The following is a 144,179-nucleotide window of genomic DNA, read 5'->3' on the forward strand; positions in this document are numbered from 1 at the left end:
AAGCAGGCGGGTCAGAACGCCAAATTTGCGAATTCGGAGTCACAAAAAAATCATCCAAAATCAGTTCCCACACATCAATCAATGGAGCCACAAAGTCATACTCACACACACCAGTTTTTATTAGGTTATAGGCAGACTTAATGCATGCATTCAATACCAATTCACTTTTTGCACTGTAAAATTGACAAAATGAACTTGAATCATTCTTCCATTCATTGACCAGAGCTTCCATCTCTCCTTTCTCAAATGGAGGATTCCAAGCATACTTAACAGGCAGATCATGGTTTGCAGATATGATTGTGGCAGGCACATGTATAGGGTTAATTAGCAGGTGATTGGCAGATTCCTTATTCTTAAGAATCTCCAATACCTGTAGCAAGTGTTGAACTGTAGTGTATGCAAACTTCCCTTGGTTCACAAATAAGTTGATTTGTTCAATACTCTGTAATATCTCATCATAATCATACTCAGATAATTCTTTTAAACAAAAATCTTTATTTTCCCTAGCCAGGGAGGAAAGTTCATTAGTAGTTTCATAAGTCCATTTAACTCCCCTGAAAGACAATTGCATTTCATTATCTGTTAATGGCAGAATCTCATTATAGGTCTCAGTCGCTAAGGATAACGATTCTGCAGATTGGACACGTTTCTTAGAACGTTTGCGTTTTGCCTTTGACCTTGCGGTTTTTGGTGATTTATTCAAAGCTGCAGGAAAATTATCAGTAACACTTTCTGCTTGCTGCTCATTCTTGCAAGCAATTGAAGGAGCAGCTGATTGGCCTGCTGCCAGGAGTTCATTTAGAGGAAAAGGCAATGGATCTATGCGCAACCAGTTATGGATCACAAACGCTAGAAATTCCAGTGGTCTCTCTTTCAAATCGGAATGATTGAGAACATCAAATGCCCACTGGAATAATTCCCCTTTAAACAAAATATAACTTAGTTGGAGTGCCCAGGTTGAAACAGGAGTCGCTTGGAGATCAGGATTGGTCAGGAACCTGGCACATTCAGAGAAAAACTCATTTTCTGTTTCAGAGCTAAGTTCTTCAAATTTCTTAAAGGAACAGGAACCATAATTAACAGTGTCATACTTTCTGGGAATCCCCCCCACAATGGGGATTGGTAATGGGGTTTTCATAATGTAACGCTTGGTGGTGTATTCTCCACAGTCAGCATGCAACGCATGAGCTGGCGTGGAGGAGGTACACACACTAGCACCAGGAAACAGGCTATCCCTAGTATAGTGGAGGGGAGGACTGACTCCAATAGGAGATTGTGGCGCACAGAGCCGGTGCAGATCTGACAGCCACAAACAATGCTTTCGTTATAACGTCTCAGCGCAAAGTAGCGCTGAGCGCATAAACCAGAACTGAGGAGATCAGGACAGGTAGACAGAATGAACGCTTGCTAGCTAGCGGCTACTTAGCGACAGCAAGCGTCCAAAACCAGACAGACGGGAATGAGGCAGCCAATGCGATGCGGCGATGGCGTGCCTCACAAAGACAGGACAGGATAGTCAGAAAATAGCAGGATTAAGATAGGTGAACGTAACACAGATAAATATACAATAAGTATGTTTTCCTAGCGTATTACAATTACAGCTATCAAAGAAACTATTTGTAACGTCTGACTAACATATGTATATATCGGCAATGAACCGATATATGACATAAGCAGGAACGCTGACTAGGACTGGAGTAATACAGGGAACAGGACTCAGAAGGATTCGCTATCTCTTCGCAGAGATGAACGCAATCCGCAAACTGTAACAGAACAGGATTCAGAAGGATTCGTTATCTCTTCGCAGAGATGAACGCAATCCACAAACAGTAACAGAACAGGATTCAGAAGGATTCGTTATCTCTTCGCAGAGATGAACGCAATCCACAAACGGTAACAGGACAGGATTCAGAAGGATTCGTTATCTCTTCGCAGAGATGAACGCAATCCACAAACAGAACCAGAAGCAGGGTAACTACCTCAGCACGGGTGGTCACGGTACGCGCAACCTACCAAAACGTGCTGGAAAGCTGACTAACTGCACACAGGATATAAACAGTTCGTGTACGTATACATCAGCGACACTGATGTATTAACGTAACACAAATACAAGGAAAATAATAAACGTGCTGGTATGCATATATATTGGCAATGAACCAATATATGATGCAAAGACCAGCAAAGTATCTTTATAACAAGAAACACGATCAGGGGCTAAAGCGACAGCAAGACTGGCTTACACTGAAGCTATGAAAACCCAAGGAAACCCTGCAGGAAGCAGATCTTTATACTGAGGTCATCCAATGGGAGCAGACATGCAGATTCCCACACAGGTGAATGATAATCAGTCACAAGCTGACAGCAGGGAAAGACAGACAAAGCTATGCAACTTGCATGGAAATAGATCAGAACTGCCTGAGCTGCAGCACTAATACTTCCAGTAATAGCTGCTGCAGCAGCGATCATTACAGCTTAGTTACCTTTAAGGTGGCTCTAGTCCTGACCTTGGTCAGAACTGGAATGCAGACAGGGTTCCCTGGCTCATCACATTGCTAGCCACTGCAGCCTGAAGTTAGCTGGCTATAGCACTAGCCTGCCAACATATTGTACGAAAAATATGGGTTACCAGCCGCCTTAATGTGCCAAGTATCAAAATGTATTAATTAGGGAAAGGGAACATAGTGAATCTTCAATAATATACACATATAAAAGGAACACTCATGATTCAACAATTAAAATTGCATATGCAAGAGCTAATATAGCCATCAAAACAGCGATAGATAATACATATTCCAGTTTAGTATAGCATATATATGGAGATGATCTCACACATGCATACTCCAAGCATCCCGCGCTAGCATACTGGTGCCCTGTGAATCGTGGATCTCTTCTGGAATCATATGCAAAGGCGGGCATAATCCCTGATGCCCTATGAATCGTGGATCTCTTCTGGAATCATATGCAAAGGCGGGCGTAATCCTTGATGGGCTGTTGGAACGTATTATCCCGGCCACTAATCTTTTGACTCCCAGATTTCTTGAGAAATGGAAGAAAAGTGCATTAGAGAGAGGTATTGAAATATTAAAAATGATTGCAGAGGAAGAGAGAGAGCAGTTAAAGGAAGTAACAGAAGAAGTGATGCGTAGTGCAGCCGCACTTGAAGGTCTGAGCACACACAGTCAGTTTTCCTCTTTTAATGACAGTTTGAAGAAACAAATTGAAAATATGCAGGCTGTCATTAAGAAACAAAAACAGCAAAAATTTCAAAAAGACCTTGCACGATGGGACTCAGATGAGGCCCTTAATCCTATTAAAAGATTGGATAAGAAAAGAAATAGACAACGAAGAAGGACAGGATCGGAGGGACAGATTAGTACAGAGGCCTCAAGTTTTGACACAGATATATCAGAAGGATCAGGAGTCAGTGGTAAAAAGTCGGTTACTTTTTTAGATCAGGACAGAGTAGGCAGACGGAGGAACAGAGGAAGACGAGGGGGAAGAGGAGGAGGGAGAGGAGAAAGCAGCAGAGAAAGGTACAGGATGAGGAGGGAGCGACAGAGAGAGATGGAGGAAATGGAGCAGGTCCAGATAGAATTAGGAAAAGAAATGGACAAACGCCTGACAAGGAGTGAGACAGCCAAGAAGGGGACAGTTTGAGTTCCTCTGGGAGTCAAAATGTGGTTAATTTATCTACCTTTGTGCTACAAGATAAACATATTTCCCTCCTCAATAAGGGACTGTCCTTTTCACCAGCAACCTCAGGAGACATATTTGAAATTTACAAGGACATTTGTTTGTTCCTGAGAAAAGTGCTCCTTAGAGTAACTTATGGTAATTCTAATTCTCCAGACCATCAGGGATCAGAGAATTATGTAAGTCTCTCAGTGAATGAGAGGGAGACTTTATCTGCGTTAGAGGCCCTATTTGATGAAAATGCACTGGAGGTGCCGGTTGTAGACGAAAGGATGCCCCCTTCAGTATTAAATTTGGATGAACAATGTTTAATGAGACCCCCACCCTCAGGATTACACGTGAAATCTAGTTATATGCCTCCCCTTTCTCAGAACAAGTATATTAAAGTGTTTTTAGACACCATAGAAAAAGAGTTGTGGAAACTACGTTTGCCCCCAATTGCTGAAGATAGGAATTTGAGTAAAGATGAGGTGGAAGCTCTAAAAGAACTAACATCAGCACCGAAGATAGTTATAAAACCGAGCGATAAGGGGGGAAACATTGTGCTACTCAATGAGGATGTATATGTTAATGAAATAGAGAGACAACTAAGCGATAAAAACACATACTTACCTCTACGTGAAAATCCTTTTCCTTACATAAAAAATAGAATTAATGATCTTCTTGATGATGGCCTTTTCCATAATCACATCTCCAAAACGGAATGGGAATATCTAAAGGTTGATACATACAATGTTCCCACCATATATGTTCTGCCCAAGCTGCATAAGTCCCCTTCTAATCCCCCAGGAAGACCTATTGTCCCATCTGTTGGTAGTCCTACCCAAAGAATAGGGCAATTTATAGACAAAAAATTGAGTCCATTGGTGCGATCCCTACCATCATATGTTCAAGACACCCGTGATGTTTTGGGTGTCCTTGCTGGTCTCGAGCTGCCCCCGGGGTCCATCCTTGTGGGAATCGATGTTGAATCGTTGTACACCTCGATTCCGCATGAGGATGGGCTCCGGGCAATGTCCTTCTTCCTCCACGAGAGATATCCTACCGCGGGGGCCCACAATGAGTTTCTCGTCGATTGTATGCAACTGATTCTTACCCAGAATTGTTTTAGCTTTGGCGGTAAATATTTCCGCCAAGTACGTGGAACATCTATGGGGGCGGCGTGCGCTCCAGTATATGCGTGCTTACACCTAGGATTGTGGGAACGGAGAGATGTGTTCCCTAACCCGGATTTTGGGGCGCACGTCGCCCTATGGATTCGATATATAGATGATGTCTTGGTGGCATGGAGTGGCAGTGTAGGCGAATTAGAATTATTTGTCTCTACCCTCAACTCTAATAAACGTAATATTAAACTCACATACTCATATGGTAGTGAGATACCGTTTTTGGATTTGCGCCTTAGAGTTGATGGAAATAAAGTGGTCTCCACATCTTTTCGGAAGCCCACAGCTGGTAACACGCTTCTTCATGCCTCCTGCCATCACCCACCCTCATTAAAAAGAGGTATCCCCTATGGTCAGTTTCTCCGGTTACGGAGAAACTGTTCCAATGAGAATGACTTTCGGCTTGAGTCCAGGGACATGTATGAACGATTTCGCGTACGCGGATATACACATACAGTTTTGCGGAAGGCGTTAAAACGGGCATGGAACCTGGACAGAAAGGATCTCTTGGCCGCTTGCGGTGGGAGGTCCGGTGTGGAGGGAGGGGGACATATGCGGCTTGTGACCAGTTATGGCACCCATTGGGAGGGCCTGCGGGAATTGCTGTCTACTTTCTGGCCAATTCTGATGGCCTCGGATGAGATAGCAAGGGTGGTGGTGGGCCCTCGCCCACTCCTTACCGCAAAAAGAGCACCCAACCTAAAGGACAAACTAGTCTGAAGTGAATTAAGTGTCAATAATGACACATGGCTACAGAGAGGTGTACCCAATGGGTCATATAAGTGTAGCAGGTGTAAACTCTGCCTGTTTATTGAACGAACTAATGTGTTTGAAAATAGCGCGGGTAATGTAGAATATGATATACGATTGTTTATTAATTGTAACACGACATGTGTCGTTTATATGATACAGTGCCCGTGCAAGCTCAAATACATTGGCAAGACAAAAAGGGCCATGAAAGAACGGGTGTTAGAACATTTGGGTAAAATTAAAGGAGGTAAAGCAATAGGAGGTATATATGACCATTATAGAGAATGTCACAGTAATGAACTAACAGGTACTTTAGTTAAGGGTATATATAAACTAAAGGTATCCACTAGGATGGGAGATTTTGATGAACTACTATACTGCAAGGAAGCATCTTGGATCTTTAAATTAAAGACCGTGGCACCACTTGGTCTAAACGCAGAACTGGACCTAACTCCATTTCTGCAGATCCGACGGTATGATTGAGCGGTTGGGATATGTATGAACCCGCAATGAAAGGTAGGTGTCATGTGAAATAGGTGCCCTAAAAAAACAAATAATAAAAAAACAACAAAGAACAGTAGGGGTGTGTTTATCCATCCCTGTACCCTCGCTGTGGATTACCCAGAATATACCCTGCAACAGATGGATTGCAGACTCATGAACTGTGTGGACCTGTTGATAATCGCATCATATTATGGTGTGATGTGGAGCACTATTTGTCCAAGCGCCTGTCGTTTATATGTCGTTTGTATGGCATTTACCTGTCCTTCCCTCCACCGTGGTGCGAACTGGTGATGCTCCTATTGGTTCCTTTAAGACTTGGTATGCCTGCTCTGCGCAAGTGCTGATTTGAGATTGACACATTTATGTATGGCTGCCAGCCCATCTAGCTGCCCGTAGATCATAAGTTATGCTGCGAGTGTGGAGATGGGGCGGGCCTTCAGAATGTTCTTAATCGCATAGCCGTATGTTGAAGCCACACCCTGATGAAGCGTCACACATGACGCAAAATGTCGGTGGGCGGAGCCACGCAGCCTGAGCTTCCAGCCACGCTTCCGCACTGATGAGTGCTTGGCGTCTCGCGTCCGGCCGGTCTTCCCGCTGATAGCCTCTCTGGAAAAAGACAGCTGACTGCACTGCATCCAGGGTGAGGTGATTCAATCATCGTGGGGAGCAGATGAAAAGGACGGCTTCACACTCATTTAAGCCGCTTCATAAGCAGTGAGAGAAACCGTATCTCATGCACCGGAAAAGCTAAAGAAACGCCAGCATCTGTGATTGGTGAGACCCATCCTCTATTTCCCTATATGGATATGTGAACTGTCATTACTCCCGGGATATATGTTATGTCAGCCCCAATTACATGGACACAGAGTGGGGCAATAATCCTATTCCATTAACTGAGGCCATTGCCTGGAGTTTCGCTGGATTGTGGAAATATTAAGGGGGGCCCCCATCAAAAATTATCCACGATTCACAGGGCACCAGTATGCTAGCGCGGGATGCTTGGAGTATGCATGTGTGAGATCATCTCCATATATATGCTATACTAAACTGGAATATGTATTATCTATCGCTGTTTTGATGGCTATATTAGCTCTTGCATATGCAATTTTAATTGTTGAATCATGAGTGTTCCTTTTATATGTGTATATTATTGAAGATTCACTATGTTCCCTTTCCCTAATTAATACATTTTGATACTTGGCACATTAAGGCGGCTGGTAACCCATATTTTTCGTACAATATGTTGGAAGTAATTAGTTTTTGGGTTTGGCCCCGCCCACTATTTTTAGTGTGAGTAAGATGGACAAGTAGTTAGGGACAGCTGGTTTGCCCTTTTTTCTCCATATAGTTGTGTATAGCACTAGCCTGTCTACAGCACCGCCATTGCCTCAAATCTAAAGGCTCCAAGTTGGGAAAGCAGAGTTTGAGCACCAATTCAGCAAACCAATAGTAAAACATCATTTCCAGGCTATGTTTGTTGCTGCCTTTGTAAGGAGGATGACAGGAAGGGCAGTCTCAGCCAATGCACTGGACTGTATGCCGATACAATGGCACAGCTGTGTGAGTCCTGGTACAAGTGTGGACTGCTGTGGCTGGGGGTGAGTGTGGACAGGGCTGGCTGAGCCAATAGAGCAGTCACTGTGCTGCTAATGGGTATTATTACTTCCCTGGTTGTTGAGGAAGTGGCAGCCTTGGGGGGAAAACCTCCCTATTTCTCAAAGCCAGTCCATGCCTGTTGTCAAGGGAGTTGGGTGTTTCCATTAACGATGTTCCCTGCCATTAATGCAAAGACCAGATCATTTATGATGGGGACATGCCCATATTTCCACTTCTTGGAAGTTCAGTGCAGTGGCAAAAAAGATAATATACTTTATTTAGGTTAATTACATCTTTCAATCTATAGCTACATTAGGTAGGTAAAGCTCTTCTGACTACATCTGAACACTAGAGGATACTAATTACTGTTCAGAAAACTTGCTACTCAATAAACCTATTAAAAAAGCCAGTCTCCCCTGAGGGCCCATTCACACTTAAGTGTTTTGCCAGCGATTTCGGCAAAACGCTCAAACGCTAGCACTTTTCAAAGTGCTAGGGTAATAAAAGTCTATGGGCCTGTTCTCATTTGGGCGATTTGTGCTAATCGCCGCAAATTGCCCAAAAAAGCTAATCGCAAATGCGTAGCCTGCACCATTTTCAGGCGATTTCCTGGCGATCGCGTTTTAGTGCCATAGAAGCGCAAAACGCAATCGTTAAAAAATCGCCAGGTGTGAATGGTGATTTTTTTTGGCATTAATCGCCAAAAAACGCCAGAGCAAAACACTAGGAAAATCGCTAGCGTTTTGTGATCAGAAAGTGTGAATGGGCCCTTAAAGTTACGGCATCTTATTTATGTTTGTAGTTGCCCACACAGGAAGTATGTGTCAATTTTATTTTTAGATTTCTTTAAGGTAAACATAATAATAAAATCTCAAAATTATAACTGGCTTAAAAATGCTAAATGTTCTAAATCAGGAGAACAAAACATGTTACCATTGTTGGCATGGACTTTGTGCATTGTGCACATTGTTATCTGCCTTATTAATTAAAGGCTGTGGTATCTTATCCAGCTAAAATTTGTTCTCTATAATTAAGATTTTTCAACAATTGCTATACAGGCAGAAAACCTGTCAAATGTGTAACTCCGCGCAAACTTTTTAACTGTGTTTTTCCGTGGTCTACAGTCCATTACTGAAATTTTCCATAGCAAACATTAGCCCATGAAAGCTCTCTGGCAAAAATTGAAAATAATTTATATAAATAGGTTAACCCTTGTGTACCTTTCTAGTGGCATGCCCAAGGCGGCCTTTTTTTAGTATGCCTCCATTATTTTTAATGAGGCAGTAAGAGCTTTCTTATGTGGAGCAACCATTCAAAAGGTCACAGCGCTGTTGCATGACTATTAGTAATATGTCTTACAAAAAGAGGTGTGCTCATGTGTACATGAAATAGGCTTGTGTTCGCTGACTTTTAATTAAACAATATAATTGTGTGTATGTACTTGTGTTTATGCAGCTCGCCGTACCAAAGGGAGCATCAAATGCTGACTGTAGCCTCAGAAAATGTCTTTCAAATTGTAATCATGTTTTTTAATCTTCTGTCTGCTAGTTTGTATATTTATGGCAAAAAGCAAAAATGTTTGAATGCCGATAATTATCTACCTGACCGTTTTACCATTGACTGTATAAATGTGTTAAGTCATTGCCTTTGGACATATGTTGTTTGCTGTGTTGATTATATATAAGTTTTATTATTATGATGCTTGAAAGTATGATAGTATTAACCCAAAAATACATCATGAAAATTGTTACTGGATGCAAATTGATCTGACAGATTTAGATTATGTTTAGACCTAAAGCGGATCAGAGATAAAAAACTGACTATAACAAGTAACTAGTCTATATATCTTATTTAAAGTTTAGATAGTTTACACAGCAAATGTACCTGCGAACAGCTTCAACAGTTTATGATTGTTTTTTTCTGTGATACAATGAGAGCAGCCATGCTCTGTTTGTCACATTACACACAGGCAAGCTGATAGCATCTCCAGCCCTCAGCCTGTGACAAATTCACTCCCTTTTCCTCCTCCCTCCTCCCCTCAGCCTCTGAAATCTCTGGCTAGTAACCTCCTACTCCTCCTGCCCAAACTGAGATCTCATAGGCCCTTGCTACGGTGCCAAGGCAATCTGGAGAAGCTGTGGGCAAGACTTATTTAGTTTATAGGGAATTAGAGTATTAAAACAAAAAAAGTATTTGGATGGAGGAATGCCCTATAAACAATATGAAAGGAACACAATTATGCAATGAGTAAAAGTTTATCTCGATCCACTTTAAATTCTAACAAAACATGCATTTATTTTAATTATTTATCAGTGACTTTATTTACTATATAATATGTCCAAGCATTTAGCCCGTGTCTGTGTATGTCATGCCACAGGCTACCACTGTAATTATTGTGTATTGAAAGTCAGATTTCTAAAAAACTCAAAAAGGCCCAAGCCTTGTACAACTGTTGCCAAAGTGGGAGGCAGGTCATGGAAAAGGGGGTACTGCTTTTGAAAAAGTGTCGGCCCCTATCTGAATGAACTGCAAAAAATCCCAAAAGGTGCACCTAGAGAATAATAGATTGTTGCGCATCCAGTTTGTTATCAAATGACGTAAATGTGACCTCATTATAATCATAATGAGAATCCATTATTCTAAAAAAAAAAATGTCTTTTTCAAAATTACAAACACGCTTGGGAAAGTTTCAGCAAAACTACAAGAGCTACTAAGAAAGTTTGCATAATTTAACTCTATCAGTTAGCCATTAAAAGGTATTATTTTTTTTCAAAACGTTTTTTTTTCTACCTATAGCAAAACTACACAAATTGGCAGCTGACAAAACATCCACTTTTGAACAAACCTGGTTGTTAGCTTTCCATAATGGTGGCACTTGTGGCCTTTTTTTCTGATGTCCTGGTTCTTCTGAGGCTATGCAGACCAAGAATGGTGCTGCAACAATTGTGCTGTAAAAATGCAAAAAAGTGGCCTGCAGAAAAGCCATAAGTGCACCTTGAGAATAATGGATTTCTGTGCATCAAGTTTATTATCAAATGATGTACAGTATATGTGACCACATTTTAATCATAACGAGTTGTAGAATATATTTTGTTGCATCTTATAGTTTGGACCCCTGTCACATAAGAATTAGGTTGGGACAAACACAATCTATCATGCAAAAAAAAATGTTATTTTCAAAATTGTGTTCAAATTTGGGAAAGTTTCAGCAAAACTATACCATATGGCAGCTTACAAAACATCCATTTGTGAACAGTCCGGGTTGTTAGCTTTCCATAATGGTGACACTCATCCATCATGCAAAAACTAAATGTCAAAATTTTGTTCAAATTTGGGAAAGTTTAACAAAACTACACGAGTAGACAGCTGACAAAAAACATGTTTGAATAGCCCTGGTTGTTAGCTTTCCATAATAGTGACATTTTATGCCTTTCTCTGACAATGCAAACATATAATGGTCTTGCAGACGTCTTCCCAGCACGAGTCCTGGCCTGGCCCGCACGCCGCACCCTCAAGCACGGAGGACGCTAAGGATGTCCTGCACCTCTTTCAGCCAGGTAGAAGAAGATGACTCTGCTGGCTGCCTCGGTTGTTGTAGCACAGCCTGGCTGTAGGTGTGGCTGTGTCTGGGCTAGGGGTAAGGGGTAAGGGACCCAAGATATGGGACTATATATCTAATATATAGTTATATAATAAATATACATGTAGCTATATCTGGGCTGGGGGGCTAAGCTGATAAGCCGAGAGACAGGACTGGAGAGAGGCAGAGTGCTGAAGTTAGTGTGTATATGTGTGTGTACAGTATATATATATATATATATATATATATATATATATATATATATATATATATATATATATATATATACCGTATTTTTCGGACTATAAGACGCACTTTTCCTCCCCCAAAAGTAGGGGGGGAAAGTCAGTGCGTCTTATAGTCCGAAGGTCACATTTGCGTGCCCAATTATTACAGATGGGAGGCGGGACTTCTGCCCTACAGACCCCAGGAACACGCTGCTGATCGGGGATAGAGGGACAGAGAACGACGCGGGCAGCAGTAGCACTTCGCTCCCAGAGTAATGTGCCCAATGCAGATGAGAGGCGGGACTTCTGCTGCACTGACCTGGGAACTGCCGCTGATCGGGTACATCAGAGAAAAGTTCAGCGATGTGGGCAGGAATGAAACCCAGCGAGCATTTTGCTCACGGGACTGTTTGCCCAATTAGTGAAGGTGGGAGGCGGGACTTCCGACGCACGGACCCCAGGAACTCGCGGCTGATCGGGGATAGAGGGACAGTGCAGCGATGCGAGCTGCAATAGCATTTCACTCCTGAAGCTGTGTGCCCAATGCAGATGGGAGGCGGGACTTCTGCTGCACTGACCTGGGAACTGCCGCTGATCGGGCACATCAGAGAAGAGTTCAGCGATGCGGGCAGGAATGAAACCCAGCGAGCATTTTGCTCATGGGACTGTTTGCCCAATTAGTGAAGGTGGGAGGCGGGGCTTCCGCCCCACGGACCCCAGGAACTCGCGGCTGATCAGGGACACCAGAAGAGTGTGCAACGATGCGGGCATGAATGAGCATCAGTGAGCATTGTGCTCACAGGACTAGTTTGCCTAATTAGTGAAGATTGGAGGTGGGACTTCCACGCCACGGAACACGGGAACACGCTGCTGATCGGGGACATCAGAGGAGAGTGCAGCAATGCAAGTAGGAGAGAGAGGCACTAGGGCTATCAGAGAGTGAGAGGCTGCAATTGGGTGAGTCACCAGAAACTGCTAAATACACACTAAATGACATCCAGTGAATGCTGAATAGTTTGCTTTCTAGCCAAATAATATTAATGTTGAGTGGACAGATCTCCTTGCTTAGTTTGCATTGTTACAGTATAGAGGGAAGTGGAGTAAATGTGTAGACACCTATGCCAAAAGGTAAAATGTAAGTATAGGTCAGAGTCAACTTGGTCTGCTTGCCCAGAGGATGTTGATTGTGATTTCTAACAAGAAAATATGCATTTGCTGCTGGAAATTGTATGATTCCATGCAGGAATTTTGTAATGAGGAGGTTAGTGTAGTTAGTGTACCTGGTGGGAGCAGCAGGTGTTAGTGTAGGATAGTTAATGTAACTGATAGGGCACCAGGGGTTACTTTAGCTGGGCAATGTACAGTAGCTTAGATAGAGATAGCTTGGGGGGAGAAGATCCACAAGACACTCCTGAACCATGGACACACCAGGTTTAGTATAATTTTTTTTTTCCCATAGTTTTTGTCCTCTAAACCTGGGTGCGTCTTATAGTCCGGAGCGTCTTATAGTCCGAAAAATACGGTATATATGGGGGGGGGGAGGAGTGAGCACCTGCCCACTTGTTCGCAATATGTTTTTTTTTTTTTTTGGGGGGGGGGGGAAGCTACCTGATTTCTATTTTGGGGGGGTGCCTTCCTGCCTGCTGCCTGATTTCTGTTTTAAGAGGGGCAAGTAATTGCCTGTCCCTGATATGTTTTTTTGGGGGGGCGGGGGGGAGGGATGAGTGGGGTCAGTAGATTACAAAACACCCACTTTTGACTAGTCCTGGATGTTAGCTTTGCATAATGTTGACATTTGTGTCCTTTTCCTGCTGTTCAGACTCTTCTGGGGATGTGCAAACAAAGTATGGTACTAAAATACTTTGTGAAAAAGACTGGCCTGTACAAAGCCACTTGCACACTTTGGATTTATTAGCCTGCTAGACAACTAGCCATCAACTGAGTGGTATGAGGTATTATTTAAACTGTCATAATTTGTAGAATATATTTTATGGTGTTTTAGGGTTGAGGCCTGTACAAACTCCTTTTTTGTGACAAACTGAATCAAAAGCAATGCAACATTTATTTTCATATATTATGTACCAAAATAAAAAGCTTGTAAAAAGAAAACAAGGTGAAAGATTTTAAAGTAAAATACATACATTGTTACCTTAGAGCCTCATCTTTTTAAATATGTATTTAATGAGGGTATATTACTGTTAATTTTGAAAATAAGGGCTTGGGTACAATGACAAAACAGAAATCACAAAACTGAAAAAAATACACCTTTATTTCCAAATAATATATTAAGCCCATACATTTCACTAGGGACATATTTTAAATGCTGGGATAACCAGGATAAATTGGCAAATACAATAAATGGGTTTTATCTATGGTAGCATTATTTACGTAAAAAAAAAATATAGTAGCTGGAAATGGAGTAATACTGGATTTTTTATTCCCCCCCCCCCCCCTTTAAAATGTTTAGAGAATATAATAATTATTACAAAAAAAACCTCCTAAAAGCCTAATCTGTGGTGAAAATAAACAAGCTATAGATAATTTAGGTGTGATATGTAGTGATAAAGTTCTTGGCAAATGAATGAGAGGTGCGCTGAAATGTGAAAATTGCTTTTATCCATAAGGTAAAAACAATCCATGGGCTGTAGTGGTTAAATAAATGGGGTAATGCTCTAGAGAGGTAAGGGTGGGGACCAGGTGTGAGCCTGGGGTGCTGGGCACCTGGGTGCAAGATTTTCTCTGGCCTATGGGAGTGGTTAAATTAACCGCGCCCAACCACAATACCACACCCATGTCCTGCCTAATCACACCCACACCTTCCACCTCTTTACGCATGCATGTGATACCCCATTCCTACCCCTCTTCCATGGGCTTGCTCCTGGCTGGCTTTGGCTGCCTGCTAGTCTGCTAGTCTCTGGAATGACTCAGGTTGAGAGGCTCTGCGAGTGCGACGCAGTCACACACTGCTTATTTATGGCTGCCTGCGGCCACCCTACTCTCGCTCGCTGTCGTGCGCTCCTCCCCCCGCCAAGCCCAAGCGTGAGGTGGGCTGCCTGTATCTTTCCCGTTGCACCGCGCAGCCTGCCAGTGTTGCCAACCTTTCACGTTATTTTTTACTGACAAATACCTAAAATGTTACTGACAAAAGCTTATTTTTACTGACAAAATTTCCCCACTAAATGCACATAAGAGACAGCGTTTCACCAGTAAATGAACGTAATGACAGACAGCCTTTCATCAGTAAATGCACATAATGAGAGACAGCTTTTCCCCTGTAAATGCACATAATAAGAGACAGCTTTTCACCAGTAAATGTACATAATCAGAGACCGCTTTTCACCAGTAAATGCACACAATAAGAGACCGCTTTTAACCAGTAAATGCACATAAGAAACCGCTTTTCACCAGTAAATGCACATAATAAGAAACCGCTTTTCACCAGTATTTGCACATAATAAGAGACAGCTTTTCACCAGTAAATGCACATAGGAGACAGCTTTTCACCAGTAAATGCACATAATGACAAAGCCATGTCCCTAGTATATGTAGCCAGCCTGGACCCCCTTTAGGTAGTGAGTGACAGGGAGCCCTTTAGGCAGTGAGTGACAGGGAGTCCTTTAGGCAGTGAGTTACAGGGAGCCCTTTAGACAGTGAGTGACAGGGAGCCCTTTAGGCAGTGAGTGACAGGGAGCCCCTTTAGGCAGTGAGTGACAGGGAGCCCCTTTAGGCAGTGAGAGACAGGGAGCCCCTTTAGGCAGTGAGAGACAGGGAGACCCTTTAGGCAGTGAGTGACAGGGAGCCCCTTTAGTCAGTGAGTAACAGGGAGCCCTTTAGGTAGTGAGTGAGTGACAGGGAGCCCCTTTAGGTAGTGAGTGAGTGACAGGGAGCCAGCCTGGACCCCCTTTAGGTAGTGAGTGACAGGGAGCCCTTTAGGCAGTGAGTGACAGGGAGCCCTTTAGGCAGTGAGTGACAGGGAACCCTTTAGACAGTGAGTGACAGGGAGCCCTTTAGGCAGTGAGTGACAGGGAGCCCCTTTAGGCAGTGAGTGACAGGGAGCCCCTTTAGGCACTGAGTGACAGGGAGCCCCTTTAGGCAGTGAGAGGTGGGGAGACCCTTTAGGCAGTGAGTGACAGGGAGCCCCTTTAGACAGTGAGTAACAGGGAGCCCTTTAGGCAGTGAGTGAGTGACAGGGAGCCCCTTTAGGTAGTGAGTGAGTGAGTGAGTGAGTGAGTGAGTGACAGGGAGCCCCTTTAGGTAGTGAGTGAGTGACAGGGAGCCCCTTTAGGTAGTGAGTGACAGGGAGCCCCTTTAGGCAGTGAGTGACAGGGACCCCTTTAGGTAGTGAGTGAGTGACAGGGAGCCCCTTTAGGTAGTGAGTGAGTGACAGGGAGCCCCTTTAGGCAGTGAGTGACAGGGAGCCCCTTTAGGTAGTGAGTGAGTGACAGGGAGCCCCTTTAGGTAGTGAGTGAGTGACAGGGAGCCCCTTTAGGTAGTGAGTGAGTGACAGGGAGCCCCTTTAGGTAGTGAGTGAGTGAGTGAGTGACAGGGAGGCCCTTTAGGTAGTGAGTGAGTGAGTTGCAGCCTGAGAGCGCTGTCATTTTTGTTTGTCTGTCTTGAAGAAATGTGTATACCATTGTATGATAAGCCGCACCACGTAAGTTATGCTTTTAATGTTAGGTTAGTGGTTAGGTCTTCCCCGAGGGGGCACGTCACCGCCGTGGGGAAGTCTAGTAGGAATGATTTGTGCACACATTATTGCTGAAGCTAACGCCTTCTGTACCTGTTTGAATGCATGTTGTGTAATATAGTACATTGAAGCTCTGCACTTCTTTGCAGCTAAATCAACTTAGGTGCAGCCTTCTGTATTTGGAAGCGCTGCCTACAATCTCTTCTCTATGTAAAATGTTCTAAGTATACTTGTGGTAGCCTGCATCCAATATGCATTCTAATTTTAGATTAGGGACTGGCACATAAATTTGCACTTAATTTGCATCTGAGTTGCAAGATAGCGCTAACAGATTCGGCATTTTTTCCTAGAAACGGGTAGATTTATAAGTTGAATGGAATAGATCTCATAGTAATAAAACTAGGATGCAAACTTACCCTGAATATCGCATGACTCTGGGTTGAAAGATGGAAATCTCATCGTTTCAATTGTTACCCAACTCAGAGCCTCTAGGAGGCTATGAGGCACTGGCTTAAAGTGGACCTGAACTCTTGCGCAGGACAGAAGGAAAGCATTTAGAAATGCACCCTGTATGTATTTAGAGAGTTCAGCCTACCTGATTCCCTTGGGCATTGTCCCTTGGGGATTGTCTGCGGAAAAAGGTGGAGGAGCTAGGGGGAAAGTTTGTGTTTCATCTTATGGAGGTTAAGGGGATGCAGGAAAAAAGGGTGCCGGTGGCTAGTGGACAAAAAGGGTGCCGCCATAGACTCTAATGCAATTATCATTAATACAGTGAAAAAAGGGTGCCCGATAAATATCGTTATTCGTTAACAACATTAAAACATTAAAGTTTCTGACGTATGTTATTGTTTTAGAAGCTTACAATGTTATAGTTTTTGTCATATTATTTTGTTTGTATGTACAGATTTTACGTTACTTAAAGATATTATCATTTCTATGTGTAAAAAGGGTGTTTCTGCAGGGGGAGTGGTTAGGGTTAGGCACCACCCATGGGGCGGTTAGGGTTAGGCAAAACTAGGGGGTGGTTAGGGTTAGGCATCACCGGGGGGGGGGGGTTAGGGTTAGGCACCACTGGGGGGGTGGTTAGGGTTAGGCCCCAGGGGAGGGTTCTGTGTGGGAGTAGGGTTGGGTTAAGCTGTATTGTTGAAAAAAATTACGATTTTTAACGTTTATATATTCTCATTATCAACTCCAGACTGTTTTAAAACCGTGTTTATCCATAACCAATTTCGTTAACGATGTTTATCATTATAGAGCTTTTGTTATCCACCAGCACCATTTCGTTATCCAGCCGGGCCCTTTTTTCCTGGCGCTCTTTTTTCATGCATGCAGATAAGGGCTCCGGTATTGTGGTGATCCCAGAATCTTTGCAAACATTACAGAATCCCATTAGCAGAGCCTTCACTAGTGGGGTTTCATTATATTTATTATTTAGCAATTTGTTATTAATGTGCATATAACAAGTAAAAAAAAAAAAAGGAAAGAAAAAGTTCTGTCACTCTTTCTTCATGAAAGAGCTATTGTTGTGCCATAGTTGCAATGTACTGACTTGAACAGTGAAATTTAGAGTTGGGCCGAACGGTTCGCCTGCGAACGGTTCCATGCGAACTTCAGTGGTTCGCGTTCGTGTCCCGCAGGCGAACTTTTGTGGAAGTTCGGTTCGCCCCATAATGCACCATGAGGGTCAACTTTGACCCTCTACATCACAGTCAGCAGGCCCAGTGTAGCCAATTAGGCTACACTAGCCCCTGGAGCCCCACCCCCCTTATATAAGGCAGACAGCGGCGACCATTAGGCTCACTCGTGTGCCTGCGTTAGTGAGAGTAGGGCGAGCTGCTGCAGACTGTCTCTCATAGGGAAAGATTAGTTAGGCTTAGCTTGTTTCTGGCTGCATACCTGTTCTGTTGCATACCTGTACTGTGAACCCACCACTGCATACCTGTTCAGTGAACCTGCCACTGCATACCTGTTCAGTGAACCCACCACTGCATACCTGTTCAGTGAACCTGCCACTGTGCATACCTGTTCTGTGAACCCACCACTGCATACCTGTACTGTGAACCCACCACTGCATACCTGTACTGTGAACCCACCACTGCATACCTGTTCAGTGAACCCACCACTGCATACCTGTTCAGTGAACCCACCACTGCATACCTGTTCAGTGAACCCACCACTGCATACCTGTTCTGTGAACCCACCACTGCATACCTGTTCTGTGAACTCACCACTGCATACCTGTTCAGTGAACCCACCACTGCATACCTGTTCAGTGAACCCACCACTGCATACCTGTTCAGTGAACCTGCCACTGCATACCTGTACTGTTCAGTGAACCCGCCACTGCATACCTGTTCTGTTCAGTGAACCCGCCACTGTATTCCTGTTCAGTGAACCCGCCACTGCATACCTGTTCTGTTTAATGAACCCGCCACTGCATACCTGTTCTGTTCAGTGAACCCGCCACTGCATACCTGTTCTGTTCAGTGAACCCGCCACTGCATACCTGTTCTGTTCAGTGAACCCGCCACTGCATACCTGTTCTCGCCATGGTGCGCACCAGTCCAGCACGGCCGTCACTACAGAAACAGCTGTTTGCGGTGCGTTACACGGTGAGTTTGGTGTGTCAGTGTGAAGCAGTACCTTAATTACACTACCTGATTGATGTATACACATGCAATATGTTTTAAAGCACTTTAGGCCTGTCATTTAGCATTCAATGTGATTTCTGCCCTTAAAACGCTGCTTTGCGTCAAATCCAGATTTTTCCCGGGGACTTTTGGCATGTATCCCACTCCTCCACCTGGGGGTCCAGGTGTTAGACCCCTTGAAACATCTTTTCCATCACTTTTGTGGCCAGCATAATTTTTTTTTTTTAAAGTTCGCATCCCCATTGAAGTCTATTGCGGTTTGCAAACTTTTACGCGAACCGAACCTTACGCGGAAGTTCGCGAACCCGGTTCGCGAACCTAAAATCGGAGGTTCGGCCCCACTCTAGTGAAATTGTCAGGTACAGAGGAATATCTACATTGGCGTACATATGGCATACACTCCAGGCACCTCCTATTTTAAAGAACTGGGATTGCTGAACCACAGAATCCCCAGTGATCCCGATATAGTTTTTATTCCTCCCCCAGAGGAAGGAGGCCCTGCAAAAACGTTGGGGGAGCAGAACAGATCTGATCAGAGTTGGCAAACTCAAACCAGGACAGCATAGAGACAGGTAAGCTGAGCTCCACCAAGGCTGCCAGGTTAGCACCCAATGATTACTGTAAAAAGAGGACTGATTGTTACTGCGGCTTCTGTCTGCTACAGAGGTACTGTCTATTATATTAGTACAACCTATAACTGCGGATTCTGTCTGTCATTGGGAGTTCTGTCTGTTACTATGGGTCCTGTCATAAGGGTCCTGTCGCTTCTTTGGCAGTCTGTTACAGGGTCTACGAGGGAGTCGCTGTCGTTTGCTGATCTTTGACACTATGACACTGGGTGGCAGTGTGTTGCTGTAGGTCTGATTTCAGGGGCAGTCTTTTATTGGAGGTTTGTGTCTTAGTAGCTGCCTGTTACTTGGGATCTACCATGAGTGGCTATTACTAAAGGTGGGAAGGGTGGAACCATCTATTAACAGCATCTGTCAAGGGGTCTGGTCTTTTACTAGTGACATACATGCTGCCTCGGTATGCTATTTGGGTGCAAGTGCTGTCTAAGCCATAATTCATTTCAACTTCAAGACATGCAATTCAAATATGAACTAAATATTAAAATGTTTGGATGCATGCGGCACAGCGCCGCCATCTTCCAACACCTCCTTCCACCTGGGGCACAGTTTTAATGTTTAACAGGCTTTCACTATAAATGGTCATGTAACTGAAAAACACTACCTGACCTGAATGCACCCTCTATAGCAGGGGTCTCAAACTCAATTTACCTGGGGGGCCGCAGGAGGCAAAGTCTGGATGAGGCTGTGCCGCACAAGGAATTTCACAATCGCGGCGCATCGTCGCCTCTGCCCACCCCTCTCACTCTTCCTTTACAGAGAGGGGTGGGGAGAGGCGGCGATCTGTGCGGTGATTGACGTCAGGAGGGGCAGAGCTGAAGCTGAAAGCTCTGCCCCTTCCAGGAAATGCAGGCGGATTGCCCCCCGGGCGATTTGGGGGCTCTGCAGCCCTCGTTTAGCGGCGGGGATGCGGCGGATTACTTGGGAGCACTGAAGCGAACTATAAGGAAGCTTTTGCTGGCGAGGGCCACAAAATATTGTATCGAGGGCCGCGAGTTTGAGACCCCTGCTCTATAGTATAGATTTTTTTTAATTCCTTGAGGCCTCGTTCACATCTAAAATCGTAATCCCAAATGCAAGCGTTTTGCGTTGTGTTTTTTTCCCCCTCCCGGCGCTTCACTGCGCACTACGTTTTTTGGTAAAAGCGCTTTCCTGGTTTTTAAATTCACTCCCTGACGCAAGTCAGGAAGTGAACTCTTTGAGCCGGAAAATAATAAATACAATGTATTTATTCTTAAAAACGTAATCGATGCACAAAGCGATTTTGTGAGCATTTGCGTTTTTTCTATACCTTCCATTGAGGAAAAATCTCATCAAAAATGGTACAGGCAGTGCTTTGCTGAGCAGATTGGAAACAAACCACTCAGATGTGAACTCTCTCATAGGGAATTATTGCACAAGCGTTTTTAGGGCGATTTTGAAAATCGTCTGCACTTGAAAAAAGGGCAAAAACGCCCTTAGTGTGAACGAGCCCTCATAGTGGTTTATTATAATCCGGTCTCCTAGTAGATTCAGCAGTGTTGCCAATCTTAAATTTTGCTGCTTGCTCTGGAAATGCAACTTTAGCTCAGCTTAATAATGTGAACTATACAACATTTGAGGTTCAGAAGTAGCATGACAATATCACTCACGCTTCTTATTATAATATAGATGATGCACTCTTTTTCATCAGCCCTCACTCTTCTTTACCTATCTTAATGATTAGAGTCTCAGAGCCCGATACCATTTCATGATTACATGTCAGTGGTTCCAAACTGGAAGCTCCTAATATAGAGCTTTCCGTAGAAACAGCGGATGCTTTGAAGTCAACATTTGATTTTCAGTGTGTCATATTAAAATAAAATACTCTGGAATCTACTCTCAGGAGCTCACAGGAATCCTCTTCTGACACATTATCCATCATTATTTAGTTATATTTTTGGGCCTCCTGGAAACATGGGACCATTAGCATAAATATCCCAGTTGGATCATATAGCTGAAGGCAGAATTACTCTATTGTCAAAGCTATTATATTGCTTCCTGTAATAATAACAAAAGCACAGGTGAGCTGGGATCCTCTTTAAGGGAGACACACACACCTGACACACACGCACACACACACACCTGACACACACACGCACACACACGTACACACACACCTGACACGCACACACACACACACACACACACACACACACATACACACACACCTAACACACACACACACACGCACACACCTGACACGCACACACCTGACACACACACACCTAACACACACACACCTGACACACACACACACCTGACACACACACACACACATACACACACCTGATACACACACACACCTGATGCACACACCTGACACACACACACACACACACACACACACACACACACCACACACACACACACACACACACACACACACACACACACACACACACACACACACACACACACACACCGTAAAGTTAAAATTGCAGATTTAAATTGACATATTTTTAAAACTTTGCTTTAGTTCAGCTATAGACTCTGTAAGAATAATTGGATGCCTGTAAGGGGTCCCTGTACGGTAAGTGACAAACAGCAGGAATCTGAGCCTCAAAGACCTAAATGACCAGCTGATTGAAATGTAGCAGAATGATGGGTTTTCAAATACAAAACTAGTGCACATGAAAATTAGGGATGTTCATTCGGATTCCGTGGAATTGAATTTCTGCATTTCCGATTAGAAATCTGTATTTTCGATCGGAATTCAGAAAACAGAAATCAGAATTCCACGTAAATCCACTTTACCGCAACTCGGTAATTTTAGCTCAATCACAGCATTCAGAAGCATTGGACCAATCACAGAATGCAAAATATTTACACAAAAAAATGTAATTAGCGGTAATTATAGACCAATACATAATATTCAGTTTTTCCAATTTTAATATCTTCTGATATCTGATTTTTTTTTTGTCATTTTTTGCAGTCTCTGATGCAAAAATTGACAAAATTTATACTCCTTGTAAACTGAAAAATAAAAAATGTGCTAAATAAAATCAGAAGTTGGAAAAATGGAAATCTGAAAGTGGAAAATCAGGTATTATAAAAACGGAAAATCAGAAAACAGAAATTGGAAAGTGGCATTGGCTGAAATAAGAATTTCTGCGGAATAGGATATGGGCATTTCCGACCATTCCTAATGAAAACTCATTTACATAAATATAAACTGCTGCCATCTAAGGCTTGGTTCAGGGTGTATCTGATTTAGTATGACATGCTGTACAACTTTAAGCGTCTGTTGCACGCACTACAGTATGGGTGCAAGCAACTCTATCAAATAAATGGCAATTCATCCATTGTCTGCCAAAACTGTGCAGGTCAGGTGTGTCCATTCTCTCCATTTCCAACAAACAAACCTGGACAAAGTAAAAATAGATTGTGTAAATGAACCCTAAGGACACGAGTTATATTTACTTAATGTCATTAAAATTGCCATGCGCAGGGAATGCACAACAATTTTTCCAATACTCTTGATAGTCAGATAGTACATGGTACCCTAGCAACATGCATATTACCTAGGTAAGTTTAGTCACTCTAATACAACAGCGTGAGCTACCTGTGGGGAGTACAGTATAGGAAAAATTGTAGTACCCCTTTGCATAGCAGTTTTAACTACATTTAGTGAATACACCCCCATGGGTCTGAGCTGCATGTTCATTTGTCTGCTGCCATCTACTCAAGGTAGCAATACACTAATGACCTCCTGTTAAACCTTATCTCCCTAAAATACAGAAAGAAAAGATACAAAACTAGCACTTTACATTTGCCTGAAATGCTGTATTTATCCATACAAAGGCACCCAGCTACAAACATTTAATTATCTTGAGATGAGCTTAAATGTTCACCTTAAAGAGAAACTCCGACCAAGAATTGAACTTTATCCCAATCAGTAGCTGATACCCCCTTTTACATGAGAAATCTATTTCTTTTCACAAACAGACCATCAGGGGGCGCTGTATGGCTGATATTGTGGTGAAACCCCTCCCACAAAGAAATTCTGAGTACGCACTCTTGGCAGTTTCCTGTCTGTGAACCTTGCTGCATTGTGGGAAATAGCTGTTTACAGCTGTTCCTAACTGCCAAAAACCATATAGCAGCTACATCACCTGCCAACAGTAAAAATGTCACCCTGTAATAAATGTCAGAATGTAAATCAGGGATTTAAAAGATTTTACAATGGGCAAACACTGACTAAATCATTTATACATAATTTTTGTAACAATGAAGCACTTTTTTATTACATTATTTTCACTGGAGTTTCTCTAAGATATTTTCCCATTCAAATTTGTATTTTTTCACGAGAAACACATTTTCAAAAAGGTTTGAACTTTCTAGGAAATGTAATGGATAAGTGGATGATTCTCACCTGAGGAAGGCGTGGTATACGCTGAAACTGGTAGTGACGTAGTGGCTATTACATAGTGCGGTCATGCCCTTTCTTCTCCTCCGCTATCCGCAGGAACATCGCGGAGAAAGGACAGGGCGGCCCCAGCTGCTGGCCAGACCGCGGCTTAGAGGAAAGATTGTGGGCAGGCCCCATACATGCTTGATCTAAAGAAAACTAAATGTAAGTGCAATACTTTATTGCGTTTGTATTACAAAGGAGTTAATGCACTATGGGAGCACTTCTTTTTTTCTTTTTCAAGATGACTCGCAGTACCTTCTTAAAAACGCAACATTATTCCTTTAGCTGGGTACAAAGTGTCATGCAGTGAGGGCAATCAAAGCAGCTTCACAGGGATGTGTATTGGGACCATTAGACCACCAGGGTAACATATGGGGTGGCCATTAGACCACCAGGGAAACATATAGGGGACCACTAAACTACTGGGGAGATCTGTATAGAGGAGGGGGAACAAGCCAAATAGGGAAATGTAATAGGGAAACTATAGCGATGGAGATGCCGTGAACACCATTACAATGAATTAAACTGTGTTAGACGACACCCACTTTTAAGACAACATCCTCTACATAATAAAACTTATAAAATTAGCCTTCACTATTAACCCTTTCTTCCTAATTTTTACCATTAAAATACTTTTATTATTTTTTTAGTTCAGGCTGAAAAGTACACATTGTAGCAAAAATCCAGCTTTATTTCAATTTCACCACCATAAAGTATAACAGGAACATAACTTTAGTTTTGTGTTAAACAGGCGAAATGGCCTAATAAAATGTGTGTTTTTTATAATTTTTTAAAATATAATGGGTAAACACTGAGAAATTTGTTTTCTTCTTTTTTTCTTTAAAGTGTTCCTGAGAGCAGGAATAAGAAAGATTGTATACTTACCCGGGCTTCCTCCAGCCCCATGAGCACTGCTGTGTCCCTCGCTGTCCTCCTGGGTACCTCCATTCGGCTGCAATCAGCCCCGGTAACTGGCTCAGTTGCGTCAGTCAAGCTCTTCTGCACAAGCGCGGATGGCTGCGCATGCACAGGAGAGCCTATCTGATGCGACCAAGCCAGTTTAACAGGGCTGATTGCGGCCGAACGAAGCCACTTGTGAGGATGGCGATGGTTGCAGCGGAGCACATGGGGCTGGAGGAAGCCCGGGTAAGTATAAAATCTTTCTTATTTCTGCTCTCAGGTTTCCTTTAAGAAGCATAAAAAAATAAAATTGGTCTTGAAAGAAAATACCTCCCAAATACAGACTAATTTGTCCCTGTCCCTCAAAGAAGCCCACAATCTTATCCCTACCGTAGTCATATGTCTATGTATGTATCATGTAGTGTATGTATCGTAGGCTAGGGACAATTTGGGGGAAGGCAATTACCTTATCTGCATGTTTTTGGGATGTGAGAGGAAACCTACGCAGACACGGGGAGTACATACAAACGCCTTGCAGATGTTGTCCTTTTCTGGGAATATATACAGTGGTGTGAAAAACTATTTGCCCCCTTCCTGATTTCTTTTTCTTTTGCATGTTTGTCACACTTAAATGTTTCTGCTCATGAAAAATCGTTAACTATTAGTCAAAGATAACATAATTGAACACAAAATGCAGTTTTAAATGACGGTTTTTATTATTTAGTGAGTAAAAAAAATCCAAATCTACATGGCCCTGTGTAAAAAAGTGATTGCCCCCCTTGTTAAAAAATATCTTAACTGTGGTTTATCACACCTGAGTTCAATTTCTGTAGTCACCCCCCAGCCACACCTGTTTCAATCAAGAAATCCCTTAAATAGGAGCTATCTGACACAGAGAAGTAGACCAAAAGCACCTCAAAAGCTAGACATCATGCCAAGATCCAAAGAAATTCAGGAACAAATGAGAACAAAAGTACTGTAATTGAGATCTATTAGTCTGGTAAAGGTTATAAAGCCATTTCTAAAGCTTTGGGACTCCAGCGAACCACAGCGAGAGCCATTATCCACAAATGACAAAAACATGGAACAGTGATGAACCTTCCCAGGAGTGGCTGGCCAACCAAAATTACCCCAAGAGCGCAGAGAAAACTCATCCGAGAGGCCACAAAAGACCCCAGGACAACATCTAAAGAACTGCAGGCCTCACTTGCCTCAATTAAGGTCAGTGTTTACGACTCCACCATAAGAAAGAGACTGGGCAAAAACGGCCTGCATGGCAGATATCCAAGGCGCAAACCACTTTTAAGCAAAAAGAACATTAAGGCTCGTCTCAATTTTGCTAAAAAAAATCTCAATGATTGCCAAGACTTTTGGGAAACTACCTTGTGGACCGACGAGACAAAAGTTGAATTTTTTGGAAGGTGCGTGTCCCGTTACATCTGGCGTAGATGTAACACAGCATTTGAGCAAAAGAACATCATACCAACAGTAAAATATGGTGGTGGTAGTGTGATGGTCTGGGGTTGTTTTGCTGCTTCAGGACCTGGAAGACTTGCTGTGATAGATGGAACCATGAATTCTACTGTCTACCAAAAAATCCTGAAGGAGAATGTCCGGCCATCTGTTCGTCAACTCAAGCTGAAGCGATCTTGGGTGCTGCAGCAGGACAATGACCCAAAACACACCAGCAAATCCACCTCTGAATGGCTGAAGAAAAACAAAATGAAGACTTTGGAGTCGCCTAGTCAAAGTCCTGACCTGAATCCTATTGAGATGTTGTGGCATGACCTTAAAAAGGCGGTTCATGAAAGAAAACCCTCAAATAAAGCTGAATTACAACAATTCTGCAAAGATGAGTGGGCCAAAATTCCTCCAGAGTGCTGTAAAAGACTCGTTGCAAGTTATCGCAAACGCTTGATTACAGTTATTGCTGCTAAGGGTGGCCCAACCAGTTATTAGGTTCAGGGGGCAATTACTTTTTCACACAGGGCCATGTAGGTTTTGAGTTTTTTTTTCTCACTAAATAATAAAAACCATCATTTAAAACTGCATTTTGTGTTCAATTATGTTATCCTTGACTAATAGTTAACGGTTTTTGATGAGCAGAAACATTTAAGTGTGACAAACATGCAAAAGAATAAGAAATCAGGAAGGGGGCAAATAGTTTTTCACACCACTGTATATATATATATATATATATATATATATATATATATATATATATATATATATATATATATATCCTAGTAGTCTGAAAAAAGAAGTGAGAAGTTTTGCTGATTGAATAAGGACATATTGTAGCTGATCCATCATAACTGCTCTTGTCCTTAAGAGAGTTCTGTAAATTGGTACTAAAAGGGTTCACATGTATTGCTGTATGATCCCCTCATTTCGAATAGATCACAACAAATGTATCACATAATACACTTTTCATTGAAGAAGTGTGGTTTAATTGGGCGTCACTGGTACAGTCCTCATGCACCTCCGTATACTATATTTGTTATTTTAATATAAACCAATCTGGTAATATCTTATTAAATGACATATTTTTATACACACTTGTACTGATTTGTCAGCAGCTTGCAAATCAACACAAAAGTCTAATTTCAGCCTTCCAATAATGATGCGTATCGTCAGGTGTATCAGAATGTTTTCTTCACCTACACAAACAAGCCAAAATAACATGGATCTGTCTCGAACCTAGACAAAACTTCTTCATCCAATTCATTCTGTTGTACTAATGATAAATATGTGCACACTAAAAAGAATCTGAAGTGAAAATAAACGTATAATATAATCATTTGTATGTGTAGTACAACTAAGAAATAGAACATAAGTGGCACAGATATGAGTCTCATATTGTTTCCAGTACATGAAGAGTTAAGAAACTTCAGTAGTTATCTATGCAAAAGAGCTTCTGTGAGCTCTCCGACCCAACTTGGGTCAGCTACAGTGCTGTTTTATGAAGCACTTATCTCAACCTGTCTCTCCCTGTTTCTTGTTTGTTTAAGGATTTACCGGCAGGAAGTTCAAATGGTCATTAGCTCTGCTCTGTTTCATCATTTAAAATACAGGGGCCCATATGCAATTCACTTTTTCTCCTAGGAGATACATTTAAATTGTCTCTTTAAAATACATTGTCAGAACCTTGAAATTGAAAAAGTATCAAAAAGTAAGTGAGAAAGTACTAACAAAATTATTTTTAGTATTTTCTGGCGTGTAGGTGGTTTAACCACTTAGCAACTTTTGCGACACTTTTCTACATCCTTGTTTACAAACACCTATAAACACATGTAAATATTTGGTTCTGTTTTCTATATTTAGAAAACTGAGTATGTATAGCATCATCTTGTGGCCAAAAAGTAAAACTACTTCCAAATACACCATTATTCACTTACCATAGAAAAATTAAATACATTTTCATTCTTTTTGAAACTCCTTCACCCCTAACCCAAAATAAAATATTATCGCCATACTTTGTACTAGGGACACAATTTAAACATTGTAATAACTGGGACAAATGGGCAAATAAAATGTGTCTGTATTATCTACAATAGCACATTTTATTTTTAAACTACAATGGCTGAAAGCTGAGAAATTGTGATTCTTTTCATTTTTTTCTTCTTCTTCCCTGTCAAATACATATAAAATAATATAATTCTTAGCATAAAGTACTGCCCAAAGAAAGCCTACTTTTTCCCACCAAAAAATAATGTATAGATCATTTCAGTGTGAAAATTAGTGATAAAGTTATTACCGAATGAATGGGAAGAGCTTTTGAAGGGGAAAAAAACCTGTGGTAGAGAAATGGTTAAAAGGCCTTATATTGACAACTTTGAAAACATCACCTAGGAGGAAACTCAGGAGAAATGAGAATTGAAAATATTAGAGAATGATGCAATGTTATAAAAAAAAAAAAAAAAAAAAGCTTTATAACTCAAAATTAAAAATTGAGACTTTTATTTGCTACTAATGTTCTATTCATTATCTGTACTACACATACAATTCATTATATCGTACTTTTTTTGTTGCTTCAGTGTCACTTTAAGTCAGCAATCAATCAGATTCAACTACTAAAGGGTGGTCTGTAATGGATTAAATTGTATGGAATTATCTGGCTTCTTTCCATGTAATATATTAGCAGCGTTGCTTTCATTGTGACCACTGAACAGATTGTTTTCCCATTTTGGCTACATTATCAGACACCTGCATGAAAGAAAGGCATATGTTCATATTATGTCGTCCCTTTCCATGTCTGGTTGTCAAGGGAAACAGGTCACCTTTCCATGTGAATCAGAAGCACAGAAAGCCTCACAGAGGATGAACACCTCGTGCCTAATCAGTAATTGCACGTTGCATATACTTTTTCCTGTGTTCAGATGGAAATCTCTGCACTATAAAACCATTGTTGGGCCAATAAAAACTCAGCAACCTATTCTCCTTCTCTAAGTAATTTAACTTGATCCATGCAGAATTACAGGTTATTCAAGAAGTGCCAACAAACCTGCCATTAGCAGGAGAATTAGGATTATAGCACAAGTAGAGTTCTTAAAAAGCTTTATCGTATTCAGGTAAAGATTGTTTTCTTTACATTTAATGATTTCTATTTTATACGAGTGTCAAAATCTGTTCTATCTGTAGTTAGAAATGGCAAAATAGTAAAAAAGTATGTACAGTACAGGAGAGAAATAACCGGACGGAAAAATATGGGACACAGACATGAGCAGGTGTCTGATGTGATAGAGGTAATATGATGTTCAGTTAAATATTAACACAGGTAGCCTGCCATTAAACTAAACCTTTGTTAATTACGTGAGCCCAGGGAAGACTCTGGATAGTGTTGAACTTTCCTGTTCCTCCGCCCAACACAGTCCACTGGTAAAGCTCTTTGACCTGCTTGGGACGCAAGTATTTCCAAGGATGAGTGCTTCATTACTGCACATGCTTGGATCCTGACTCATTCATGCACAGTAGCAATGCACCTGTCCTCAGAACTACTCGGTGACACAAGAAGTTCAAAAGAGCTATTAGACTGAACAGCTTTACTGGCTGACATTACTGGAACAACGGGCCCGACAGAGGAACAGGAAGGTTCTATACTATCCAGAGTCATCCTTCTACTCAGGTAAGTATCACACCTGAGGTAACTTTTCTCACTTTAGGTTTGTTTTAAAGAGACACTGAAGTCTCTTTTTTTTACCGTATTTTGTTATAAAGTCCTCTTCAGCATAAAAATTCTAAGTGGAATCGCTGCATCCCCGCAGCAGATGAGTGATTTATTACCGAGAAATAGACCTACAAAGTTCCACGACTTTGCAGGTTGCAGATTATGCTGCCCTGGGGAGGTAGAGCTTTGTGCAGTAGCTCTGCCTTCTTCACAACAAATCTCTGCATATATCTGCCTCCCCCCTGCCCCTCTCAGTGAAAGAACACTAAGAGGGGCGGGCAGAGACGGAGATAGGTTGTGGAGGATCGGTGGAGATTGACTGTAGAGGAGGCAGAGGTACAGTGCAAAGCTCTGCCTCTTCTAGGAAGAAAAGCCCTGGAACTTTGCAGGGTTATTTCTCTGTAATAAATAACTAGTTCTGCCACGTGGATGCCGCGATTCCACTTGGAAGTTAATGCTGAAAATGACTTTATAATAAAATTAGGTAAAAAAGGAGACTTCAGGGTCTCTTTAAAGACCACCATATACTAATCAATATTTTTTAGGGCCTGGGGGACTAACGCAGTTGTACACAGTTGTGTCCGCTTCTGTCCACTTTTCAGCATCTGTAATTGATGTGTTGCTGAAAAGCGGACACAACTGTGCACAACTGCATTAGTGGGCTCGGGCCCTTAATAGATTAGATGTTAGATTCAACACTAAACAAACCAAACATTCCACAATTGTACTATTGACTGTAGATCATGAAAAGCAAGAAGGTACCCAGGTAAACAATCAACTTCAGTTAGATATCGATAGATATTGATCATTTACCTAAACTTAAAGAGGAACTGAAGTAAAAGGTATACAGAGGCTGCCATATTGATTTCCTTTTAATCAATACCAGTTGCCTGGCAGCCTTGCTGGTCTATTTCTCTGCAGTAGTATCTGAATAACACCAGAAACAAGCATGCAGCCAGTCTTGTCAGATCTGACTTTAAAGTCTGAAACACCTGATCTGCTGCATGCTTGTTCAGGGGCTATGGCTAATAGTATTAGAGGCAGAGGATCATCAGGGCTGCCAGGCAACTAGTATTGATCAAAAGGAAATAAATATGGCAGCCTCCGTATACCACTTACTTCAGTTCCCCTTTAAGCCAATCTGATATTGTGTGGTTGGCTTTAGGTGGGCACCATACTGATAGATTTCAGATAACTGTCAGATTGTCAGCAGGAAGCAATGCTGGTTAAATATCATGTCACCTCTCCCCTGTTCCAGTGCCAACCCTGGCTCTCCCATGTCCTATACTGCAGCCAGCCCCCTACAGCTAAGTGTAACCAGGGCCAGTTCTACATCAACAACAACAACAAATAACATTTGTAAAGCGCTTTTCTCCCGTAGGACTCAAAGCGCATAGTTCTAGACTTTTTGCTGCCTGTGGCAAACTTGTGAGGATGCAACCCCCCATCTCCTGATTTGAAATGATCGCACAGCAATTTGTACAGCACGTTATATAGTGTAAATATTTCTGCTTCATTGAATGTTCTCAGTCAGCAAGGGAGCATTTGCAACAACTTGAGACATGACATTCTGCAGCTCAGCACAATAACACGATGGGTGGCTGCGAGTCTGTGGCAAACAAACGGCTTGCCGTCAGCCAGTTGTCTGACCTCCATTCCTCCTCAGTCAGAACAGCAGTGTCAACTCCTCCCTTCTGCTGTGCAAGTCAAATGAAACACTGCTGCTCTCTTGCCTCCCCCCTCCTCATGTATTCTTAGACTTCTCACACAGCCCAACAAGCTGCTTTTCCCCAATGATGACCTCTTCACCTCGCTCTCCTCTCACTTCTCCTCCTACTCTGACTGCATTCTGTAAGCGTGAACACACAGTGCTGCTCCTGTAATCTCTGGCTTGATGCAAATGTTTCACCATGCTACATGAGAGAACCGGCCTTGAGTGTAACCCTAGACAACCAGGAATATCTATAAGATGGAATAGGACACTAAAAAGTAGCAGGTGATGGGGACATAATAGCACAATTAACACTATAATAGAGAATTGAAGAGATAAAAATAGGGACACCGAGATCCCAATAGGGTGTAGTATGTACTGGTGATGAGGGAATGATAAAGTAGAGTAATACTTACAAACCAGGGTTACCTCCTAGGCAACCACTGTAAAGGCAGGTGGGGAGAACAAACCAGTCCCCACTCAGGATTAAGAAATCGCTCTCTGTAGATAGGAAGAAATGATGAGAATTTCCGCCCTTCCACCCAGGGTGGACTGGTATAGTACATAGCAAGGAAATGAACAGCGCTACTTAAAAACAGGCAAGTGCCTACCTGCAAAAGAGTGCAAGCCCCACTTGTGGGATATAATACACACCGAGCATACATATGACCTGTCTACCACTGGAGGAGGATGTTAGTTTCCCGTAACAGCTTGCATGCAACCTATTAAGTACTCGTCCCTCCCACTGCGAAGAAGTCGATCCTGGACTGGTATAGTGGCAAAAGAGAACAGAGGCGCCAAAAGGATAAAAGGATGTCATCTCTTTATCCTTTTGGTGCCTCTGTTGTCTTTTGCTACTATACTATGCACTGATGAGGATCAAACAATCCGAAACAGTCTGTATGCATGTTGGATTATTATGGCTCTGTACAAATTAACAAGCTGACACATCATTGCATTCCAGCGGTTCTGGAGGTGTGTTTAGCTTCTAAGGGTACAATGGTTAATTTGCATATATTCAGCAGTGGTGCCTGGGAGACATCTCGAGCTCACTCCAACCTGAATTATCGCAAATTCTTTCTGTTTTAAGAAAGCAAACTTTTGTGCTACTATACTATAATAGAGAAAATTCAATGGGGTGTATGCACTAAACTTTGTAAAGAAGAATAACACATGTAAAGTCTTACTGCACGATGAGTGGAACGTAATACATTGCATGTAATCTATTGCATTCTGCTCTACTTATCGTGTGGTAAGACTTTACACACATTTTTCTGCTTAAAGTGGACCTGAACTCAGAACTTCCTGTCAGCTCTAAAAGATAAGCAACAACATTTCTTTGTTACAGCTGATACAAATCCTGCAATAAATCTGCAGTGTATCTACTTCCTGCTTTCATAGCAGCAGACATATTGTTATGTGTACAAATGAGCTCTCTGCCATGACAGTCAGGTGACAAAGCTAAGGGATCAAATTATAACTTGTTTAGCTTATTCATAGATGGTAGGAATTAGACAGGCTATACACTCTAAATACATACAGGGTGCATTTCTATATGTTTTCCTTCTGTCCAGTGCAAGAGTTCAGGTCCACGTTAATGCAGTTTAGCGTATACACACTTATGTGAGCAAAACATGGGACTATTACAATTAAAATGCTATTTAGCCACCTTCTATAACAATGTCCAATTTGAAGACAAAAACATACGTAAATGAAACCAGAGATGTAGACTCTAGACTCTGCTACGCAGACGCAGTACTATTCTCCGACAGTGGGACATGGAGGGAACGCACTGCGCTTGCTCAGACTGGCCGCAACTGTCCGAAACCTACGGGACCCGGTACAGAAGACAGAGAAGACTGAAGACGGCAGCGTGGGAGCGATCCGTGCAGATGGGGCTGGAGGAAGCCTCAGGTATGTATAAAACTTTGAAGAGTCTTTGTCTCTGGTACACTTCAATGCTAAAATTGCCACCATACATTATACCAGCAGAATAATAAGTTTTATGACAAAAGGGGATGACTGCTAGCTAAACTTAGTTTGTGGTTTGTGGTAAACCTAAATGTATATCACTTAAATGTCATAAGTAATGATCACATTATTGCTGTTTAAATAGGGACACTAAAAAAGAAGCTCACTATCTATTCCCCACCATAGTTATAGTCTAATGTCCTACCAGACATCAGGCCCAATTCAATTCCATTTGTCTCCTACGTTTTCTTCTAGGTGATATTTTTATCTTATCAATGTGTTGATAAGATATATGTTGGCGCTTGATAAATCAATAATAATAATATACCTTTTAAGCCACCAGCAGGTGAGAAAATACTCAAAATAATTTTAGTAGCACTTTTTCACCAGCTTTTTGGAACTTTTTCAATTGTAGAGGGCTCAAAAGTTATTTTAAACAGAAGATGAAAAATGATCTCCTAGGAGAAAACTAGGAGTCGGAGAAACATTGATTTGGCCCGTAATGTCATACTAGAATAAAAATGAGTGATGTCATTCAGAATGTTTTGAGCCAGAAATACTCTTTCAATAGGCTCCTTAGAATTCTATAGGTTCACTTTCAGTGCAGTCACCACACTTTCAAACACCTCCTTTAATCTAACTACTTTCTTGTTCCATTACTTTTTCAACTCAAAGCAATGGTAAATTGATGCAGAAGGAGTCCACTATTGTTTAAAATTGAATGGATTGGAACTAGGGGATTAAACCCTTACTGTTTACCTTTTCACTCAGTACAAGACAACATAGAGGGTGAGAGAAGCTGTATTAAATATATCAGTTACCTGCCCACCTTCCCATACAGAAGATAGAGCAGCAGTGCTGCCAGCTATTACACAATATGGAGGGCTAGGAGGGCTGTTACAGGAATAAACTTAAAGAGCAAATTTAATAATGTCATAAGTACCTGTCAGGCCTTTTTGCTTTCAAATCCCTTCTTGAGCCCCGTGTCAACTGGATTCTGGCACATGGCCCCAGCCCCTTGCGAAAAAAGGCCTCAGCACTTTCTCTATCTGCAAGCGGGTGGGGCTATGCCTATGTATGGAGATGACAACTTATGCAGAGCTTTGTATGATAGGGTAAGAAGTTTGAACTGGATCCTTTGGGTAATTGGCAGCTGATAGAGAGATTGAATGGTAGGGGCATCATCAGAGGAGTCGGAGGAGAGGTGGGTGAAATGAGCGACAGAGTGAACTGCTGGTAAGGACTGGCGAGATGCCAATCTACTTTTTGGTAGACCGCAGAGTAGAGTCTGACAGTTGTCAAGATAAGATGGGATTAGAGCATGTACAATAATTTTAGTAGACTTTAGTGAAAGGGAGAGACAAATTCTGGGGATGCTTTTGAGATGGAAGTAACAGGAGGTTGTTAACCACTTTGTCCTCCTTGACGTATAAAAACGTCAAGGAGGACAGGCGCGCTCCCGCGGCCGATCGCGCGCGTGCACGCGCACTCCCGGCTGCGGAGTCGGTAGCCACGGAATCAATGTATCGGGCTGGGGAGCCCGATCATTGATTCCTCTCCCCCGCTGAAAAAGCGACAGCTTGTCTCGGAAGCTTCGCTCTTTCTGAAGCTGTGTCCCTCTAAGCGTACATTGTACGCTTAGAGTGACGTCATGTAAAAAAAATCGAGATTGCCATCTTGTGGCCAAAATGTAAAACTACATGTAAATGCCCAAAAACATTACAATACACCAATATTTCCCCAAATAAAACACTTTTAAAACCCACCCTCCCCAAAATGCCCACATAAAATGTTTAATAAAAAAAAACAAAAAAAACATTACTATAAAAAAAACAAAAACACATAAATATTTACCTAAGGGTCTAAACTTTTTAAATATCTATGTAAAGATGAAATATTTCTCTCTATTTTTTTTTTATAAGCTTGTAAATAGTGATGTATGCAAAACGGAAAAAATGCTCTTTTATTTCCAAATAAAATATTGTCGCGATACATTGTGATAGGGACATAATTTAAATGGTGAAATAACCGTGACAAATGGTGAGCCCGCAGCCTTAATAACTTTATGCACCGGGGTTGAGGTGTATATGCCATATATCACACGGGTGATCATTTGCATGGGTGAAGGTGTGTTGTACCCGCTTTTGAAACAGTATTATGCTATGTACTGCTGTTTTCTATTCTGAGGAACATACAAGGAGAAGGCTAAAGGAAAGTGAGATGTCATCTATCATATGCTATCTATGCTGATCGTAACTAGTCAGCCATCAAATCTGGTGAGCGTGATATCTATTATCTGTATTGGAGACCTGAGATTGCAGACTTCAGAGTGGACTCTGGACTCTTGTTCATGTAATTTATGCCAAGGAAGTGTGTTGTGGGAATTTGAGACTTACCAAGGCTGGTGTTGAGCGCTGTACTTTAACAGCTACATACTTTGCAGGGTGTCAATACGCACCCAATTGTATAGCGATCCACCTAAACGTATTGTACTGTGAACTTTTGATCCACTTAGTTGTATTTCATTGTGAAGCTTTATTAATTGTGTTGAGGAGCGCACATACCACCTGATCTCCAACCGTGACAAATGGGCAATAACAATACGTGGGTTTTAATTATGGAGGCATGTATTATTTTAAAACTATAATGGCCGAAAACTGACAAATAATGATTTTTTTCATTTTTTTTTCTTATTCTTCCTGTTAAAATGCATTTACAGTAAAGTGGCTCTTAGCAAAATGTACCCCCCAAAGAAAGCCTAATTGGTGGCGGAAAAAACAAGATATAGATCAGTTCATTGTGATAAGTAGTGATAAAGTTATAGGCTAATGAATGGGAGGTGAACACTGCTCGGATGCATACGCTGAAAACGACTGAGATGTTAAGTGGTTAATGTGTTAATTAATATGTGGTTTAATGAGAGCACAGAGTCCATAATTACCCAGTGAGCTTTCGGAGTTGATGTTCTTTTACATTGACGGTAACTATAAATGGGAGCGAAAAGATGGAAATATCACAATCGTCATTTTGTTCATGTTAATCTTGAGGAAACAGGATGACATAAATGTAGAGACTGCAGATAGACAGTCAGTGTACAGAGGTCAGGGGACAAGAAATGGATTTAGATGCCATCGGCATAGAGATAATATTGAAAACCAAAAGAGCTTATTAATTGTTCCAGGCCATGGGTCTAAATGGAGAGAGAAGAGGTCCAAAGATGGAGCCTTGTGATACACCAACAGACAGCAGGTGTAGAGAGGAGTTTGTATTCAAGTAGGAGACAGTGAAAGAATGCCCATAAATTTAAGAGGGGATCCAGGCATGCGCTAGGCCCTTGATTCCCAGTGATGAGAGGGTATGGAGAAGCAGAAAATCATCAACTGTGTCAAAGGCAAAGAAAAGGTTTAGACGTATTAATATAGAAAATTGGACTTTGGATTTTTCAACCAGGAGGTCATTTGCGATTTTTGTAAGGACTGTTTCTGGGAATTAAGCATGAGACCATACAATAAAATGATCCCATTTTACGGCAATTCGATAAAAATGATCGAATCGCCTGAAAAAATCTAAAGCTTTTTTTTTCATTCGACTGAAAAATCCAATCGGATTTCCCGTTTTTTCAATTTTTATCGATCCAGAATGCCAGATATTTTTCAACAATCTTTCTAAAGAATTTATGGTGTGTGTTAGATTGTCTATTTTTTACTATACACACCCTAGCAATTTTCTCAGAGTTTCTAATCATTTTTATCACAATTGGGGAAAATTTAACACAGGTGTGTGGTACATTGATCATATTTTTTAAATGTTACAATTAATTGTAAGGTGTGTGGCCACCTTAACAGTTGTGCACTAGGTTAATGTCCCACGTCAAGCAGGATGGGTTAAGGTTAGGCACAAGGCGAGGAACAGATTTAGGTTGGACTCTAGGAAGGGCTTCTGGAACTTTCTCAAAACATTTCAGTAAGAAAATGTCAGAGGCAGAAATACTAAACAAAATGCTAGAATTATTTACCCACAACGCTATCTATTCTGCAAGCCGACAACTCACGGCACGGCAGCTATCAATAACAGCCTTTGAGTAATTCCACAACAGGAACACAATTACTGTATCCCTACAAGACTATAAGCAAAGATAATTTATTCGTTTCACTTATTTACCATCAATATCTTATATATCAGTAATAGTTTGAAAGAAGCATTATATTACAGTATATACTGCCGCCACCGCGTACAATTTCTAAAGTTGTTCTTTCAGTGCATTAGAGCCTTTACAATAAAGTTTGTTAAACCTTTTGCAAAACAACAAACAGCAACAAGCAAATATGAGACTAAGACATCAAAGCTCTATGCCAGAGCTGCTATACAGCGCACATAATTTATTCATCCATAATTGCAAACACCTTAATTAAATCACCAAGTAGAAAATAACCTGGGGCTTGTAGTACAACTGTAAAGTGGCACAGACACAATCTGATACTATTTAAAAAAAAAATCACAAGCAAACTAGGTTTAATCTAAGGGATACCTTAATTTTAGTCAATATGTTGCTATTGGGGGGGGGGGGGGGGGGTGATGAAACTGCTAGCAATTCCATGTTCAAGCAGTAGCTAGTGGGCTTCTCAACTTCAATTCATTAGTAAATACTGTTGATTAATAGTACATACAGTATTTCTCTACTCACCCCACCCCTTCTTTGATTAATGGAGAATTAGATTAACAAGTAGAGAGTGACTACAGACCAAGGTGAAGGTGAAAGCCTGCTGCATTGCCGCTCGCCGCCCTCCATTGCTAGCTTCACTGGCTCTTAGCGCCAGGCTTGTCCTTCCAACCGGCGCCTGCTGCTCCCGGATGCTCCATCTCCACGCTGTGGGGCACAGCCACAGGCGACCTGGGACTCTGGCCTCTCCACGTGGGCTGCAGCCACCCTAACCACACTAGCTGCAACTTTCTCACTGCCTAGGCCGCCAATGCACCTCGCTGGACTGGGCTGCAAGCCAGGAGCTGGATCACTGAGAGCAGCCACAGGTACTCCACCGCTGCAGTGCCACAGCACCTCAGACCTGTGTCCCACCATCATGCCAGGTCCCCTGTGCCCACAGCCTGTTGTCGCACTCTAGGCCTCCAGCCTAAGGCCATGGACTAGGCCGCAGCCACCGCATGCCAGAAGCCATAAGCTCCACCATCAAGCTGGGTGCCCGCAGCCCCTCTTGGACTTTATACCTTCAGACTGATCCAGGGCAAATGCCCTGCCACTGGGACATGTAACCAGGCCATCAGGCAAACCCCAGGGTCTCTCTCTCTCTCTCTACTATCCCTCTACACTATTCTGATTCTCTCTCTCTTTTTCCTTACACTCTTTTCTTTTACAAACTGCGGGGCATCTGGTACTGCTGCAGAGCGAGCGTCGCCGGTAGATGTGGCTGCTCCTCACATGGCACTCCAGTCCGCCCCACTCGTCCTCCACTAGTCATGTGCTGTATTGTATATGTATATGCTTACTTATGTACCATACTGTACCTGTGTGTGTTGAAGGATCGCATGTATGTGTTTGTACCATCACCGACCCTGTATGGGCCAAAAATAATTCCGGGTACAACCCCCGTTGTACTTGGCGAAATAAATGATTCTGATTCTGATTCTATAAGATGAAGTGGAGAGAGAGGCTAGGTTCACAGTGGTCAGGAACCATGTCGTTAGGGCAAGAGAGTTGGGACATTTCGCACAGCAACATAACACACACTTTAGTATATGCTGCAGACTGTGTTGATAGAGAAATTAAAGGCAACCTGCCTCCAAATAATGTCATCTTTTGCACACATACAGCTGAATGGAAGTATGTCATCTGAAAAGCTGCAACTGTGCATGTGCGCTGCACCAAAAACACACCAAAAATTCAAAATGTTCACATTACCATTGACTTTCATCGATTCCAGTGCCGTGCTCGGTGTGGTGTAACATGCTTCTGCGTCAGCTGAAGAAATTCCATCGCATAGCAGTGCACAAAGTGTGTCAGGCTCCATTGACTTTAATGGCCATTGCGATTAAGTGCATTAAGTCGAAATGAAGCAACACGACACACAACGTAATAAGTGTAAAAAGGGGCCTGAAACATGCATGTGGCTAATGCAATCAGTCTTCAGTGAGAAACATGTGATCTGCATGCCTGTACAGAGTCTATGGCTAATAGTATTAGGGTAAGAGGCTCAGCTGGACAGCTATTCAATCTGGGTTGTTTACAAGGACATAAATAGAGAAGCCACCACATCACTTTCAGTTCAGGTGTGCTTTAAATATCTAGTGTTCCTGCCTCGTCAAAAACAGCCTTAAACACACATTCCCTAAGGGCCTGTTTCCACTACACGCGATTTTTCTGATGCAGATTTTCCCATAGGTATTCATTAGAGTCTATAAGGGCCTGTTTCCACTAGACGCAGATTTTTAATGCAGATTGGATGCAGAATGGATGCAGAAAAACTGACTCCAATGATTGCCTATGGGAAAATCTGCATCAGAATAATCGCGTTTAGTGGAAACAGGCCCATAGGCTTTCATTGGAGTGAGTTTTTCTGCATCCATTCTGCATCCAATCTGCATCCAATCTGCATCAAATCTGTGTGTAGTGGAAACAGGCCCTAAATCTAACTACTAGTCTCTGACATTAACTAAAAGATTTTTTCCCCCCATTCTTCCATGCAAAATTATTTCAGCTGCATGTTGTATGAGTGCTTTCTTGCATGCACAGCATTGGAGGCATTTTGTATCCAGGTTTTAATTTGAGCATTCCAAAACCATCCCTTTCTATTTATCAGATATTTCTTGATGGTTTTTGTGTAATGTTTAGGTTACAGTCATGCTGCAAGGTCTACTGTCGGTTGAGTATCTTCTGACAGATAGCCATCAAGCATCCTCTAGTACAGTGACTACTGTTAATTCATAGTGGTATTTTTAATCAGAATTAACTTTATTTGCCAAGTATGACCGAAGTTGCCTCTGGAATTGTTTGTGATACACACGGCACAGGTAATAGAGCAGTTACAGATGTTAAGAACATACATTAAGAAAACATTTGATTTATACATATACATTTATATATATCATAAAATACCGGGAGGATCCAGACACGGCAGGAATGACAATGCAGAGACATCTGGGGGAAGGAATGGGAGCTAAGGGATATTGCAGGACCTAGAGTTCAGGAGAAAGACAGCCTAGGGGAAAAAGGATTTCTTGTGCCTGGTGGTTTTGGTAGGGATGGATCTGAAGTGGTGTCCTGAGGGGAGGCGGTTGAAGTAGTGCCTGCTTGGGTGGGAGGGGTCCTTCAAGACCTTGATTGCCCTTGACTTCAGTCTGGAGGGAAGCAGGGCTGCACCTATGATCCTGCAGTGGCATCCACATAAACTGGTCTTTTTAAAATGGTTACAAAACTGTAAATTGTGCATGATATTTGTTACATTAGCTTTACTTATATTTACCTAATATATCTGTATGTTGAAATATATATTTAAAGAAATCATCTTGGAAAAAATAAAAAATCAGCGTTACTCACCTGAGGCCTTCTCCAGCCCCTTGCAGCCGACTGTCCCACACTGACCGCTCTGCTCTCTGCTGCCGTCCCGGGCTCCCCACACAGTGCAGAGGACGACCTCGAGGTCCTTACTGCGCCTGCATGATGCGCCGTTGTCAATCATGGGCACGCTGTCTGCGGCGCACTGCGCAAGCACAGTAGTTCTGTGCATGCTCAGTGGGCCGTGGACAACATGGCCATGATTGACAATTGTGCTTCACGCAGGCACAGTAAGGACGACCTCGAGGTCGGCCTCTGCACCTGCGGGGAGCCCGGGATGGCATCGGAGAGCGGAGCGGTCAGCATGGGACAGTTGGCTACAAGGGGCTGGAGAAAGCCCCAGGTGAGTAACGCTGATTTTTTTATTTTTTCCCTGATGATTCCTTTAAGAGATGGGGTGTATTTAAGTTTTCACATTATTATAGAACTTTAATCAGGGTCTTGTCCTGTTGCATGAGAGCAATATTAAAAGCTTTTTTTCACTTGAATATTTTATTACTTTTACCAAAACAAATATTCGTCTACGCCATGGCTTCAATTAAAATGTTAATCGTTTGTTAAGCTTCTGCATTGGTCAAAATATAGTATGAAAGCCACATTATTATTACTATTAGAACCCCACTTACCTGACTCTACACTCCAATTTCCCAGAATATCTAACTGCAGTCAGCTCAATCCTTGTTGTATTCTCCACAACGTTCATTCTTCATATCCCCACTGCCATAGTTGCAAGATTTCCTTAAGTCATTGTCTGATACTTTACCTTTTCCCTGCAGGAACAGATGGTACACTGCACTGCTATACATTGCTACTCAGTTATTATGTTAAAGAAATCTCTCAACTTAGCATAAAACCATTCACTCTATGCAAATGAAACACTAAACCACTTTCAATTGCAAAATAAACAATGTTAGTTCTTAGGAATAACACCTAAAAGGAGGAAAACAGGCATGTTGGGACTTTTGGTTGAACTGTATGGAAAGAAAAGGGTTTTAATAACATCAAACCATCTTTAAAGGGGCACTACAGCGAAAAACTGTAACATTTAGAATATGTGCAAACATATACAAATAAGAAGTATATTTTTTCCAGCGTAAAATGAGCCATAAATTACTTTTCTCCTATGTTACTGTCACTTACAGTAGGTAGTAGAAATCTGACAGAAGTGACAGGTTTTGGACTAGTCCATCTCTTTAAAGGGGATTCTCAGGGATATATTTATTTTCAAAAGCACTTAGTGAATGGCAGTTGCTCTGTCCAACTGCCAAAAAACTGTGTAGGGAGCAGGGAAGCTGGTCAGCATCATTGTTTGAAACCTTTTTAGGGAATATCTTTATAAGGAATAAAAGCCTTGCTGAGAATCCCCTATGAAGAGATTGACTAGTCCAAAACCTGTCACTTCTGTCAGATTTCTACTGCCTACTATAAGTGACAGCATTATAGGAGAAAAGTAATGTATGGCTCATTCTAGCCTGGAAAAAATGTACTTATTTATATATGTTTGCACATATTTTAAATGTTATAGTTTTTCGATGTAGTGCCCCTTTAAGCAAGTTTTATCCATTGTTGCAGATCATTAAATTGAACAAACGTTGTAGAGTGGTTACCTTGTTTTCCTCAAATTTAATCTGTAAATCTGTTGACAACTGAAGATCGGTTCTCAGCAAATTAATAACTAGTTTTCACACTTTTTTCAAACCAATGATTGATTGCCGCTGCCCCAAATCATAAACTTTTTAAAGTTGTGTATGATATCATGATGGCATATTGGATAGCACCCTGATCTTGCAGCGCCAACTCTCCTGCTCGGGCTGAGGGCACAACCAGCACTTAGTTTGTATGTTCTCCCCGTGTTTGCATGGGGTCCTTCAGGCACTCCGGTGGAGCGCTGTAAAAACGGCACTGGAGATTTGGGTGCAGCTGGCACCACCATAGGCCGTAATAGGAATTATGGCTATAGCAGTGCTCAGTGAGTAATTTGGGCTGCGTCAAAAGACGGAGCACAAATTTCTAAATAAACACTGTAATTCCGCTTGCCAGCAATAGCTGGCAGCCGAATTACATCTTTCCCCCACTATCCACGACGGCCTGGAGGGGGAAAAGTAATTACGGCTCTTGTGCAGGAGCAGGGTAAGCCATTTATCGGTTTTACGTTGACCGCGAATCTCCCGGTGGCTGAATAATAGGTTCGCACTCCGGTTTCCTCCCTCTGATTGGCTCCAGGATGTCAGCTCCTTAGTTACAGTATTTCGGATCCGGATATCCGCAATATCCGCGGATATCTGGGTTATGCGGCCAAATATCCGCAGATAGCTAGTCGGATTTCTGGAGAAATCTGCAATCCGATCTGGATAGCATAAAAAAGTTCGGATATCCGGGTTACCCGGATATTGGGAATCCTGATGAGCAGCACTGGTGACATGACTATATATTGTGTAAAAGTGCTGAGAAAGATATCATAGCTTTATAAATAATACTTGCAGTAGAGTATTGCACCGTGTTAGCCATCAGTAAAAGCTAAAAGCTTTGAATCAGGATGATACCATTTATTGGCTAACTTAAAAAAATATAAGAGTGAGCTTTGAGCTATTGTGCCCTCATCAGACTTGAGTCCTGTATCAAGGAAGTTTGCCAATACATAGTATCCTGATTAAAAATTTCTTACATATAAATAATAATAATAATAATAGTGACTTCCACTCTTCAGCTTAACAAAACAGGAAGCGTATTTTGCAAATTAAATGAACAGAGGGGGCAAATCCAGAATTAACTCCTTCATGGATTTTATTTTCCAGCACATTCATTGTTTCCGCTCCAATGTCAAGATTGATAAAATATTCCTAAAATTATTTATTTGGTTCTATTTTTCAAAATGATACATTTAAAGGGATACTTAAGCCAATGGTGAAAAATCAGTTTTACTCACCTAGGGCTTTTAACAGCCCGCTGCAGCCGTCCCGTGCCCTCGCAGACGGTCACAGATCCTTTTGTCCACCACTAATAGCTAGTTTCATTTTTTACGCAGGCCTGGCCACGAGTCTTTTTCGTCACGTTTCCTGTCCACAATATTGTCCTGCACAGGCGCAGGATGCAATTGCAGACGGGAACGTGAAAAAGGCTATGCGTGGCCAGGCCTGTTGGCGAAGCGAAACTAGCTGGCGGCGGGGGACAGGAAGATCCATGAGTGACTGCGAGGGCACGGGACGGCTGCAGGGGGCTGGTAGAAGCCCCAGGTGAGTAAAACTGATTTTTTTTACCATTGACTTAAGTATCCCTTAAATAAATAATTTTGATCCCTACAGTTCTTTCGTACTTAAAACATAGTTTTTCATTTATTTATTTTTTTGATATTTTAGTCTTCTTCCCTAATCTGGTAATAGCCTTACCAGTAATCAATTAACAACCATTACAGGACAATCTGTGCTTAGTTTCTAAAGCCTCATACACACGGGGTACGGCCGTCGCCGCAACCACGTGGCACGCGCGTGTTGTGGCGACGGTTCGCCCGTGTGTATGACGCGCGCGCCCCGAACCGTCGCCCGTCGGAGCTGTCACCAGGCGATTGACATGTTCAATCGCCGGCTACAGCCGTCGCCGCAACCTCGCCGGAACTGTCGCTAGCCCCGCATGTGTATGCGGGCTAGCGACAGCTACCCACACACATTACAGGGAGCATCCGGCGGGGGGGAGGAACCTCAGCGACAGCTTCCGCCGCATCGCTAATCCCTCTGCTGCCGTGTGTATGCAGAGGGACTTGGCGATGAGCTGTCGCCGAACTGTCTCCGAACTGTCGCGCACACGCTCCCGTGTGCAGCGACAGCTACAATTGTCCCCCCGTGAGTACTTAGCTTTACTGGGGTTTTTTGCTTTTAAAAGCTTTTGTATAAAACCATGTCAGTGAATGTTTTAGTCTTCCCACCTTATTATAATGACACATCACAGGATGGAAACGCATTGCATTAATTATGAATTTTAGCATGAGTGACATGGTAGGCTGTCATATGAATTTCTGCCCCTTCACTGTTTAAGAGCCTTTAAAAACAAAAAACTGAACCCAGAGATCAGAGGGCTTCTGAGCAACTGACAATACTGAACACTAAACTAGTAAGGAGCTTGAAGAGCTTCTTACCACTTCACAACTGTTAAGCAAAGCGTATAGTATGGTACATCGCTAGTAATGAGCAAAATTAATGTTCACATATAGCTATATTACTGTAAACTAAAAAAAAAAAAACTAAAACAATGACATTATATATACTCTATATTGTCTTGACATAATAAAGTTTGGATGCTTAGATATAGCAAGGGCCTGGCAAGATAAACTCTGAAAATCTACATGCTATCACAAAATTAGCTTAAAAAGAAAAATGTCTTCTTTATTTAAAATAGCTGCACTTCACTTGTCAGAAATGCCATTCATTGGATTCCTATAGAGACAAGCTGGCAATCAGAAACAAACTGAAAAAAACGTTATAAGCTTTATAACTATATTCAGCTGAACAAATACTTTTCTCTGCCTTGTCTGATGTGGTCTCATAAAGTGAGGTAGTTTATTGCATTTATTCAGTTAGCCATAGCTATAAACAGCTCAATCTGTGTTCAGTACATCACTAAATTAAGCAACAACCAAATACTTTGAATGTAGTCATATGCAAAGTGGAACTGTGCTAAAAAAAAAAAATCTAATTTCAAAAATATTGAATGGATTTTGAACTTTATGGCCCTTATTCATTTTATTTTTTCTCCTACATTTTCTTCTAGGAGATGATTTTTCATCTTCTGTTTAAAATAACTTTTCAGTACTCTGAAATTGAAAAAATAGGTTAAAGGATACATTAAGTTTCCCAAAAAGACCCCAAATCCACATACCAGGGGCTTCCTTCAGCCCCTGGCAACCGTCCTGTGCCCTGGCCACAGCTCTGGTGGCTCCCTGTCTTCTCCGCTGCAGAAGCCGACCTCGCCAGGGTGGGTTGCGGGACTGCTTCCTCTGTGTTCCAAGGCGCGGGTCCCGTGGTCTTGCCAATTTTATCAGGATTGTACTGCGCAGGCGCAGAACTGCTACGCCTGTACAGTACACTCCTGATGACGTCGGCCGGACCACGTGACCCGCGTGGTGGATCGCAGAGGAAGCCGACCCGGGAACCCGACCTGGCGAGGTTGGCTTCTGCAGCGGAGAAGACCGTGAGCCACGAGAGCTGCGGCAAGGGCACAGGACGGCTGCCAGGGGCTGGAGGAAGCCCCAGGTAAGTGGATTTTTTTGGAGGGGGGGGGGGGGGGGCCTGGACCTTCCCTTTAAAAAAGTACTAACAAAATTATTCTGAGTATTTTCTTGATTACTGTTGGTTTAGAAGATATTTCAGAAAATATAACCTAAGAGAAAACTTAGAAGGAAAAATTAATTGAATAAGGGCTTATATGTGGAGGATGATAGATTGATAGATAGATAGATAGATAGATAGATAGATAGAAGATAGATAGATAGATAGATAGATAGATAGATAGATAGATAGATAGATAGATAGATAGATAGATCATGCTTCAGTTGACACAGGTTTGTTTTCAAAGACAATTAGTCTAGTTTAATAAAGTTCTCCAGGCAGAAGATTACTGGAGAACATTTTGTGATCTTCTCATCTACAGCCCATTGTCTTATGAAAATATATAATTTGTTTATTGCAATATAAACTTTTTTCCTTCTTTTTTTTTCCCCCCGAAAACAACCCAATTAATCATTCTTTACTTGGAGATCACACAACAAGAATGCTTCCGATTTTTATACTGACACTACAGAATTGGCAAAACATTTTCCACTGAAAGGGGAAAAAATGCAAGCTAGTCCCTGAGTGTATCTGGTATCATTTTATGCAATACGCATCACTTTGCTTGAATATCTTAATCAGTGTTTGAAAAGCATACCGTTATCTGTAACTTATTCATGAAAGATTGCTTGTCTTAGCCTTAAAATATTTGGCAGCGGACCAAGCAGACAAAAAGAGAATTAAAATGGTAAAAGACTGAAAGAAAAGCTGTGTGTTCGCAGCCCATTCATTTGTAGAAAGTTGCTCTCAGCTCGTTTTTTTCCCCCATTCAAAGGTCTGATAAACAAACCAGTAGGATGTCAGATTTTTGTATGACTTATCGTGTGCTATATATCTATTTTGGGGTTTTCTGCTTTATGAAGATTTTGTCTCATGCAGAGTTTAATGCTTTTCTGTTTTGACAATTTAAACACTGTCTCAACAATGTTTAGCAGAATCAAGAGAGGTCCTCGGCAATTAATTTCAGCAGTCAATGGTATTCTCAAACTGGGCGACTCCCCTTGGAACTGGGAGCCACAACAGAAAAAAAAAGAAGAAAAAGTGCCGGTGAAAGAGTGAGACAATTCATTAGACGACTCCGCTGCAGCAAAAGTGGCGGGGGATGTCAGCTCTTGCTCCTGCGTTTCAATACTAATGAGAGTCATTGCATATTCATAACCCCAAATGCAGTCAGCTTCTTGTATGGAGAAAGGAAAAAAAAACTTTTGTCACAGAGACTTCATGGCAAGAGCAAAGGATCGCACTCTCGTCTTGTCGTGGCACTTCCGCCAAGTTAGTGCGAGAACATGATTGATTGTTTTGCAACGCAGCTTGACAGGGAGCTGAGAGATGCTGCCCCAAGGGCCCTGAAACTAAGCTTAGTTTGATTACAAGGCCTGAAGTAATCAAAGAAACAAAAGAGAAGGGAGAGAAAGAGGAAAAAAAACTTTCTTATTCGGAAAGATAAAGGAATACTCCAAAGATGTAGTCTTTCCTCAGAGAGTCTTCTGGGTAATTATATGGAAGTCATTTGAAAGAGTTCATATCAATTTTTCCTATGGAGGGAGACGAATCGCATGCCCTGGTGAACTTGTTCTCAGGTTGTAGAAACACCATGGAATCTCTTAATAGATGTAAGAAAAGCGCTGTATGAAGTTTCATATCAGTATCAATGGTATATCTTGCTGAACTCAACCTGTCACTTATTAAAATTAGCCTTGTCAAGTGGGGAGTTACCCACAATGCCTTCTGCCTTTATTTCTTTCTTTTTTTTTTTTTAATATAATTTTTTCCCCCGTCTTATTTATTTTAAGAAGCTACCCGATGGACTTTCTGAGAAGTCCTCAGGGCGTACTGCCTATCTACCAATTGACCCGACAATAGCCTTCAATGCAAGCTCCTATTAGCAACCCCTGGAGTCAAAAAGGAAAATGTCTTGTTTCAGCACCCACTTTGAAAAAGCCTTGAGCGTTTTTTCATAATGATGTCTTCAGCCGAGATGCCAACAGATTTCCACATCTCCTTGACAGGCAAGCAGGCTATAAAATATACATAAAATTAAATAAAACACAACATTAAAACAAAGGTTTAAAATGGCATAGCATATGGTTTTTAACTATCACCAAATGCACACAAATATAAAATATGCCCGAACGCATGAAACATCAGGATTTTTTTTTCTTTAAACAAAACTATTAAACGTTTTATGCTAATCTACATGGGTGGTAAGTGAGATGAAAAAAAACCCTCTATGGTTATGATTGATTGAGGTAATTTTGATTATCCACAGATATTTTATGTGTTAAGGCATTAAATTGTCAAGCATATCAGTTTGATTGTAGTAAAACATGAAAACATTGACTTTTGTCTAGTTAGAGAAATTTATTTTTCCCTGAATGACAATCTTTTAAGTCTAAACTAGGCAGCTTGCCAAGTCTGCATGTCATATATTGCAGCTTGCAAATGCATTCTATATTTTTCAAATGCTTCTTTTAAGGTTCAGTGAAGGGAGCAGTGCCTACTGAAATACACTTGTAATAAACAGGTTTGGTAAATTGATGCTGACGTTTTCCCAGCATGTAAAAAATACTGTGCTAATGATTTCAGCAAACCAGGCAGGGTTAGATTGGCAAGGTAACTAGCCTTCAGGAAAATCAAATCAGCATTGCCCATTTCTGCGTACCCAATTTTTTATAGCATTATCACAAGCCTGGACATACAGAATGCAATAACTAATGTATTTAATAATATTAGGAGCAACTTTTTTACCCTAAACTGGCCTTACACCTGCAGTTTTCTGCTGAACCAACCAGCAGTTGTAAGAGTAGTATAAAAAAGCAATACAGAGGCAACAGGAGCTCGATCTGGTGTAGTATATTAGTACTGAGTGTGCAGATAGCTAAGTAGATGAAAATATACTTACAAATCTGGGTGCATATGGGGAAGTACCATTCCCACTTAGCCTTGGTTTAGGTGTTGGTCACTACTCCAAAGAAGAATCTTATGAACACACATAAAATTCAACCCCCCAACAGGGGGGACAACAATGAGGATAAACAACTCCTGGAGGTGCCCCATGAGTACTAATACAATGAAAAAAAAATCTTGTATACAAAATTTCTCACATGCTTCACACCTTTTCTGAAATCCCCTTCTACACCTCCGTCAGACCGTCACTCCCTAAAAACTCACTTTTTCCAACAAGCATAAGCTCTAACTTAGGCCATTCCCCCTTTGACCACTGGCCAAGTTTTACTCCTTATTAGATAACGTAAAAACACACTGCCTCTAAGTATGAATAATTTATATTACCCCACCTCTTGCCCCACCCCCATTCCCTTAGATTGTAAGCTCTCAAGGGCAGGCCTCTCTCACGTTTTTGTGTCTTGAAATTTGTTATTCTTTTGTGTCTTGCAATTTTTTTTTACATTTTATTCATCATGCTACATTTGTCACTGTAATACTATTTCTATTTTGTACCAGTGTCTATATTTGGTGTATACCATTGTCTTTATTATTATGTAGCCCATGTTTGTTTCTTACTGTTTTTCATTGTTTAGTACTCATCGGGCACCTCCAGAAGTGTTTATCCCCAATCAAGAGGTGTAACTGCAGGGGGGGGGGCTGTAAGATGGCCCCAACTACTATTTCACTCCCTCCGATAAAGGGGTCCATCCATCAAATCACGTGTTTTTGTGGCTACACCTTTGATGGGTGTGAAGATTATGATGTCCACACTTGCTTTATGACCCTTGCAAGATGAGCCTCCTAGCTGTGATGGTCATCATCAAGGGAAGCAAGAAAAAGCATGTGACTGTGAACATGTATGGCCCCATCAAATTTTTGCTGGGTGACCTCATGATTTGTAGTTACACCCCTGTCCCAGCTAAGAGTTCATACTTGGAATGCAGGGATTTCACATACAAAGTCACCAAAGTGTTCTTCCCAAACAAAAGTGGAAACATCTAACGAGGCCTATTTGGTTTCTTTAATATAACTTGCAACTGCAAGTCAACCCCTTTGCTGTGTCCCCAGGGATTAAATTCCCTCCACAATGGGCAGCAGCATATTTGGTAACTCAGTGGGCATCATGGACACATGTTACATCATAGACACAATTTATCACTGGTGGTGACATGTTTAGTTCTGCCAGGTGATCTGTACGCATTGTTCGTTTCTAAGAATTCTATGCACAGAGGGTGATTCTGCTCGCTTGACAGTTGAAAAAGGCCATGATTTCCCACAGTGCAACAAGGTTCACAGACAAACTATCACAACCTTGGTCATGACATTAGACTATGGGAGGGGTTTCATCAATAACAGCCATACAGACTTCCCTTCCCCCCCCCCCCCCCCTGATCTATTCGAGAAAAGGTAAACATTTTTAATGGGAAAGGGGGGTATCAGCTACTGATTGGGATGAAGTTCAATCCTTGATTAAACTTCCTCTTTAAATGTGATAAAAGTAGTGGAATGGGGAATAACCCACCTCCTCTGTAAAATTACAAATATATGAGTATTTATGGCAACAAATCTTCTCCATTCCTCAACCTCAATCACTTCTAATTTTTTTTTTATTCTTTTCAAGCACCTCTTGATGTACTATCTGTTCAGCATGGGGACATCTCATAATAACAAAGGTAGAATGTCACTTTAAATAAACACCAATTGCGTAAGAAAAAGTAAAATAAATATCGAAGTCTCTGAGCGGGGTTAACTGTATTTTACAATGAGAAATACATGTTGGCCAAAACTGTCAATGTTGACAGCTTTCAAATTGGCTCCTTTGTTCCCAGACAGAGCGATTGATGTGATCTCTGTAAAAATACAAAGCTAAACTTGAGAGAAGTATAAGTATACAACAGGGTCATTACCATGTCTTACAGAGCCTCACAGCAAAATCATCTCAGAACGCACTGACTGTCTAACCACCATTTCAAAGGCAATCACTACAACTTGCCCTACAACATTGTACTGTAGCGAAAGCACTACAGTACACCATGAAAGGATATGTTTATCCAAGCTTGTATCACTTACTATTTTGCTTGCATCACCTGCTGTGTCACAGATTCTTAACCAGTTCTACATGTAGCCTAAGGAATACTTATGACAAGTCTACGAGCTATATTTATTTACAACACCATACATTTTAGGGAAAATAAAATCTATTTTTTTTTTTACAAAAAGAAACCTAAGTACTTTTTAACACTAGGGATTATATAGAATATACTGTATGTATACAAAATTCAAAAGAACTAGTAACACATTTACACATATAACCCTCACTAGGTAGACAAGACACAGAACAATTATATTGCGCTTTTCTACTGGCGGACTCAAAGCACTCAGGGGCGTAGCAAAAGCCATAGCAACCACAGTAGCTGCTATAGGGCCCTGGAGCATAGGGGGCCCAGTGGATAATTCATGTATTTACCATTAACTTTCTTGTGTTTCTCTACCCTCTGACTTTGTCTCAGTGCCCATGAACTATATGCAGTGTTGATTGTATGATAACGTAAATTGCCCAGTTAAATCATATCCATAGGGAAGGGGCAGGTGGCATTGCTTAAGAGTGCCTCCACCTGAAGGCCCCATGAAAATGTTGCTATGGGGCCACATAATCTCTAGTTGCGCCACTGAAAGCACTTCAGACCTGCTGCCGCTTAGTGTACAGCTCCATAGGCAACCAGGATCATTAGGGAGTGTTGCCCAAAGACTCTTTACTGTTTTACATACTGGCTTGAGCTGAGATTCGAACATTGGTCGAGGGCTCCAGTTTAAAGGATAATGCTGGGTAAGTACTGCATTATGTATTGAGACAAGGCTGGGCCGCACGTTAGGCGCATGGTCTGCAAGGGGAGTGGTTAAGGTGGGCATACACGATGCAACCAATTCATGCAATTTTCTGGATGCCTGGTAAAATCTAGTGTGAAGATCTCAAACAATAGATGTGCATGGCCACAGCCAGGGTGGTTGCTAGCCCCAAAGATCTGTGGCACATGCCCCTTATCTATTCTGGGGTGCCTCGGATGTCCCAAAGGATGAGTAGAGGCACCAGAGCACCCAGCATGGCACCACAGAGTACCCAGCATGCCCCACAGAGGCACCACAGCACCCAGCATGGCACTACACAGCACCCAGCATGCCCCATAGAGGAACCATAGCAGCCAACATGAGACCATAGCACCCAGCATGGCTCCACAGCACACAGCAATGGGGGGGGTATGCTCAGTGCTGTGGTGCCTCTATGTGAGCATATTGGGTGCTGTGATGCCATGCTAGGTGCTGTGATGCCTTTATAGGGGCATGCAGAGAGCTGTGGCTGTTCTATGAGGGCATGCTGGGAGTTATGGTGCCTCAATGGGAGGTCCATGGGAACATGGGAGGGGGTCCACTAGAAGGTCAGGGAATGCTATGGGGGAACTGCCAGATAACCTGGCAGCAGGCCAGCCCACCCAGCAGCAAGCCGTGTAACTCTGCCTTTAAACAGTATGTTTAAAGGGATACTTAAGCCAGAAAAAAAAATGAGTTTTACTCACCTGGGGCTTCTACCAGCCCCCTGCAGCAGTCCTGTGCCCTCGCAGCCACTCACTAATCCTCTGGTCCCCCGCTGCCAGCTAGTTTCGTTTTTTCCGACAGGCCCGACAGGACTGGCCACGCGTAGCTTTCTCCGCATTCCCGACTGTAATTAGCGTTATTGCGGGCCGCAACACGTACAAAGATACGCGTTGGCGCATTACCTACGCATAGATATGAGGCAACGTGTATTTTTGTACGCGTTGCGGCCCGCAATAGCGCTGTCATCCTCTCCCCCCATCCTCCTGCATGATTTACGGCTATGCCTCTGGTATAGTGAATAGTTTCGGCTCACCCTGTGTAGTGTGTTTTGCTTTGGTGAAGTGGGGCTTCCGATTATATCAGTTTTGTTCATGCAAAGTACTTTCAAGTTGAGTAAGTCATGTTACCTCTTCCATATTTAAACCTTTCTAAATAACCCATTAGCATCAGCACATTTTCTTGAAACACATAGCTGACCTAAATCTAAACTATAAATTAATATCTTACACAAATCAGAATATATTAACAACATGGTAATCATCCATAGGAATTTTCCCTATGAAGAAAATATTACGGAAATGTATTCATGTAGCGAGCGCTTTATGGAGATTTCCTTTATTTGCCACTGGGACCTTAACCACGATGTGTGATTTCTTTTATGAGTTCATCCATGGCTTGTTTCTCATTTGAAATTCTGCATTTCATCACTTCATGTACAAATAGTAGCTCCCTCTAGTTTCCTTGTAATTATTTGGTGTGAATTAAAAAGAGAATAAAATCTATGAGTTCCATTAAAATCATTTCCTATTATTTGTGAGCTGAATTGCTAACACAACAACTTCTCGCATTATCATAAATGTCTTTATTAATAGGTGCATGTGTGTTAGTCTTCTGCATTGTGGATGGAAGCACGCAAGTAGTGCCCTATTTTCTGCTGTTTTGTATCTCAGCCACACTAAAGCACACAGTATAATAGGAGTCTTCTATGGTCAGTGGCTGAAAGTGCAAATTCTTGTGAATGCTTGTGAGTTGTAAACAGGCCCGGATTTACCTCACAGGAGCCTAAAGGCACAGATGTCGTGGCACCCTAGACTACGCACTCCATGAACCTACAAACACCCACCAAACCACACCGCAAGTGTGCTGGCTGGACCAGCCATCACTTCTCCGTTATATCCCTTGCCCATCATAGGTAGCTACAAGTTTCCCTTAGCATTAGGTAGCCAGAGGTACCCTCAGTATTAAAGAGGAACTCCAGTGAAAATAATGTAATAAAAAAAAATGCTTCATTTTTTACAAAGTAAGTGAAGTGAGAAGCACCTTAGCATGTAGAGGTGTGCCACAATCCCGTCCCAGTGTCTCTTGGGACCACTGTAATCAAAAAGGTAAATGGATCGGCACCACCAAGATGTAATCAAAGCTCTTTTATTGAGCCTAATTTTTTACAATAATTATATATAAATGATTTAGTCAGTGTTTGCCCATTTTAAAAGCTTTTAAATCCCTGATTTACATTCTGACATTTATCACATGGTGACATTTTCACTGCTGGCATGTAATGTAGCTGCTGCTTGCTTTTTTGGCAGTTGGAATCAGCTATAAACAGCTATTTCCCACAATGCAACAAGGTTCACAGACAGGAGTACCATGGTCCTCAGAGTTTCTTGTGGGAGGAGTTTCACCACTATATCAGCCATACAGAGCCCCCTGATGATCAGTTTGTGAAAAGGAATAGATTTCTTATGTAAAAGGGGGTATCAGCTACTGATTGGGATGAAGTTCAATTCTTGGTCACGTTTTCTCTTTAAGTAACTAGTTGTGCCTCTCATTTATGAACTGCTCTGATATGGCTCTGCATACATAAGGAGGGAGGAAAGCACTAAGGGAGGGGAGTGAACCGCCTTTCCATCATTAGGCGCGTGTAGGCTCATGCCTACAGTGCCTTTTAGTAAATCCATCCCTGGCTCTAAAGCAATCCCGAAGCGAAAAAAACTTACGCTATTAGGAATTGTGTGCAAAGTAAGGATAAGGAATAGGACATTGGCATCAAAGAAAAGTCTCATATTTTTTATTTTTAGTTTTATAGCTTTTTAAAATAACATCTCATCATTCCTTCACAGTTGCAGTTTTAAAAGCACACTATGGGCTAGATTCACAAAGCCGTGATAAATTACGGCCGTGATGTGCTTAACTGCGGGTTAACGCGCATACAGGTTTGCGCATAATAGTAAAGGTTTGCGCGCATTAACTTCCCCGTTCACGTGCTAAAATATGGGTGAGCATGTGAACGTGGAAAATTAATGCGCGCAAACCTTTACTTTCATGCACGCAAACCTGTACGCACGCTGACCCGTGTGCTAAGCACATCACGGCTATGATATCATTTATCACGGCTTTGTGAATCAAGCCCTATGTTTTTTGAACTGTCCTGCAGTAAAAATGTATCTCAGACTGTCTCTCATGGGGTTTAATTCACAAAACAGTGCCTTTAGCACGACTGTTAGCAAATACGGTTATCGCATGCAAAAATTCGCGTTCGGCGGTAACACAAATTTTTTGTGCATTAACGTTTGTGCTAACAGTTACCACCGTTTTGTGAATCTAGCCCATTGTTTCTTGGCTGTTTAAGTGCTTGGAAAACAGGACTGTGTTCAACCCAAGTTCGATCAAAGAGCTCAGAGAAGCTCTTTTGCATAGATAACTAATGAAGTTTGTTGAAACAATATGAAACTCTTTTCTTTGCTACTAATGTTCTACTAATGTTCTATAATTCATTATATCCTAAGTTTATTTTCGCTTCAGCTTTACTTTAAAATAAACCCTTTATTACAGAAATATGATCCCAAGCATTCATTGTATTTGCTAGGTATCTGGTTGTTATGTTTATCCTGATAAATTCACTGCTTACTGTTTTGCCATAAGTACTGTAGGTAGTTAGTACAGTTTGGCTTTCCAACCTGCAACCCTGTTCTGGATTGCTGGTTCCCTAATAGGATTAGACAAAGAACTACCACCTTTCTATGAAAGAGTTTATGATCACCACACTTTTAGTTCTACCCCATTCTGGTCAATACATAAAAATTGTAAGAATACTTTTTTAATTTGTGTATGCAAAGTCATTCTGTTTATAAAAGATAATGCAAGTTGAATGTACAGGAAGAAGAATAAATTAATTTCATTAAAATTAGGGGTGGGACGACGAATCCGGCGGATCCACGAATCCCTCGAATATTGGGAAATATTCGAGATTCGTGGATTCGAATCCCGACGCCATTTTTCCCCACACGAATCCGCCGAATCCCGACGCTGCCTCGCCGCTCCCCGCCCCGCTCGCACTCGTCCTCCCCCGACCTCCTCCGACCCCCCCCGCGCCTCCTCCGTTCGCCAGCATCAACTCACCTGAGCGGAGCACAGAGCGGCAGACCTCTCGCCGACTTCCTGGTTCCCCCTAGTGACCGGCTCTTACAATGATGTCATCAGTAAGAGCCGGTCCGGCCACTAGAGGGAACAGGGAAGTATCGAAGAGGTCTGCCGCTCTGCGCTCCACGGAAAGGTGAGTAGATACTCATGCAGGAGTGAGCGGAGGAGGCACGGGGGACGGAGGGGGCCGGGGAGGGGGGTTGGCGGTGAGCGGAGGAGGCACGGGGGGGAACGGAGGAGGCCGGGGAGGGGGGTTGGCGGTGAGCGGAGGAGGCATGGGGAAGGCCCCTATACCTACCTACAGGCCCCTATACCTACCTACCTAAAGGCCCCTATACCTACCTACCCATCTACCTACCTACAGGCCCCTATACCTACCTACCCACCTACAGGCCCCTATACCTACCTACCTACCTACCCACCTACAGGCCCCTATACCTACCTACCTACCTACCTAAAGGCCCCTATACCTACCTACCTAAAGGCCCCTATACCTACCTACCTACAGGCCCCTACACCTACCTACCCACCTACCTAAAGGCCCCTATACCTACCTACCTACATACCTACCTAAAGGCCCCTATACCTACCCACCCATCTACCTACCTAAAGGCCCCTATACCTACCTACCTAAAGGCCCCTATACCTACCTACCTACAGGCCCCTACACCTACCTACCCACCTACCTAAAGGCCCCTATACCTACATACCTACCTAAAGGCCCCTATACCTACCTACCTACATACCTACCTAAAGGCCCCTATACCTACCCACCCATCTACCTACCTACAGGCCTCCCTACCTACCTACCTACCTAAAGGCCCCTACACCCACCTACCTAAAGGCCCCTACACCTACCTACCTAAAGGCCCCTATACCTACCTACCTAAAGGCCCCTATACCTACCTACATACCTACCTATACTTAAGGCCCTATACCCTGCTACCTATACTGAAGGTCCCTTTACCTACCTACCTAAAGGCCCCTATACCTACCTACATACCTACCTATACTTAAGGCCCTATACCCTGCTACCTATACTGAAGGTCCCTCTACCTACCTATACTGAAGGCCCCTATACCTAGTTAACTACCAATACTGAAGGCCCATATACCCTGCTACCTTTACTGAAGGCCCATATACCCTGCTACCTATACTTAGGGCCCATATACCCTGCTACCTATACTTAGGGCCCCTATACCTTGCTACCTATACTGAAGGCCCCTATACCTTGCTACCTATACTGAAGGCCCCTATACCTTGCTACCTGTACTGAAAGCTACCCATATTGAAGGCACCCATACCTAGCTAGCTATACTGAAGGCACCTTTACCTCGCTACCTATGCCTGGGTACCTATACTGCGGGCAACTATACCATGGATCGCACACAGGGCAGTTTCTAGGCTAAATTTCACCCAGTTCGAGAGTCAAAAAATTAATAATAACCACACCCATGTCCTGCCTAATCACACCCACACCTTCCACCTCTTTACGCATGCATGTGGTACCCCATTCCTACCCCTCTTCCATGGGCTTGCTCCTGGCTGGCTTTGACTGCCTGGCAGTCTGCTAGTCTCTGGACTGACTCAGGTTGAGAGGCTCTGCGAGTGCGACGCAGTCACACACTGCGTATTTATGGCTGCCTGCGGCCACCGTACTCTCGCTCGCTGTCGTCGGCTCCTCCCCCCGCCAAGCCCAAGCGTGAGGTGGGCTGCCTGTATCTTTCCCGTTGCGCCGCGCAGCCTGCCAGTGTTGCCAACCTTTCACGTTATTTTTTACTGACAAATACCTAAAAATTTACTGACAAAAGATTATTTTTACTGACAAAATTTCCCCACTAAATGCACATAAGAGACAGCGTTTCACCAGTAAATGCACATAATAAGAGACCGCTTTTCACCAGTAAATGCACATAAGAGACCGCTTTTCACCAGTAAATGCACATAAGAGACCGCTTTTCACCAGTAAATGCACATAAGAGACAGCTTTTCACCAGTAAATGCACATAATAAGAGACTGCTTTTTACCAGTAAATGCACATAATAAGAGACTGCTTTTCACCAGTAAATGCACATAATAAGAGACAGCTTTTCACCAGTAAATGCACATAATGACAAACAGCCAGTTTCCCCAGTACATGTAGCCAGCCTGGACCCCCATTAGGCAGTGAGTGACAGGGAGCCCCTTTAGGCAGTGAGTGACAGGGAGCCCCTTTAGGCAGTGAGTGGCAGGGAGCCCCTTTAGGCAGTGAGTGACAGGGAGCCCCTTTAGGCAGTGAGTGACAGGGAGCCCCTTTAGGCAGTGAGTGACAGGGAGCCCCTTTAGGCAGTGAGTGACAGGGAGCCCCTTTAGGCAGTGAGTGACAGGGAGCCCCTTTGAGCAGTGAGTGACAGGGAGCCCCTTTAGGCAGTGAGTGACAGGGAGCCCCTTTAGGAAGTGAGTGACAGGGAGCCCCTTTAGGAAGTGAGTGACAGGGAGCCCCTTTAGGAAGTGAGTGACAGGGAGCCCCTTTAGGAAGTGAGTGAGTGACAGGGAGCCCCTTTAGGAAGTGAGTGAGTGACTGGGAGCCCCTTTAGGAAGTGAGTGAGTGACAGGGAGCCCCTTTAGGAAGTGAGTGAGTGACAGGGAGCCCCTTTAGGAAGTGAGTGAGTGACAGGGAGCCCCTTTAGGAAGTGAGTGAGTGACAGGGAGCCCCTTTAGGAAGTGAGTGAGTGACAGGGAGCCCCTTTAGGAAGTGAGTGAGTGACAGGGAGCCCCTTTAGGAAGTGAGTGAGTGACAGGGAGCCCCTTTAGGAAGTGAGTGACAGGGAGCCCCTTTAGGAAGTGAGTGACAGGGAGTACCTTTAGGAAGTGAGTGACAGGGAGCCCCTTTAGGAAGTGAGTGACAGGGAGCCCCTTTAGGAAGTGAGTGACAGGGAGTACCTTTAGGAAGTGAGTGACAGGGAGCCCCTTTAGGAAGTGAGTGACAGGGAGTACCTTTAGGAAGTGAGTGACAGGGAGCCCCTTTAGGAAGTGAGTGACAGGGAGCCCCTTTAGGAAGTGAGTGACAGGGAGTACCTTTAGGAAGTGAGTGACAGGGAGCCCCTTTAGGAAGTGAGTGACAGGGAGTACCTTTAGGAAGTGAGTGACAGGGAGCCCCTTTAGGAAGTGAGTGACAGGGAGCCCCTTTAGGAAGTGAGTGACAGGGAGCTCCTTTAGGAAGTGAGTGACAGGGAGTACCTTTAGGAAGTGAGTGACAGGGAGCCCCTTTAGGAAGTGAGTGACAGGGAGTACCTTTAGGAAGTGAGTGACAGGGAGCCCGTTTGAGCAGTAAGTGACAGGGAGCCCCCAGCCGCCGCTCCCGCTCCCCCCTTACCTTGCAGACCTCAGGATCAGCGGCGACCCGACCAGTACCGGCGGGCGCCGGACGCAACCGCTCTATATGCGGAAGTGATGTCACTTCCGCATAGTGCGGGCGCTGGGTCCTAGCGCCCGCACGATTGGTCGCCGCCTGATCGAGGTCTGAGTGAGGCGCCAGGAGGGAGGGAGGGGGAGCAGTGGCGGCGGCCACAGGGACGGCCTGGCGCCCCCCAATCTGTCACTCATCGGCGCCCCGTTCAGCAGAACCGGCTGAACGGGGCAAGAAACGGCCCTGATCGCACAATTCTTATGTGCAGGATTTGTTAGATTCGGGATTCGAAAGGTTCGAGATATTCGAGAACCGTTTTTAGATTCGGAGCCGGATTCGGATTCGAAGAAATTGTGGATTCGTCCCATCCCTAATTAAAATGCATTCTCTAGAGCAGAGACTGGACACTCCTTGAGATGGGCAGAGCTAGCTGTTGTCCTAACCTCATGTAGGAAACCCTTCCCTACAACAGTAAGCATAAGGAGTGCTCCTACTGATTCCTATCAGTGTCCCAACACATCCCCCATCCTCCCTGGTTCCTTAAAGTTCTAGCTGTTCTGGCGCAGTCTATGCTGAACTACCGGACCTGTCCAACCTAGCACTGGGGTGGATGCAAGAAGAGGATTGTGTGACTGTACAGTAGAACATAAAAACTATACAGGTATTTCCCTATACCTGTATAGGTTAGACAGGTCAGGTAGTTCAGCATAGACTGTGCCAGAACAGCTAGAACTTTAAGGAACCAGGGAGGATGGGGGATATGTTGGGACACTGATAGGAATCAGTAGAAACACTTGGGGTTTTAACAATAGAATGTTGGGACACCGGGGGATATAATGGCATTGGCGCCACCAGGATGCATGTCCAGACACTGGAGGACATATAAGGATATGGGGGACATATAAGCAGCAATAGGGAACTTGTTGCAGGTGATATGGCCACATTCAAAGATATTGCTGGGACAGTGAGAAAGGAATATATCAGAACACTGCAAAGATATAATGGCCACACTACTGTCACTGTATGAAAATGTTATTGGCACATATTTTTCTTATTGGATACACCCACTTCAACTTGAGTATGCCCTAACATTTTTGCTATAGGTTGGCCTTCCACACCCACTTTAAATAATGGGAAAACACAAGTTCTATTAGAACTTTCAGACTTAAATATGAGTCACAAAGGATAAGCTAAAGGGGTTTAACAATAACTAAACTTAATTCCCTTAGCACCCGAGGATGTGTGCCATCCGAGCCTGGTGCTTTAGCAGTTTTGATTATATTTAGTCTTTACTTCTTCCTGTGTTAAAGTATTTCATTTTTTAATTGGAGGAATGGGACCCTTCCATATCTATAATATGCAACTCAGATGCTTCCTACAAATTTGGCAAACATTATGGGATCAGTGCAAAGCTATGGACACACTATTGTTGGGGAACCTAGAAAGTTGAGAGACATCATGGGTTTAGCATAAAGATAGGGACAAACTACACCACACTTGTTAGACTATAATCCTGGTGGGAATCCTAGCACAAGACATAGTGCATTTATATAGAAACAATTTTACCAATATCAGTAACGCAGCGCTGAGAAAGACTCTCAGTATTATCATCATTTGTTCTAATTTTGCAATGATAATTAATGTAAAAATTGAGAAGACAGAAAAATGTACATTATTTTGACTAGGATGCTATTGTTTCGTTAATCAGGCTCATGATATGATAAGCAGAGCTTGATGAGCATACACAGAATAAAATATTTTATCAAATAATCCTCTTTACAATCCTCTTTGGAAGCAAGAGGTCAGTTATTAAGTATCCATGTTGCTAATCTCTGTAATCCTTTATCTGATGTAGGTCAACTTGACACTCTTTCAGTCGTAGGAAATAGCTACTATCTGTTTTTGAATATCAGCTTATGTAATATATGTGGTGAAGGACAGAGAGTTGCCCAAGATCTTGTGCTTATAGTGGACCTCGAGGTAAAGAACAAAGTCTTTAAAGTCATGTCAGAATGCAGCCATATTGTGTCATGTCAGAATGCAGCCATATAAGTTCAATTATTTAAAAGGGGATCTAAGGGGAAAATTATACTGTTGTAGAGCCCCTGTTATTAGTTATATATGTTACGGCCAGAACCCGAAGTGTGGCCACTTCGCGTTCTGGCCAGCCACTTCGGGTTCTGGCCGGCCAATGTGCGAAGTGGCCGCAGCGCAGCGGCCAATGTTAGAAATGGCATGATGACACATAAGTTACAATGTATTTTATGGCCGTCTCGCTGCGGCCAAATGTATTAGAAGTCTCCTCCTCCCCCCCGCCTCTCGAAGTGGCCGGCCAGAACTAGAAGTGGCCACAACATATACATTTACATAATTGGAAATACTATTTTACATTATCTCACTACTCATTTACTGTCAGTAAAAAAGATAGGTAATCACATCCTCATTTAGTCTAATATAAAACTTCATACAGACCTGCAAGTTTTGTTGTTCAGCAGAGATCGGGGCTCTATCCCTTGGGTGATAATTTGTTCCTGCGCATCGTACAAACTTGTTGCATTTGTTGCTATGGGAGAGGGCTGAGGCAAAAGGAGTGGGGCACAACGGAACGGTTTCCTGCTGGGGGAATGGAAAGAACAAGCAGCAGCTTGGGCGTTAGGGGGCCGCTAAGGATCCAGCATGCCTTAAGTGACATCAGCAGTCATACACAAACCAAATGTGAGCATAATTCTCACCCAAGTTCGTCTTTATCGGCCACCTGAAATTAATGTAGTGTGTGTATGTAGCTTTACTGTCATATCTCTCTTTCTCTCTCTCTCTCTCCCCCCTCTGTCCACAAAGGTTATTCCCAGCATCCAGCCATTAAAACTTCTGTTTACACTTACACTACAGTTTTCATAGTAAAGCTGCAGGAAGGAATTTTCATGTAGACTGTTTTTTCTCCTTTCCCTCTATTTCTGTTTCTTTTTCTGTTCCATATTTCAGTATATTTTGTTTCAAATGCCCCATCATTAGGTTTCATTAGGTTTTTGTAAGGATTCCTCCTGTGGTGTGTTCTGTCTGTTGCGGTGGAGCCGCAAACGGACAGTTCTGGCTTGTCTGCCTGCATTCGGTTGTGCATTCGCAATGAGTCACATTGTCATTTGCAATTGCTCTGCAGTTCTGGGCAGCTCAGGATGCTGTCATCATTCCACCAATGGCTTACTACAGCTGAGCTGCGGCCAGATAGCCCTGGATTTCCTGCAGGCATGTTGTTACATAATACTGCATGTATTTCCTATGGGAGTCCTTTGCATTCACAACCAGCTAGCAAATGGTAATCAAGCCAGCTCAGGATTGAATGATTACCATTCAGCTGTGTGGAGATTTTTTTTTTAATTTATTCAAGTATTTATTTGCATGCTTGCATCCATTGGTCGATGCCGGCATAAAAGTCTGTCTCCCCTTTTAGACCTCGCCCGTCATAGCGATCACTATGCTGATCTGCTGGGCACTGTGCTACTCTGTATATTTCTGTTATTGTAGTTCAATGTGATCTTATTACTTGTGCTTTAGCTAGTTTTCGATAAATATATACTGTATATTCCTGCGTATAAGACTACTTTTTAACCCTTGAAAATCTTCTGAAAAGTTGGGGGTCGTCTTATACGCCTGGTGTCATTGATGCCAGGTGATACGCCCTATCCTGTTACCGCCTCTCAGATCTCCCTGCTGAGGGAGTGCAATCTATTCTTCCATACCGCTCTGATAAACAGGTAGACAAGGAGAGCTGACCAATCTGCTTAAGGAGAGTTGACTAGGGCTGAGCTCTCGGATTCCGAATTTCGAGTTTGCCATCGGAATTTGGCAGTTCCGAGTAAGCTCTCGAAACCCGAAAATTCGGCAATTCCGAGTACCGAATTCGCGTTTACATTGAAGTCAATAGTGCTAAATTCCATGGTTAATTGTAAAGCCCCCTTACATGCTATTATCACCAAATGTGGCATGTATGTTAAGCAGATGAGTAGGAACATGGTAAAAAAAATTGTGAAAAGACCTTATAGTTTTTGAAATTTTAAATTTTCATAGGAAAAATGTTTTTTAAACTGTGTAAAATGACACTGCTGCAGAACAGGTTACTGCATTCCGAGTTCTGTATACATATTGTATACATTTCATGAAAACAGACAGCGTGGGGTCCCCCCTCCCAAGCCTCCTTAACCCCTTGTCCCCCATGCAGGCTGGGATAGCCAGAATGCGGAGTCCCGGCCACGTGGGGCTTTACACCCTGAGCTATACCAGCCCGCATGGTCCATGGTATGGGGGGGCTCTGGAGGAGAGAGGCGGCCAACCTCCCCCTCTCCCCCAGAGCCCTTGTCCAATCCACGGACAAGGGGCTCTTCCCCACCTCCGGTGCCCCAGGAGGAGGTGGGGGCCGCCGACATCCTGGGGGGGTTCATGGTGCCATCCGGGGTTCCCCTTTAACAAGCAGACCCCGGAAGCCGCCCCCTCCCCAAGAGAAATGAGTATAGGGGTACACGGTACCCCTTACCCATTTCAGCAGAGTTAAAAAAAGAAATAAAAACACGACAACGAAAAAAGTCCTTTATTGTTCTAAATTAACCAGGGATACTTACCTTGGGATAATCTCACGCCAGTAACCTCAGGAGTGGTCCCACGCCAGTATCCTCTTAGGACATCTCACCACCCTCCCACACTGACGAACTCCCACCACTGAATGGTCACAGTCAGCCTCTGCATCTGTATAGCAGAGGCTGAGAACACGAAAATGTTGCCTTTAAAACAAGAAATTTCGGCAAACAGTGATGCAATCAAAATGGCCACTGGGAAATCCCCGATCCCTGAAGGCCACACTAGAGTGGCGAAACCAGTGATTTTTCACATAGATGGTGGGTCCAGGTGACCAGAGCAGGAGGTGCCCTAATCCCCTGGACCCACCCATTCATGAGAAATAACGCGTATTCTGAAACTCTGAGGTGGCCTCCGGGGAACGGGGATTCCCCAGCAGCCATTTTGTTTATGACACTGTTTGCCGAAAATTCTTGTTTTAGCAAACAATTTTCATGTTTCTAGCTTATGCAATACAGATTGCAGAGGCTGTCTACAGCCATTCATCCCTAGGAGTTCTGCAGGATCGGCAGGTGCGCGGGATCTCCTAAGAGGATAGAGGGGAGCACAGTGATGGAAGGTGGGAAAGTGGGCACAGAGTGGCGGGGAGGGAGGGAAGCCTCCCCTCCCTCACCTAGGGCCCCCCCTTGCGCACTCCCTCCCACCTCCAGAATTCCAGCCAGCCAGCGGAACGGCTTACCGAGAGCGATAGCTCTGTGTGCCGCTGGTCTGGTATTCTGCACTGACACTGTCCAATCACGCTCTCGCAGTACTTCCTGTGAGAGCGTAATTGGACAATGCAATGCAGGAGACCAGACCAGCAGCGGCACACAGAGCTCTTCTCTCGGTAAGTGATTCCCGCTCGCTGCCAAGTTTCCAAGTTTAGGTAGGCAGGTATATAGGTGTCCCCAGTATAGATATACCCAGGTCTATAAGTGTCCCCAGTTTAGGTAGGCAGGTCACCAGTTAGTGGGGGCCCCCATACTAGAAGGGGGGGCAGTGGGCACAGAGTGGCGGGGAGGAGTGGAAGCCTTCCCCCCTCCCTCACCTAGGGTCCCCCTTCCGTGCTCCCCCTCCAAAATTGCAGCCAGCAGCGGCAGCGAGCAGGAATCACTTACCGAGAGAAGAGCTCTGTGTGCCGCTGCTGGTCTGGTCTCCTGCATTGCATTGTCCAATTACGCTCTCACAGGAAGTACTGCGAGAGCATGATTGGACAGTGTCAGTGCAGAATACCAGACCAGCGGCACACAGAGCTATCGCTCTCGGTAAGCCGTTCCGCTGGCTGGCTGGAATTATGGAGGTGGGGGGGAGTGCGCAAGGGGGGGGGCCCTAGGTGAGGGAGGGGAGGCTTCCCTCCCTCCCCGACGCTCTGTGCCCACTTTCCCACTTTCCTGCGCTGTGCCCCCCTCTATCCTCTTAGGAGGTCCCGCGCACCTGCCAATCCTGCAGAACTCCTGGGGATGAATGGCTGTAGACAGCCTCTGCAATCTGTATTGCATAAGCTAGAAACACGAAAATTGTTTGCTAAAACAAGAATTTTCGGCAATTGTGTCATAAACAAAATGGCTGCTGGGGAATCCCCGTTCCCCGGAGGCCACCTCAGAGTGTCAGAATACGCATTATTTCACATGAATGGGTGGGTCCAGGGGATTAGGGCACCTCCTGCTCTGGTCACCTGGACCCACCATCTATGTGAAAAATCACTGGTTTCGCCACTCTAGTGTGGCCTCCAGCGATCAGGGATTTCCCAGTGGCCATTTTGATTGCATCACTGTTTGCCGAAATTTCTTGTTTTAAAGGCAAAATTTTTGTGCTCTCAGCCTCTGCTATACAGATGCAGAGGCTGACTGTGACCATTCAGTGGTGGGAGTTCGTCAGTGTGGGAAGGTGGTGAGATGTCCTAAGAGGATACTGGCGTGGGACCACTCCTGAGGTTACTGGTGTGAGATTATCCCAAGGTAAGTATCCCTGGTTAATTTAGAACAATAAAGGACTTTTTTCGTTGTCGTGTTTTTATTTCTTTTTTTAACTCTGCTGAAATGGGTAAGGGGTACCGTGTACCCCTATACTCATTTCTCCTGGGGAGGGGGCGGCTTCCGGGGTCCGCTTGTTAAAGGGGAACCCCGGATGGCACCATGAACCCCCCCAGGACGTCGGCGGCCCCCACCTCCTCCTGGGGCACCGGAGGTGGGGAAGAGCCCCTTGTCCATGGATTGGACAAGGGCTCTGGGGGAGAGGGGGAGGTTGGCTGCCCCTCTCCTCCAGAGCCCCCCCCCATACCATGGACCATGCGGGCTGGTATAGCTCAGGGTGCGAAGCCCCACGTGGCCGGGACTCCGCATTCTGGCTATCCCAGCCTGCATGGGGGACAAGGGGTTAAGGAGGCTTGGGAGGGGGGACCCCACGCTGTCTGTTTTCATGAAATGTATTCAATATGTATACAGAACTCGGAATGCAGTAACCTGTTCTGCAGCAGTGTCATTTTACACAGTTTAAAAAACATTTTTCTTATGAAACTTTGAAATCGATTTGCTCAAAAACTATAAGCTCTTTTCACAAATTTTTTTTTACCATGTTTCTACTCATCTGCTTAATAAACATGGCAAATTTGGTAATGATAGCATGTACGGGGGCTTTACAATTAACCGCAGAAGTTAACACTATTTAATTCAATAGAAATGCACTCGGAACATGAAAATTCGGAACACGAAACTCGGTTTTCGCATGCGGTACACGAAATTTCGACGAAATCGGAATTCAGCTGTTCCGATCAGCCCTAGAGTTGACCAATGCGACAGGTCAATTTACTATACAGTATACTGTCATATATTGGGTAACACATACAGTACAGCACCAGTATCTGTTCATACACAGCAGCAGTATATGATTTTTTGCACCAGTATATGATTTTTTTTTATTTGGTGTGCGTTGGAAGAGGGGTAGTCTTATACAGCGAGTATATCCCAAATTCTATATTTTAACTGGAAAAGTTGGGGGTTCATCTTATACGCCCAGTCGTCCTATACCTCGGAATATACGGTATGCAGACTTTCTAATATATATTTATCCATTAGTTGAGTCATTTGTTATTTTCTTATTCGAGCTACGGAGATTTTTCAGTTACTGTGTTAGCTAGTCAGTTTAGCATGTTTCGGTAGGTTGCGCTTATCGTGATCACCCGTGCTTAGCTAGCATAGTTGTGTTGCTATTAGTTAAGTTCTTTCCTGTAGTCTTGCCTGTGTGGGTGCTTGCTGTTGACTTTTGTTAGCCTGCTTGCTCTGCTTCTGATGCTTCCTGATTACATTTCCAAGCTGCCTCTTCCATTATTCAGCTACCAGCCTTGTTGCTCTGGGTGGTCAAAGTATAACCCCCAAGCATTACACTTGTGATTTGTAAACAGACAGTATTGCTTATGCACACAAGCATTACAGTTTTCATACTAATATTCCCATATCTCTCCTGTCTTCTGTTTCTTTTACCCCAGATAATGTCTAAGATTTTATTATTAAAAATGATATGTAGAGAACATACATTTTACAAGCAGAAGAAGCTTATTTTCTCTATTACACTGATTTTATACAACCATTATGGGCCTCACTTAGGAAAGCTATAGACAAGACATTTTTAAAAAACCTCACTGTAACGATACAGATATTTCAGTGCACCTTCTCCCCAGCATCTACCCAAATATTTAAACCACAGGAATATTGAGGCTGCCATATTTATTTTCTTTGAAACAATGCACATCGCCTGTCTGACTTCTGCCTCTAATACATGTAGCCATAGACCCTGAACAAGTATGTAGATCAGGTACTGAAACCTGACTATATTAGCCACATGTGTGATTCAAACACTACTGCAAAAAGAGATCATCAGGATGCCAGGAAAACAGTATTGTTTAAAAGGAAAAAAAAATATGTTTAAAAGGAAAAAAATATGGCAGCCACCATAAACTTTTCATATACTTCTCACTTCTGATGCAATTTAAATTGCACTTAATTGTCCTGCAAAGCCAGTGAGTAGTGATGTCCCGAACGGTTTGCCGGCGAACAGTTCCAGGCGAACTTCGATTGGTTCGCATTCGACTGCGAAGGCGAACTTTCCCGGAAGTTCGATTCGCCCCATAATGCTCTATTGAGCAGAACTTTGAACCTCTAAATCACAGTCAGCAGGCACATTGTTGCCAATCAGACTGCACTCACTCCTAGAGCCCCACCCTCCTTATAAAAAGCAAGGTCCTTGTCCCGTTTTACTCACTAGTCTGCCTACACTAATTAGTTAACCACTTGGGGACCGCCCCCAGCCAATGGGCGGCGGCAAGGGCTGGGCCCAAACTACCGCAATACGCCCATCGGCGGTAACGGCGGCGGGCATGGTTATGCCACACATGTGGTATCGCCATACTCAGGAGAAGTAGTATAATGTGTTTTGGGGTGTATTTTTACACATACCCATGCTGGGTGGGAGAAATCTCTCTTTAAATGGACAATTGTGTGTAAAAAAAATCAAAAATTAGTCATTTACAGAGATATTTCTCCCACCCAGCATGGGTATATGTAAAAATACACCACAAAACACATTATACTACTTCTTCTGAGCACGGCAGTACCACATGTGTGGCACTTTTTTGCAGCCTAACTGCGCTGAGGGGCCCAAAGTCCAATGAGTACCTTTAGGATTTCACAGGTCATTTTGAGACATTTGGTTTCAAGACTACTACTCACGGTTTAGGGCCCCTAAAATGCCAGGGCAGTATAGGAACCCCACAAGTGACCCCATTTTAGAAAGAAGACACCCCAAGGTATTCTGTTAGGTGTATGATGAGTTCATAGAAGATTTTATTTTTTGTCACAAGTTAGCGGAAATTGATTTGTATTGGGTTTTTTTCACAAAGTGTCAATTTCCGCTAACTTGTGACAAAAAAAAATCTTCTATGAACTCACCATACTCCTAACAGAATACCTTGAGGTGTCTTTTTTCTAAAATGGGGTCACTTGTGGGGTTCCTATACTGCCCTGGCATTTTAGGGGCCCTAAACCGTGAGGAGTAGTCTAGAATCCAAATGCCTCAAAATGACCTGTGAATAGGACGTTAGGCCCTTTAGCGCACCTAGGTTGCAAAAAAGTGTCACACATGTGGTATCGCCGTACTCAGAAGAAGTAGTATAATGTGTTTTGGGGTGTATTTTTACACATACCCATGCTGGGTGGGAGAAATCTCTCTGTAAATGGACAATTGTGTGTAAAAAAAATAAAAAAATTATAATTTACAGAGATATTTCTCCCACCCAGCATGGGTATGTGTAAAAATACACCACAAAACACATTGTACTACTTCTCCTGAGTACGGCGGTACCACGTGTGGCACTTTTTTGCACCCTAACTGCGCTAAGGGGCCCAAAGTCCAATGAGTACCTTTAGGATTTCACAGGTCATTTTGCGACATTTGGTTTCAAGACTACTGCTCACGGTTTAGGGCCCCTAAAATGCCAGGGCAGTATAGGAACCCCACAAATGACCCCATTTTAGAAAGAAGATACCCAAAGGTATTCCGTTAGGGGTATGGTGAGTTCATAGAAGATTTTATTTTTTGTCACAAGTTAGCGGAAAATGACACTTTGTGAAAAAAAACAATTAAAAGCAATTTCCGCTAACTTGTGACAAAAAATAAAATCTTCTATGAACTCACCATACTCCTAACGGAATACCTTGGGGTGTCTTCTTTCTAAAATGGGGTCACTTGTGGGGTTCCTATACTGCCCTTGCATTTTAAGGACCCTAAACCGTGAGGAGTAGTCTTGAAAACAAATGCCTTAAAATGACCTGTGAATAGGACGTTGGGCCCCTAGCGCATCTAGGCTGCAAAAAAGTGCCACACATGTGGTATCGCCGTACTCAGGAGGAGTAGTATAATGTGTTTTGGGGTGTATTTTTACACATACCCAGGCTGGGTGGGAGAAATCTCTCTGTAAATGGACAATTATGTGTAAAAAAATCAAAAATTAGTCATAGAAGATTTTATTTTTTGTCACAAGTTAGCGGAAATTGACACTTTGTGAAAAAAGACAATTAAAATCAATTTCCGCTAACTTGTGACAAAAAATAAAATCTTCTATGAACTCACCATACTCCTAACGGAATACCTTGGGGTGTCTTCTTTCTAAAATGGGGTCATTAGTGGGGTTCCTATACTGCCCTGACATTTTAGGGGCCCTAAACCGTGAGGAGTAGTCTTGAAACCAAATGTCACAAAATGACCTGTGAAATCCTAAAGGTACTTATTGGACTTTGGGCCCCTTAGCGCAGTTAGGGTGAAAAAAAGTGCCACACATGGGGTATCGCCGTACTCAGGAGAAGTAGTATAATGTGTTTTGGGGTGTATTTTTACACATACCCATGCTGAGTGGGAGAAATATCTCTGTAAATGGACAATTGTGTGTAAAAAAAATCAAAAAATTGTCATTTACAGAGATATTTCTCCCACCCAGCATGGGTATGTGTAAAAATACACCCCAAAACACATTATACCACTTCTCCTGAGTACGGCAATACCACATGTGTGGCACTTTTTTGCAGCCTAACTGCGCTAAGGGGCTCAAAGTCCAATGAGCACCTTTACAGGGGTGCTTACAATTAGGCTCCCCCCAAAATGCCAGGACAGTAAACACACCCCACAAAAGACCCCATTTTGGAAAGTAGATACTTCAAGGTATTCAGAGAGGAGCATAGTGAGTCCGTGGCAAATTTAATTTTTTTTTTTTGTCGCAAGTTAGAAGAAATGGAAACTTTTTTTTGTCACAAAGTGTTATTTTCCGCTAACTTGTGACAAAAAATAAAATCTTCTATGAACTCACCATGCCTCTCAGTGAATACTTTGGGATGTCTTCTTTCCAAAATGGGGTCATTTGGGGGGTATTTATACTATCCTGGAATTTTAGCACCTCATGAAACATGACAGGTGGTCAGAAAAGTCAGAGATACTTTAAAATGGGAAAATTCACTTTTGGCACCATAGTTTGTAAACGCTATAACTTTTACCCAAACCAATAAATATACACTGAATGGATTTTTTTTTATCAAAGACATGTAGCAGAATAAATTCGGACAAAAATGTATACAGAAATTTTACTTTATTTGAAAAATGTCAGCACAGAAAGTAAAAAAAAATCCTTTTTTTACAAAATTCATGTCTTTTTTGATGAATATAATAAAAACTAAAAATTGCAACAGCAATCAAATAGCACCAAAAGAAAGCTGTATTAGTGACAAGAAAAGGAGGTAAAATTAATTTAGGTGGTAGGTTAACCGTGAAAGCAGCAGTGGTCTGAATGGAGAAAAGGGCTCTGGTCCTTAAGGGGCGAAAAGACTGTGGTCCTCAAGTGGATAAGGGACAGCTGCTGACAGACTCTGCTAGGGAGACTTTAGTTAGCCTCTTCTAGGCTTGTTCCTAGCTAATTGTTGTTCCTTATATTACCCCCCCCCCCTCACTCCCTCCTCTCTCACTCCTCCCTCCCGGAGGGAGGTGGGTCTCATCTTCCAGGGAATTGTAGAATTTCAAAAGCCAGCTTATAAACCTTGGCCGGGAATTGAACCCAGGTCTGAGTGCTTGGTAGATAGCTCTCTTAACCGCTATACCACCACCAACACTACATGCTGAAGGCAGCCTAGCATGTACCATTATGATATATCCTAGAGAGAAATGAGCTAGCTTAAAGATTTGTAGAATTTCAAAAGCCAGCTTACATACCTTGGCCGGGAATTGAACCTAGGTCTGAGTGCATGGTAGATAGCTCTCTTAACCGCTATACCACCACCAACACTACGTTCTGAAACCAGCCTAGCATGTACCATTATGATATATCCAAGAGAAAAAATAGCTTGCTTAAAGCTTACATACCTTGGCCGGGAATTGAACCCAGGTCTGAGTGCGTGGTAGATAGCTCTCTTAACCGCTATACCACCACCAACACTACATTCTGAAACCAGCCTAGCATGTACCATTATGATATATCCTAGAGAAAAATGAGCTTGCTTAAAGATTTGTAGGCTTTCAAAAGCCTCCCCATTGAAGTCTATTGCGGTTCGCGAAAGTTCGCGCGAACCGAACCTTCCGCGAAAGTATCGGAGGTTCGCGACATCTCTACCAGTGAGGACTTAGTAAACACTGGAGATTGGGGACAAAGAATTTTGTTGTTGGTTTATCATTCCTCATCACATGACTAATTATGTTATCCAATGTACCTACCTACTCTCCCATTGCCTATCCATTACATTGTGAGGATATTGTAAAAAAAAAAATCAGCCACTTTGGACCTTAGGTATATCTCAGCAGCTTCTTTTTTCGATATGTTGTACCCTGTTAATGTTTTGTCCCATATTTGCACCACAGCTCTATCTCATTCCTCCAATATGTAAGTAAATATTGTGTATGACCATTTAATAAAGGATCCTTTACTTGGCATAATGCTCACATCCAGCAAAATTTTCCCTCAGTAACTGCCTAGTTTGCCAATGCCTATGAATGGCTTGTTTGTTTGTTTTTTTTCATTTTCAAAAAATTTAATGGAAAAAAAAACAGGCCTGAGGCCTGTTTGAAAGTAGGGGTGCAGTGAAGAGTGTTGAGAGGAAGCACACAACCTTAAAGATGCGTACACACGCACTATTGTAACAAAGGACGGGTCCGTCAGACCCTCCCGCTGGGCAGACTTTCTGCCGACAGTAGGACGTGTGTACAGTCTGTCGGCAGACTGATAAGACTGTTTTTGACAGATGCACTCAGCGGATCTGTCAAAAACAGTCTAATCAGTCTGCCGACAGACTGTACACACGTCCTACTGTCGGCAGAAAGTCTGCCCAGCGGGAGGGTCTGACGGACCTGTCCTTTGTTACAATAGTGCGTGTGTACGCACCTTAAAGAGAACCCGAGGTGGCCTTGTATTACGTTAGTGGGGCACAGAGGCTGGTTGGGCACACTAACACCAGCCTCTGTTGCCCCATCGTGTGTCTCAAAGACCCCCCTGCTCGCCGCTATACTCCCCGCAGTGCTGGCGACACGCAGCGCGTCGCCAGCACAATGTTTACTCTAGCGCTGTCTGTCAGTGCCGCTCCCACGCCTCCTCCACATCGCCGCTACCCGCCCTCGTCCCTTCCCTCCAATCAGCGGGAGGGAAGGGACGAGGGCGGGTAGCGGCGATGCGGAGGAGGCGGCGGAGCGGCGCTGACAGACAGCGCTAAAGTAAACATTGTGCTGGCGACACGCTGCGTGTCGCCAGCACTGCGGGGGTATAGCGGCGAGCAGGGGGGTCTTTGAGACACACGATGGGGCAACAGAGGCTGGTGTTAGTGTGACCAACCAGCCTCTGTGCCCCACTTACGTAATACAATGCCACCTCGGGTTCTCTTTAACACCATATGAAAAAAACAGCGCACCAGTAATCAGGCATGATGCTTTCAAAGGGTCAAACAGGGCAGCTGCCTGGGCCCCAAAGATCCTCAGGGGCTCCCAAGGTCATAACTAGTGATGATCGTAATCTGCTAATTATGATTACGCAAAATTTTGCAAACATTTTTGCAATTACGCCCATACTTAATTACGATTTAGACATTCTACTGATTTTTTGTAATCCATTCGTAATTTTATGTAATTTTTGTACACTTTCATTCCGACTTTAAAGGTTAATAGCAAAGCCCCCATACATGTTATCGTTACCAAAATTGCCACACATTAAGGAGAAAGGTGGGGAGCAAGGCAAAAAGACCTTGTAGTTTTTGAGGAAATTGTTTTAACCACTTCACCTTAAAGCGGTTTTTACCCTAACAGACAAGAGCGATTTTCCCCTTTCAGTGCTCATTCCTTTCATTTGCTAATAGCTTAATCACTACTAATCACAATGAAATGATCTATATCTTGTTTTTTTCACCACTAATTGGGCTTTTTGGGGTTGATATTTGTTTTCAGTAATTACTTTATTTTCTATGCATTTTAAAGGGAAAAACAAAAAAAAAATGAAATAATACACTATTTCTCCAATTTCATCCCCTATAGTTTTAATATAAACACTGCTACTGTACATAAAACCCACACATTTTATCTGCCTATTTGTCCTGGTTATCACAAGATTTTAATTATGTCCCTAGTACAGTATGGTGACAATATATTATTTGGAAATAAAGGTGTATTTTTTCTATGTTTTTTTTTTTTCTCACTAATGTCACGTGCACGTGCACACGCACGGGAACGCACGCGCACCGCGGCAGCAGCACTGTTTGACTTATAAAAATGTCTTGGAGCCGTTAAAAGTGTCTAGCAGGACGTTTCTATAAGTCTGGTTGTCATTAAGTGGTTAAAAATGCAAAGGAAAATGGTTTTTAAACTCAAAAAACATTTTAAAAAACATTTTTCGTTTGCATTTTTAAAATCAATTTTCTCAAAAACTACAAGGTCTTTTTTAAAAAAAAGTTTTCCGTGTTTCCTCTATTCCCCTTAATATGTATATCAATTTTGGTAACAGCAACATGTATGGGGGCTTTTCTATTAACTGCTAAAGTCGGCACAAAATTACTCGAAAATTATGTGAAATTGTGAAATGATGGTTCCTGATTACATTTCCAAGCTAAATTAATTACGATTTTACCTGAATTTCACATTTTACCTGAAATTTCACATTACGATTTTGCATCACAATTACGAATTGCGATGCGAAATAGCGAATATGCGAAATTTGTGCTCATTACTAGTCATAACTTTACTGTTAGTTACTACAATATTACAATTGAAGGGGCCATTTTTATCTAATACTATCCTAACCAGCTTTGCAAGGTAAAAAATACTTCCTCTTCTACCATTCACATACAGCCATAGCTTAGCACTGAAAAGCATCTAGTGCTATCAATGATGCAATATTCCAATATTTCAATATTTTTTATGTTGATAGAACTGATTCTTGGATTTCTTTTAATAATCCAAACTACATGTGACATTTCTAATGCGTCGGTAAAAAATGACATAGGCAGTTAGAGGTGACAGACACAATGAAAATATCTCAGAAGCGTTCATACGCTTAGCCTACGCATCAACTCATGTCAGGTTTATTAAGATGCATGAATATATACCTATCAAACTCGGCAGTACAGTGAAATCTGCTGTGAGTACTTGCTATAGAGATGATATTACAACAGAGCCCACAGCTACTTTCCCCAGGATGGGGAGATAGGAGCTCATGGCCCTAACACAATCACAAACAAGATATAAAAGTACACTGGAATTACATACAAAGTAGGTTCTGCTTCCTATTTCATTTGAAACATTCCTAAAAAAAATACCTGTGTATAATGAAAAAGTAGTATACACTGTAGAACTGCTGAAAGGTTATACATAAATGAAGCAATTATTCATCCAATAGTCAGATCATCGGATAATTTATACATCTTTTTGTCATCTTGACAATGGGATCTCTTGCCTGTTCAGGATGATCTGCTGTCCCTGTAATAATGAGCGTTACTTACTAGGACTATTGGCATAGGCTGATAATATTATAGTTTATTTGAGGGAATTATTTAGTGCAGATGGTTTGGGAAAGTGGAATCAGGAAATTTGGGCGCCTGGGGCTAATGGACTATTTGGGCGCCCCATAGACGCTAATGCCAAATATCGGCTATTGGGCGCCCAAGAAGAAATTTGGGCACCTGATAAATAGCGGCTGCTGGGCCTGTTCAATCTTTGCTTTTGAGACTTAGGGCCATATCCTATTCAAGGTGATAAGTAGCTTGCAGATGCGAGCTACTTATCACCTTGCCATCGCGCGAGGATTACCGGCAAATCCTATTGCCCATATCCTTCGCGCGATGGCCGATCGTTAGGGAGCATTACCCAGGCGAAAGCCTGAGCGATGCTCCCTGTTACCGAGCGATGGGGAGTGAGGTTTACGCTGTGGTGCTGTCCATCAGCACCACAGCCTCACTCCCCACACATGCGCACTCGTCTGCCGAACATCGCCGACATCTTCCGCCGCAGCATCTGGGGGTCTCCTTTAATAAGGAGACCCCCAGAGCTCCCCGTCGGGTCGCCGCACAGTTTAGAAGCCAGCGCGCAGCTCTGCCCGGCTCCTCTGTCATACGTACCGCCGCCGATCACCCGCCGCCTCTCGCCGCAAAATCCGTCACGTAATTACAGTGTATCTAACACTGTAATTACTGTGCGCATAGAAGGAGCCCGGGCAAAGCATCTTTGAATCTGCAGCCGGGCTCCCCATTGGTCTGCTGTCTGAACCAATAAAATGGCTCACACAGCAGACCAATGGGGAGCCCGGCTGCAGATTCAAAGATGCTTTGCCCGGGCTCCTTCTATGCGCACAGTAATTACAGTGTTAGATACACTGTAATTACGTGACGGATTTTGCAGCGAGAGGCGGCGGGTGATCGGCGGCGGTACGTATGACAGAGGAGCCGGGCAGAGCTGCGCGCTGGCTTCTAAACTGTGCGGCGACCCGACGGGGAGCTCTGGGGGTCTCCTTATTAAAGGAGACCCCCAGATGCTGCGGCGACGACGTGCGTTAGCTAGTTTAGACCTGCTTTTTGCAGGTCTAAGCTAACGCTCATGTCTGCCGGGAAGCATCGCTTCCCGGAGACATGATAAGGGTAATTGGATTCCGTGTTAAGAACTCGCTGGGCGATTATATCGCCCAAGCGAGTTCTTTTCCGCCTGGGGGGGTCTAAAGTTTAATTAGATTAGGCGATGCCCCCATCGCCTAAGTTAAGAACTCGCCAGTGCTTAGCGCTGGCGAGTTCAGCAATAGAATATGGCCCTTAGTGTTTTAAAAAATGTCATTTTGAAATTCGTTTTGACAATTATGATTTTGTCAATTAACATTTTTACTTTTTTTTTAAACATTTTGAAATGTGTTTTGAGAATTATAATTACATAAGCTATCATTTTGAAATGTATTATCTTAGAAATGTATCGCTTTTTGTGTGAACATTATTTGCAGCAGAGAGAGGGGGTTTTAGGGTTAGGTGTGAAGAATGGTGGTTTTAGGATTAGGCACCACCAGGCGGGCCTTAGGGTTAGGCACCTCCAGGGGGGTCTTCAGGTCTTATCAGTAAATCAGAGCTCAATTATTCTGTCACCACGACAATATGACTAGAAAGGGTAGTAATTGGTGAATGTGAGTAGCTTAGTAAGGCAGTAAGGTAGGAAGGGTGGACAGAGTTTTACTCAATAAGCACTCGTCATAAAACACTTTTGATCTAATATTCCTATAAAATGCTTGTAGCAATCAGTGATAAAAGATTCACAATTTTTATCAGACACAGGCAGCAGATGCAGACGCGGAGGATGGTCAATAGTCGTTTCGCCCAGCGGGCTTTCACAAGATGAACACGGTTTCTTCATGTTATATGATATCAAGTCTGCTTTCTTGTCTGGAAGTTGCACCTTCCTATGTTCATACCAACTTAGGATATAGCAAGCAATCATATGTGTGCATCAAGCTTTTGTCTTCCTTTGATACCGATATTTACTCAATAAGCCATTGTACGCCATAAACAGTCAACTGCAGGTTCAAGTTAAGGTTTTGTTTTTAGCATATGTTCCCCCGCCTCCACCCACTCCTCCATTGTGACCATGCTAGAGCCTAATAATCCTGATCATCGGGCCTGACAAACACAACCATGAAGAGGTAGAACATGAAAATTGTGAAAGTGAGAACATTTAAATAAGTAAATGTCACAACCTGTAACTTGTAGTTTTGTTTGTGTTATGTTATGATATATAGAGTAGTGCAAATTAAAATTTCACTGAGCACTCATCTCAAGCCTCAGCATTACTCTACCTTCAGGCCCTGAGTAAGATTAACTTAACCTAATATTAAGAAGAGCTAAATAGTGTACTGGTTAAGGGCACCGCCTTTGACATGGGTGACCAGGGTTTGAATCCTGGCTACGGTCAGGAGGAGTTCAAGACAAGACGTCCTAACACTGCAGGGTGGCCTTTTGAGCATGTCTCAGTAACTACAGCTCTTGAGCACTTTGAGTACAACAGGAGATAAGAGCTATACAAATGTTCGGATTATTAAATTTCATTCCATTGGGTTAACCATTAAATATGAGTGATGTAATTAAACATTTTGTTGTCCTTCAAAACATATCTGCTGAAAAGGTTTAAACACTCTTTCTGACCAGCCTGCTGACTCATGATTCTGAATGACTCTCTAGATAACAAATTAGGCAGATTCTTTACATCTTTAAAAACCAAAGGGTTATTTACATGGGCGTAACAATCACTCCTGTGACTCCTGCCATAGCAGGGGGGGTTCAGATGCTTTGGGGGGCCCTCCCCCTCCCTCTCCCCAACCCCAACTGCTGCCAATTAGCAAAAAAAAACCCTCCTCGTTTGCTTACAAAAACCATGTGCAGGCGTGTGTGTAATTTTTTCCTGCTTCCAGACGCTGCTTCACAGCAGAACACTCTCTACTGCTATTTGCCAGGTCCCAATCACGTGACCCGCATGGGGTTTAGGGACCAAGGAAATTCAATGTCATCATTTTTGCAGGAGGGCCCTATTAAGTCTAGTTATACCCCTGGTTATTTGTTGTTGTTTTTTTCAAACAAAAAAGCTGCATGAAAGCAGCAGCTCATTACTTACAACACATCAGAAGGTTTGCAAAAGTTAATTTATCTTACATTGATCTAGTATTATATAGCACCCTTTCGTATAACAATCACAAACATGACACATTTCTGCATTATTTCATAACTTATTAATAATAAATAGAGGGGGGGGAATCAAAGATTAATGACAATAACTGATGTACCTGTGTAGGAAATTGTATTTAACACATCCTGTAGTTCCCCTTTAACTTTCACACTAAATTTCCTAAGCACTTGGGAAGATGCTATCAACTTCTAAAACTAACCATGGAACCATATTAGCTGCTAATAATGAACAGCGTTCAAATTATTATGGTAAAAAACAACAGCCTCCAACATTTTTTTCTTTTTTCCAACATGAAATACTAACTGGCAAGTACATTACAATGTGCTCAACAGATCAAATGTAAGGGTAAAACTCCTTTAATAATAATCATATAATCTCCAGATTGTAAGAATGGCTCGACATTAGTCATATACCTTCCTTTATGTATGCTGAAAAACATGAAACTAATGTCATCCTCTTAATGATATCCATATGGACACCTAATATTAGGTGACATTGGTTGGTATATCTTGCAGTTACTTGAAGTTCTCAGAAAGACGTTCCTTTTCGATTGGCCTCCACAATAAAAGAAAAGCAGACCCTAATTAAAAGAATTCTGTTCTGAATTAACGACTTTGACAAGTGCTAATTGACAGTTCCTGTGAAATGACTCTAATTAAAGTCAATATGTCTTTTTCAATTAATAGGAAATTAAGGATCTTGTATTATATATTATAGTGTTGTAATCTGTGTCCTGTATCGTGCACACACCGCATGTACTTTTTCATTCTTGCACTACTGAGGAACCATCTGACATCCATCTTCAGCAGTTTAGATACAGGTAGCTCATTATTCTAGGAAGAACGAGCGCAGGACACAGCAGTATATACATGTTCAGCAAGGAGATAGAGGCATCTTCTGTCATTCTTTTCACTCTCAATATACATTAAGTGAACTGGTTTTTCACTTTAAAGAAGAAAAATGTTTCTTAAATACAGATATCATTGCTAATTGCTGACAAGAACAAGTGTTCTCGATTAGTGAGCTATGGCTTCATTATAGCGGCTTAGGAGAGAATTGTACACAACTGCAGAGCAAATTATTTGCAGTGTTTTCATCTCTGGCCTTTGCCAAGGAAAGCCATCTAGGATTGCCAGGTAAAAAATGTGTTTCATTTAGCTTTGAGATGAGGCCAGAAAAAAACAGATTCTTGCAAAAATGCAGCTATTAAATGTCCAACACTAGAAAATAACAGATGTATTGGGGGGAAAAGTCTATTCCCAGTGACACCATGGGCTCGATTCACAAAGGCGTGCTAATCTAGTTAGCACGCCTAACAGCTTTGGACGTGCAAACTAGGGTGTTTAGTAGTCTGCACGTCTGTTACAGATCGCACACAAAGTTTAGCGCTGCGCGGTGCACGCAAAAATCACACCGTTCGCGTGCTAATTACGCTTAGCACGCGAACGGTGCGACATTTTGTGTGCACCGGTGCACCGTTTCATGCCCACCATGCAGCGCTAAAGTTTTTCCGCGTATTAGCGCGTGAAGCGGACGTTTTCGTGTCCAAATTGCCTTTTCACTGGCGTGCTAACACTTAGCACCCTTTAGTGAATCAAGGCCCATGTTCTAGTGGCCTGCAAGGCAATGTTACTGACACTGGCTCATATTCACAGTAAAGTTGGTTAGTGCGGGGCGCACATGAGAATTTTACCATTATGTACAGTGACAAGGTAGCACATGTTGCACAGTTGGAGTGGCCCACATTACTCAGGGTATAATCCATGTGAAATCAAAAATGTGATGTTTTGACACTGTTGATATGTTTTGAGAAAGGGGTTTTCCTGATAGCCCGGAAACAATTGTCGGATTGTCTGTGGTGATGGCAATACATTTTGCTTGAGAAACAGCTTGGTGTGCTAACCAATCTTTTGGATTATAATTGTATTTGTGACAGTGGCTAAGTGTCTTTGGATGCAGCACCCACAGAGTATGAAGAGGAGCGTCTACACAAACCCTGATAACCTCCACGTTACTTAAAGAGGTACTCTTGCTATTTAAAAAAACAAAAGCTGCCACTTACCTGGGGCTTCTATCGGCCCCCTACAGCTAGAATGAAGAAAACTTTGCACTGCGCTTGCGCAGTAAGTTCCCGATGAGGCACCCGGGAGTGAGCACGCGTGCAGCTGCAGTTCTATTCGTCTAGTTAGACGAATAATTAGCCCCGGTGCCATCAGCGGGGAACGGAGCATCGGAGGAGGACAGCGCGAGACATTCCAGCTACAGGGGGCGATAGAAATCCCAGGTAAGTGGCAGTTTTAGTTTTTTTTTAAATAGCCCATAGAACCCCTTTAAAGAGGAACTTTAACCAAGGATGAAACTTCATTCCTGTCTGTAGCAGATACCCCCTTTCCCACGAGAATTCTTTACCATGTTTCCCCTAAAGTAAGACATCCCCAGAGAATAAGACCTAGCAGGAATTCCTAGTATGCTTGAAATATAAAACATCCCCAAATTTAAGCCCTAGGAGCAGCCCGCATGACCCCAGCAAGTCACGCTCAATACAAAGCCTGGATACAGGACAGCAGCAGTATAATGTGAGTTCTACAGTCCTGTATATGTGTCAGGCAATTTGTATTTTTGTTGGAGCCAGCCCTCCTGATCTGTCGTGATATGCATCAGCAGCACTTTACCTCTTCCCACAGCTTATCCTATCATAGCTCTGGGGAGCCTAACTGAGAGTTCTTTGTCTGCAAGAAATAGACTCTTACCCACATGATCAGCAGAATCAATTTCTTGTAAGTGAAAGCCAATATCTGCAAACCACAAGCTCTGTGCATGCTGCTTGTATTTCGCCATGGCATGCAGTATATTCATTTTGCATAGGAAAACTACCAGTGCTTCCCCTAAACATAAGACATCCTCTGAAAATAAGCCCTAGTACATCTTTTGGAGCAAAAATTAATATAAGATGTGTCTTATTTTTGGGGAAACATGGTACCTTTTCTCAAATAGATCATCAGTGAAGTCTGTTTGGCTGATATTGTGGTGAAACGCCTCCCATAGTGTGATGTCATGACCAAGGTCCTGAAGGTTTGTTGTCTGTGAACCTCATTGCACTGTGGGAAATAACTGATTTTTCCAACTGCCAAGCAAGCTGTGCATAGAGCTCTCAGAAATGAACATTCCATACAGATCACCAGGCAGAACTAGAGATGTCACCACCAGTGATAAATTTCAGAATGTAAATCAGGAAGAGGAAAGATTTTACATTGGGCAAACACTGACTAAGTAATCTATAAATGACTTTTGTAATCAATAAGCAATTTTATTCATAATGTTATTTTCACTACACTACCTATTTAAGTAACGCAAGCATTGCTAGGATAACAGGTGCTATGCCACTTGCGTAGCATGTATTATCCTTGCAATGCTCATGTTACCTATGTAATGTGGGCTGCGCTAATTGTGTAACACATGCTACCTGGCCACTGTAAGTAACAGCGCTTCCTGCTCACAGCAACTTTACCGTACTTTTGTGAACATGAGCCATTGTTTTTAAGAAGTGTGGTCACAAAAATAATAATATAATAAACAAAAAATGATTATGGAAAATGGAATGGAGAAAAGACATTTTTTAAGAATTAACCACTTGAGGATCAGAGGCTTACACCCCCCAGGGCCAGGCTATTGTTTTTACAATTCAACGCTCTGCAACTTTAACAGTTTGCTGCATGGCCATACAACTTATCATACCAATGAATCTGCCCTCCTTTTCTTGCCACCAGCAGAGCTTTCAGTTGGGGGCATCTGATTGCTGCTGCGATGTAATTTTTTTTATTTAAAAATAATTATTTTTTTTAATAAATGTTATTTTTTTATTTTCTCTCCTTCCCCTCTCCCTCCCTTCCCCCGAGATCCAATAGTGTGATCACCTCTCATAGGCATCAGCTTATGAGAGGGATCCGCTTGAGGATCAGAGGCTTACACCCCCCAGTGGCCAGGCTATTTTTTTCACAATTCAGCGCTCTGCAACTTTAACAGTTTGCTGCATGGCCATACAACTTAGCATACCAATGAATCTGCCCTCCTTTTCTTGCCACCAGCAGAGCTTTCAGTTGGGGGCATCTGATTGCTGCTGCGATGTAATTTTTTTTATTTAAAAATAATTAATTTTTTTAATAAATGTTATTTTTTTATTTTCTCTCCTTCCCCTTTCCCTCCCTTCCCCCGAGATCCAATAGTGCGATCACCTCTCATAGGCATCAGCCTATGAGAGGGATCCGCTTGTCAGCCACTCCAGGGGACAGCCAAGTGACAAGGCTGTCCCCAGTACAGGGCTGCGCTAGATCGGCCAGCGGCCGTTTACTTTCAATTAAACAGCCTGCGGCTGGCAGGCTGTTTAAGGACCGGAGCTCCGTCACTCAAGCGGGGCTGCGCCTTGCATTACCGCTAATATCCAGCTTCTGTAAGCAAGCTGGCCCAGGTATTATAACAGAGCAGGAGGCTATTTTCCAGTTCCTCGCATTAATTTAACATATACACTACCTACCTGTGTAGGAATAACCTAAAAAATGGTCCTTTCCTTCTCATCCATCACTGCCAGATGTCACTGGTCACCATGTATGAAAGCATGACATATCTGGATGTTTTCTAACAAATTTTGAATTATCTTAGCATATGCAAATGTGAAGAGCATTCAATTAATAGAATTGTGTCTGCTGTCCTGCTAGCAAGAAATGGTGCCCTTTTCTTTCTCGTGGCAAGCTCATCATTCAAGAAACAATAGGAGTGCCATGGGAGTATTGAATCAAGCTAGATTAGTTCATTTCAGGACAGGAGACCAGGTTATTGGTACATATTAGATTACACGATTGGTACATAGTAGATTACACGATTGGTAAAAATCAAGATGCTGCTGGAATAGTATTTTGGATCATCTACAGGGAACCTAAACTGAAAGGTTTATGAAGGCTGCCATCTTGAATTCCTTTAGAAATGGCAGCTCTCTGGCCAAGTAGAGCACACAGCAGTCAGACAAGCAGCATTTTCCAAAGTGAGCCAGCAATTGTTACCATGCCCGTTTCTAGGGCCGTGCGGGGCGTGCCGCCGCTCGGGGCGCTGTTGGGAGGGGGGCGCTGATGGAGGGGGGAGCCGGAGCCGCGGGGAGGGCAGCCCGACCTCTCCCTCCCTCTCCTGGGCCGCCCTCCGTGCTCCCCACTCAGACGCATACTCAGGCAGGAAGCGCCGCTGTTTACAACCCACCTCATTGGCTCCAAGCGCTGCTCTCTCGCCACAGGTCTCCTCTCTGTTTACACGTTGATACACATGCTGCCGGAAGCAGCGTGTGTATCAGCGTGTAGGCAGAGAGGAGAAGACCGGCGGCGAGAGAGCAGCGCTTGGAGCCAATGAGGTGAGTTGTAAACAGCGGCGCTTCCTGCCTGAGTATGCGTCTGAGGGGTGAGCACGGAGGGCGGCCCAGGAGAGGGAGGGAGAGGTCGGGCTGCCCTCCCCGCGGCTCCGGCTCCCCCCTCCATTAGGGGGGACAGCTATCTATCTAACCTATGCTGGGGGGCACCTACCTAATCTAACCTACGCTGGGGGGCAGCTACCTAATCTAACCTATACTGGGGGGCAGCTACCTAATCTAACCTATACTGGGGGGCACCTACCTAATCTAACCTACACTGGGGGGCAGCTACCTATCTAACCTACACTGGGGGGCACCTACCTAATTAACCTACACTGGGGGGGCAGCTACCTATCTTACCTACACTGGGGAGCAGCTACCTATCTAACCTACACTGGGGGGCAGCTACCTATCTAACCTATACTGGGGGGCACCTACCTTATCTAACCTATACTGGGGGGCACCTACCTAATCTAACCTACACTGTGGGGCAGCTACCTATCTAACCTACACTGGGGGGCAGCTACCTATCTAACCTACACTGGGGGGCAGCTACCTAATCTAACCTACGCTGGGGGGCAGCTACCTATCTAACCTATACTGGGGGGCACCTACCTAATCTAACCTACACTGGGGGGCAGCTACCTATCTGACCTATACAGGGGGGCAGCTACCTATCTAACCTATACTGGGGGCACTTATCTAACCTGTATTGGGGCACCTACCTACCTAGCTAGCCTATACAGGTGGCAACTATACTGGCTACCTATATTGGAGACACCTAACTAAATAACCTATACTGGGGGCACCTACCTATCTAACCTATGCTGGAGGCAACTATTCTGGCTACCTATATTAGAGGCACCCACTTAGCTAACCTGTACTGGGGCACCTACCTATCTAACTTATACCGGGGGCGCCTGCCTATCTAACCTATACTGGGGGCAACTATACTGGCTCACCTATGCCTGGCTACCTATACTGGAGGGACCTATAGCTGGCTACCTATACTGGGGCACCTATTCTTGGCTACCTATACTGGGGGGACCTATACTAAGTGCAACTAGACCTGGCAAACCTATACTTCGGGCACCCATACCTTGCTCCGGGGGGGGGGGCGCAATTTTTACACCCTCGCCCTGGGTGCATTTTAGCCTAGAAACTGCACTGATTGTTACTTCCAATTCCTCTCAGTTCAGACTTCCTTCAAAGGATAATTTCACCTTTACATTAAAGTACACCATGTAGCCTGTTGCTAGAATTACAGCAAATCTGCCCAGCATGTAATAAAAGCTACACACTCCCATTGCCTTTTTACTGTTTGTCTGGGTGATGATTAAAGAGGAACTCCAGTGAAAATAATGTGATAAAAAAAAGTGTCTCATTTTTACAATAATTATGTATAAATGATTTAGTCAGTGTTTGCTCATTGTAAAATATTTCCTCTCCCTGATTTACATTCTGATATTGATCATATGGTGACATTTTTACTGCTGGCAGGTGATGTCACTGGAAGGAGATGCTGCTTGCATTTTTGGCAGTTGAAAACAGCTGTTATTTCCCACAATGCAACAAGGCTCCCACAGTGTGATGTCAGGACCTCAGTGCTGTGAGGCGCTGACATCACACTGTGGGAGGGGTTTCACCACAAAATCAGCCATACAGAGCCCCCTGATGATCTGTTTGAGAAAAGGAATAGATTTCTCATGGGAAAGGGGTTATCAGCGACTGATTGGGATGAAGTTCAATACTTGGTTACGGTTTCCCTTTAAACCTCTGCCAATATTTTGTTTCTGTTTTAGGCTCCTTAAGCTAAATACTCACCTGCTGATGGATCGGGGAACCTCCCAGCAACACCTCCCAATAAACGAGGTACCCTGATCTATCTTCTTACAGTAACACACCACAAGAGGTCAAACGATTGCAGTACTTTGTGCGTGAGTCATCTCGGGGTCTTAAAGTTTAGATCCATTGTGTCATCGTTATCGTCGCACATCACAAAAGGTTGTTTGTGTAATCACCCATATGTACCAACATCGCAACATGGCGGAAACAGTTGCTCAGAAAATTGCTGGTTGTTGGAAAAATCTCTGTAAAAATTGTGTCGTAGGGATGGACTTTAGTAGGCACAGAGGTGATGACCTCTCCAGCAGACAGAAGCATCTATCTATTCAGCAGTAATATCATTATCAGGCTACTTCCATTCCATTGACTGACTGCATAGATTTCCATCAAGTTACAGTGAATATCAAGTTGTCCAATGCATAAGCTGGGATTTCTGCATTTCCGGCACCTACAAATTTGTACAGCCACTTCTGTTTTTTATAAATCAGAATTGCTCAGTTCCAGTATCATAGCTGAGGTGAGCTCTGACATAGGAACTAGTTTCGAGTCACTTCTAGTGTTGGTGTTCAAATTTGGTATAACGGATTTGGAACACACGAATAATACCAAACACCACACTAAAGCAATATTTCAGTACCAAATAAGTGGATAGGGTCAGGGGGAGTTTACTACTTCCGCCTCACGACATGTTTCGCGTGACTCTTATGCTTCCCCCTTCCAGAGAAAGATGAATCCTCCTGCATGACTTAATGCTTTGCTGATGTCACAGCTTTCTCAGGCACTCCCCTTTGCTAACTAGTAGTAACTACAAATCATGGGGTCCCCCAGCAAAGCATTGATAGGACCGCCCCAATGTTCACACCCTTTCCCTTGATTGCCCCTTGGTGACGCTCACAGCCTGGGGGGGCCCATCTTGCAATGGTCATAAAAGTGTGGCCATTGTAATCTTCACACCAATAACAAATGTAGCCACAAAAACACCTGATCTAAAGGATGGACTCCTTTATCGGAGAGAGTGAAGTAGTAGATGGGCCCCCTCCCTCCTCTGGGCCTCTCTGTGGTAACGCCCCTGACCTCCAGTATATTGACTGAAGAGGCTCTTTACATTCAGCATTGGTCTGGAATTTTTATCTAAATTGTCTTTTTCAGCTGTAACAACATCAGTAATAAATATATACGGGTATAGTGCTCGATTCATATATACAGTAAACAACGTTATGAACATACTCTTATCCATTAAATCAGAATCAAAGTAAAATTTAAAAAAGCAGTTTAGCATAGAGAACTACTGAATTGATTTGTAACAGACTCCACCTTTTAAAATGGCATCAATTTAACTATATGTCCATAGAAATAATGTTCATTTTCAGCTCACTCATTCTCCTGTAGCACAGTAGAGGGACCCTGTGTAAATGCAATTATACTTGGAGATGACAGCTGTTAACTGACTAACCAAAAACAACAAAGCCTAGAACTTCAAATAGGGGCCATGCATCAATGACTGATTATAGTGAAAGCAAAGTTTTCAGACTCTTCTCACTGTTGGGTTGCTGTGCTAAGGTCCTCCTGATCTATATAACTGTGTACAAGTGAACATAAAAATGAAACCAGCTACACTTGGATAGAGATGTCGTGAACCCGCGGATTTTAGTTCATAAACCGCGAATGCGAACTTGCGAAAAAGTTTGCGAACCGGCGAACATCGAGAACCGCTATAGACTTTAATGGGCAGGCGAACGTTCAAAATGTCAAACACTAATTCTGGCCACAAAAGTGATGGAAAAGATGTTTCAGGGGGACTAACACCTGGAGGGGGGCATGGCGGAGTGGGATACATGCCAAAAGTCCCGGGGAAAATTACGGATTTGACGCACAGCAGGGTTATAATCCCTAAAGGGCAGAAATCACATTGGATTCCTAAATTGGAGGCCTAAAGTGCTTGAAAACATCTGGGGCTTGATTTACAAAACAGTGCTAACTTTAGCACTGGCCCTTAGCACGTCTAAACTCAGTTGAAATGTGAGAAGTAGTGATCGTGCGCAAAGTACCGCGCGCAAAGTTTTGCTCTGCAGGGCGCTCCGCGCGAAGTGCCCACTAAAGTCTATGGGACTTAGCGCGCGCATAGGACTTTGCGCGGTACTTAGCGCACGATCTGATTGAGAAAACTGGTGCTAACCTACTTAGCACCCTGGTTAGCGTGCCTTAAGACTTTAAGGCACTAAGTAGGTTAGCACCTCTTAGTAAATCAAGCCCCTTGTGTGTGTATACATGGATCAGGTAGTGTAATTAGTGTACTGCTTCATACTGACAGACCAAACTCACTGTGTAACACACCACAAACAGCTGTTTGTGTAGTGATGGCCGTGCTGGACTGGTGCGCACCATGGCGAGAGTGCAGGTGATGGCGGTTTTCAAACCCATATGGTCGGGCTGAGGTAGCTCAATGACAGAACAACAGTGACTGAGTGTCCAGCAGATCGAATTTGATCTGTCCACAATGAAGCAACGACCTTACTATATTCTTGGATCAGGTGTGCCCCCCAATACACTCATATAGCTGGTCATTGCTTCATTATGATACGCAAGCCCCTTCTGTGCGGCAAGGTAACAATCACGAAGGGAAATTGACACATGTACATGCCTTTTGTTTTGTTGTTGCAGTCGCAGTGCAGCCAGCAAAAATAGGCAGGCATGTACACGCAGCAGAAAAATTATTATAGTGGCCGCTGCTAGCAGTGGCCTTAAAAATTCAGGAATCCATCTGGAGTCCTGGACCCTGTTGGTGGTGGTGGAGAAGGCAGTCAAGCGGCCTGCAGGCAGAGATGCTGTGTGGGGACCAACTTAGTCTTGAGGCAGGCAGTCACACGGCGTGCAGACAGAGATGTTGTGTGTGGGGACTGACTTTGTCTTTGGGCAGGCCTGACTGTGCTTTGCAGACCTGGCATCCGTGGTCAGATGGACCCTTGACCCATTGCCAGAGATGACACCATTTGCCTTTCAACATCACGGTACAGTTTGGGTATCGCCTTTTTTGAGGAATAATTGCAGCCTGGTATCTTCCACTGCGGTGTGTGCTGCTTTTCCTCAGGTGGTCATCACATTGCAGTTTGTGCTTTTTCATCATGTGCCTTTGTAAGGTAGTTGTCCCTATGCAGGTCTGGGTCTTTCCACGGCTCAATTTTCGGTGGCAGAGAGTACAGATGGCATTGCTCTCATCTGAGGCAGACACACAAAAAAATTTGAGCCCTGGATTTATGGCACTTTGGTGATGGCTGCCGGCGGAATGTTAAGTGGGGTGTCAGAATCAGAGCAGGAGGAGGAAGATATGTCAAGCTTCCCTGTGGAAGCTGAGGAAGATGAGGTGTTCTGTGTTAAATAGTCAACTACGCCCTGACAATATTGGGGGTTGATGGCATGTGCCTTCTTCTGAACACTGTACTTTGTTCGAGGACCGCACAAAATCATGACAGCAAAACCTCGAACAGACCTGCCAGGTGGCCTGCCTCTGGCTCTGCCTCTGCCTGTTGTTTTGTCCATATTGGGGGGATGGAGTGAAAGGAATGCACTGACTTGACCAATACAATGTGCAGTCACACAGGTGCAGTGAAAGGTATGCAGTGACTGCTGGTATAACAATGTGCAGTCACACAGGTGCAGTGAAAGGTATGCAGTGACTGCTGGTATAACAATGTGCAGTCACACAGGTGCAGTGAAAATGGATGCACTGACCGCTGGTATATAAAACAGCGTGCAGTCACACAGATGTGGTGAAAGGTATGCAATGACTACTATATAAAACAGTGTGCGGTCACACAGATGCAATGAAAGGTATGCAGTGACTGGTATATAAAACAACGTGCAGTCACAAAGGTGCAGTGAAATATATGCAGTGACTGGTATTATAATACAATGTGCAGCAGTCACACTAGGCACTGAATGTGCTGGGCCTGGCACAGTATAGCAATTAGCAAGAACCATTTGCGACAGACGGGGCTGTATATGCAGTGTCAGTGGGCCACACAAAAAAAAACACATCACAAGAACATTAGCTGTTTTGGTGGTGCTTTTTAGCAACAAATATCAGCAAGGAGCAAGCTAAAAAGAGCCTAACTAAGCTTTCCCTATCTCGGCAGCAGGCCCGCCATCAGGGGGGACATCCGTGACTCCCGTCACGGGCCCGGGGCCTGCAGGGGGGCCCCATCCCCGCCGCGGCCCTGGCGGGTGCTGCAGGTGCCGCCCGGCCGCCGCTCAACCCCTCTGGCCGCTGCTCCCTCCCTCCATCCCTCTAGCCGCCGCCGCCGCCTCCGCCGCGTCAGACCTCGATCAAGCGACGACAATAGTGCGGGCGCTAGGACCCAGCGCCCGCACTGATATGCGGAAGTGACATCACTTCCGCATATAGAGCGGGTGCGTCCGGCGCCCGCTCTTACTGGTCGGGTCGCCGCTGATCTTGAGGTCTGACGCTGGGCTGCTGGCAAGGTAGGGGAAGCAGCGGCGGCGGCTGGGGGGGCCTCCCTGTCACTCACTCACTAGCTAAAGGGCCTCCCTGTCACTCACTCACTAGCTAAAGGGCCTCCCTGTCACTCACTCACTAGCTAAAGGGGCTCCCTGTCACTCACTCACTCCCTAAAGGGGCTCCCTGGCACTCACTTACTGCCTAAAGGGGCTCCCTGTCACTCACTCACTAGCTAAAGGGGCTCCCTGTCACTCACTCACTACCTAAAGGGGCTCCCTGTCACTCACTCACTACCTAAAGGGGCTCCCTGTCACTCACTCACTACCTAAAGGGGCTCCCCGTCACTCACTCACTACCTAAAGGGGCTCCCTGGCACTCACTCACTGCCTAAAGGGGCTCCCTGTCACTCACTCACTAGCTAAAGGGGCTCCCTGTCACTCACTCACTACCTAAAGGGGCTCCCTGTCACTCACTCACTACCTAAAGGGGCTCCCTGTCACTCACTCACTACCTAAAGGGGTTCCCTGGCACTCACTCACTACCTAAAGGGACTCCCTGTCACTCACTCACTACCTAAAGGGCCTCCCTGTCACTCACTCACTAGCTAAAGGGGCTCCCTGTCACTCACTCACTACCTAAAGGGGCTCCCTGGCACTCACTTACTGCCTAAAGGGGCTCCCTGTCACTCACTCACTAGCTAAAGGGGCTCCCTGTCACTCACTCACTACCTAAAGGGGCTCCCTGTCACTCACTCACTACCTAAAGGGGCTCCCTGTCACTCACTCACTACCTAAAGGGGCTCCCTGGCACTCACTCACTACCTAAAGGGGCTCCCTGGCACTCACTCACTACCTAAAGGGCCTCCCTGTCACTCACTCACTAGCTAAAGGGGCTCCCTGGCACTCACTCACTACCTAAAGGGGCTCCCTGTCACTCACTCACTCCCTAAAGGGGCTCCCTGGCACTCACTTACTGCCTAAAGGGGCTCCCTGTCACTCACTCACTAGCTAAAGGGGCTCCCTGTCACTCACTCACTACCTAAAGGGGCTCCCTGGCACTCACTCACTACCTAAAGGGGCTCCCTGGCACTCACTCACTACCTAAAGGGCCTCCCTGTCACTCACTCACTAGCTAAAGGGGCTCCCTGTCACTCACTCACTACCTAAAGGGGCTCCCTGTCACTCACTCACTACCTAAAGGGGCTCCCTGGCACTCACTCACTGCCTAAAGGGGCTCCCTGTCACTCACTCACTAGCTAAAGGGGCTCCCTGTCACTCACTCACTACCTAAAGGGGCTCCCTGTCACTCACCCACTACCTAAAGGGGCCCCCTGTCACTCACTCACTACCTAAAGGGGTTCCCTGGCACTCACTCACTACCTAAAGGAACTCCCTGTCACTCACTCACTACCTAAAGGGCCTCCCTGTCACTCACTCACTAGCTAAAGGGGCTCCCTGTCACTCACTCACTACCTAAAGGGGCTCCCTGGCACTCACTTACTGCCTAAAGGGGCTCCCTGTCACTCACTCACTAGCTAAAGGGGCTCCCTGTCACTCACTCACTAGCTAAAGGGCCTCCCTGTCACTCACTCACTAGCTAAAGGGGCTCCCTGTCACTCACTCACTCCCTAAAGGGGCTCCCTGGCACTCACTTACTGCCTAAAGGGGCTCCCTGTCACTCACTCACTAGCTAAAGGGGCTCCCTGTCACTCACTCACTACCTAAAGGGGCTCCCTGTCACTCACTCACTACCTAAAGGGGCTCCCTGTCACTCACTCACTACCTAAAGGGGCTCCCTGTCACTCACTCACTACCTAAAGGGGCTCCCTGGCACTCACTCACTGCCTAAAGGGGCTCCCTGTCACTCACTCACTAGCTAAAGGGGCTCCCTGTCACTCACTCACTACCTAAAGGGGCTCCCTGTCACTCACTCACTACCTAAAGGGGCTCCCTGTCACTCACTCACTACCTAAAGGGGTTCCCTGGCACTCACTCACTACCTAAAGGGACTCCCTGTCACTCACTCACTACCTAAAGGGCCTCCCTGTCACTCACTCACTAGCTAAAGGGGCTCCCTGTCACTCACTCACTACCTAAAGGGGCTCCCTGGCACTCACTTACTGCCTAAAGGGGCTCCCTGTCACTCACTCACTAGCTAAAGGGGCTCCCTGTCACTCACTCACTACCTAAAGGGGCTCCCTGTCACTCACTCACTACCTAAAGGGGCTCCCTGTCACTCACTCACTACCTAAAGGGGCTCCCTGGCACTCACTCACTACCTAAAGGGGCTCCCTGGCACTCACTCACTACCTAAAGGGCCTCCCTGTCACTCACTCACTAGCTAAAGGGGCTCCCTGGCACTCACTCACTACCTAAAGGGGCTCCCTGTCACTCACTCACTCCCTAAAGGGGCTCCCTGGCACTCACTTACTGCCTAAAGGGGCTCCCTGTCACTCACTCACTAGCTAAAGGGGCTCCCTGTCACTCACTCACTACCTAAAGGGGCTCCCTGGCACTCACTCACTACCTAAAGGGGCTCCCTGGCACTCACTCACTACCTAAAGGGCCTCCCTGTCACTCACTCACTAGCTAAAGGGGCTCCCTGTCACTCACTCACTACCTAAAGGGGCTCCCTGTCACTCACTCACTACCTAAAGGGGCTCCCTGGCACTCACTCACTGCCTAAAGGGGCTCCCTGTCACTCACTCACTAGCTAAAGGGGCTCCCTGTCACTCACTCACTACCTAAAGGGGCTCCCTGTCACTCACTCACTACCTAAAGGGGCCCCCTGTCACTCACTCACTACCTAAAGGGGTTCCCTGGCACTCACTCACTACCTAAAGGAACTCCCTGTCACTCACTCACTACCTAAAGGGCCTCCCTGTCACTCACTCACTAGCTAAAGGGGCTCCCTGTCACTCACTCACTACCTAAAGGGGCTCCCTGGCACTCACTTACTGCCTAAAGGGGCTCCCTGTCACTCACTCACTAGCTAAAGGGGCTCCCTGTCACTCACTCACTACCTAAAGGGGCTCCCTGTCACTCACTCACTACCTAAAGGGGCTCCCTGTCACTCACTCACTACCTAAAGGGGCTCCCTGGCACTCACTCACTACCTAAAGGGGCTCCCTGGCACTCACTCACTACCTAAAGGGCCTCCCTGTCACTCACTCACTAGCTAAAGGGGCTCCCTGGCACTCACTCACTACCTAAAGGGGCTCCCTGTCACTCACTCACTACCTAAAGGGGCTCCCTGTCACTCACTCACTACCTAAAGGGGCTCCCTGTCACTCACTCACTACCTAAAGGGGCTCCCTGGCACTCACTCACTACCTAAAGGGGCTCCCTGGCACTCACTCACTACCTAAAGGGGCTCCCTTGCACTCATTTACTACCTAAAGGGGCTCTCTGGCACTCACTCACTACCTAAAGGGGCTCCCTGTCACTCACTCACTACCTAAAGGGGCTCCCTGGCACTCACTACCTAAAGGGGCTCCCTGGCACTCACTACCTAAAGGGGCTCCCTGGCACTCACTACCTTAAGGGGCTCCCTGTCACTCACTCACTACCTAAAGGGGCTCCCTGTCACTCACTCACTACCTAAAGGGGTTCCCTGTCACTCACTCACTACCTAAAAGGGCTCCCTGTCACTCACTGCCTAAAGGGCTCCATGTCACTCACTACCTAACCTGGGGGTCCCTGTCAGAATCCAGGTGAGAGGTATCTACCATAATAAGGGGGCATTCTGCCTATTTATGTGAAATGCTGTCTATATATGTGCCTCATGACTGCTGAATTTGTCTTGTTGGGGGCCTAATGATTGAATTTTTACTTGTTGGGGGCCTCATGATTTGTTGGGAGCCTCAAGATTGCTGAATTTGTATTGTTTCGGGCCTCATGATTCGTTGGGGGCCTCATGATTGCTGAATTTGTCTTGTTGGGGGTCTCACGATTGCTGAATTTGTCTTGTTGGGGGCCTCATGATTGTTGAATTATCACTGCAAGCTAGGTGTATTATGTGTGCACTTCTCATTGGCTTATAAGCAGCCTGCAGGCTTTATAAAGCAGCAGAGAACTGTTTGGGAGTGAGGTTCTCCAATTGTGTGTTTGGTAAGTGTTAGAGCAGTAGGAGACAGGCCTTGGAGGTGGCAGCTCCAAGGTTTTGGCTGCGCTCACATATGGTGTTAGATGCTGGTTCTGGGGCCCCGGGCAGTGAGAGTTCCCGGGGCCCTAGGCTGGCTCATGCACCATTGTTTTTAATTATTGTAGTATCCCATGCAGTTTAGTTAGGAGGGGGGCAGATGAGAGGGAATATCCTGCACGCTGGTGCCCCCTGCTGGTCATATAGCCATTGTCTATATGCAACTGAAGCCCTCTCCTACTAATTGGCTGACTTGCTCAGCTTTTGCTTGATTATCACTGCAAGCTAGGTGTATTATGTGTGCACTTCTCATTGGCTTATAAGCAGCCTGCAGGCTTTATAAAGCAGCAGAGAACTGTTTGGGAGTGAGGTTCTCCAATTGTGTGTTTGGTAAATGATTGTTGAATTTGTCTTGTTGGGGGCCTCATGATTGCTGAATTTGTCTTGTTGGGGGCCTCATGGTTTGTTGGGGGCCTCATGATTGCTGAATTTGTCTTGTTGGGGGTCACATGATTGCTAACTGTGAGACTATGGGAAAAGCTGAATCATTACCATATGAGACAATAGCATTAAACCTACTTTTTTAGCTTTTTTAAACAGAAAATAAAACTGGGAGGTTCTAAAAAAATGATGGAGCACTTCCTCCTTCCGGCTTGAAGGAGGAAGTGCTCGATATCGAGGCTTGCTTCGCGTCTATTCGGACACTTGTACCTCGTTGAAACGCTGGGCGGAGAGCGGCGTTCTGGGTGATTAACCCCGCCGCATCTAGCCGCTCAGCTGTGGCAATTAGAGCTCACTTGAATCACGAGTATCCACCGTGGTTATTCGTGATTAATTTGTGGACAGCAAGCCTCCAACTAGCTCTGCCAACATGTAATGGCTACGCACATTTCTCAGTTTGTGGGGGGGGGGGCCCAGACTGATGATTTGTGAGGGGCCCCAAAATTTCTGATGGCGGCCCTGCTCGGCAGCAACCTCTCTCCATCTCTCACAAGCAGTCATCAAAAATCTGGATATTCTGCAAGCTGACAATGCCCTTGCGTCTTCAGTTAAGAGCAAACCTTTATTTGCATACAGATCGAGCCCAAGTTTGAGGAACTCCCTTGTACAAGCTGACCCTGTTAGCAAATACAGCAAGGACTTTATTTTTTCCAACAAGAAAGGGTGTTATAGGTGTGCAAATTGCAATGTTTGCAACTCCATAACAACAGGATCCACATTTCATCACCCCAGAAGTGGCAAGAAATACCAAATAAAGGAATATTACAACTGCAACACAGATTTCTGTGTGTACATGTTAAAGTGTCCATGTGGACTGGCCTATGTGGGCAAAACCACCTCTCCCTTCAAGGTGAGGTTCCAAAAACATCGAAGTGACATTAATGTTACATGGAGAGCATATGAGAAAAAAGAGAATCTTGATTACACTAAACCAGTGGCGGTCCATTTTATTGAAAATAAGCATGGAGCATGTCAACTTAGGGGACAGGTCATTGAACAGGTAAAGGCGCCCTTAAGGGGAGGTGACAGGGACATTAGATTACTCCAGAGAGAAGCCTTTTGGATCTATGAACTAGGTACAGTGCAGCCTGGAGGCTTAAACAAGAATAATCCACTGACTTGTTTCATTAAGGAACGATAGTAAGAAAGTAATGATGATTATTAACCTGTCATATCCTTAGAGGTCCATTGCCTTAGTGGTTGTTTCTTCCTTTTTTCACAGGATTTTATTTATCACATGAACACTCTGACTCTGATGTCTTGCCGTATATGTTTAATAACAATATGCTATGAGATGTTTGCATAATCATGTATAGTAACATATGCTTTTCTCTTTTTGTTGTTCTTTGAGCCTATGGGGATAATTCCATTGTCCATCATTTCCATGATTACGCCCTGATGGGTAAGTGTGCTGCAGCGTTTGCATGACAGCTACCTGGTAAGCACTATATTCTTTTATTGGGCAGGAACGTGGGCACGTGCCCATGTCTGCATCACGTGGTGTTGCTGTTTCCATTTGACATATGCGAATGCACGCACGCATAGAGAGGTTTAGTTTAACCTCCGTTGCGGCATACCATTTGCACTTCACAGGCCAATCACGAAACGCCCCGTGGGAAGATACACCCACCGGGGGCGTTACTGATGGCCATATATATCGTTGACATGGCAATGATTGTCTGCCATCCTGCGCACCTCAAGACACAATGGGCCAATAATGAGACGTTCCGTGGGATCACACACCCACTAGGGGCGTCTCTGACGGCCATGTGCATGAGTTGCATAGCAACGGAGGGATGCCATCAGGATGCGCTTGGTTGGCTGTCTAGCGCATGCCCCATGGGAGGATATACCCATTGGAGGCGGGACGAATGGCCGCGCACGATGGTGGCATGACGATGGCTGCACGTCAATAGGACGCGACTGGCCTCGTCATGTACTAATGACGCACACGCCCACTATCGGCGGAGCATGTAGTTCCGTCACGGTTGGGCGGAAGCAGATTGAAGGAACAAGCGGCGCACATCATTTGCCACGGACCCCTCCACCTATTGAAGGCGAGGGGCGGAGCCACCGGCAGTAGCGCGCGAGCACTACCAGCCTATCGGTCTGGTCAGTAACGGCTTGCATGGGCTGATGCTTTCAAATGCTGCAGCAATTATCCACTATTAGACAACGGGGCGTGACTGGAGGGATCCCCAGGGGGCATGAATAACAAGGTATAGTAATGTAGTGCATACTGACATACATTTTTTCTAAATGAAGTGTTTTGATTGCAGGTTATAATGGATTATGTATCAAGAACATATTGTAAACAATGGAGATGACATCACTGTTTAGCATCATTATGGGTGGGGTGCTGGGGGATTATGTCAGTATTTATGGTGGTTTGTATATGCATGTTGTTGTGACTACGCCTTGAAGAAGGGGGACCCTGTGAGGCCCCCGAAACAATTGTCGGTTTTTTGCACTGTATGCAACGTATGGCTCATTAAAAAGAGCTTGATTTAAAAAGAAAAGCGGTGTGCTGACACATTCTTCTACAGTTTCACTTGTGACATTTGCCTATGTCATTGTGTCAAGCACCCGACCACAGCATTGATGGTGTGCCCTTCAGAATTCTTTCTTTACAAGATTATAGGCAACTTTGAAGGAGCACCCTCATCTCAATCCGACAGCACCCGATGAATACGGTGAACTAGATTTCACCCAGCGGACTGCGACTGAGTCTGCTATTCTGGCGGAGTGTTTTCATCATTCAGTTGCTTCACCAAGTGAGGTCGAGCAAGAGGATTCTTGTGAATAAGGTGACAGCTACTCGACAATGGAATCGGAGGAGTTACCGTGTAATTACACGACAGATGACATCCAGGACATCTTGTTTCCGAGTCAACCTGGAGGCGGCTTTGGCAACGAAAACAACAAGGATTTGACCAAGGAACTCAAGAGACTCCGTAAAAGGAAAGTTGATCTAGAGTTGCATGGAGAAACTCTGTCCGAGTACTATCGAGAGAAGAAGATACCTAAGGGATTCCGTATACCAATTCAGCCTACTATCAGTAGAAACAAGACGGAATTTTGTGAAAGATGGTGTGCACTATCCACCCAACATTCCCTCAATTATATGATAATGATCATTCAAGAAATTCGAGTACTCCTCGTTGATGTTGAAAAGGAGTTGTCCACTATACAAACCAAGGTTACAATCATTTCGGAAATCGATGAAGGATTTAATAAGGAACTGTCAAAATTGGACAAGGAAGTCTGTGACTACAGATCCTTCATTCAACAAAGAAAGAGGGATAAGTATAAACAAGTGTGTCTTGATTACAAGGAGAGGAGGGTGTATCCGTGGGTACATGGCGCACCACAACAAGGGGGCTATAATTATCCAAGACCACAAAGACCGAAACAACCGAGACCCAGAGGTCCCAGGGGTCCCAGGCCAAGACCTAAACACACACCGAGAAATCCCGATAGTGAGGTACTTACAGAAAATCCTAGTACCGACAGTGACTCAGGAGCAGGGTCATCCCGCCCTTTTCACGAGGTAGAAGGAAGCGACGACCCAGGAGGAGCCAGCGGAAAAGACAACAAGAAACACCCAATGGAAACGAGACATCGTGCCCGATAATTAATCTATCGCAAAGAATATTACAACCAAATGAAACAAGCCTACTATCCAAAGGACTCTCCTTCTGTCCCACAGCAAAATTTAATGACTTCCAATTAGAGGTTGATACCTTCATGTACGAGAGATCATTGAAGATCAAGCAATTCTTTGACAAACAACCAATCAAAACTGCCCCATCTCCATCAGCCAGTAGTCCTTTTAGACTTAAAAGCAAATTTGTGCCCCCGGGCGAGTATAACAGTATAGAAAGCTTTACCAAGATGGTGAAACACGACAGCCAGAAAATGGCAATCAAGCAGAAGAACTCTATAAACTTGACTAAGGCCGAAAGAGAGGCAATAACCACCTTAAAGGATGATGACACCATTATAATCAAGCCCGCTGACAAGGGGGGTGCAATCGTGGTCATGGACTACCCCAAATACCGAGAAGGGATGCTTATGATGCTTGAAGATGAGGCCACATACAAAAAGATCTCATATGACCCTACGATCAGAATAAAAAATCAGCTGAGTGTCTTGTTAAAGATCGCATTTGACAATGAATGGATCAGCGAGAACGAGTACGATTTTATGGATATACAACACCCAAGAAGACCCGTGATATATGGACTCCCGAAAATACATAAGGGCACTTCTCCATTAAAGTTTAGACCTATAGTCTCTGGAACTGAATCAGTGACCCAACCGTTGGCACAGTATATTGACTGCTTGTTACAGCCCTTGGTACAACAATTACCAGCTTACCTAAAGGATACCACTGATTTTTTGAAAAAATTACAGGTGGTAAATCCGGTAAAGGAAAGTACAATATTATGTACAATGGATGTCAGTGCCCTTTACACGTCAATACCCAATGAGGCAGGCCTTAACGCCGTTAGATTTTTTATCGAAAGATCGGAGACTGGCAAGGTACCGTCAGAGTTTGTATTGAATGGTCTAGAGCTCATTCTCACATCAAATTTTTTCAAGTTTGAAAAACAATGGTACCAACAGCATAAAGGTACCGCCATGGGAAGCTCGGCTGCACCATCTCTAGCCAATCTCTTCATGGGACTAATAGAAGAAAGATACGTGTATACTTCTGAGTTGTATAAAAAGCACGCCATCTGGTGGTCAAGATTTATTGATGACATCTTCCTGCTGTGGCAGGGCTCCTCAGACGAGCTCATGGAGTTTATCACATATCTTAATGGCATTTATCCGGGAATTGTTTTCAATCCAGAGATATCCTCCACACATATATCCTTTCTTGATGTTATGGTTATGTCAACCAAGGGGAGACTTGAAACCTCATTATACAGAAAACCCACGGACAGGAACACTGTATTGCATTTCAGCAGTTCGCATCCGTGTCATCTTAAAGAAGGATTGCCTGTATCACAGTTTCTAAGGGCACTCAGAATATGCAGTAATAGCTCTATTGGAGAAGTCCACCTAGAAGAAATGGAGAGAAGGTTTCTAGAGAGGGGTTACCCCAAGCATGTTTTGACAAAAGCTAAGAAAAGAGCACTAGATCTCCATAGTGGAGCAATCACCAGGAGATCGGAAACAGGCATCCCTTTTGTCCACACTCATAATGTGGCCTCGGGGTGCATCAAACAAGCAGTCATCAAAAATCTGGATATTCTGCAAGCTGACAATGCCCTTGCGTCTTCAGTTAAGAGCAAACCTTTATTTGCATACAGATCGAGCCCAAGTTTGAGGAACTCCCTTGTACAAGCTGACCCTGTTAGCAAATACAGCAAGGACTTTATTTTTTCCAACAAGAAAGGGTGTTATAGGTGTGCAAATTGCAATGTTTGCAACTCCATAACAACAGGATCCACATTTCATCACCCCAGAAGTGGCAAGAAATACCAAATAAAGGAATATTACAACTGCAACACAGATTTCTGTGTGTACATGTTAAAGTGTCCATGTGGACTGGCCTATGTGGGCAAAACCACCTCTCCCTTCAAGGTGAGGTTCCAAAAACATCGAAGTGACATTAATGTTACATGGAGAGCATATGAGAAAAAAGAGAATCTTGATTACACTAAACCAGTGGCGGTCCATTTTATTGAAAATAAGCATGGAGCATGTCAACTTAGGGGACAGGTCATTGAACAGGTAAAGGCGCCCTTAAGGGGAGGTGACAGGGACATTAGATTACTCCAGAGAGAAGCCTTTTGGATCTATGAACTAGGTACAGTGCAGCCTGGAGGCTTAAACAAGAATAATCCACTGACTTGTTTCATTAAGGAACGATAGTAAGAAAGTAATGATGATTATTAACCTGTCATATCCTTAGAGGTCCATTGCCTTAGTGGTTGTTTCTTCCTTTTTTCACAGGATTTTATTTATCACATGAACACTCTGACTCTGATGTCTTGCCGTATATGTTTAATAACAATATGCTATGAGATGTTTGCATAATCATGTATAGTAACATATGCTTTTCTCTTTTTGTTGTTCTTTGAGCCTATGGGGATAATTCCATTGTCCATCATTTCCATGATTACGCCCTGATGGGTAAGTGTGCTGCAGCGTTTGCATGACAGCTACCTGGTAAGCACTATATTCTTTTATTGGGCAGGAACGTGGGCACGTGCCCATGTCTGCATCACGTGGTGTTGCTGTTTCCATTTGACATATGCGAATGCACGCACGCATAGAGAGGTTTAGTTTAACCTCCGTTGCGGCATACCATTTGCACTTCACAGGCCAATCACGAAACGCCCCGTGGGAAGATACACCCACCGGGGGCGTTACTGATGGCCATATATATCGTTGACATGGCAATGATTGTCTGCCATCCTGCGCACCTCAAGACACAATGGGCCAATAATGAGACGTTCCGTGGGATCACACACCCACTAGGGGCGTCTCTGACGGCCATGTGCATGAGTTGCATAGCAACGGAGGGATGCCATCAGGATGCGCTTGGTTGGCTGTCTAGCGCATGCCCCATGGGAGGATATACCCATTGGAGGCGGGACGAATGGCCGCGCACGATGTTGGCATGACGATGGCTGCACGTCAATAGGACGCGACTGGCCTCGTCATGTACTAATGACGCACACGCCCACTATCGGCGGAGCATGTAGTTCCGTCACGGTTGGGCGGAAGCAGATTGAAGGAACAAGCGGCGCACATCATTTGCCACGGACCCCTCCACCTATTGAAGGCGAGGGGCGGAGCCACCGGCAGTAGCGCGCGAGCACTACCAGCCTATCGGTCTGGTCAGTAACGGCTTGCATGGGCTGATGCTTTCAAATGCTGCAGCAATTATCCACTATTAGACAACGGGGCGTGACTGGAGGGATCCCCAGGGGGCATGAATAACAAGGTATAGTAATGTAGTGCATACTGACATACATTTTTTCTAAATGAAGTGTTTTGATTGCAGGTTATAATGGATTATGTATCAAGAACATATTGTAAACAATGGAGATGACATCACTGTTTAGCATCATTATGGGTGGGGTGCTGGGGGATTATGTCAGTATTTATGGTGGTTTGTATATGCATGTTGTTGTGACTACGCCTTGAAGAAGGGGGACCCTGTGAGGCCCCCGAAACAATTGTCGGTTTTTTGCACTGTATGCAACGTATGGCTCATTAAAAAGAGCTTGATTTAAAAAGAAAAGCGGTGTGCTGACACATTCTTCTACAGTTTCACTTGTGACATTTGCCTATGTCATTGTGTCAAGCACCCGACCACAGCATTGATGGTGTGCCCTTCAGAATTCTTTCTTTACATCTCTCACTAAAACAGCACTTCAGAAGCACACAGATTGAGAACATGGCCAACGCTGCTGCCTCATATAAGGGGGGAGGGGTCCAGGAGGGAGTGCAGCCTGGTTGGCTGCCATGTGTCTGCTGACTGTGATTTACAGGGTCAAAGTTTAGCCCAATGATGTAGTTTTGATAAAGAGACTTGCATCAGTACATACAAACTTTTACCACCTAAAATGCTAGCTAAGAAAATTTAAAAAAAAGTGCATTTAAGTACATATATCGTTTATATATACAGTATACTGTATAATAGCTTTAAAAAAAATCCCAAATTGTTATATTTTAACTTTTCAAAACACAGAGGAAAGTTCCTAATGCTAATGTGCTCTTGTTTATTTTTACTGGGTCTGCTAGACATTTTCTCACGGGGAAGAATTTGTAATGTTATTAATAACATAAAAATAAAATCAAACATTTTATAAATCTTGGAACCAAAACTGTATTCTGTCAGGTCTACAAATGTTTGTTTCATGATCATTCTTAGTGAGATTCTATGAGTTCTAATGAGTGTTCTTTACATATGCGGAGCTGTAAATGAAAACAATATCTATCATGACGCCATATCTTAGAAAACTTCCAAATTCTGGAAGGAGAGAAATATGTAATAAATATGATCTTACATACTATGATGTAAGAACAGAAAGCTGTAGCATGGGCATTTGTACATGTCATATAAAATTACTGTATGTCCTCGACTATAGGTTGAGAAATTTAGAAGTGACTTACTAAGGCAAAACAAAGGGGTTGCCTTATACTCGAGTCAAACCTAAATTCCTTAACTTATTGCTTTTGCAGTAGGCTTAACCCACTAACTCCACACTCTCGCTGCCTCTCCCCCGATAGTAACTGGGCCAGTATTTCACTATATGAACTCCAGTCCTCACCCTCCTGGCTGCTAGCCTGCCCCACTATGCGTTACGCTATCTAGTCCACCGCTGGGCTTTGCGTCCGCTGATCTATTCTTTCACATGCCGTTGAGCAAGCAATAGCGTCTCTCTGGCTCCCAGTGTCACGTGACCGGGAGCCAGACTGAAAAAAAAATGGTAGCCAAGCAATAAATGACTCAGCAGCTCCTCTGACATATACCTTTTTTGTTGTATTGAAGAAGGAGTTGGATCTGATCTGGTCTACTAAAGTTCCTCCAGACTGAATAATAAATAAACAAGTGTATTTCCTAAAGCCCAACTAAATCTTAAAGTGGTGTGACATTTAGCATATTTTCTTTGCAGCATAAAACATACTAGCACAAAAAAAATGATAGTAGAACAGTATTCAAACAGTTAATCACAGCACTTTGTTCTTCAGTGGAAAGCTTCCTGCCGCATCCAAGCTAGCGATAACATTACCTTTCGGTTGCATTCCTTTGTCAGCTACAATTAGCATACAGCCAGCAGCATGATGAATTTGATCTGCACACATTGTAGAACCAGAGAGACCTGAGAAGTGATTACTGGATACATTATAATATACAAGTATAGCAGCTATGCAGTAAAATGCAATGGCAGTTTTCAGAGCAGATAAACTGTACTTAAGGAACTTGTAAATTGTAATGGACAATAATTCTTGTGCACAAAAGCAAATATCATAACTGTATGGGCAAGACATAGAAGAAAAACACGTTTTTATTGAATACTGTGTAATGTCAGAATTTAGGTTCCTAGGTGTCTTAGGGTACAGATGAGGACTGCCACATTTCTTTAGTTTCCAGTGGTCTTGAGGTTCCACAAACCACCATTAGAGATGGGCCGAACGGTTCGCCATCGAACGGTTCCAGGCGAACTTCGTGTGGTTCGCCTTCGCCGGCGAAGGCGAACTTTCCCGGAAGTTCGATTCGCCCCATAATGCTCTATGAGGGTCAACTCTGACCCTCTGCATCACAGTCAGCAGGCGCATTGTAGCCAATCCGGCTATACTAAGCCCTGGAGCCCCACCCCCCCTTATATAAGGCAGGCTCCGGCGGCCATTAGCCTCACTCGTGTGCCTGCTAGAGACAGACTAGGGACAGCTGCTGCAGACTTGTTCTCTTAGGGACAGATTAGTCAGGTTCTTGCCTTCTTAGCTTGCTCCTAGCTGAATCTTATTGCTATAATAGCGCCCCAGAACAGCTCTTTTCAGAGCTCATCCTGCTCGTGTGATCAATTTTTTTTTTCTGTGTTTGAAACTGACACTTGTGTTTTTTAGACAGCATTGCTATATCATACTGTGTGTCCCACTGTCAGCAGCAGCAGCAGCACATTCAGTGACTACCTGTGTGTGTGAGAGACACTTGTGTTGCTTAGACAGCATTGCTAATTCATAATGTGTGTGTCCCACTGCCAGCAGCCCACCAGCATTCAGCAGCACATTCAGTGACTACCTGTGTCTGTGACAGGGAGCTGCACATTGTACTACCCACCCAGTACTGCATTTACCTACTACTAGTACCTGTTGTGTTTAGTTAACCCACCTCATCACTGCATACACCTACGTTTGTGTTGAGTGAACCCACCTCGCTGCACATAACTACCTTTTGTGTGAGTGAACTTGCCTCACTGCTTATAACGACCTTTTAAGTTGAGTGAACTCACCTCACTGCATATCTACCTTTTCTGTTGAGTGAACTCACCTCAATGCATATAACTAATTAACTACCTTTGTGTTGAGTGAACTCAGCTGACTGCATCTAACTACCTGTTGTGTTCAGTGAACTCACCTCACTGCATATATAACTACCTTTGTGTTGAGTGAACTCAGCTGACTGCATCTAACTACCTGTTGTGTTCAGTGAACTCACCTCACTGCATATATAAATACCTTTGGGTTGAGTGAACTCACCTCACTGCACATAGCTACCTTTTGTGTTCAGTGAACTCACCTCACTGCATACATAACTACCTTTGGGTTGAGTGAACTCACCTCACTGCACATAGCTATCTTTTGTGTTCAGTGAACTCACCTCACTGCATATATAACTACCTTTGTGTTGAGTGAACTCAGCTGCCTGCCTGCTGCCCTCCTTGGGTGTGTAGTGGTAGCCGTTGCTCAGGCTCCACACCGGATTCCATCCCTCATTCCCCGGCCATTACCCGGGGTCACAAATGGCAGACTTGCCCGCCTCCATATGATTCTCGTGAAAGGAATGTGGTGTCATCTTTGCCCGCCATAACTGGTTCTCGTTAAAGGATTTAAAGTACATTAATTTCAAATACAGCAAGCCCTCGATAGTCCTCCTGTATTGTTATTTTTGGTCACTACCTCGGGGCGGGCGTGCATGCCTGCCTGCTGCCCTCCTTGGATGTGTAGTGGTAGCCATTGCTCAGGCTCCACACCGGATTCAAACCCTCATTCCCCGGCCATTACCCGGGGTCAAAAATGGCAGACTTGCCCGCCTCCATAGGATTCTCATTGTAGCGGTACTGAACAAGTACATAGCAAGTAGAAAATGTAATTTAAAAACAAAACGTAAGCTCTTTAACAATGCCATGGAAAGTTGAGAAGGCAGTCACACATTACCTGACATCACTGAGTGAGGAAGAGCAATCTCGCCATGTTGCGCAGTAGTCCAGCATGGCCGTCACTACACAAACAGCTGGTAACTTGCGGTGTGTTACACAGTGAGTTTGGTGCATCAGTGTGAAGCAGTACTCTAATTACACTACCTGAATGATGTATACACATGCAAGATGTTTTAAAGCACGTTAGGCCTGCAATTTAGCATTCAATGTTATTTCTGCCCTTAAAACGCTGTTTTGCGTCACATCCAGATTTTTCCCCGGGACTTTTGGCGTGTATCCCACTCCGCCATGCCCCCCTCCAGGTGTTAGACCCCTTGAAACATCTTTTCCATCAATTTTGTGGCATAATTTTTTCTATTTTTCAAAGTTCGCCTACCCATTGAAGTATATTGCGGTTCGCGAACTTTTTTGCGAACCGAACCTTCCGCAGAAGTTCGCGAACCCGGTTCGCGAACCTAAAATCGGAGGCTCGGCCCATCACTAACCACCATCACTAGGCCACATGTGTCCAGCCTAATGATGCATGCAAAGCTTACTGATTAGCTAGTAGGAGCTTGGGACAGATTAGCCCTACTCTACAGAGATACATGCAGTCCTGCGCTCCACTAATTACAGAAAATAACATTAATAACACAATAAGACAGTAATTACATAATACTGGTATCAAAGCACTAGTTGACGTACTTGTAAGCACTTTTGGGGATAAATGTTTTGGGGATTTTTAAACTAATTGGCGGAAAAAGTTGGCTACTATTACCTGGGTAACACTAGGAAAGGCCCACAGAAAATTTGATTTTTTTTTTAAATTTGTGCAACTACATTCACATATAAGCACCCAGAGCAAAAACATTTTCTTTAACAACACCAGATTGACCTGTATTTATTTAAAAACTAGTATTTTATGTGCTGCTTGTTGTGGTTATTTATCTCATAGGAATGGACCAGAACTGTCAAATCCACTTAATTCTCCACTATCTTAAATATAATATGTTGTTACATGGTAGATAATATGTCATGCCTAGGGCTTTAGAAGTGAAATTGGGACACACACTGATGTGTCAGAAACATTTCCTGGTGCATAAATGCAACACTTTATAGTCAATATATTCCATACGGCACTTTTAGAGATTACTAATCTGGATGTAAATGGACCCTGAGTACTTTTAGAATATTAACTAGAATGATGTTTAATGCAACTAGAGGCATGCCAGAAAATCATGACACTACTAGTCTCGTATAATGTGAGCTACCTCAATAGACAACAGCATCCACAGATAACTGCTGCATCTGGAGATGGAATAAACAAGATGCAGAGAGCTTTTTAATTATTTATTTATTTTTTTTGGGGGGGGTATTTAGACTGACTTCTGTCTTCCACAAGTTTAAAGAGGAACTTTACTGTAATGAATTAACTTGATTATATTTACATAAATACATAAATATTAATACATTATTTGGCTAATGTTTGCCTATTGTAAAATCTTTCCTCACTCAAATTCACATTCTTAAATGTATCAGAGATGCCGGCATATTTACTGTTGGCATGAAAAGATGAATAGCTGTGGAACTTTTTTTTTCCTCTGTGATTTGAGCAGGAGCATCACATGATCTGCTCTCTGGGGGAGAAGGCTGCCTGGCGAAACTTCACTGGGAGGATGGGGTTATGTAATATATAGCACTATATAGGTACAAGAAATGATTAATTCTACTAAAACCAGGGTGATTAAGGAAAAAATAGGCATGCTGAATGTATATTACTGTATTATGAAACTTTTTCCAGAAGGGGTAATTTGAAGCCTGTGGAGCCCAATAAATATCATTTTAGGTGGCAAATGTAGCGCTGGCAGAAATTGTGGCAGTGGTGGATCATTAGGGTTAGGCATCAATAGAGGAAGGGTTCAAGTGATAACTAGCAATAGTAAAATATCTGTAAAAATGACAAATATCTTATGATTACATTACCAATCGCCCAATAATAGAATATCTGCAATTTTACCAATTTCTACCAACTGCTATCCCCTGAACCCAAATGACCATGGTGTCTATTTTACATGTATGCTAGTTGAAGACCATTGACCGCTCATCCTGACAACAACTAGTGATGGTGACAGCTTAGTGAAGAAGGAATGGTTGGGCACAATTTACAACTTTACACATACATAAAACAAGGCAATGTTTAACCAAACAAAAATTACATTAATTCAGATATGGAGCAATATTAGGAGGGTGTCATGTATAATTTATTTCACAAGTTTGCTTTATTTGACAGGATTTTGAGAGAGATTTATTTTAAAAGGAACTCGAGGTGTGAGACCTATGGAAGCAGCTATATTTATTTCCATTTAAACAGTACCAGTTGCCTGGCTGTCCTGCTGATCTTTCTGGTCAGTAGGGTCTAAATCATATACCTGAAACAAGCATGAAGCTAGTCTTGTCAGATTTTTCATAGGTATCTGATTTGCATCCTTGTTCAGGGTCTATGGCTTAAAGCAGTGCTGTCCAGGCCCGCCAGGCCTTCTGCTGCGGCCCCTCTGCTGTGGCAGTGTTAGCCCCGAGTCCCCAGAGCCTGGTGGAATTTTTTTTTTATTTTTTACCTTTTCCCCCATGCCTCGGCTGATATAATTTAAATGTACAGCCCCCCTCCGCTTCGCTCGTTCCCCTCGTGCTTCTGCCGCCGCCTCACCTCAGATCGGTGGCAAGCAGGAGATAGGAACCAGCCAGACCAGCGCACAGTAGCCGCACGGGGACTTTAAATGCTGGACGTGACCGATGATGTCACTTCCTGCATTTAAATTCACTGCGCGGCTGCCGTGCGCTGGTCTGGCTGGTTGCCATCTCCTGCCCGCCGCTGTTCTAAGGTAAAGCATCGGCAGAACGGTGGGGCAACTAGCGGAGGGGGGCTGTAAAATGTAGCAGCTGATCTGAGGTGAGGCGGCAGCAGCACGGGGGGAACTAGCGGAGGGGAGGGGGGCTGTAAATTTACATTATAGCAGCCGATCTGAGGTGAGGCGGCGGCAGCACGGGGAGGAACGAGCGGAGCGGAGGAGGGCTGTAAATGTACATTATAGACGCCATTTTGTGGGTATATCTGCAGCCAATCCTGGGTATATCTGCAGCCAATCTTGATTGATTGCGTTTTGTGGGGAAATCTGCAGCCAATCCTGAATGCGTTTTGTGGGAAAATCTGCAGCCAATCCTGAATGCGTTTTGTGGGGAAATGTGCAGCCAATCCTGAATGCATTTTGTGGGGAAACCTGCAGCCAATCCTGAAGGCGTTTTGTGGAGAAATCTGCAACCAATCTTTAATGCGTTTTGTGGGGAAATCTGCAGCCAATCCTGAATGCGTTTTGTGGGTAAATCTGCAGCCAATCCTGATTGCGTTTTGTGGGGAAATTTGCAGCCAATCCTGATTGCGTTTTGTGGGGAAATCTGCAGCCAATCCTGATTGCATTTTGTGGGGAAATCTGCAGCCAATCCTGATTGCGTTTTGTTGGGAAATCTGCAGCCAATCCTGATTGCGTTTTGTAGGGAAATCTGCAGCCAATCCTGATTGCGTTTTATAGGGAAATCTGCTCCCGATATGATTGCATGTTGTGGGGAAACTGCTGCTAGATTTTTTTCATGGGCCGGAGGGGAGGTCTTCTGGCCCTCCACCATGTGGCCTGGAGAAAAACCGGCCCTCCATGCCCGCAAAGTTGGACAGCACTGGCTTAAAGTATTAGAGGCAGTGGGTCAGCAGAACAGCCAGGCAATGTGCATTACTTACAAGAAAATAAACATGTCAGCCTCCATATCTCTCTCACCTCCCTTTAATGACAGCCCTAGGCAGTAAAATAATATATACCTAATGACATTGCTGCATTTCATCAGGATTATGTTTATAGTGCCCGCACTGCCACCTTGCAGCCTACAGCTGTGCCTAGCTGCCCTCACTCCCGCCACATGGCAATAGTCAGACCAATTGAATAGGCTCACTTAGGCACCTCTGGTAACAGAGAGTAAATATTCCTAAAAACCTAGTAATGTTTGTACAGTAATAAATGATAAGACCTGAAGGGGCACATCGGAGGCACAGATAATAAATAATAGCATCATCCTGATCTTAGCACTTCATGGTGCCCTCCTGTACTGCCCAGAGGTCCACCTTAAATGAGTTAATGGAAGATCATTTGTACCTGGCAACCTGCAGCTAACTGCGAAAGACTGTATTCAAGGGATCAGTGGTGTAAAATGATGCAAGGCATTGTATGTGTGTTACAATCTTCTAAATAATGCATGGAGCGCAGAGTACAACAAAAACGCTGCTGGAGGAAATGATTTGGCTGGCACTAAGGTGGGGGAGGCATTGTGTTTTGTTTGTTTAGGATAGCAATATGTAAGGTGATCCCTTGCAGTCCTCTCATCACCGGGGTTGTGATTAAAACTTTGCCTGTCTGAACAAAGTGCTAGGTGCACATTCTCCTCACCTTGCTGTCAATCTTTCAGCGAGCTAGTTTGCAGGTTGTGATAGAAGATGCATTTCCCCCTTTGAGAGAGCGGGAGATGGAATGTGCCTTAGCAAATTAAACTGGATGCAAGATGTAGCTTTGTCTTTTAACTTTCTGCTCATAAGTGACAACTGTGTGTGCCGGGCCTGCCACATTACAGAAAGTACTTTTCTGCAGCTTCTCAAATTCCCAACTGATCATCGCTATCTTTATTGTATTTGTTGAATATTCCTGCCTGTTCGCATACCCTTGTTTTGTGTCCGCTTAGAATAGATTTACATTTTGCTTGCCTATAAATAATAGGAGTTTTCCAAGAAATTGTCAATTCATCCAATAGTTCTGTAGCAAATAACAATCCATTGTATTCTGAAATGTGCTAAATTATAATAATATTCTGCATTGCCTATTCATTTATGACAGAAGGAGTAGGTTGCCACCTGAGTTTAGCAAATAAACATGTGTTAGCCTAACAAGAGATTTGCAGACAAAACATGGAATGCAATAATAAATACATTATGTGACTAGATGTTTACCTGAGCACATTCCTTGTTTCCCGAAAGCAATTCTTAAAGCGGAACTACTGATGCCACCTATACTGCAGCCAAAGTGGATGTCCTGCACTTCCTGTTATAGAAAACATACAGGATGGCAAAAGTTGAAGACGAAAAGCTTTAGGGCTTGCTCACACTAGGAGCGTTTGCGGGCTTTTGTTAGCGCTGGCGATTTTAGAAATCACCCCAAAAGCAATTGTGCAATGATTCCCTATGAGAGTGTTTCCCTATGATTCCCTATGAGCATTTCAATTGCTTTCCGCTCGCAAAAACGTTGCCTGTACCATTTTCTGAGCGTTTTGGCTCAATGGAAGGTATAGGGAAATTACAAAGTGCTTGAAAAAGCGATTTGTATAGCGATTTCCCAAGCGCTTTATGAATAAATACATTGTATTTATTCATTTCCGGATGAAAGAGTTCACTTTCTGACTGAAGTCTGCAAAGCGCTTAGAAAAGCACTTAGAAAAGTGTTTTTCTAAGCGCAAAGCGCAGGGAAAATAGCTTAAAAAACCCTCAATAAATCACTCAGCGCTTGCAAAAGCGCTAGCGACTTGTAATGCAAACAAGGCCTTACTTTCACTTTTTCTGGACTGTGATTAGGGATGGTCAAAAATGCCGATTTCCAATTCCTAAGAAATTCCAATTTCTGCCAATGCTGATTACCGATTTTGAGGATTACTGATTACTGTTTTACGTTTTCCAAGTAGTCTTTTTTTATGATAATTTTTTGCATTCTCTAATTGGCCAAATACTTCCATGTTGACTCTGCATTCTTTGATTGGTCCAATGCTTCCAAGTCCTGTGATTAGGCTAAAATGAGTAACGGCAATTCCACAGAAATCTGATTTCCAATTTCCGGTGTCTAATTTTCAACTCTAGGGGGTGCATGTATGTACACCTGCATGCCATCTAATAATAGTGGATGGAAGACCTCACCAGCAGAATGGTTAAAAATACCTCTTTTCAAAATCCAGACACTCATCAAAAGGCGGCATTTAGAGTTGGTTATTGTGAGAAAACGCGGAGAAGCCACCGCGTGTACTGGCGGCAGGGCGGCTGATTGCGCGTCCAGCGCGGCGGTTTCCACGCAGCAACGCATGTCTGGGTCGGCTGGGATCTCTAGTGCACCTGGATGGAGAGCTATGCACGTGCGCGCCAGAAGTCAGGACCTTTATGCCAGCAGGAGATGTGTCTGATCAGGATGATCAGCTGATCCCTGCTGGCCTCCTGATTGGCTGAGTGACTCGGGCGGGGCGGCAGAGTCCTGCAACTATATATACAGCTTGCTTGTCAGTTGCTGGTTGTCTGCCGTTGCAAACACTTACGTGGAAGCACTCAGACCTTAGTCAGATCAAACAGTGTGTTTGTACCAGGAGGACCTGGGAATTCACACTGAGCCAGATTACTTCTGTTTGTTATTGTATTATCATTCTGTTATACATCAGACTAGTTCCAGGGTGTCGAGACCACGGACCTCACACCCAAGACTAGGGACTTGTGTTACCATTCTGTTATACCTCATACTAGTTCCAGGGTGTCGAGACCACGGACCTCACACCCAAGACTAGGGACTTGTGTTATCATTCTGTTATACCTCAGACTAGTTCCAGGGTGTCGAGACCACGGACCTCACACCCAAGACTAGGGACTTGTGTTATCTTTCTGTTATACTTCAGACTAGTTCCAGGGTGTAGAGACCACGGACCTCACACCCAAGACTAGGCATTGTTGTTATCTGTTATGACCTGTTGCATTTCTGACTTTCCCTCTGCTTTCTGATTCGGTACCTCGCACTTCTGATTACCTGTTGCCAGACACTGCTTGTTTAGGATACCGAATCAGTCTTCTGTCTTTGTACCTTATCTGTCTGTGTGTTGCCAACCTGGCTTGCCCAACCTCGAGAGCTATCTCTCTAGTTAAGAGATAGTCTCCTGACCTGGTAGTGACTACCACCACCAGGTGTCACTCACTCACAGGTTCAGCCTACCTTACCCTGAAACTCCACCCCTTTGGAGTTCTCAGGCTACTGGAAGGTCTCTGTTCCTCCCTAAAGGCAGTATCGCCCGTACTGCCAAAGACGACCCGCTCCCTGGGTGGTCTTACTCAAAGTTATTACTGTTGCATCAAACACTCACACTATAAGGTGTCCAGAGGATAGTTATACTTGGATTATCAGTGATTCTGCAGATCATCAATAATCAGGTATAATCTGTATACTTGGTGATACTGCAGATCACCAATAATCAGATTCTCTCTGTGTGCTGACACCGATCGTTACAGTTATATTGGCAAAACGCAGCTCAACTAAGTATTGATTTCATATCTCTGTAAGGGTGCCCAAATGTATGCACTTGTCACTGCAAAATACTGTTTCGATATGGCATGGCATCTATTAAAAGGAAGTTGCTACTTTTAAAGCTCAGCCACACAAAACCCTCCAAAATTAAGAGGGGTTCCCATAATTTTTCATATGACTGTATGTTGCTGGTATGGAGTCTGCCATTTTGTTAAAATTATCTCTTTCGTTCGAAACTTAAAGTCAGTGGTGAATTTCTAAAGCTGACAGCTCAAAATTAACTTCTTTGCAGCCAGTGGCATCACTACCCCTAAATATTCGAGGCCCTATACCCTAAATATATAGCAGCAGTGCCCTGGATTCTTTCAAGAGATTAAATACTTTCACTTCTTAATCTTGTATATGAGCAGGCAGGAAGCAGCACAACAGCATGGCAATCCCCAGCATGCCAGTAGCGGCACCAAGTGAGGGGGCTTGGTGGTGCTGGAGCACCCCCAAGCTACTCCATAGCACTGGCAAAGCACCCCATGACATTTGCTAAGTAGCTGGGGCATGGACAAGCCTGTCAAAGAAAGTATGTGGATGGCACAGCTTTGTGTACTCAGAGTGCTACCTTCTGGGCCCTCAGGGAGGCACAGAGATTCTGGGGGGGCAGTGCCCCAGTGTACCTGAGCGTAGCGCTGCCACTGGTACTCTGCCTAATTATATTTGATGTTTTTGAGAAGGGGCAACTCTGCCTACTTATATTGGAGGTTTAGGGAAGGGGGTTCTGCCTAATTATGTCTAGTAAAAAACCTGTCTAGTGATGCGAAGTGCCACCTAAATACTGTATGTTTGGGGAACGTTTTGCCTATGCCTAATTATGTTTGGGGAATCCCTTCCTATTGATGTGGAATGCTGTCTAATTATGTTTGGGGAATGTGCTAGGTAATTTTCTTTCTCTCTGCCCACCCTCTGTCTCTATGTCCATCTTCTGTCTCTCTACCTACCTCTGTCTTTCTTTACACCTTCCTGTTTGCTTCTCTGCCCACCCACTGTCTCTCTGTCTCTCTACCAACCCTCTGCCTCTCTGTCCAACTCTGCTCACCCTTTGTCTCTCTCTGTCCATTGCCCACCCTCTATCACAAACTGTCTACCTCTGTCCAACTGTACAATGTGATGTAGTCATCAATACCACTCCTGCCCTCTTGCACACAGATATTCCCACATTTGCATTCACACGTCTGAAGCAGGGGGCCACCATAGTTAGAGTGGGATGCAAAAGTTTGGGCAACCTAGTTAATTGTCATGATATTCCTGTATATATTGTTGGTTGTTACGATAAAAAATTTCAATCAAATATGTTATATAGGAGACACACACAGTGATATTTGAGAAGTGAAATGAAGTTTATTGGATTTACAGAAAGCGCACAATAATTGTTTAACTAAAATTAGGCAGGTGTCATTTTATTGAATCCAAAACCTTTAGAACTAATTATTGGAGCTCAAATTAGCTTGGTTAGCTCAGTGACCCCTGAGCTACATACACAGGTGAATCCAATTATGAGAAAGAGTATTTAAGTGTTCCTCCTCTTTTAATTTTCTCTGAAGAGGAGCAACATGGGGGTCTCAAAACAACTCTCAAATGACCTGAAGACAAAGATTGTTCACCATCATGGTCTAGAGGAAGGATACAGAAAGCCGTTTTAGAGATTTCAGCAGCCTGTTTCCACAGTTACTAACATATTGAGGAAATGGAAGAGCACAGGCTCAGTTCACGTTAACCTGAAGCGAGTAAAATTATTTAAAATAAACACATGATGTAGCTGCAAATGTACATTACACACTAACCTCACCATCAGCTCCTCTCAGAAGCTCACTATTTTCTTCTTACTGTGGTCCCTTCCAGTTCTGACAATATTTTGTCAGAATTGAAATATACCAGTTGCTGTCAGTTATATGTCAGCTGCTGTCAGTTACAAATGAATGTGCAACGTAATGTCTATGTCTCCCTATGGCTCAACTGGGTGATATTGCAGTTTAACAGTGTGCTGACCAGGAAGCTGTTTTGGGGTAATAGCCATTTTTAAAATAGAGGACAGAGAATTCCATTGATCACAGTGGACACATGGGATGCAGGAGAGGAGAAAGAGATTGAGTAGTAGACTACACAGGAGGTAAGTATGATCTGGGTATGGTTATTCTGACTTTTTATTTTCAGTTCAGGTTCTCTTTAAGGCTTGAAGTGTCAGACCAAGAAAAATCTTGGTTAAACAGAAGCATTGAATGCTGAGAACAGTCAGAGTCAACCCACAGACCAGCACCAAAGACCTATGGAGTTACATGGAGTCACTGTGCATCGTTTAACGATTTGGCCCACTTTACACAAGGAGATGCTGTATTCTAGAATAACGCAGAGGAAGCCTTTTCTCCACCCAAAACACAAACAGAGCTGCTTTAAGTATGCTAAAGCACATTTGGACAAGCCAGCTTCATTTTGGAATAAGGTTCTGTGGACTGATTAAACTAAAATTGAGTTATTTGGGCATAACAAGGGGTGTTATGCATGGAGGAAAAAGAACACAGTATTCCAAGAAAAACACCTGCTACCTACAGTAAAATATGGTAGTGGATCCATCCTGCTGAGGGGCTTTGTGGCCAGTGCAGGGACTGGGAATCTTGTCAAAGTTGAGGGACGCATGGATTCCACTCAGTATCAGCAGATTCTGGAGACCAATGTCCAGGAATCAGTAACAAAGCTGTAGCTTAGCCGGGACTGGGTCTTTCAACAGGACAACGACCCTAAACACTGCTCAAAATCCACTAAGGCATTCATGCAGAGGAACAAGTACAACGTTCTGTAATGGCCATCTCAGTCCCCAGACCTGAATATAATTAAAAATCTGTGCTGTGAGTTAAAGAGAGCTGTCTATGCTCGCAAAGCCATAAAACCTGAATGAGCTAGAGATGTTTTGTAAAGAGGAGTGGTCCAAAATACCTTCAACCAGAATCCAGACTCTCATTGGAACTTACAGGAAGCATTTAGAGGCTGTAATTTCTGCAAAAGGAGGATACACTTAACATTTGGTGCTCGGGCCATTTCCTATGCAGCCCCTACTCTATGGAACTCACTTCCACAATCAGTACGAGAGGCTCCTTCTCTGGACAGCTTTAAAAAAAAGGCTAAAAACTCACCTCTTTTCCCTAGCCTTTGAGACTGCATAATGCAGGGTCACAGAGCTTTGAGTCCCCAGGGAGAAAAGCGCTATATAAATATTATTGTTATTGTTATCTACTAAATATTGATTTCATTTATTAGGCACTTGACTAATTTTGTTTAAACAGTTATTGCACACTTTCTGTAAATCCAATAAACTTCATTTCACTTCTCAAATATCGTTGTGTGTCTCCTATATGATATATTTAACTGACATTTTTTATCGTAACAACCAACGATTTATACAGGAAAATCATGACAATTAACAATGTTGCCCAAACTTTTGCATCCCCCTGTATAAAGGGGACCATTGATGTCAAAAGGGAAGAATGAGGCCACATGTAATGGATTGCGGAGATGCCGCCGCGCGGTCTGGCGGCGGGGCGGCTGTCTCCGCGTTCAGATCGGCGATTTCCACACAGCAGCATGCGTCTGGTTTGGCTGAGCCTTCTAGTGCACACAGATGGAGAGCTACGCACGCGCGCGCTGGTAGGCAGGACCTTTATGCCAGTAGGAGAGGGATCAGCTGATCAGGACGATCAGCTGATCCCAGCGCAGCGTGTGATTGGCTGAGTGGCGCTGGGCGGCGCTGAGGAGCGCTGCACTATATATAGATCTTGCTGGTCAGTCTCAGGTTGTCTGCCGTTGCGAATACTTACGTGTGAGCACTCAGACCAGTCAGATCCCACAGTGTGTTAGAACCAGGAGGACCTGGGAATTCACACTTAGCCAGATTACGCTTGTGTTATACTTTAGACCAGTTCCAGGGTGTTGTGACCAAGGACCTCACACCCAAGCTTAGGAATACTGTGTCATTGCTGATTTCCTGGAGGAAGCCCTCCAGGAAATCCCGTTCTTTGAACGGGATTTCCTGATCGGAGATCGGCGAAGGCGATCGAAGCGGGCGGGGGGATGCCGCTGAGCAGCGGCTATCATGTAGCGAGCCCTGGGCTCGCTACATGATTTAAAAAAAAAAACTGCCGCGCTGCCTCCTGGCAGAATTTTTCATACCGCCAGGAGGGTTAATGGGAGAGGAATCGGATTGTTGAATGAATGCTGCTTTTTTCACATTGGGGCTGCATGATTGCTGCATTTATCATTTGGGGGTTGCATAATTGCTGCATTTGTAATTTGCTCACGTTCTAATAAATCCTACCATTGCTAGTTTAATGTACTAGTATATCATTAATATGCATTTATATAGCACTGGAATTTTCTGCTGCACTTTAGTATCCCTAGAACTGAATGTCCTCAGAGGAGCTCACAATATAATACAAAAAAAATACTGGAGTCTCCTCTGCAAAATACTGATGATGATCAGATCATGCAAAATGATATGTGTTGCAGAAGCATCACCCGGCAATTCATTATAGTCTGGCCTGGTATGTAGTAGATAAGCTGCAGAAGACAAAGATCCAGGCTAAAGGATGTGAGTGAACTGAAAGATCAGTATGGTGTCTTTATTTTTATTTACGGGTGACTACTGACACCAATGGTTGGAGGGCACGCTACCTAATTATATTTTGGGGTCCACTGTCTATATGTTTGAAAAGAACACTGCCAAATTAGTCTTGGGAACACACTACCTAAAATATTTGGGAGTGTACTGCCCAGCTATTTTTTGAGTGTATACTACCTAGTAATGTTTGGAAGGCACTCGTGCCTATTTATGTGTTTTGGGAGTATCTTGTTTAATTTTGTATTGCAAACATTCCACTTAATTTCCTGTTTTAGAACCAAGGCTATGGTGTTGTTATGGTGTTGTGAAGGTGGAGATGCTGCATAATTACATTTTTTAAAGGTATTCATCAATATAATTTAGTATTTACAGTATATAGCACCAACGACATCTGCAATGCTTTACAGATTCTGCTGTTTAATTATGTTGTTTAGGCGGAAGCACTGCACAATTATGTTGTTTTGGGGGAGGCTGCATAATTACTTGTTAGAGAGATAATCAGTCTATCTTATGTTGTTTGGGAGGGGGATATTCTACCTCAGTATGTTGTTAGAGTGTGACACTGCCTTATTACACAGTTTTGTGAGGAAAGCTGTTTAAATACGTTGTTTAAAAGGAAACACTGTATTATGTTGGAGGGGGGAACTACATAATTACTTGTTTGAGGGAAAGTAGGCCTAATCAATCATGTTGTTTGAGGGAAATGATGCCTTGTTATGTTGTCTGGGGAGAGAAATGCTACAGGCTGCTTATTGTGGTGTTGTTGTTGTTTCTTTTCGAGGGGGGGGGGCACCTTCTAAACAACACTGACTGCTTAAATATAATCTAGAAGTGGTTGTTGTAAAAACAACACAAACTTCATTCTATTATGCCTCACATGGTTGTGCAGTAATTTGGTCTTATCAAATGATTCACATCTCAATGTGACAATCCCATATTGTAATTTGTGCTAGGAACATTTTAGAATGAATGTGCTTTATCTGCACCTAGAAATGAGGTAGGCAAGCTCGAATAGGCAAATTTATTTTCTTCAACATAAGTGAAGTTTAACTTTATATATTTACACTCAACACTGAGACCCTGCATCAAAAACTAATAGCTCCAAAAAGACAGAAAACATATTAAAAATAAGAAAAACTGCAGCTGCCGCATCATTGGTTGTTCAAAAAATTGCTTCTATTTTGCAATTACCTTTGCTATAGTTTTAAACAAAATCAAGTGTACATAAAAAGAAAGCAAAAAAACTGCAATGAAGCAAAAATATAAAAAAACTTTAATTTTTATGCAAAGTGTAAACACTGTAGTTGGATTTACTTTTGCTAAATTGATTTTATTTTTGTATTAAATAAAAAATTAAGCATTTTTATAAAATGTATTACATTTATAGTTATTATTGCAGCTTTATAATTATTTGCCATGTTAATAGGTTGATCACTCTTAACAGGAACCTCGACTGATATTGGCTTACGCGTTACACACCCACATATGGTGATTACTGTTATAAAATGCTACAAGCACATCAATGTGTATGTAATGAAACATCCCAGCTTTAATTAAGCTACACAGTGCAGCCGGTGTGGGAGCTTAAACTAGTGACCCCGAGAATCGAAGAGAGAAGCCAAAATTAAACCTCCAGCCGAGTATGGAATCAAAGTTATGTATTGCTTAATTAGGAGTAGAATTTCTTGGCAGTAAACACGGCCATTGTCTGCTCAATGGGATGGTATAGTACACACGCTAAAGCTACATTTAAACACAAATCTGCTATAAATTGCTTACATATTGGCACACACGTGAAGCTAAACATTCGTTTACAATTGATTTATGAAAAGCCGCTGTTGTTGTAAAGGTCAAAAAGTCAGAAAAATTGTGATGAAATTTTTATATGGCTTCATTACACCATAGAGCTTTTTCCAGTTTCTCTGCAATAATATAAGAAATACAGCAAAAACTACAATACTTAGCAGTAATGCCATCTCGTTTCACTATTTTTTTTTCTGCTGTCATATAAGCACAGTTATTGTTTAAAGCGGAACTGTAAGGAGAAAGAGAGGTGAGATAAACTTTATGGGTGGATTTTATGCTGCATATTGTTGTATTTAAATAACTTCATGGTGTGGTTAATACTGTATGTCTATACTGCAAGTCACGTCACTTACTGCAATTTGTTTCTAAACAATTTTTACTATTGCTTTTAATCTGCTTTTAAATAATACTCGAACATGTTTTTTTTCCTTCCATTATTCAATGGTCTCTTTGTAATAAATAGGCAAAAAAAACAGCAGATCTAGACATATGATTGGTATGAAAATAGGAACAATTTTTTGGATCCACCCACTTCCTGGAGAGATGCATTTATGATAACTGAGTTTTGGTCACATACTGCAATGGTTTTTGGTTTTGTGAAGGTAACTAGGAGTTTTCTTAATTTGAAACAAGCCTGAGACCTTTTCCCATTTCATGCAATATACTGTACTGTGTTAGGGATGTTCAATTGGATGATATCACATCTTTGAATTGATGCAAATATGCAATTTGGAAATTGACTTGCATCTGCTTTTGATTGGTCCGTTTCCAGAGCTGAATAAAATTAGCATAAACTCCAAATGATTAGCATCTCATTGGAAATCGCTAAAACTGAGTTATTTCATTACCTCCAAAATGTACCTTCGACAGCAGTAGTGATAATATGAACATGGTGGGCATTATCTTGTGAGCTCCTCTGTGGCCAGGTTCACACTTAGGGCTTGATTCACTAAAGCGTGATAACTGCTATCACAGCAGTTATCACGCGATCTGCCGCGCGCAAAGGTTTGCATGCGCACAGTGTTACTTTGCATGCAAGGCAAAGGTTTGCGTGCGATCACGCGCGGTAGATCGCGTTATAACTGCTGTGATAGCAGTTATCACGCTTTAGTGAATCAAGCCCCTACTGTGAGGAACTGAACTTTTTTGCATGTTTTTTCCATGTTGCTGTAGAATACACATTTGTATGCAAATTGTTGTGTTTTTTTTACCACAGATTATGCAAGTCAGTGGGAATTTGCCTGCGATGTAAGGAGTTTTTTTTGCTCATGAAAAAATGTGAAAGCGGAATTCTCCATCAAATTTTGTTAGATGTGCTGCCAACTCAATTTTGCACATTTGGAAAAGACACATGAATTTGAATAAGTGTGAACCCTGCCTTAGAGACAGTAAAGCTACATACACACACCAGATTAAACTCAGCTGTGGTGGCCAATAAAGAATGCCTTAAGTGAGAATTGCTTAAAGATCCATCATGCTGGATCTTTAGCCAAACCCAAAGCCCAAGCTACCACCACGCCCTTTGTTGTGTGAGCTTCTTGTCCCTCCATTAGCAACAAATGCTTTGCTAGCCTACAGGTTAGTGACAAGTTTGTATAGAACTTTGCCATGGACTGTTGCCTAAGTGATTGAGCCCCGATTCCTGTTGGGCAATACAAATTGAAGATTTGTACTAATAAGCTTCAGTGACATGACTATGTACTCTGTTAAACCCTGTAGACGTCAGGACTATATAAATACGTCATCTTCATCATCTAAGCCTTGAAGTGTTACATTCTATGAACACCCCCTTGCAAATGCCCCAGAAGTCAGTCTTCCATACACCAATTTCATTTTCTAGGTCACTTTAAAAAATAACCTGATAAATAACATTTGAGTAATGTTATACAAAAATAGTGATAGTGATTTATTATGATGCCTGTTAACATATTCTATGAGATTGAATCAAGTTTCAAGATATCTATAGAGGGTATTTGATCTATATCTCTTTTCACATTCCCCTCCCCCCATACACGCTCAGCAGTTTATTGTATGCATGCGCAATTTCTCACAATGATAATAAGAACCCATGGGGTAGGAACAGAGGATTCAGCTGTACCAGGGCCCCTGGATCAGAGGGGTCTATATGGGGCCCCCTTCCAGTCACTGCATTAGCTGTTTATTGGTAATGAATGATCACCTGGTGCTGTATTGGTAGTGATGACCTTATATGTCCTTTAAAGTATTCCTGTGTATTTCAGGGAAAGAAAAATTAGATCTGGATCCTCAAGAGGGTTCCCCCATCTTCTTCCACCAAGCCGTTCCTGAGTAGGGACTCCTGAAGTGTGGCCGCACTGTGCCTGCGCAGTAGCAAGGAACCACTTAGGCTTTGGCAGAAAAAGCTATTGCAATGACCCAATATCAGTCCAAGCGGGTCTGTGCTAGTGGGCATATGCAAACCGTGGTTATGTGGCTTTATTCAGGGGCCCCAGCGCTGGAACAGGCCAGTGGAGGAGGACAGGGGAAGTCTCTCCAAGATCCAGAGGCTTCCCCCTCCCAAGGTGAGTACCTTGTAGGAGCATGTTTTTCCTTACCGGTACATTTTATATATTGGTAAAAAAAAAATATATAGCACTAGCATCTTCTGTAGCACTTGTGTCATGCAATTATCATGCATTCAGTATTAGGGTGCGGTGTAAAATGTGCAATGGTGCCAAGGACTCTGTAGCTACACCTCTGGTAAGATTATCTCTGCCACTAGACTAGAAAAATAATGTTTTCTCCGGGCAGACTTAAAGAACCAGAGCCGCAGCATCTAAGACATGCTCTATAGACAGTAGTAGGGAGTCTAGCCCAAGGTCTCATTGAATAGGTGCTGCTGGTTTACTGAACAGGAAGAGCAAAGATTCAAACCCCGGTCTCTTGTGTCAGAGGCAGAGCCCTGAAACAGAATACTATCCAGCCACGACGTGTATCATATTGCAAAAAAAGCATTCTGGTGACCAAAAATATTTTATAAAAAAATTACTACAAACGGGGGTGGTATCTGTTTGCAGGGGCACTTTGATGAAAACCTTTTGTTCGGCTTTAAGACCGTATTTTGATTGATAGAGTAAAAAGCCTGCTTCCCCTATAGTCCTTACTCCTAAAATCAAGGGTTCTTTTTTTTCATGGCTACAAGTCTGTGGGCCCTCTGGAAGTACTATAAGTTCTAAGAGTAGATCTGGAAGTATATTTATAGCTGGATAGCTTCCTCAACCATCGGCTAATATAAACTGTGAAGAAACATAAATGTAAGGAGAGACTGTGAACCACTTTTTCATTAAAGGTAAATTTGGTAACTGTGTGGGGAAGACAGCTAAAGTTCACTTCATTAAATGTCTATAAATCACTGTTAAAAGTGTTTCTCCTGTAAATACTGTAGCAGGGGGTCCTTATATCACCGCATCGTTTATCAAGTGCTAATAAAGAGCCGAGGTGTGAGTTGACTCATTAAACCGAGGTTTCGATGTGCTTCCAAGGTTCTCAAATTATAGCTGGCTTTTATTGCTGTATGGGCTGCTAATGATGAAAGGCATTAATAAACTTTATATATAAAATATTTATACCGAGATTTTACGAATTTATGCACCTTTTAAAAACATTTTCAGTCCTTAGACACCGAACTCAGTTTACAGCACCAGGATTTCCTTAAAGCGTGCAATTAGGACTAACATTTTAAATGACTGAAGGTGCCTTTGCACACTGGGATTTTGATAGCCAATTAGGTCATTTCAGAGCTAACGGCCTGAAAATACAAGTATGTGTGTTGGGGGGGTCTGGAAGAAAAAAAAATGATAAAATAGCTCAACGTGGAAAAACTTCAATAAAAACTTAAAGTAAAAAAAAAAAAAATAACTCAACGTGAATTTTGTGCAGCGTAGGCAGCAGCTCCTGTATTAAATGTCCACACTTGACTATGTATATGTTATGAATGTTAGGCTGTATTGAACTTATCCCCGAAGACATTTTTTTCCTCTATAGAGCCAAACGTTATGCGGCAGTTTACAGAGTACATATAAATATTCACATGAATCCCCACAGGTGAGGGAAGGAAGTTCTTATTTTCCTACCACATTCACAGAAGCACACAAATAAAAAATACAAATAATAACCACTAAGGGACCAATGATATTAAGAAGCAATTTAACTTACCAAAATGGTTTTGGGTGGAAATTTGAGCTCTGAAAAGTTAACATATGAAGATGCACATATTGTGCTTGATTCACAAAGCTGTGATAACTCTTATCAGGGCCGCGGTAGCGCTATAATGCACGTAACGTGAATTTGCGCGCAAAAAGCATTACGCGCATTATAGCATGCGCAAACACATTAGCGCGACCGTGATAAGTGTTATCACGGCTTTGTGAAACAAGCCTCTAGTCAGCCTTAACCACTACAATGCAATGACTCCATGCCCCAGGGATGTGATTGTTCCCTCTCCAACCACCCATCAACCAATGACATGTCATCAGGACCCAGTAGGAAAACAGAATATAAACATATTGTTAATTTAAGAAAGAATTTTAGACTGAACATGTCATTCATGCCTCTAGGGGCTATAGTATCCAACTTCTTCATCAATCTAGCTTTACTCTGTAGTAACAGTCTATCCCAGTCTATCCATGTCTCTCCTCTACTGAGTGGTGGAACATTATCCAATACCATCTGTCACAGGAGCCCTCAGTGGCTGACCGCACTTAGCCTTCTAAACGGTGCCAGCGCACAGATCGTGCGAACTCTGGTCGCAGTCAATGCGCAGGAACCGTTAAGAATTAGCCGCAGACAACTCAGAAGGGAGCCTGTGAGACACGGGTGATTACAACGTCACCTACTGGTTCAGAGTAAGCTGCCACCACCGCGGTTACTATGGGACCGTGGGGCCCACTAACTGACTGACTAATCCTGCGAATAAAACGGTTAAACACACGATATTCTGTCTAGCCAACAACAAACAAACAGTAGCGTATCTTCAGAGACCCGGGATCATTTCTGTGTGTGCTGATAAGCAGGGTAGCGGAAAGTGAATGACTTGGAGAAAGTCGTTTATTCACGCAATATAAATAATTAATATATACAGACAATTATGAAAATCAACAATTATGAAAACAGTAATAGCCAGTATGAAAAATAAAAGAAGGGAGAAAAAATACTTAGTTCCTGGAAAGATGTCCTTATTGTGGGAAGAATCATAAAGTCCTTGGTTTCAAAGTCCAGAGTTCAGAGTTCAGACCAGGTGGATGCCAGCATATCCTCAAGCTGGCATCTGATGAGTGCAAGATGTTTCAGTGTGGAGGACCCAGCCCGCCTGCTGGCTCTGTGCTTTTGATGAAGCTGGTTTGGGGGTGTGGCAATGCCAGCCCCCTCTGAGCTACCAGCAAATGACAGTTCATTCCCTCTGAGAGATTTTAGAGCTAAACTTATGAATTGCTGTAACTCCTGAACCATACACGTTACATTTAGGGGGGTAACAGCTTCATACTTGGAGGAAAATACAGATTAATATGATACCTGACATGGCTAGTGCATCAGATCAGGGTCCTGAGTAGATTCATACCTGGGTGGTAGGGGCCCCGGGCCCCTCTCGACTGGTATCAAGAGATCCAGCATGACCCTACGGATCCAATGATACCGCTCTCATAACCACCCTATTTATTGTATTCTGTAAATGGGCGAAAGATTATATTGTACATTCATTCCTTCCTGCTAAGGCCGGAGTCAGCCTGACTGGAGTCCAGCTGTGTCTGCTTCTTGTCTATGAAAAGGCCCTGTTGGCTCCTTCAATTAACATCTGAATGTGAAATCTGCTTAGACAACTTTGAGTTTACACCTCTGGCTTGATCAGCAGTCACAGGGCCAGTCTTCCTGCCAGCTGCTTGTCACCTTATACCTGATGGATGGGCCATCAGCACAGCTTGAAGCCAGGGACTCTCTGGGCCCAGGCTCATTAGCATATCAAAAGAGCCATCCTGCAGTTAAGGTGATGCTATTCCTCTGCTAAGAAAGGACTGCAGACCTCCTACACACTCAATCCAGATTCTATCGATTTGAAGCGCAATCGACGCAGAGAATCGAGTGCGATCGCTTTTCTTCACGGGCGGTTCCAGGACGCGCCTGCGTCCCCGCAATCGTCCGTGACAGCCCCCCCCCTTGTCCGTGGCTTAGCCACTCATCCGCAAGATGTGTGGCGGCGCCGCTAACCTGGCGGACGGGCCTCGAGTTGCCGGTACGGCGGGAAAACCTATTGGAGCCTGTGGCTCGGTTCCCCTGGACCGGTCGCGGTCGGCTACCCTCAGGGTTGACCCAACATGGACCGTTCTGGACAGGGCGTTTGCGCCACTGCAGTCGGACGTGGTGTCTGCCGGGACTGCGGACAACGGGCAGTGGGTTGGTTAGGTCAACAGCCAGCCCACGCAGGGTTCCCCTGCTGAGTGGCTGTGGACCTAAGGGAACCCCGCGGGAATCCCTGGACCTTCCCAGCTCCTGACAGACGGCACATGCCCTGCAGTAGTTGGCTACATCCCTGTTCATCCGGGGCCAATAAAACTGTTTCCGAATACCGGCGAGTGTCTTGCGGACACCCGAGTGCCCGGTCAGAGGATTACCATGTGCGGATTTCAGCACATGTCCCCTGAACGCACTCGGGACCACAAGCCATTTGGTATTCGCGTGGGATCTACCTGTAGGGGGCTGTACAGACTCACTGTACAGTCTCCCACCTTCCCAGTACACCTTGAAAGCGGCCCCGTCTGCGAGGGGCTCAGCGGCTTGCTTCCTGAGCACCTCCAGGCTTGGGTCACTTTGTAGTGCGGCCGAGAATACGGCGCTGTCAGTTTCAGCCAACTGGCTCATGTCACACGAGGCCAGCGGCTGAAAGGTCTCATCCCTGCGGTCAGAGGAGGGGGAGGAGGCCGGAACCCCCTCCACCTGTTCTGAGCTCGGGTTCTGAGCAGTGCAGCTGCGCGGTATTGCTAGCACAGGTACACTGTCAGAATGGCACAGACGGACATTACTCAGATCATCATTGCATGCAGTAATGACATTGACAGGTATAGACATTTTTTCATTACAGACAGGTTGTACAGGAGACTCAGGTACAGTTACAGCATCATCACAACAGACAGTCTGTACCTCAAACTCAGGTGCCTTTGAAGCAGGCACTATTGAACCTGGTACCCTTGAACTGGGCACATTCAACCCACCTCCCCCTGGTGCTCCCCCAAGTGTATAAAGTACCTGGTGGTGGGTGGAGAGTCCGTCTCCTTCCGTGAGCGACAAGGCGGTCGTGGCAGGTTCATAGTAGGACACAAGCTTGCCCAAATCAGTCCCTAGCAACACAGGGACTGGGAGATCCTTCATAACCCCAACAACCCTTTCTTGGACCCCTCCCACTCCCCAATCCAGCTTCACTCTGGCGTGGGCTATGTGAAAAAGGGTGCCTTCTACCCCAGTAAGGGCAAGGGATCGGCTGGAGCTGATGCTCTCCTTTGGCACAAGGTGTGAGTGAACTAACGTGATGTCAGCTCCGGTGTCTCGGAATCCGGTGACAACTTTGCCGTTCACTCTAACAAGTTGCTGCTGGTCGGTTCGGTCGCGGATTTCCTTTCCGCGGGCAAACAGGACAAAATCGGATGATCCAGGCTGTGGTTCGCTGGCGGGCTGCCTCTGCTGTGGGTGAGGTGCAGGTGATGCAGATGATCCAGGTGCTGGTGGTGTCTGTCTCCGCTCCGGACAGTCGAATTTCATGTGTCCGGGCTGGCGGCAGTAGTGACAGGTGACCTCTCCAGGGGCTGCAGGCCTGGGTGCAGCAGCTGCGCTGGGTGGCCTCTGTGGCGGACGGCTCACAGGGGCAGGAGGGTCTGCCGAGGTATTGGGCTGACCTCCTCTCCAGCTGGATGGGACAGTTCTGCGGGTATCAGCCACCCGGGTAGTTGCAAAAGTCTCAGCAAGGTCTGCAGCGACAGTTGCTGAAGTCGGCTTGCGTTCTAACACAAATTGTCGTACATCAGCAGGGCAAATGTTCAGAAATTGCTCGAGGACTATCAAGTCCTCCAGGACGCCATAAGACCCTTTGGTGAGGCCTAGAGTCCACTGACGGAGTGTGGTGAGCAAGCTGCTGACCACATCTCGGTACGAATCAGAAGACTTTTTCTGCCAGGCCCTGAACTTTTTGCGATAGGCTTCTGGCGTCAGCTGGTACTTAGTAATGATAGCGTCTTTTATAGCAGCATAATCATTATCCTTCTCCGCAGGCAATTCTGCGAAGGCATCAAGCGCTTTGTAGCGCAGCAAAGGTGTCAGATGTCTGGCCCACTGGTCTTGGGACAGACGATACTGACGGCATGCTTTTTCAAAAGACCGCAAAAACAAGTCAATGTCTGTGTCTTTTTCAATATTAGCAAATTTAAACTTTGCACTTACGGGTGCTGCAGCTCCTTCAGCAGGGAGGCTGGGCGGTGAACTCCGGCTGGCCTGTTGCACTTTTGCCATGTTTAGCTCATGCTGTCGTTGGCGTTCCCGCTCAGCGGCATCCCTCTCCGCGTGGCGTTCTGCAGCAGCAGCAGCAGCCTTGCGTTCTGCAGATTGGCGTTCCCGTTCCTCTCGTGCTTCCATGTACTGCATGTACTTTTCCAGGTCAGTCTCCATCAGCTTTTGTAATGCCTGCTGCATTACCGGGTCAGTACAAACGGACAGTCCAGTACTGGCCGGTTCCAGGCGAGTACTTTCAGAAATTCTGGGATTGGGGTCCATACTGACAGTCTCTGGCGTAACTGTTGCAACAGGGCCCGCAGGATGCTCAACCTCTGTACGCCTAAGATCTTCAGCCTCTGGTTCCCCTTGATTGTCAGATGGGCTGGTATCCACCTCAGCGGACACTCCCGGCTCCCGCAGTTGCTGGGCATCCCATCTGGACAAGTCTGCTATCAGGTCCCGTTTTGTCTTGCGGAGGATGCCAATGCCCCTCTCTTCGCAAAGATTTTCCAGGTCTGCTAGGCACATGTTCTGGTAGTTCCCGGACATTTCCATGCCAAATAAAATAAAACTTTGGGGAAGGGGTACTGGCTACACAGTCTCTCTGTATATATAAAAAATATATTGCCTTCCAGCTACACCAACGAATTAGTTCGTTTCTCGATAGCGCTAGCGCTATCGCAGATACTTTCAGCACAACACAGATCCCACCGCTGCCACCACTGTCACAGGAGCCCTCAGTGGCTGACCGCACTTAGCCTTCTAAACGGTGCCAGCGCACAGATCGTGCGAACTCTGGTCGCAGTCAATGCGCAGGAACCGTTAAGAATTAGCCGCAGACAACTCAGAAGGGAGCCTGTGAGACACGGGTGATTACAACGTCACCTACTGGTTCAGAGTAAGCTGCCACCACCGCGGTTACTATGGGACCGTGGGGCCCACTAACTGACTGACTAATCCTGCGAATAAAACGGTTAAACACACGATATTCTGTCTAGCCAACAACAAACAAACAGTAGCGTATCTTCAGAGACCCGGGATCATTTCTGTGTGTGCTGATAAGCAGGGTAGCGGAAAGTGAATGACTTGGAGAAAGTCGTTTATTCACGCAATATAAATAATTAATATATACAGACAATTATGAAAATCAACAATTATGAAAACAGTAATAGCCAGTATGAAAAATAAAAGAAGGGAGAAAAAATACTTAGTTCCTGGAAAGATGTCCTTATTGTGGGAAGAATCATAAAGTCCTTGGTTTCAAAGTCCAGAGTTCAGAGTTCAGACCAGGTGGATGCCAGCATATCCTCAAGCTGGCATCTGATGAGTGCAAGATGTTTCAGTGTGGAGGACCCAGCCCGCCTGCTGGCTCTGTGCTTTTGATGAAGCTGGTTTGGGGGTGTGGCAATGCCAGCCCCCTCTGAGCTACCAGCAAATGACAGTTCATTCCCTCTGAGAGATTTTAGAGCTAAACTTATGAATTGCTGTAACTCCTGAACCATACACGTTACATTTAGGGGGGTAACAGCTTCATACTTGGAGGAAAATACAGATTAATATGATACCTGACATGGCTAGTGCATCAGATCAGGGTCCTGAGTAGATTCATACCTGGGTGGTAGGGGCCCCGGGCCCCTCTCGACTGGTATCAAGAGATCCAGCATGACCCTACGGATCCAATGATACCGCTCTCATAACCACCCTATTTATTGTATTCTGTAAATGGGCAAAAGATTATATTGTACATTCATTCCTTCCTGCTAAGGCCGGAGTCAGCCTGACTGGAGTCCAGCTGTGTCTGCTTCTTGTCTATGAAAAGGCCCTGTTGGCTCCTTCAATTAACATCTGAATGTGAAATCTGCTTAGACAACTTTGAGTTTACACCTCTGGCTTGATCAGCAGTCACAGGGCCAGTCTTCCTGCCAGCTGCTTGTCACCTTATACCTGATGGATGGGCCATCAGCACAGCTTGAAGCCAGGGACTCTCTGGGCCCAGGCTCATTAGCATATCAAAAGAGCCATCCTGCAGTTAAGGTGATGCTATTCCTCTGCTAAGAAAGGACTGCAGACCTCCTACACACTCAATCCAGATTCTAACGATTTGAAGCGCAATCGACGCAGAGAATCGAGTGCGATCGCTTTTCTTCACGGGCGGTTCCAGGACGCGCCTGCGTCCCCGCAATCGTCCGTGACACCATCCATCTGAGCTGTGAAACCCCAAGTCCTTGTGCATGAAATGCCTGCCAACTGGAGTATGACTGCTTGGCTTGAATGGAACAAATCCTCGGACAGAGCTCCTATGCTCCTGTATTCTAGCTTTCACTTCCCTTGTGGTCTTTCCCACATACAGAAGTCCACAGAGACACTTCAGTGCATAAACTACAAAAGCACTGTTGCACGTGTACATAAATTGAATCACAATCGTCACTGCTCACCTTTAATGATTACAGTACAGCAATTGCAGCTCATGCACATAAGTGTCCCTCTTTTCTTTGTCAGCTTACTCATTTCAACACATCTGTTAGACAAATCCAACCTGCTTACCATAGTTGTACCAGGTGTGGATCAGAAGTCGGCTCGTACCTACATATGTTTTGGACATGCCAAGCTCTAGCGATTTACGGGGTTCTGATTGAAAAAGTGGTATCCCGGGTGTTGGGTTGTTCCTTCCTTCTTAAACCCAAACTGGCACTGCTAGGGCTCTTTGGAGAAGAAACTTTAAACAGATATAAGTAAACTCTTCTTTTCACACATTGGCCCATATTCAATTCATCTTTCTCCTGAGTGTTCACCTAGGTGATATTTTCACATTTTGACATAAAATGCCATTTAAACCACCTGCAAGCAAGGAAATACTCTAAATAATTTTGATAGTACCTTTTAACCAATTTGTGGGTACCTTTGCAATGGGAAAATGCTTAAAAGATATTTTGAGAAGATGAAAATTATCTCCTAGAAGATAACTCGGGAGAAAACGTAAACTGCATATGGGCCACTGTCATGTAGCTAAGAAGGTAAATTACAACACTGAAATCAGGAAGAGGAACCTAACAAGCGAGAATAGTTAACTTGGTGTATAAGGCTCTCCCACTTTATAGGTTAACCTATGCGGGTAGGAATTGTCTGGCGAAATTTGAAAAAAATATGGTCATAGTGGTGCGACTCAATGCCTACCAAGGAAATTAGAGATACCAGCAAAACTACCAACAAACACCACACACACACACACACACACACACACACACACACACACACACACACACACACACACACACACAATGATTGTATTATTATAGTTAATTAAAAATATTTTTCAAAAAAATATACGTTAAAAAAAAGTATTGAGCTCCTCTTCCTTGTGCATATGCGTGTATAATGGCCGACACCGCTGACCAATACACTTCCCCTTTAAATCTTGTGCTAGGAAGCAAAGCATGGGTATAAGTTAGAGCCCCAGATATGAGGGCGCACACATTGGGCCTGGACTGCAGGAGGGATTACCCATCAGGATGAACTGAACCAGGTCATGTATAAAAATCCTGCACATATCCACCAGACCCAAATTATAGATCGCATCTCCCTTTGGAAACCTTCCCAGTACCTGACTGGATATATACCTGGTGAGGAGATCACATGGGCGATTCACCTGGCTTTTGGGATCAAATCAACTGGAACGGCAACAGTGAAGCGAAAGTCAGCACAAGTCAGACTAAAGCTACAGACAGATAATAAATGTGACATGTATGGCTGTGCTTTCCCCCAGATGTAAGACAGTTGCTATTAGCCTGATCTGAGGGCAAGGATGAGAACAGAAGGCACAACAAATAATCTAGGGATTCGAACGTGCGGGAAGAGCTGAGCTTTCTCTTGGCTTTGATTAGACATATTTACAACTCTCTTTACTCCTGCTCAGCATTTCCGATATCACATTTTCTGAATAAATGTCATTTATGATGCATTTAGGCCATGCTTTAGCTGGCTTAGACAGAAAAGATTAAAAGTCACATTGGAACATGTTAATTGATTCATTACAGAACCCATGAAGGATGTGTTTTGTATACATGCTTTAGGGTAGTAATTGGTGTTAAAAGATAACATAACCAGCAAACCTAATGAAAACGGAGACTGTTACTCTTTTACAACCTGTGTTTTCTTATCGTGCTCCAAATCTACTTCGCAGCTTGGCATTTCAACATCTGAGCATTTAATGAGATTATTTAAAAAGTGCAGAACTGTTAAAAGCACTTGAAACAGTCATAGATGGGCATTTTGTCATTAGTTCCCTTTACATACAAATGTCTGATTACTGTATTGCTCAGTGACTGGTGTATAGTGGTTTGTGGGACACCTGTGGCTCTCAGCACTCTGATATTGCTCACAGCAATTCACAGCAGGTACTTATATTGTAGCTTCCCATCTACTGAGGCACTCATTGCTCGGCTGAACAGAATGTTTTGGCACTACAATTGGCCTGAGGAAGTGGGCTCAGACCCACGAAACACATTGCCAGTGCATAATAAATGTCATTGTTATATAAGAAGTTGACATTTTTGAGGTATACCACTTCTTCTCTTTCATTTTAGTTCTTTTTAAATTCGTTTTATACACCTATGGGCGCCTCTTTACTTCCCCTTCCCCATGTGCTTTTCACCCTCTGGAGGGGTGTTATTGGTCTTATGTGGCTTTGCCACACTTAGTACCAGTGTGTTTTCTAAATAGAGCATCTGTGGCCAGTATTTTCTAGACACCCGGGTAAAGGGGCCATTTCTAGACTTTTTGCTGCCTGAGGCAAAATTGTGAGGATGAACCCCACCAATTAGGAATGATCACCCGACAATTTACTCTGCTTCATTTAATGCTCTCACATGACATGCTGCAGCTCAACACAACAGCACACTGGCTGGCTGTGAGTTTATGACAAGCAAACTGCTCACCCTCAGCCACTCATTCTTCCTCAGTCAAGACAGCAGTGCCACCTCCTCTGTTCTGCTGCGCAAGTCAAATGAATGACTGCTGCTCTCCTGCCTCCCCCCTCCACACTTACTGTCAGACTCCTCACACAGCACAACAAGCTGCCTTGCCCCAATGATGACCTCTTCACCTCGGTCTCCTCTCACTTCTCCTCCTACTCTGACTGCATGCTGTTAGTGTAAAAACAATAAAACATGCTGCCCCTGTGATCACCTCGTCTGACTCAAATGTTTCACCTTGCTTCATGGGAGAGCTGGCCCTGCCCGAAGGGAGTCGGGTTTGTGCATCTCCATCTGCTTTAAGTAGTTGGTTACCTTTGTGAGTATCACTTGAGACCATTACATTTGTCTCAATTAGGTAACATATTGTGCTATTTGGGCTCTTGCTGTCTCTGTGTTTCCTTTTCAAGGCATCCAGCCACTCCTTCTTCTACCCTTTTACTGATATCCTGGCTAAAACAATGCCAGGGCAAGCCTTCACTGCTTGGTAGGTCACATATCATAAGTCAATAAGCTGTGAGAAACACAGTGGGCTTGATTCACAAAGCGGTGATAACTCAGTTATCACGCCTAAAAGACTTTAGGCGTGATAACCTTTGCACCACTGAGTTATCACCGATTTGTGCTGCTCTTCGCGCGAAGCTACCGCGCGTACGCGCGTATGCGCGCGTAAAGTCCCATAGGGCCTAATGGGAGCTTCGCGGGAAAACTTTGCGCGCGGAAAATTCGCGCAAGTTTCTTCTTATTACGCCTAAACTGAGTTTAGGCGTGATAAAGGGCTTTTCACAGGCGTGCAAACACTTTGCACCGCTTTGTGAATCAAGCCCCGTATCTTTAAAAAAAATGTGTGCTGCTTATTTGCATGATTACCCATGCAAATTTGCTGGTTGTATTTGCGACATCACGTTCTAGAGGTGTTTTTTGAGGGGGTTTGGCATTATACATCCACTTTTCTACACTGTGGTTTGAAGGACATTTCTAGCAACACTTAAACTGGGATTCACATCTCACAGACACCCCCCCCCCTCCCCATACACACACACGCACACACACTCTCACACACACACACCACACACACGCGCACGCACGCGCACACACACACACACACACCACACACACCATATAGCCATAATTAGAGAGCTACAGAAGGTGCTAACCTGACTACCTTTTAAAAATGTTAGTTTCCTATTTTTTATGCTGATGGCCTCCATACCTCTCTAACTTTAAAGTGTAGCTCCACTTCTGTTAAAAAAATACGCTACATTATATACATACTGTATTGCAATTGGATGTTAATAAAATTACCAATCTTACCAAATATTATACCAAAAGATATTTTATGTTATCCACAGAATAACTGTGGATAATTTGGGCTCTTGCTGTCTCTGTGTTTCCTTTTCAAGGCATCCAGCCACTCCTTCTTCTACCCTTTTACTGATATCCTGGCTAAAACAATGCCAGGGCAAGCCTTCACTGCTTGGTAGGTCACATATCATAAGTCAATAAGCTGTGAAAAACACAGTATCTTTAAAAAAAACGTGTGCTGCTTATTTGCATGATTGCCCATGCAAATTTGCTGGTTGTATTTGCGACATCACGTTCTAGAGGTGTTTTTTGAGGGGGTTTGGCATTATACATCCACTTTTCTACACTGTGGTTTGAAGGACATTTCTAGCTACACTTAAACTGGGATTCACATCTCACAGACACCCCCCCCCCCCCCCCCATACACACACACCACACACACTCACACACACACACCACACACACGCGCACGCACGCGCACACACACACACACACACACACACACACACCACACACACGCACGCACACACACACCATATAGCCATAATTAGAGAGCTACAGAAGGTGCTAACCTGACTACCTTTTAAAAATGTTAGTTTCCTATTTTTTATGCTGATAGCCTCCATACCTCTCTAACTTTAAAGTGTAGCTCTACTTCTGTTAAAAAAATACGCTACATTATATACATACTGTATTGCAATTGGATGTTAATAAAATTACCAATCTTACCAAATATTATACCAAAAGATATTTTATGTTATCCACAGAATAACTGTTCGGCAATTAACAAGCGAAATGTACTGGAGAGTCAGTAAAAAAGAATTATCAGACTTATTTTGAGCATTTCCTTGTTTGCTCTGGGCTGAGAGGGATTTTGTTGCTAATATGAAAACATCTATGAGAAAACACAGGAGAAAAGTTATCAAAATTGAATAGGAACCCTTATCTGTTTTTACCGTATTTTGTAAGTACTCACAATAAATTAATATGAATGTGAAGCTAAATATTTTTTTCTGAGCGTTTTTTTTAATTCCTGAAAAAATTATTTCATATATAAGTTTTGAGAATCAGCTCCAAAATTTGACAAATGCATTTTATATTAATATTGCTTTAATGGCTGGTTTGACTTGAAAGAGATTTGACCACTTTTACATTTTATATATTATTGTATATTTTACTTATTAAATACAGGAAAATTGTATATGTTTTTCTAGTCTTGTTTAGTCTCCTTTTAGAAATATTTTTATCCTGTGGCTGAAACCTATATTTTTGTAGCTGTACAGAAAAATTAGAGAACCTCTGTCACTCTGGACATGTTTAAAAGTAATCTCTCAAGGGTACAGCCCACTTGTTTAATTGACTAGACGAGGGAAATCAAGATCACTACACTTTCTCCTCCCCAGGCCCTACAAAACGGCATGCTTAGGCTTCCCAAAATACAAAGATGCAATTGTAATAACATCACCACTGAAAAACACCTCTCAGGACATCATGGCTCTTGGACTCCTTATCTTCTTTGTCTGCACTCATGATTCAACAGGGATATGTGAGGGAGCAGGCTGGTGATGTACTTTGTTCTCTGGTTGAACTTGATGGACGTAAGTCTTTTTTTAACCCAAATAACTATGTAACTTGCAACTATGATAGTTTATAAATTAATTTGAGATTTACTTTGATGTTAGTGAGCCCCAAATGTGTCTTTCATTTTTTTAACATTACCATACTACCTCATATTGCTGGTTGTCTCCCATCTCTTACTTGACATCCTCTTGCATCCGAACATTCACAGCTGTGCTTCAAACAAAAATTGTATATCGTATATCTACATCCTCATGGCTTGATTGAAGTCACAGAGGACGTAGCGTTTTAAAAATTTTTTACAGCAAATACATTTTGAGGAACAAAATATATTTATATATTATTCTTATTCAGTGCTCAAATTAATGGTGCTTTGTGGCATTCTTGATTGTAGAGAACAGAGTTGATTTTTTTCCCCACAAAACAGAAGATACAGTGATATGGTGTATTATATAAAGAGGTGTCTGTCTATATTAAAGCGGTTCCGAGATGAAAAACTAACTATAACAAGTAACTTGTCTCTATATCTTATCTAAAGTTTAGATAGTTTAAACAGCAAATCTGGCTGCATACAGCTTCAATAGTTTATGATGATTTATTCCTGTGATACAATGAGAGCGGTCATGTTCTGTTTGTCATCATTGCACAGGTAATCTGCAACTGCATCTCCACCCCTCAGCCTGTGAAAAATTCACTTCCCCCTCCCCTCTGCCTCTAAAATCTCTGGCTAGTAACCTCCTCCTCCTCCTGCCCAGACTGAGCTCCCATAAGCCCTTGCTACATAAGTCTGAGTGCCTTGGCGTTTTGGAGAAGCTGTGGGCGAGGCTTGTTTAGTTTATAGGGAATTAGAGTATTAAAATAAAAAAAAAATGGCTTGAAGAATGCCCTATAAACTATATGTAAGGAACACAATTATGCAATGAATAAAAATTCATCTCAGGTCCACGTTAACTTTCTGTTTTCTGTTAGAAGCCATGAAATTTGGGATATCTAAAAATCATATTCAAATTGACCTTTATAAATGTGGCCCAGGCTCTAAAGCATGGCTCCTGATTTGTCATTGTGATGGGCAGTGCTACTTACAAAGAGGTTGGGAAGATGGAAGGAGTAGATGATTGCTACTCATTTCTGCACGTCATATTTCTTTAGTGGATTTCCATTGCCTTGCTGAATAAGCCTGGTTGTCTGTAAACAGATAAATCCCCAACCCCCCACCACCCGTGGAGCCAGGTATAGGTGCCCGCAGTATAGGTTAGCCAGGTCTAGTTGCTAGTTGCACCCAGTATAGTTAGCCAGCTATAGGTCCCTCCAGTATAGGTAGCCGCCAGGCATAGGTGCATCAGTATAGGTAGCCAGTATAGTTGTCCCCAGTATAGGTTAGATAGGCAGGAGCCCCCAGTGTAGGTTAGATAGGTAGGTGCCCCCAGTATAGGTTAACTAGGTGGGTGCCTCCAATATAGGTAGCCAGTATAGTTGCCCCCAGTATAGGTTAGATAGGTAGGTGTTCCCAGTATAGGTTAGCTAGGTAGGTGCCTCCAATATAGATAGGTAGTATAGTTGCTACCAGTATAGGTTAGATAGGTAGGTGCCTGCAGTATAGGTTAGATAGGTAGGTGTCCCCAGTATAGGTTAGCTAGGTAGGTGTCTCCAATATAGGTAGCCAGTGTAGTTGCCGCCAGTATAGGTTAGATAGGTAGGCGCCCCCGTGTAGGTTAGCTAGGTAGGTACCAGCAGTATAGGTTAGATAGGTAGGAGCTCCCAGTATAGGTTAATTAGGTAGGTGCCCTAAGTGTAGGTTAGATAGGTAGGTGGCCCATTACAGGTTAGATAGGTAGGTGCCCCCAGTATAGGTTAGAAAGGTAGACGCCCTCAGTATAGGTTAGATAGGTAGGTGCCCACAGTATATGTTAGATAGGTAGGTGCCCCCAGTATAGGCTAGGTAGGAAGGTGCCCCCAGTATAGGTTAGACAGGTAGGTACCCCGAGGAAATTTTAGATAGGTCGGTACCCCCATATAGGTTAGATAGGTAGGTGCCCCCAGTATAGGTTAGGTAGGTAAGTGCCCCCATTATAGGTTAGATAGGTGCCCGCAATAAAGGTTAGATAGGTAAGTGCCCCCCCATAATGGAGAGAGAAGGAGTCAGCCACAGGGAAGGTGACCCGATTTCTCCCTCCCTTCCTCTTCCCGCCCTCCGTGCTCCCCCCTCTGCTGCAGAGTTAGCGCAGGAAAGCCTTGCATAGAGCAACTCACCTCCCTGCCATTGCAATCGCCGCTCACTTGCCCCTGGTCTCCTCCCCTGCATAGCTGCTGATACACACTCTACTTCCTGATTAGCAGGAAGTAGAGCGTTCCCTGGGGGACTAGCTTGATCATCAGGCAGTGGGATGGCCTATATAAAACCTTCAAAGCACAAGAGACTGCAAATCATTGTGGTCCACCCCAAAGGGAATTGACTCCAAACTTGATGTGGTGGTGGTGATTCCAATACCCCCTGGAGCAGTGCTTTCCTGCAATCCCATTATAATTGATGTAAATAAGACAACTGAGACTTTACAGAATGACCATATCTGCCTATAAATGGTATCCTCCTCATTCAAAACTTCCTGCATCTCTGCCTATTTTCCTCTAGCCTTTGTACAAGGCCACAGGTGCCGCTAATCTTGCTGTAAGGATATTAGTGTTCTCATGTTGCAGAGATATAGACCGGTTGAATTGTACATTTCCACTTGAGAGTTTCCATTCTAAGAATGAAGGTGTATGAAAGTATAGGTGTATTTTTTTTTACCTTATTCTATAAGTAATATTGCATGTGCAAGTCAGAAACACAAGGGCACTTTCATCAGTCAGTCAGATCAGATTTTTAACAAGGTAAGAACGTACTGACATAGAGGCAGCTCTAGTGTATGTCCAGATTGACAGTTCACAATGTGTTCTTCAGTGGGGTGTCTAAGGCTGATGAACCACCTCAGAAATGCATGAGGATCATGTTTGAAGTAGAGTCTCTTTAGCCTGCAGCAGTTGTAAAGGGGATAACTGAGGTGATTCAAGAACTAGCTGTTCACTGGCAGCCGGGTATTGCACCATAGGCGATGAGTTTCTAAACTGTTTATATAGATACATAGTAAGTCCTATAAATAAGACATGAAGGAAATTGAGGTTCCACACAATGTCCCGTGAAAAATGCAAGCCTTTGTTATATAAATAATAAAAAAATAAGACACTAGTGAGCAAATCACTGAAGGTCATGCTTTTGGAGTTTACATATTAATAATACTAGCTAATTATTTTATATTAGTTTATATATATAAATAATAATAATAGCTCATTATTTATTTTGCATTGTTTCTTATTGTTACTTATTTTTACAATTAATATGTTTATTTTTGTTATTACTATTATTTCCTTGCCAAAATATAGTGTTATTACTTTTTTATTGTATTGTATTATTACACTGTACTGTATTATTGCACAGTGCCAAAATATGACATAGCACTGTACAAAGTCCATAGAACAACTAACATATATCCCTGTCCTTCAAAGAAATTCACAATTACTGTTGTGCTTAGGTAATATATTAAAGTGAGCCTGCAGTGGGTCAGTGCCCCCCTATCTGGCAGTAAGGCTGCATTGGTACGTTTCACAAACCAGACCCTACTGAGCACAGGGCCAGGAAATTCACCATAGTCAGATTACAATCCAGTTGTGTGCATGAGTGTTACAATTGCCAGCTCGTGCAAACTCCTGTAAATATTAATTTGCATGATACAGATGTAATGATAATTCAAGCGAAAATAAGCTTGAACAGACATATGAGGAAAAAAACTCCCCTGAATGTGTTTTTATCATCTTGAGAATGTTTTTAATGTTTTTTTATGAAAGCAGTGTTTCACCAATATTTATATTTTTGTAGGGTATTTTGCTAATCGTGGCTTGTATTAAGGTTAGCCATGGGGGGGGGGGGTGATTAAGGTTAGCTGTGGGATGGGAGGTTAAGGTTAGCTGTAGGGTGGGGGTGGATAAGGTTAGGCATGGGTGGGTGGTTAAGGTTAGCCGTGGGGGGTGGTTAAGGTTAGCCATGGGCAGGGCCGGATTTGTACTCTTTACCACCCAAGGCCACTGTCACCAGCCTCCCCTTCAGTATAGGTAGCGAGATGACCCCTCCCCCACTTTCCTCTAGTATAGGTAGCCTGATGACCCCACCCCCCAGTATAGATAGCCAGATGACTCTTCCCCCCTTTCCCTCCAGTATAGGTAACCAGATGACTCCCTTAGAAGGATACAAAAGGTGACAAAACCGAGAGCCCAATATAGTGTAGTATGTCAAGAGAAAAGCATGTAATGTGAAAATATGAGAAAGTTATACTCACAATTCTGGGTTACCACACAGGCAACCACTGACGGTGCAGGTGGGGAGAATTATGACCTGACCCCACTCAGGTATAAGAAGTCGCTCTCTGTAGATCGGAAGAAATGGGGATACACCCCTCCACCCAGGGTGGACTAGATATTCGAATAGCAGGTTGTAACAGAGGCGCCAAATTAGAATAAAATGGTTAAAAACCGTTTAAAAGGAGGGGGTAGGTGGACGCCACCCTCAGGTATATATTGAACAGCCAACGAATCGTTGTAAATAGACAATTAAATTTATTACAAGATCTCCAAGTATGCAACGCGTTTCACGGGTCAACCGCCCGCTTCATCAGGCAATCAAAATTTGGAGGTACACTGTTAAGACAAACAAAAACAATACAATATACCAATAGACGCCAGGTACATAGTACAGCTAGATTCGGTGCAAACAGTCTGTCTCTAGTGTGTTTGTATAAAATGCAATGTACCAAAAAGGGAACATAGGAAATACGTATAAAATGCAATGTGCCAAAAGGGAACATAAGAAATACGCTCATCTTTAGGATATTTTCCAAAAACCAATATAGATGTCATACTTATAAGTCTATACAATCATATCACAGTCAAAAGATTCTTTGATGTCAGTATCTAATTGTACATATCGAGCAATGCACACAACAGAAGGCTATTAGGGGTATATTGATCAGACCAGGTCAGAAGATGAGCGTATTTCTTATGTTCCCTTTTGGCACATTGCATTTTATACGTATTTCCTATGTTCCTTTTTGGTACATTGCATTTTATACAAACACACCAGAGACAGAATGTTTGCACTGAATCTAGCTGTACTATGTACCTGGCGTCTTTTGGTATATTGTATTGTTTTTGTTTGTCTTAACAGTGTACCTCCAAATTTTGATTGCCTGATAAAGCGGGCGGTTGACCCGTGAAACGCGTTGCATACTTGGAGATCTTGTAATAAATGTAATTGTCTATTTACAACGATTCGTTGGCTGTTCAATATAAACCTGAGGGTGGCGTCCACCTACCCCCCTCCTTTTAAACAGTTTTTAACCATTTTATTCTAATTTGGCGCCTCTGTTACAACCTGCTATTTGAAGATGACTCCCTTAATCCCTCCTTTTCCCACCCCTCCCTTTCATTATAGGTAGCCAGCTAACCTTCAGCTGGCTACACCACAGCAGCCATCAGTGTCACTCATTTCTCCACTCATCTCCAGAGCAGAAGCTTCCTCTTCCCCTCTGTCTCCAATGCTGCCCAAGTCCATACCCACCAGCCACATTGCGAACGTGCACAGAGAGCAAGGTGGCTGCTGCACAGGCGACTAGCAGAGTACCGCAGTCAAGTGCTTATCTGATCTCTCTGCATTGAAGCATTTGCAAGCTTGCAAATACTGTACCAGTTTAGCCTGCTGCTTTGGTGCCCTTTCTCTTGTGGTGCCCTAGGCCATGGCCTAGGGGGCCTTGGCCTAAATCCGGCCCTGGCCATGGGAAGGTGGTTAAGGTTAGGCATGGGGGTGGTTAAGGTTAGGCATGGGGGGTTAGGGTTAGGCATCGGTAGTGGGATGCTTCAGTGTGAGACCAGGGCTATGTTTAGCTGTAGTAAAATATTGGTATTTCTTACTTTTTCCACTGTACCAACAGAATATATGTAAATTTACCAAAATACTATCAGCTTTGCTGGCTGCCCAAATTTCCAGGTGCCCTTTTTTCTTTATTTATGCCTTTTTATCTGGTTCAATCACTGTTCGCGTTCAGGACAAATCTAAACGTGAAAATCTACTGCCAAGCAGTTTTTAGACATTTTGCACTCACTAGGTTTACTTAGGATTTTTGACAAGAAAACCTACATGAAATAGTACATATTATACAGTGGGTTGCAAAAGTATTCGGCCCCCTTGACGTTTTCCACATTTTGTCACATTACTGCCACAAACATGCATTAATTTTATTGGAATTCCACGTGAAAAACCAAAACAAAGTGGTGTACATGTGAGAAGTGGATCGAAAATCATACATCATTCCAAACATTTTTTACAAATAAATAACTGCAAAGTGGGGTGTGCGTAATTATTCGGCCCCCTGAGTCAATACTCTGTAGAACCACCTTTTGCTGCAATTACAGCTGCTAGTCTTTTAGGGTATGTCTCTACCAGCTTTGCACATCAAGAGACTGAAATTCTTGCCCATTCGTCTTTGCAAAACAGCTCCAGCTCAGTCAGATTAGATGGACAGCATTTGTGAACATCAGTTTTCAGATCTTGCCACAGATTCTCAATTGGATTTGGATCTGGCGTTTGACTGGGCCATTCTAACACATAGATATGTTTTGTTTTATACCATTCCATTGTTGCCCTGGCTTTATGTTTAGGGTCATTGTCCTGCTGGAAGGTGAACCTCCGCCCCAGTCTCAAGTCTTTTGCAGTCTCCAAGAGGTTTTCTTCCAAGTTTTCCCTGTATTTGGCTCCATCCATCTTCCCATCAACTCTGACCAGCTTCCTTGTCCTGCTGAAGAGATGCACCCCCCGAGCATGATGCTGCCACCACCATATTTGACAGTGGGGATGGTGTGTTCAGAGTGATGTGCAGTGTTAGTTTTCCGCCACACATAGCGTTTTGCATTTTGGCCAAAAAGTTCCATTTTGGTCTCCTCTGACCAGAGCACCTTCTTCCACATGGTTGCTGTGTCCCCCACATGGCTTGTGGCAAACTGCAAACGGGACTTCTTATGCTTTCTGTTAACAATGCCTTTCTGCTTGCCACTCTTCCATAAAGGCCAACTTTGTACAGTGCATTACTAATAGTTGTCCTATGGACAGAGTCTCCCACCTGAGCTGTAGATCTCTGCAGCTCGTCCAGAGTCACCATGGGCCTCTTGACTGCATTTCTGATCAGCGCTCTCCTTGTTCGACCTGTGAGTTTAGGTGGACGGCCTTGTCTTGGTAGGTTTACAGTTGTGCCATACTCCTTCCATTTCTAAATGATCACTTGAACAGTGTTCAGTGGGATGTTCAAGGCTTTGGAAATCTTTTTGTAGCCTAAGCCTGCTTTAAATTTCTCAATAACTTTATCCCTGACCTGTCTTGTGTGTTCTTTGGACTTCATGGTGTTGTTGCTCCCAATATTCTCTTAGACAACCTCTGAGGCCCTCACAGAACAGCTGTATTTGTACTGACATTAGATTACACACAGGTGCACTCTATTTAGTCATTAGCACTC

This window comes from Hyperolius riggenbachi, chromosome 1, assembly GCF_040937935.1.
Source record: "Hyperolius riggenbachi isolate aHypRig1 chromosome 1, aHypRig1.pri, whole genome shotgun sequence".
NCBI classification, from domain to species: domain Eukaryota; kingdom Metazoa; phylum Chordata; class Amphibia; order Anura; family Hyperoliidae; genus Hyperolius; species Hyperolius riggenbachi.